The sequence below is a fragment of the Aphelocoma coerulescens genome, chromosome 1 (assembly GCF_041296385.1).
Source record: "Aphelocoma coerulescens isolate FSJ_1873_10779 chromosome 1, UR_Acoe_1.0, whole genome shotgun sequence".
Taxonomy (NCBI): domain Eukaryota; kingdom Metazoa; phylum Chordata; class Aves; order Passeriformes; family Corvidae; genus Aphelocoma; species Aphelocoma coerulescens.
The window spans coordinates 20,448,641-20,569,011 of NC_091013.1; the positions used below are offsets into that span (position 1 = coordinate 20,448,641).

At 40.0% G+C, this 120,371-nt stretch overlaps 1 protein-coding gene across 5 annotated transcripts; it reads right to left on the minus strand.

Moving 5' to 3' along the window:
- Positions 1-211: 211 nt before the first annotated feature.
- Positions 212-119,458, minus strand: SHROOM2 (shroom family member 2). Of its 5 annotated transcripts, none has more exons than XM_069003831.1 (11): positions 118,544-119,458; positions 70,595-70,746; positions 48,448-48,552; positions 46,488-46,619; positions 38,634-41,268; positions 36,606-36,709; positions 17,970-18,683; positions 13,732-14,283; positions 12,673-12,853; positions 7,829-8,101; positions 212-3,053 (listed from the first exon to the last, which is right to left on the minus strand). In XM_069003831.1, the coding sequence occupies exons 1-11, from the start codon at positions 118,760-118,762 to the stop codon at positions 2,787-2,789; spliced, it is 5,334 nt and encodes a 1,777-aa protein (XP_068859932.1). In that variant the 5' UTR covers positions 118,763-119,458; the 3' UTR covers positions 212-2,786. The 5 variants fall into 5 exon arrangements, with proteins under 5 accessions (XP_068859932.1, XP_068859923.1, XP_068859920.1 ...); XM_069003822.1 differs by lacking the exon at positions 48,448-48,552 and having other exon boundaries at positions 38,634-41,020; positions 41,093-41,268; positions 118,544-119,457; XM_069003819.1 differs by lacking the exon at positions 48,448-48,552 and having other exon boundaries at positions 46,488-46,616; positions 118,544-119,457.
- Between the last annotated feature and the right edge of the window lie 913 nt (positions 119,459-120,371).

Genomic DNA, 120,371 nt, shown 5'->3' on the forward strand with positions numbered 1-120,371 from the left:
TTCTGGTACTTACTTACACTGGGAACTTGAGAATGATCGATTACTCAGCACATTAAATAAGCTGTGCAAAGACAACAAACTATGTCAGACCACACAGACCAACTGGCCTGGCCTGGAAAAACTCAGAGCGCCATGAGATGGCCAACACTGCAAAGCAAAGCAAAACAAAGGAGTAGCTTTTGACATTAAAACTGCACACAAAAACTAACTCTACATTGAAATATACAGTTTATTTTCTCAAAGTCAAGCAATACCATTTGTCAGTAGGTACATGTTAAGTGTCAGGCAGGAAAACTGTACATTTTCACTCTGGGCTGCAGGATCCAAACGGCTGGAAAAGCGTTGTGGAGATCTTTCACTATACAAAGAGATCTAGAATTGAGAACAACAAAGGATGAAGAAACAGCCATCCCCAGGATGCCAAAGGCAAAACATTAGCACCAGATTTTTTTCAAAAAGCAACAGTACAGCTATTTACAGATTTACATATAACATTGGGAGGCCACCATCTTCACGTTTCCAGGGTGAATGATTTTCAACAGTTTTGAAAAAGGAAAGGAGATAATAGTGTCTACGCAACTGGTCTGTGAAAAGGATAATAGATATAGCTTTCACAATATTGCTACCTTTTATCAGAGATCTAAATCAAAGTACTGTATACAAACACATTGTAATTATATTATTATTCACATTTCACATACACATTTCAGAGTAACCACAATATGTAAAATTATTAAAATGCCACAGATAAAACAATGCACACTTTTCTCCAAGCTAAAAGACAAGCATAATTTATGTTTAGTTTTGGGTTTGTTATGGTTAAGGGATAAGTTTAAGGACAAAGGGACCACTTGTCCTAGGAACATAGCAGCAAATAACTGTGAGATGCCAGAGGACTACATTTCTGAACTAGGAGGGAAAAACTAAGGTCAGCTGTAGCTCTTGCAAAATGGTAGCTCCATTTGACCTCAACTGATGCACATCAACATCATTTCAATTAAAATTTGGTCCAGGTATACAAAGTAGTGCACGATAAGGGTGTGTGTGGGGGCAACAGTCCTTTTAATGTTTGCATCTGTCTGTAAAGGAACAGCTTCCAGAGGATTTTTGTTCCCCAGTTTCCCAACTCGCAAGGAATTCACTGATCAGCGCCTCTCCAGTTCCTTCCCGCAAAAGAGAGGATTTGCAGAAGAAGGACAGAAACACTCTTGTGGATGCTGCCATACTGCAGGAGTAGTGGGAAGAATTCTTTGCTCTCTTTTCAACAACTGACTATTTGTATTTTCAACCTGCTTAGCTACAGACTGGCATTCACATCAGCCCTGAAAATGGCTTCTGCTTGGGGAACCTATTTGTCTGAGGAGAGATAAACGTTTTCCATACTATAATGGAAATGGCATATACACAAAGTCTTCCAAGACTTTCTTTGCCTGCAAAACTTTATCTTAACATAGAACTTGACACTTAAGACACTACAGAATTTCACTGTAGGTATCTAAGCAAGTCAGCATAACCCATTACTGCGCTGAAAACATGAGTTAGTACCTCTTTTTAGAGCTACTGGAAATTATCTAAGTCAATGGCAGTATAAGGAGAATACAAGCAGTGTTCTGGTACTGTGAACTAATAATATCCTCTCCTTTATCACTGCTCAATGGAAAAAACAAGCAAGCAGCCCCACTTATGTTCACAGTTACAAAGCAGAGTTGCTCCAAGTAATGCACAGTACTTACATGGCAGAATTGTTTATATTACATTTGGTAGTTTGAGAAGAGGAATGAACAGCATTATGTAGGTCAACTTCAGTAGAACTTAACTGGCTATATAAAACCATCACAATGTTGGGCAACCAGAAGAAAAACAGAAGCAGTGTCCTTAACCTACATTTATTTCAATGAAGTAGTGGGTTTGGGACAAGAAGAATAAAAACATGCATAAAAAAGCACAAAAAAAGCAAACAAGCCTTCTAAATAATTTATATGAAAAATGTTTTGAATAAAATCAGCACAGTACTTCCAGCCCATTTCTTAAATCAAGTACAACTTGGTAAAGAAAATCACTTGCATTGCCTTAAGAGGGTGTACAAATATGCTTGCAAAATAATTTAAAAAAAATCTTCAGCAAGGTAGGCATTAGGTGATTTGCAAGCTGGTTAAGAAGCATTTAACTGAGACTAATGTTAAAGTTGTTTTCTGCAAGGGGAAAGTGCCATCCTATATACAATATTACAAAAAAAGTGTCTGATGCCACAGGATCAGAGTGACACTGCATTTCAGCAATCTGAATATATTAGCTATAAGATGCACGCTTCCCCTATTTAATGTGTCTTTAAAAAAACATAAAAACCCACTAAATTTGGAGCTTCTAAATGTGTGTGCATTCATGAATTGCTGTGGGGTTTCCCAGCAGACTGTGCGGCATCTGAACATAAAGGAAGTATACAACCTATCCTAAAAACCATTGTTTGCATGCACAACTGCCACAGACTTTGAACATACTGAGCAGAAAGGTTAAGAGTCTGTCCTCTTCTGTGGAGCTTTCTGGAAGTTAAGCAATGAGGAACAGATGCAGAGTCCAGCAATAAAAATGTGTTCTAAAAACTTAAATACATCATTCCAAAAAAAATGAAAGAGAGCATTATTGCTGTTGTGAGAGCTATTTTTCTCTTGTGCACTTGTTTCTCTACCAGACACTCAGGCAAGCCAATATACTCATTTGTATACTTGGAAACTCCTCTATCCCTTTCTTCTTTCCCATTTTTCCCATTTTAGTTGGACTCAGTGCCCTTATTTTAGCCGCTCAGGTTGGAGGCTGTCAGTCAGACACTTCAGCTGCTCCTCCCCCAGCTTGATCTTGTCCTCAAGCTCTCGCTGCTCAATGATGAGGCCCGACTTCATTTTCACAAAGTGCTCGTAGTCTGCTAAGTTCTCCTCGCTCAAGTAGTTCGCCAAAATGTCGAAGACAATGCGCTCTCGACGATCCAGGTTTTCCTTCAGTTCCTTTGCATCGTCATGTTGCTGGGTCAGCAGCTTTTGCTTATCTACCAATGTCCGCTTAGGAGAGAAGAAAAACAGTTATAAATTCACTGGGTACACTAGGATGGGACGACAGCTTCACTGTTTAAATCTCAAGTCTGTTTCATCTGCAGAGACCTTCCTGAATATTTAGAAAGGTGGAAAAAGAATGCTCCTTAAAATTTAGACTAATAAAATGGATTAGCAAACTGATAAAAAATATGCACCATTACTTTCTAGTGGCCTCAAAAGCATTACTTCAAAGACTCCTTTACTATTTAATAGTCCTAAATAGCCGTATACAATACAGTTGCCTTTGAAAAACAGTTCTTCAAATTGAGACTTTGCTCAGCAATGTCTTACATCTTTCATACACAGCACTGGCACAGCTGTGGTTACAGAAACCAGAAACAGACCAATTAATGGAGCAATTTGTTCTTACACAGCTCCTGACACTGTGTATTTACCAATTCTGCTACATCTACAAGCCTTCCCTATGAGATGTGAAGTCCTGTAGTCTTCAGACATGAACAAGAGTCAAAGCTGAGGCAAGACAACAGAAGGGCAAAAGGGAAGCAAAACCAAAAAAGCAGTATGTTCCAAAAAGGGCTGTAAACTTTCTGCTTTGTGCCTTCACAAGAGACAAAATAGGAAAAAGGGAGGTTGAATGGAGGAACACACAAAGGAAGAGGACAGCAGAGGAGAGCAGCTGTATTCCTCTCCCCCAGCATCACCTGTCCACACAGCTGACAGCCCCACCTGAATCATGGGGCTACACTCCTTTGGCAGTACACAGAGACAAACAGGAGCATCATCAATCCAACCTATTGCACATGTCTGCCTACAAGTGATTGTCTTTTTCCAGTGACACAGTATGGCTGGCTTACTCTGACATCAAGAATTCTGTACAGATGTCTGAACTTAATTAAAAAGTACCCGTAAGAGGTACCAATCCATAACTTCTAGCCTTGCTTCAGAGACGAATTTTCTTTGAGACGCTGTCTTCAAATAAACCCCAGTCTGTTCTAATAAATGTGCCCATCTTTTTAATTTGCATCTTCTTTTAAATCACAAATGCTATTTAATAAGCCTGAAGGATTTACAGAGAAGTGTTTTTGTAGAGTATAAAACAGTCTTTTCAAGATGGATGATGAGACAAAGGGGACTACAGACCAGTGAGCTTTAATAAACCTACCTGTCAGAGTTGTACATGCATCCTGTGCTGACTCTCTTTCTACAGACAGCCCAAAGCTCAAGAGTGAAATGTTTTCAGATTTGTACTCTCAATGTACTTGAAATACACAGCCTAGATTAACTCAGGAGTCAAGACAGCTATGAAAGACAAGTCACAGAAATCACATACTATTAGAAAAACAGTTTAATCTTCCTTTGAACTTATGCCAGGGGAAAAAAAAAATCCCACTGCAAGTTGCAAGCAGAATTATCTACTGCAAAGAGATGGAACTAACAATTCTCCTGAACTCACAACAACAACTAGGAGAAAGCCCCAGACTCAGGAGTGTGGCTAGACTGCTCCCAGGGCAGCCTTGCAGGTGTGTGTATGCTGAGCAGCAAGCAGAACTAGCCAGAATTTGATGAACCCAAGAGGACATGGCCACAAAGGGCAAGCAATGAGAAGACACTGGCCTTGCTGTGTAAGAGGAAGGTGGCTGGTAGCCCTTCAGGTGAAGGCCCTTTCAAAGCTGAACTTGAAATATCTGATACTGTTCCCTGTGGCAAAAGAAGACCTATAGCAGAGCATCTGATAGTCAAAATATTAACTCAGCAGTCATTATTTGAATGCTTATATTTAGAAAGTCTGGTAAACTGTTGCAAGTTCCTAGAAAGTGGAAAGCTATCAGAGCAATGTCTATTGCACAACATCAGCATGGGAAAAAAAAAAAAATGGTGATCACTGGGAATATGCTCCCCAATAACGGAAGTAAAATCCCGTTTTGTTTCTATGGTACATTAGTGGTTCACCACATGTTATCACTTGACCTACAAAATACTAAAGGACAACAAAAAAAGCCATAAGCACCAGTCTAAATTCAACACTTCTAGATAGATTTCATAGAATCGTTTGGGTTGGAAAGCACCTTAAAGATCATATAGTTCCAACCCCCCTCTCACCAGACCAGGTTGCTCAAAGTCCAATCCAAGCTGATCTTGAATATTTCCAGGAAGGAGGGTGACACTGATCATGCCATAATCAAACCTCTCCTGATGGGAGAGAGTTTTTAAAGTCCTTGCTAGGAGTTCCAGAGACAAATGGGACTCTCAGCCTTCACTGCTTCTTGATTGTTGTTTATTACGTCTTATCAGAGAAACAGAGTCACTAGAGTGATCCAGACATAGCACAGAGCAGAGAATTCAGGAGAAAGCCGAATTATCAAGATTACACAACCTTTTTAAAGGTAAATTAACCAATGGTTACTAAAACATACATTATTTTTACTTTTCTACCAATTATTTAGTAACACAGCCAGGAACTGCGGAATTCTTTGTCCAATCATCCCAAACTACTTTTACTGCAGAATATGGAGTAGTAGTAGAAGAAGGTTTGGAGAACAACAACAATCCTCCATTCTGATGTTTTTTGCTTTTATCTATTTACTACATTAACCAACCCAAAATCTCTAAATTTTTCACCCTGTGACAATCTTACATAGTAGTCTATCACCTAATTTACACTAGTGTAGTTTCTAGTTCTTCTCTAAGAGTAGGCAGTTTTTTCCAAGGATGGAGGTCAAAACAGTGTTGTTCAGGGGGGTAAAATTCCTCAAAACAGGCAGAGAAACACTCTTTGCACTCTGGGTTCCCACAGAGGGCAAGTTTACAACCTCTCTGGGCAACCTGTTCCAGTGCCTCACCACCCTCAGGGAAGAATTTCTTCCTAGTATCTTATCTAAACCTGTCCTCCTTCACCTGAAGGCCATTCCCTCTTGTTCTATCACTACATGCCCTTGTAAAAACTCCCTCTCCAGCCCTCTTGTAAGCCCCCTTTAGTTACTGGCAGGCTGCTGTAAGAGCTCCCTGGTACTCTCTTCTCCAGGCTGAGTAGCCCCAACTCTCTGCCTGTCTTCATAGGAGCCATGCTCAGGCCTCTGATCAACTGAGTGGCCTTACTCTGGAAGTGTTCCAACAGGTCCATGTCCTTCTTGTGTTTTGTCCCCCAGAGCTGGATGCATCACTGCTGGTGGGGTCTCCCAAAAGCAGAGGGGCAGAATCCCCTCCCTTGACCTGCTGGCCACGCGGCTTTTGATGCAGCCCAGGACACGTTTGGCTCTCTGGGCTCCAAGTCCACATTCCTCAGTCATGTTGAGCTTTTCATCCACCAACACCCCCAAGTCTTTCCCTCCAGGGCTTGTCTCAGTCCTGATGGATCTCTCCTGATGTTACTATGGCAAGACTGGTGTCAGTGCATGTGAAGATGAATGGGGATTAGAATATGTTAGGGATTTGGATTTCTGTCAGTATAAATTTGACATCAAAGCACACAGAATTTCTGACTGTCCTTACTACACCACCTCTGCACCATCTTCCTTTTCCACACCCAGCCAGCAAGCTATTTCTATCACAGCTCTCAAGCTGTGTTTCCTATGTGCACACATCATCTGGTAGTTCCTTTCCCATTAGGCAACTGCAAACCACACTTAGAAAAAATCTAATGAGGGATTAAATTTCTCTTAGAGGCTTTGATCTGCCCTTTAATAAGCTGTCAAATACTTTCCTTTCCCCCTCAGAGAGAGGTCTGAACAGCCATTAATCAAGTATGTTAGGGCCAAACAGCAAAAGCACAGCTTCAGATCAGTCCCAGCACTTACTGGTTCTTGTGTGTGAAACAGTGCAACATGCTGAAGAAACAACATGAAGCCACAGCCCATGGAAAAAATTCTGTTACAACACTTAGGTGGACTGCTGGCATTTCAGTTCACAGCTACAAGCCAAAAATCCTACTTCACATTCATTTAACCGTAGAAGTTAAACTCACTTAATACACACCCCCCCCCCCCTCCACACTCTCTATTTATTTTAGCCTAAGTTCACACATACCTACATCTCTACTTTGGTGCATATCTGCATTGCTATGTATCTCCTTTCCAGGTAAGGCCTGATGGGATTTGAAGTTAAACAAATTTCTGCAAGCAGGTTAAGAGCACCTTGAATGCTCCTGCTCCTGAAATGTTCACTTCTGCTGGGAGTCCTCCACATCACTACCAGGCTATTCTGCTTGGGTAAAACATGTTTTCTACTGAAAAATTCTTTTTGCAATGCTTCCCCTTGTCCCCCCCACCCCTTTCTTTTAAAGGCTTGTCCTTCTGTTGTTTCTTGCTCTTGTTCCTCGCTAGGCATTGTGGAAGGAAGCTGTAGTAGATGAGAAGCATTTTCTTTCTAACAACCTTATAGATTTGCATCAAGATCCTTGTTGAGTATAAAGAAGTCTGCAAGTTTTCTGATTACAGCATGAACACTCCTTTTCCCATCTTTAATTGTTACAATATTTTTGTTTGCCTCCTTTTTATGCTCTTTTCAGTAGAGTCCCTCTTTCTTTATACTTTTGCCAAGAAGCCTGTTTTCCAGTATGTTGCACCCCAAACCCACTTTTTCTCAGCAAGCCACTTGTAGTTCCAGTACTCCAAGAAAAGAAGGCAAGGAGAAACGTTTTAAGAAATCTTAAAAAAACAGCCTTATGAGATGTATCCACTCACTCTCCCTCATGTTAAGCACTGCAATTCAGATAAACAAAACCAAGCAAAAACCCCCCCAGGAGCTTCCCTAAATGTAGGGGTATTATTGTTGGCCCTTCTCACCCGTTCTTCTGGAGAGGTGTTGTCATCCAGGTTGTTGAGGGCATTTTCCACCCGGGCCAGACGGCCGGACAGGGACAGCAGGAGGTTGACCACTTTGTCAAGGTCGCCAATAAACATCTTGAATTTGTCAAACTCATTTGGTTTGCAGACTTCTTTCACAATGGCCTCCACCTCCTCCCCCAGGATATTGTTTGCTTGGATATCTTCCAGAAGCGTCTCCCGTGCTTCTCTCAGCACCTGCAGCTTCCTACTAATGCTGTCAATAAGTTCTTGCTGCGTAAAATGAAGGAGATAAGAATTTATTAGCACTAATGCATTTTTTCCCTACTTCTGAAAGTCATGTCAGCTAGCACTTTAATACATTTCAAACTTCCATGAGGCTTTGACAATGAGTGTATTACAAATAAATACATGTCTGTGTCTAAAGTCAATACCTCTGCATTCAAAGGTTCAGGACATAGCTGTACGATGCTCAGCTTGAGACCTGTGTTAAAGCAAATTACCTTTGGGGAGAAAGATGAAGGCTTTTCACTGCACGAACAAGCATTCCTGCTTCTTCTTTGAGCAGCTTCAAAGCCTGCTGTGAGCAGCACAAAGTACAGCACATGCCTGTCTCTCTAAATACCAGGTCCATGACACCTTGCTGAAGAGCTGCACTTAGGAAGATACACAGTACCAGAAAAACAATCCTGTATTTTCCACATGATGCAGTTAAAACTAGGGCACTGTCAAGCTTTCTTTTCCTTTCTGCATGATATTAGCATTCCTCCAATAGCAGTCCTTCCACGCTCAGAAAATCTTCGCATTAACAGTGCCTTATAACATTTCTGTAGGGTAGTCATAATCCCTATGGCACAGAGCAGGGAATAAAATCTACTGTACTGTACAAAGCAGCTCTGTGCAAAGTGGCTCTGCCAAAGGACCAAAGAAGCATGTCACTGTCTCAGGCCAGATGAATACACAACCTCACTTAAGTTTGGGGGGCTTCTGTACTGTAGCCCCCACTGCCTGAGGTGCACATGCACTGCCTTAGAAAAGCATGTCAGGTGCAGAACCAACAGAAACCAGACCAAGGATCCAGATCTCCTTTGATCACCTGTGGTCCCTCTGTGCTACTCCCCTGCATTTGGGCAAGAGGTCTTGTTTCTTACATGCCCATAAACTTTCACTGGTGCACAAGGGGTGGAAGTTAGTTCAGCTAGTTGTCAACTCTGAGATGAATCACACCCTAAAAATGCCTCATTCATTTAAATGTAGATGCATTCAGCTAATATTTAGCATTCAGCTAATTTCAGGTAAGAAAAATTTCCAAAGCATTCTCTAAACACACACCTCAGTGCAAATTCTGAATGAAAACTACATCCTTTAAAATAATCATTCTTTGACAGTGCCCCTAGCTTTTTTTTTTTTTTTAATTACTCATGACATTCTTTAGGAACTCTGCTTTCTAAATGCAAATCTGATTACAAGCCTTCATGATTTACTGAGAAACATACTGATAGCAGCTGCTACTCAGAGAGGCCACTGAACAGTCATTGCCAATTTATTTTGGGAACAAAAACCAATACAAAACAAAGTCTGCCATCTTAACAGAAAGCAGCTACACCCTGAAAATGTAACAGCCTTTTTGAAAGTAGAAATTCAACCCATGGATTATCCATACTGGTTTTTTCCTTTTTGATTTAATGTACTCAGTCCAGGTTAATCTGGATCCGGGTTATCTGTTAGCCTGGGTGCCCAAAAGATTAAGGTAGTAAGCAGTTCTACAGATGCCTGCTTTACTGACTGATTAATCTGCAGGATTTGACTTTTTCCCCCTTCTCTCAATGCAAATGCAGTTTGATTTGGATTATGTAGGTCACAGTGCTATGCTCCCATTTCCCTCAGATGACATGCACTATGCTGCTGTTTCATCATTCAGAACACAGCAGGATACTGTGGTGCTCTATGTTATTATATCAAGTTTTTTCACTTCTGCATCTGTGCTGCAACTTTCTTTAATTAAAAAAAAGCCACATGGCTGCTCAGCATTTACTGATCTGGTCTGCCAGTCCAGATCAGTCCTCCCCGTTTCTTTCTTCAAAAAAAGAAAGAAGCCATTTTCCCAGTAACATCCTCATCCTGTTTAATAACATCCCAAGCATCTGAAGCTAACCCCTAAAGCAACAATTTTTCAGGTGAGAAGGCCATAAATACTCTCTAAGACTGTCATATCTTTTAGGAATTGGATTATGATCACTGATTGCTTCCTACCCAGATGAAGCAGCCTCTGCATGCAACAACCGTGAACTCACTACATGCTTTTGCAGAAAACCTGTATTATGTTCAATATCTACTGAGCCAGAAGAGCTGTCTACATCTTGAGACTGCCAGATGAATAATTTATAGCTGCAAATTCTGTACCAGTACGCAAAAAACCAATAAAGTCATTCTTGCTGATCTGACTAGCAACACAAAGTGGCTCAGCAGAGCACTGCTCAGGTGGCTCACTGCTTGGCATGCTTTTAGGTAAATTATACTCTGCTTTCAGCTCACCACCCCACTCCTAAGGAATTCAAGCCTCAAATTAGAAAAAAACTGGCACACACGAATTATTTTTACATTCTTCAGGAGTTGCTGAAATTTTCCCAAAGGCAAAGGTGAAACTTCCTACACAGCCACACATGGATTTTCCTTGCTACAAAAGACACTTTCATAGCATCTTCAACATCTAATCAGTATTTCATAATTGTGGTAAACCTACGTTAAACTCAGTACATAGGACACACACATTCCATTCCTGCTAGCTGGGAATACAGGGATTTGCCCCCCCCCAAAAAAAATTAACAACCCTAAATGAAATTCCTATACTTATTAAAAAAAAAAAAAAAAGAAAAAAAAAAAAAGGCAGCACCACACATTTCTGGTTTACAGAGCAGAGAATGACAAATACAGCAGTTATTCCACAGTGGACTGCAATTAAGAAATCTCATAACAGAACTACCAGTTTCCAGGAATTAAGAAACAGGTTCTGGGCATATGGCCCCTCTAAAATTAGTGAAGTCAGAAAGTGTGCCATTAAAATGTTCAGGTCTGTAACAATCCCCTATTAAACTGTTGCCAAATATGAGAAGCTGGGCCAAGCTGTATCTTCTGTCCATTTAATAAAGATGCCTTGACCCACTTACAATGAGTTTTATATGTTTTCTGACAAGATCCATGATGAAAGCTCATTGAACTGAGTGCTCCATCCTACCCCATGTGAAAGAGCAGAGAGAGAAGCAAGCAGCATGGTGTGTGTGCTACAACATGTACACTTAGAGAAGAAGATGGGAGGGGTTCTGCTAAAAGCTCTTCGTGAAAACCTTTCCATCTCATATGATTAGTGGTATATACTAAAGCTGGGGGGATGGATGGAGAAGTATGAAAAGGGTGAACATGATTTTCCTGTTAAGAAATCAACAGAATTTGGTGTTCTTGCTTATAAAAGTTTTAGTATTTAGTTTGTTGGGCAAACAAAGGTTTAATTTTACCTCCCTCCTACTCTGTAATTAATGAGAATGAAACTAAATCTAGCAAAAATCATGAACGTGACAGTCATGTGTGGCACCAGATAAAACCAAATTATTTAAAATGAAGTGAAATCCTTAATTTGTCTAAGTAGTACAGCTGTTGGATTCAGCAGCTGTCTAGCAAGAGGGTGAGGGAAGGTCTCCTGCTGCAGCCACACCATGCCCCTGGCAGTGCACAGCACACTGAACCATGCGATGCAGAGGCAGCAGAGGGAGGCTGAAACAACACAGAGGTAACAGAAAACACAACAGCCCCCTCAAATGCAGGGCCAGCCACGCATGCACTGAACCAGAGGTGGAAATCTCTCATTCTTAGCAACTAAATGTATTGTTAATAATTCAAAGTCATTTCTTTCGGACTGGATTATCAAGTACACCCTGGCAGCTGATTTCTAAGCAGAGAGCTGACTTGGACAGAAAAGGTTTGCGCACCACTGCATTACTGGCTTAGGTAAACAGAGCTAAACTACATCACTTTACTTGATCAAACAGAAATTTCCTGCAGCTTATGTGTACTGAGAACAAGGATTAAAATATTTTATGCCAAATCACTAATGAGATGAATGCAATGATTTTACTGTAGGACAACACTTTCTCCATCCACACAAATGTCAGATCATCATTGTAGTATCTAGGGAATTATGGTGACCTTTGATCAGAAATAAAACACCAAAGGATGGGGATGAATAAGAAGACTGCTTCCCTCCCTTGTGATGAGTAACTTCTACTGAACGCACCAAGCTAATTAGTTATGTCCCACAATCATTATTAATTTGGGAGGCAGGAGAAATAGTTTGCTGTTCATGAAAACAACAGGGGAGGAAAATAAAAAAGAAAGAAGAAGGTATTTGTATGTTCCTTCTCTCTCAAGACAAACCTAAATTCTGGACGTAAATTTCAAAAATTTGGAACAACTAAAACCACCACCAGCTTCAGTGGGATACATGAGAACTGCTGTTTCTTTGTACGGAGTGAGAAATATAGAAGAACTTCAAATGGAAAATGGTATTCTAAAATAACCTCCCCAAAACTACTCCCCTTGAGACTTTCCAAAACGTGCAACAAGTTTCAAGAAGCACCTAATATCAAGTTCCTAAATTCACAGGTGTACACTTAACTCATCCCCAAAAACAAACAAAAAAACCCCCCAGAACCGAAAGAGGCTGATTTTTCCAACTGATCCTGTACATCTAGAAGGCCTTTTATTGAGGGGTGTTTAGTCAAACAAATTCACAGTTAATGTAATGAACACAACTCAGAGCCTCCCATTACACTTTTAGAAATGTCTTTTACCTTCTTTTCTGACAAGTCATGATCCAGTTCATCTTCAGAATCATCCTCACTCTGCTGCTGTTGCTGCTGCTCCTGCATGTCCTTCATTTTAATCAGCAGCTCTGCCTTTGGTGCAGATGTGCTGTAGTAAGTAGAATTGGTTGTCAGGGAGATGGCAGATGGTGCACTCTGCTCCTCTTTCCTGGGAAAAAGTCAAAACTTTCATTAACTGCCTTGTCAGACTAATTAATGAAAAGAAAGGGAATCTTTTAGAGCCATCATTTTGCAAGCAAGAAGGGGTTTCAAGAGAAAACCATTACCTATGTAAATAGGATAAATAAACTCTGTATGTGAAGAAAATTTGTATGAATTCAGTACACGCTCAGCAAAACCTAAAACTGAAATCATGCAGGAAACCTTTCACCATTACAAGAAGTGAAATGGATCAAAGATATCTCATCTGGAAATAAAATGGAAAGTTACATTTTACAAAGTAGTGCAAAAAATCTGTGTCATAGACAGCATCCTTTTGGACTGGGATAGTACAATGTAAGTATTTAACTTTTTGATTTGGGAATCATAAACTTCTTGAGAAGGATACAACTTATCAGATAATTTGCATCAAGAAAACAAAAAACCACAGAACATCAATGTGGATGGAATTCAATTATTTTCTTTCTTTGATCTCATTCACTTCTAGGAAATGCCTCATGACCATTTCAAGTTGTCTTTGTAAATTTTCATCACATAAAAAAGGTGAGAATATTGTTCCTTCTCCATCCAGTTACTAGACTAGATGATCTTGGTAAGATATGTAATCACTATAAAATGGCAAAAGTTAATTATTCCTTAAGTTGTCAAAAACTAGCTTTCAACCATGTCTTGGAAAATTTTCATATTGTACAACACTTTTCTGTTTCTGTCATTAATGGTATCATTAGTAGTATATGCTTGACTACTTTTTATCGTAAAAGTCTTAGAAAAGACCCTCAACAGAAGGAAGACTGACATCCTGCCACCATGGACTACTGACACACTCTGGATAAAAGGACATACTGGCTTACAGGAAGTAATACTCACTTCTCTTCTGAAATTTTTGGAGAGGGAACTTTTGGCAGAAGCTTCCTGCGCTGCTGAGCTTCTTCTAGGAGATGGTCATCTTTAGGGAATATACCAACCATCAGATCCATTGTTGTTTTTATTTTCACATTAGGATCTAGTATGTCTGCTAGAGATTTATCTCTTCCCACAATCTCTCTGGCGAGTTCTTCTGACTTCCAGTCTTCAAAGGTCTTTTCTTTGGCCTTTACGTAGCTGGATGCTTGCGTGGCAGCACTGCTGTCCTTCAAGTTGCTCCCAGGTTCTTCAGCTGGTTGAGGCTCAACTGGTTTGGTTCTGGCTTCTGGCTCTGGCTCTACACCTTGCCTGGTGTAAGCACAGAATCGTGAATAGGACTGCTCTGAAGTGCTGAGTGTTTTAATCTGGTCCTTTTCCAAACCACTGGGTAAAGCCGGAGGCTCCATAGTACTGACAAGGCTCTGCCGACTCTCCTTCTCCGCGCTGCTCTCAGAATGAACTATCTTGATGGGAACCATTTTCACTGTAGTATTGTTGTCTATAACCCTTTCAATTCTGGAAAATAAACAAAATTCATCCTTAGAAATGGAAGAACCTTAAATCTCAATTCATATCCTCAAATCAGAAGGGAAGCCTAAATACACAAAAATATAGGTAAGAGAGTGAGGTAATGGAATATTCCTAGCATTGTATCTCAAACCCTAAATCTACATGTTTTCTTTTCTGCCTACAAATTTAAAATAGTAATATTAGTTCATTTGTATGGTATCCTAACATCAGCCTTATAGAATTCTCATGATACAGGGCTTCTGTTTGTTTCCATGAACCTGAGGCTCCAATCTCAGCAGCCAGGCCCCAGATTTCAGACAGTGCTGCTGAACCGCCTGTTTCCCCTTTGTTGCCACAGCTATACAGGAAAATGCGCCCTCAGCTCAACCTCACTGCCTCACACAGATCCAACAGTGGCTTCGGCTTTTGGCCTGACAGGCAGCTGAGCTGCCTGGGGAGTCTGTCATACCCTCACATCAATTCTCAGCTCTTCCAAGAGAAGAGACAACAGACCAGATGGGAGCATCCCACAGGCTATGTTATTGCTGAGCTACAAGAATAACAAAAAATCACACATTGAAAACCTGGAAATCATTCAAAACTTAATTAATTACATGGTTAAAAAAAAAAATCTTCTTTTATAAAATTTCACATATGACATAGAAGCTTAATAAATAGATCCTACCAGAGTGTCCTAGTTTTCCACTTAAAGAAGAGAAACCAGTCATTGAAGAGGACAGTATACAATTCTGGATATTCTTTTTAAGAGAAGTTTGTAGCAGAAGTTCTGTACTGCGTAGCACAAATGGCCACGTTAGCCATTCAGTAAAGAAAGCTATTTAAAGAGGAGGCTAACTTAGATTTTTAAATTGGACAATAACATGTTAAATAACATTACAGAAACATCTGTACTGTATGTAAACCATATAAGAAACTGAAGTCTAGTTTAGTCTGAGTTTGCAAAAAGTTTAAAATTATTGTCATAATGTGGGTTTGGAAGCTCTACAGCAAGGAAAGGAACATTGCCTACTAGCTAAAATATCTGGTTTCATCTGGCTGGGTAGCTTGCTGCCTCTTTCAGATAAGTGACCAAGACATACTACAGCTCTTTTCCTCTAAGTGTGGGTGTGTCACTTCCCCTAAAATAAACTTATACTTTTCTCCTGTTGGTAGCAGCAGAATTTGTTTGACATTTTTCAGAAGTTGTATCTTGTATTTTAAAGGTATATTTGCCCCTGAATGAACGTGCAGCCCCCCAGTAGGTATTTACTTTCCACAAGTGCTTTGTGGACATGCTTTGACATACTGGTCCAACTCTTGGGGCAGGTTTTTCAGCCCATGCTGAACCACCCCCTCCCATTTGGCCAGGCTGTTTTCATTTAAGGGGACTGTCATTTTAAAGAGCTCACTCCTGCGTCCACTGCTTAGACCCAGGTCCCCACCTGCAGACATGGACTCTCCTGAACTGCAGCAGAGCTGGGCAGTGCCCAGCCACCAGCCCCAACCCTTTATTTTGCTTATTTTAATTAAAGCCCACACATTTTAAACTCCATCAGAATGTGAAGAGGAACATATTTTGGAATTTGGGGGAAGTAAGCTGAATGTCTAAATGGGAGGTTGGGAGCAACTGGAAAAGTGAGCTGACTGCAATTCTTCACCTTAAACGTCCGGCATCTGTTTTGAGACTTTGAGTACATTCCTCTCAGCCTAGTCAAAGATTTTCCAGAAACTTAAGGCATCATCAAATCAATTGATTTCAGTAAAAGCAAAGACAGTTCAACACCAGGTGCTTAAAAAATTTTCTTTCTGCAATCACCACCCTCCTGATTTCTGAAGGTGTTCCCTTTCTGGAAAGGCAAAATGAAATTTTGATTTGCAGCTACTCTGTTCATGGACATTCCAAAGCTTCAACCCTACCACAAATAGTGCCTCCTTGACTTGACTTTAGATTTAGTGGAAATCTATTGATGCACTCTTTTCAGCTTTGTTGATGCTAAACAGCTGTCTTTGGCAATAGCTGGTTTGTGCACACCATCAGTATTTGCCCCACACACACTGTTCTACCTAAATCACTGTGGAAATCCTGCACACTCACTCACCTTGGCCTGCTGATGAACAGGACACCTTTCTTAAAAGGGTACAAAAGCTACATGCTGACATCATCAAACATAAGCTGCCTCCAGCATGCAAAGTGGTATGTCCAAAAGCTCATATGCAAGGAGACAATAGAAATAATAAGCTAAATCTGATTAATTATCTACTAAGATAAATCTACTTAACACATTTTATTTATATGAAATAAATACCATATAAAGAGCTCAGAGGTATGGCCACCACACTTGTCCTTTTTGGCTGAACCTGTTTTAGTGAGTAATTTAATTATTAACTGGGGACAATATATTGTGTGCAAACAAGAGCTGTCTGGGCCTAAGAATTTCAAATGTTAGCAAAAGATTTGCAGGGTAAGTATTTTATCATTCAGATATGGGCATATAATTAGGCACACCTCAGTGCTCATTTCAACATTAAAGCTTAGCAAAAAGGAAGGACAAATACAATTGGCTTTCTATGCATCTTCATATCTCTTCAAAAAGTAATACATTAAGGAATTCAAAGCAAAACATTAAGGAAGTAATTATCATCATCTACCTTAGCACATGGATTCTAGGGCTCATATGACATATTGCACTTTTCATTGTAAATTATATTATTACTTCGTGTTAAAAACACTGCAGAATGAAACCTCATTTTTTCCTCCAGTCATAAGAGGAAAAACATCAAGGCCTATTTAGGAAAAAAAGTGATTCATGTTTTCATGTCATAAGGCACAATGGAAAACAGCCCGAGTTTGTTCAACCATTTACATTAGAGTAGAGAAAAGCCATGCCAACTCTTTTGCTCAGAGAAGCAACCTCTGTATGAATTCAGCTTAAAGGTTTTATTTTCATTCTTTAACCATGAATTATAGTGCTGAAAGATTTATGAAAACCAAGATTCCTGAGCTTCCTGAAAGATTTTGTCATCCTGTGGGAGAATAACCTTTTATGATGTTAGCAGCATATGACAGACACAGCAATCAATTAATTTCCGTCGGTTGTCTAATTCTGACTTCATCTACCCTGGGAAAGGACTGAATCTCCTACTGAGTGCTCAGTCCTTGTCAACATAAAGTGTTGAGGACCTCTCCACAGACAACCTGAAGTGCCACATTTCACTATAAAAGCAATATAAAACCAGTCATGATTTGGCAGTGTATATTACTCTGTGTGTTTTCAAAACTGATGTTCTCCCAAAGGATCCAGATTCCCTTCCCACACCTGCTTTGTCCCTTCACTGATTCATATTTATATACAGACTCAGGCAGGAGAAATGATGACAGGGACTTTTCTGACTTTGCCTAGACTTACAGTGAACCCTTCCCTTTCATTTTCTACTAACTACCAGCTGTAACACCTGAGCAGCACAAGTGAACTGTTGGATGTGATCTCCAAGTCAACTAAAAGAAACCACAGACCAGCTGAAGGACAGTAATGGTACCAAAAGGAATTTCACACAAGTCTCTAAGATATGCTGCAATGGCTCAATGCTTAATGAACTTGAATGATGTGTAAAGTAAATGAACAGACAACCATTAGTAAGGTCTAACTGGGCAAGAAATGTTAATATAATAGTAAGGGAGTTACATCTAGTACCTGGCTGGGTTCTCATCCTGTAGGGACACAGGAGGTTTATCAGTGAGTTTCTGTGGTGCAAACTGGGGGGAAGGGGACCTTGATGACTCCATGCCAGGTTTTTGAAGATACCGATACTTGGAAGACTCAGACTTTAGATGTGTTTTTTCTTCTAAGTGCTGACAAACATTCTCCGTGGATGACACTTGCTGGAGCTGCTGTGGATTAGCACTTTTCAGTTTCCCATTGAAAGCTGCTTCGGCGGAGCTGGGGGATGAGGACAGAAAGGGCCGGCTGGCTGCTACCAGCAGAGATTCAGCAGAAGTGCCGAGTGATGGTGCAGAAATATCTGGTCGCCTGTATTTATCTCTTTTAGGTGGTGGTGGCCTCTGAGGAGCAGGTCCACGCTTCTTGTTCAGCAGCACTGGCTCTATCCTATGGTTTTCCTCTCCTTTGCCCCAGGACTGACAGGAGTGGTTCTCATTCAAGGCCTGTGGCTCAGAGTAGGGCAGGTGAGGCAGGCTACAATCCTTGTTCTTCTCAGTCACGTTTTCCTGAGAGTATCGGTAGTCACTAGGCAATGTCCCAGACCTGCCGCGACTCTCGTGAGGCAGAACTGCAGGCTCTTGCACATGCAAAGGTCTGACAGAAGACTTCCACTTGTGGCCTAAATTCTGGTCCAGCTGATCGCTCCTGTCCCGTGGGTTTTCCCTCAGGGCCCCTGTGTCAGCTTGCCTAGAGAAAAGAACATGCTGTTAGTATGCTGCTGATTTATTTCCTTCAGTGCAAGGCCAACGCACCAATCTAGGGAGCTTGAACACCAAGATCACATCCAACATTTAACACCAACTCCTCCAACCTATGGTAATTGTACAGCACAAAAACATCCTCTCATGTATGGGCACACATGGTGTACCTAATCTAACGCGATGAGTCAAAACATAATGTCAGGCTAAATTAGGGTATGGAGCACCGGACGTGACGCAACGCAACCTCTGGGTAACCTGAGACACTGCAGTGTGCACAGCTTAGTTAAATGCACAGCCAACTGTCCAAATGTTGGTAGAAAACAAGACTGTCTCCAGAAGAGGAATTCTAGAACTAAAATTTAATTCTCTTCTAGCTCCAGTCAGTAACAAAGTGTGCGAAACAAGTTTCTTATCTAGGTGCAGTATTAATACTTCTGTAACACTTTTAAATGTGGACTGAATAATAGGAACTTTAATTATGAATCTGGAGGTTGAATTTTTGTATATCTGCAGAAATATGAAATGAGTGCAAACAAAGTGCTGAAGCTGAAACACTGGGAAAGAGAAAATTGAATTAAGGCAGAAAAGGAAATTTAGAAAGGATCGTATTTTCCAGTCAGACTTATTTTAAAGTTAAACTTCTTTTGCCCTGTCAGCACAAATGACAAACAATGGCCAGAAGGACCTGATCTTAGACAGAAATATTTTTGGGTTTATTCCATTTTTACACTGTTTCTCTAGTCAGGAAGCAGTCTTTCACAGCTCCATGCTTGTCCTTTGCCAAAAGACACATAGTACATTTGTGCTCACCACATAAAGACAAATTGGGGAAGAAGCAGAAGGCAGGAGAAAAGTACCTCTGAAGCCCCGAGCGGAGACAGGTTTGCTCTCTGCTGAAAGGAGGCTGAAGAGACACTATGAGCTTAGAAAAGAATCTGCAACAAAGAAGTCAAGGGCTTCAGAGAGCTACTCTGTATTTTTAAATAGTAATCTTGTAGTCATGCACTGCTCAATCTGTCTTTTGTGGTGACTGCGAAAGAGGCATCTTCCCCAGCCTATTTGTAAAATAAGGTTTACTTGAATTTTTCAATGTAAACATGTTAATAAACATCACTCTGCCAGTTTTGAGAATGTCTACAGGCAGTTAACACCAGTGTGTAGGAAAAAAAATTTGAGATAAAAGCACATAAAATAACTAATAGCTTAAAGTCTATTATAAATTCAAAAAGAAAAAAAATTGGAGTAATTACACACCGCATTATTATTTTAATTAAATTTAAATAAATATTTTAAATGAAGTATTGTGGAAAGACAACTGATTAGATGCGGATCCCTGAGAAGTCACATACACAATCTTTCTCTCGTGAAGTGTTAAACCTCAAAATTCAACTTTAACTGGTAAATATTCAATTTAACATGAATGAGGAGATTAGTACTGTTGATACTCAGGTCTCTTCATATTGCTCTTATCTAAGAGCAAAAAAAATTTCAAGTTGTCTGACTAATTCAGAGTCAATTCTGATTTACAAAACTGTATTTATTGACTCCTCTTTTAACAGTAGATGAAAGACAGTTTTGCGAAGTAAAAAATTATACAAAAGGCCAGAAAGACCAACACTACTCAGATTTGGTTACATGGCATCTTGGCTTCTCAAGAGGCAGCTCATTTTCCCTGGTGAGTTCAATGTAAGCAGAACCAGGCCGGTAAACAGATCTTCTCATTTTAATGGAAATTTTTACCAAATGAAGACTAAGACCTTACATATGAAATACTGTGTTTAAACCAGCATTTTTCCTTGTCTAGATAACCCATGAAGAGCACCGTTTTCTGCTAGTAAACCCATGCAAAAATACTTCTGGCCTCTCAATTCACCTTCACATCCATAAACCATAATATAACCAGTTCAACAGATGCTCTCAGATGCACAGAAAAACCAACAGTATGACATAAAATGTTGCAAAGACATCAATGACATGCATTATGTCAGCCAGTTTGCAAAGTATGCCATGAACTTTGCATGCACATCGGGATTGGGAGTGCAGGTGGAAACAAACAGGACAGAGAACACCACCGATCTGACACAGGTGCATATCCAAAACATGTAACCAATATATTGGTACATATATATATATATATATGTATATATATATAACTGTCTCAGAAGCTATGAATGCTTTAGCAGTCCTGTCACCTTCCAAAACTGAGCAAAAGGACATGAAGAATTACAGCACAGAGAAATTTAGAGATGCCATATTTGCAAACATAGAGATAAAATTCAGAGATTACACACATGCCTTCATATAGCTTCCACAAAATTAACCAGAAATTTTTGTGTGCAGTGCCACACAAAATGGGTCTGAGGAAAGGTGGTGGCTGCATTCAACACTGAGGTTAAACTGCATTCAGTGTGAGTGGATCTTCATGCAAAACATGCTTATCACATGATTTTGGAGAGATGCAAGCTTACTGTTCAGAAAGTAGGAAAAGAAAATAAGCTTCAAGCCCCAGGAGAACACAGTGGCAAGAACCTGAAAAGGTGTTACATTATTATCAATACTGAGAGGTCCACTAAGCTGCTTTTTATCTGACAGCACATCATGTAATAATATGCCCAGAATACAGCTGGTTTGGAAATGAGGCCCATAGGATTATGCAAAGATAACATACCACTGAAAGGAACTCATCATTTATAACCAAACATCACAAAGTGAGAGACATAGAACAGTTTTAAATCATCTGAAAACATGACAATTGACTTAATTACTATTTTCATTCTAGATAACAAACCAGCCAACATCAAAAACATTAAACTCTTAGCTATTTTCAAACCCAAAGCTCCCCCACCCCCATAATACAATGCCACAATTACCCACGTTGCAAGAGCCTTTCTGAGATGACAGAACCAGGAAAGCTCACACCACATTCCCCACCCCTGGCACAGCACATGACAGCTTTCACTGTCAGACAACTTACACCAGTCACTTAACCCGACCTGGAAAGGAAGTGTAATTAAGAATCTTATACTGTTGCTACAAAGTGGTATTCAGTAAGGGTGAGTCTAGTACAGGAGTCTAACATGAGCCTTTTCTACTGCACTTGTTTTTGGTATTTTGCTATAGGAGCTTTCATATCTAAATGGCAGGAAGCAGAAAACCAATGTATGCTTCTAACTGAAAAGAAGGAACTGCTTCATTACACAAACCAGTCCTTCACATTTTTGAGAAGCTGTCATTTAGCAAAGGGCTCTGCATTCCCAGAGGGGGTCTGTGTAGAGAGACAAGAGGCTGAGCACTCATCAGTGAGGGTGGGAGGAGCTCTGCTCTGTGTCTTGCACTTTCCCAGTGGCCACAGCCACGCCAGCACCACCTACTGCCATGGGGATGGGAATGTGGATCTCCATACTGGCACTAAGTATTTTCTACCTAAATGGACAAGTACATCTCTCAGTTTCCTTCTGGCTCCATTAGCTCGAGGTAGACACACTCAAGACTGAAACATAAAGGCCATGTAAAGACTAAGCTGGGCAAAAAACTCCCAAGTCTCACTCCCAGCCTGGACACCTCCAGTACCCTGAGCAATAATGCAACAGGCTATTCTAACAAACCAAGGAGTGGTAACAGTAATGTGGCTCTTACATTAAAGTTAAGCCATATACACACATACACACATTAATAGGAGCTTGCCAGCAGAGTCAGTGAGCACTCACAAAAATGAATCATTATGTATAGACACCTATAAGAAGAACAACATTTTTGGTTGCCATAAGAAACAACTCCAAACCACATTCTTTGTTTGCCCCATACTCAAGATTTGACTAAATCTGGATAGAGGTAGAATGATCTGATTGAATGTTGTACCTCAATAAATGAAAGTGACTTCAATAAACTCAATGTGTTTGATTTTTATCTGATTTACAGTTTCTTGAGAACCCTTCAGGCCAACCCAAACAGTGCCACGAGACGCTCCAACTTCAAAATCCCAGACTAGATAAGCTTTACAAAAATGCATTAGCCAACATTTGAAAAATGTATCATTTGTTAAAGACCTGACCTCTGCGCAAAAGTTTCACCATAAAACATAAGCATGGTTATATAAGCAACAATATGTCCTCCACTAACTCACTGGCAAACAAGAGCAAATGGAGTGGCTGTTTCTGATTTAAATTCCTTCTCAAGAACTACAAGCTACACTGGAAAAAGGCCTTCATACCTGAGTATGACTCCTCCATAAAAGTTCTCACCCTACAATAACAAAAACACTCTCAAAATCAAATCCACAGTTTTGCAGTCCCTTCAAAGTGACGTTATGCAGGTACTCTGCCAAAAGAGACAGTTTCCTTCTAAGACACTTTGAGTTTCGTCTTCCTGCTCTTTTCAGTGTACTAGCAGTAGGAATTGTACAGTCTCACAGAAAACTGGATCAAGGACCTGACCTGGCTTGAAACAGATAATTATGTGGCTTAAAGCAATTGGGAAATAGTGTCTTTGCATATGACAAAATCCTGTTTATAGGCACAGCCCTTGCCAATACGTTAGTTTTTAAGCTATGAACTTTATGTGCTGAAACAAAGTTTTCATTGTGTATTTGTCTGGCATGTAGCACACTGGGATCCAAAAGAACTGCAATAGTCCACAAAAAAAGGGTAGTTTCTTCTATCCAGTATGGTTGTAGCGGGTTGGGTTTGCAACCGGGCCTGCAGCCACCTGTCCCAGCACCGGAAACAAGAGAGACAGTCTGCCTCAGGGTTTCTATTCTTAAGTGTGCGCATCACAGAGGCTGTCACAACTTTAAGTGGCTTAAAGAATTGTCCATATTCAAACTGGCCAGCTGATAGGTTCTGTCAGGTCCCAGAGGAAGCTGTAAGCACCCCTTGGCAAGGACATCACTTCTGGGACTATGCTTGCTAACCCATGACAATGGTTCTGCTTGAGACAACACAATGCTATGAAGTTAGAATGGGGTGCATAGGGTAAGACTGCTGGAAATTCAGGAAAAAATTTGAGGTCTAGTGACACATTTTAATCCATATTGACATGCATGAACTAATGCATGAGATTACAGCTCACCCTACAGCAGTCTCTACAAGCAAAGCATGCATTGGTTTCACTGTCTAGGGGATCAATTTAGATATCCAACCACAGGTGTATTCTATGATTTCAGAAACTTTAAAGGTTCAAAGGCATCAGTTCCCCTAAGAGATGGCAGCTGGAAGCCAAGTGGGATATGCTGGGCTATCTCAGGTCCCACTAGACACCTGTGTTTAGTCAACTGTTTAGCCAGCTTAGAATGAAAACGGAGTTCTCTGTGGACTACAGCTTGAGTTAGAACTTCACTGGCATGTAGATGTCTCCCTCCTATTAGTTATCTGAACCCTCATCTGAGTCCCATATGCTTTTTTTTTCAGAGGGTCCAGGACCACTTAAGCCCTTAGATTGGTTTTACTATTGCACTACTCAGCAGACCCTGACAACACAACACCACAGTTTGGACATCCAATACCAGGGCAATTATTTTACCATTGTTCATTTTTCGGATGAGCTCTCTATCTGCTATCACTACTGAGTCAGTACAGCACATACTATCCATCAGATAGTGACACATGAAGCATATTCCAAAGATGCTAAATGAGAGCTTGGGCTATGAAACGACTTGGAAATCTTTAAAGACAAATGCATAGAATAAAGAACCATGATGGCTATAACCTAACCACTGTGCCATGAAGACGCACAGCATATAAGCCACTACAAAGATGTAGAGATGTCCACTGCCTTGTCTGAAGAGACAGATGATAGCAACTCGCATCCAAGAAGCACTACTGAAGCAAATGGTCCTAAAACCAAAGCATGTATTAAGATGAAAAGAATAATGAATACTGAATGATGAGAGAATGTTTTCTCTCTCTCAAAAAAAAAAAAATAAAAGGCCCGTCAGAAGACAGCTGAAGGTACAAAACTAGCAAGATATTTCACAAGTATATCCCACAGCACATCAGTGGTACACACTACAACCCGTTTATCATGGTGTGAGTCTTGGTTTTTCAATTCTGTCTCTGAATGCCTGTTAACATTATCTGTGCCTCAGTGGCAGCTATCTGTTCAGTCAGTCACACTAGATGCAGCTTAGTTGTTGCACCTAATGTGATAAAGCAAAATGTCACTCTAGCTTTACAACCCTTGCATTATCACCTGGCTTTATCACAGAATGAAATACTATAACAGACACTGCTTGCCAGTTCATCGACCCCACCAGAATTTCTCTCCTGTCCTGCCTGCATGGCAACATACACACTGCAATTTGTTTTCATCTCTCATTCTGTGTCTCTAAAAATGTTACCTCTTTCCCCATGAAAATAATAAATAAATAACAAACAACATATCCACTCTAATTCTGCAGTAAATAAACAAAGTTATGTTGATGGATGAATGTAGGCCAGTCATGGGTAATAGCAAAAGGCACTGGCCCACAACAACAACAAAAAAATCTGATTAAAATTATATTTCTTATAGCAGAACAAGGGCCTTTATGCAGAAGGGAAGAATCTTGTGGGAAAGGGCAGAGGGAGGGATGCTTTCCTTTCCTTAGTTCAGAAAACAAAAGCCCCTTCTCCATTCTGTTGCACATCAAAAATAAATTATAAAAGATAATTTTTATGGCTGTATTCTTACTGCTTTATCTATTGCATGCCTCTCCTAGCACACAGGGGATTACCTACATGGAATTAAAATGACTTCTACTCAAGTCAACCAGTTAATATGTTCAGTACTTACACACTGAATTCAATCATCAGAATATACCAACAGTATAACGAGAACCATCATATTACACAAATGGCAACCATTGCAGAGACAAAAGACAGTATTTTTCCAATACTGCTAATGAGGAAATCATAGTCACATTTAAAAAAAAGCTCAAAGAAGAATGATTGTTTTGTCAATTAACTAAAAAAACCTCTGCATTCCAGTTGCCACTCCTTTGATATTTTTTTAATTTAGACTTTTTTGTCCTGATAATGCTATTTGTCCTGATATTGCTATTTGAAAATATTTGTTGCTATTTTCTTCTTGCTATTACTACTGAAAACAGCTGCTTGCAGCTGAACAAGAATTAGGTAACAAAACACAAGCTATAAAATGAAACACTTTGTGAATAACAACTAGGTCAGGTGGGATTCTCAGGCATTCCTCACCAAAATGAACACATAGCTAGCTCATCTCTAAAGGAAAAAAAAAATCCTAAAACAGTTATTTAAATTAATTAGCATGCACATGCACACATTTCAATAGCCATCTTTTCACTCAGAGCCACACTCACCGCTTGCTTCTAGTAGTCACATCCAATTCTCTTACACTCCCAGCTAATAGCTCCTGCTGCTGTGGAAAAGGTCTTCGTGCAAGCCTGTACTCACAGTAACAGGCTTGCCAGGAAAATAACAAGATGAAAAGCTCTCGCACCACCCCTAGCCGAGAGGAACCCCGAGCCTGGCACCCTGAGCCACAACAACGGCACTGCAGCCTTCAGTCCAGAAAACAAGTATTTTCGAAAGGCACTGCCTTCTAATTCCAGTGTACATGATGCCAACTGTGAAAACAAAAGCTGCTAAAAACAGCGCGTGTGTGCGAGCATATGCACACAGAGCATCTTAGCTGGAATTAACTCACATTTTTCCCCCTATTCTCCCAACCCATCAGTGAACAGAGCAGTCGATTACAGTAAGCAAAATAAAATTCTGTACCAAGCATTGCATCACTGCTAATTTGTTACTGTAGCTTCTGCTGATAGGGGCAGAAGATGCAGCTTGTGCTCAAAGACCTGAAGAACAAAAGAAATACTGTATGAATTAATACTGCAAATTTCTGTTCAGAACTGACAAAAAATGGCAAATGAAGCACACACCTCTAGCCATTTCTTTCATGCTTTAACACTAAAGACAAGACAATCTTACCAGGATTTACAGCTTTTTACCCATATTCACTGGATATGTGAGCTTTGCATCCTTGCAAATGTGCCAGCCAGTTGGAAAGCCTTGCAGAACTGAATCTGTCTCAACCTCTGCATCTCATTTACTGTAACACAGAGGATTTTCAAAGCCATGCCTCACAACAGCTGGCTTGTTTTTGCCTGCTTCCTATGATTGACAAGTTCATACAAGCTCTGTCAACTTTAACCTTGATAAGTGAAGGCTCAGTCTGTATTGTATGTTACATCACCAGAAACTTCTGACCTCAGGGAAAAGATCTCAGAGACTTCAAAGCTTTTCCCTTCCCCCACCCCCATCCCTTGGATTTGGTTATTAAAAAAAAAAAAACAAAACCAAAACAAAACTTAAAAGTCCTTCAATTTTTAAAGGATTTTTCATTTGTGAAAATCATGATCTGCATTTCCACAACTACAGCTCTACAAGTTTTAACTATTTACAATTATTTTAAAAGATCAGTGTGTTATTAGGTTCCTTTCTGAACAACGTTCATAATACCAAGTCTTTCATTTTAGAGGAGAGTCTTCTTCGTAAACAGCCCTCCAGCCTGAATTTTTTTGCATGTGTTGTGTGCACAGGCGCCCTCTCTTGCAGGAGACTCTGCAGGGAAAGAGCTAAATGCTTTCATGCTGCATGAGCACATTGCCACCCCCACGCTCCATCTTTAGAAGCCATCGTGGCTTTCATAAGAGCGAAGCTCAAGCTCCTTTCAATTTTTCTACAAGAACACATTAAAGACTTAATAGAGGAAGTGTGGATGAGGCTTTAATATGTATGAAAGATAATTTCGAAGATGACCACTTTTAAGAGGAAAATGGTATTTAAACTGCACACAAAATCACACAGAGCAGTTAGACATCCAGTTAATAACCTCCCCTAAAATTTTTCTGCTTCCCAAAGCTGCCTATTTGATTTCAATAGAGAGTGAGAATGACTTCAAGAAAAAACACCAGTTTACATAATACAATACAACTGGTTAGCAGCAAGTCTGGTTGGCCCCTCCAGAGAAATGGAAGCTGTGGCTGTCTCGTTACTTTTTAGCACAAAACTTCACTCACGTTTACTGATATAAACAATCTCCTGCGTGACAGCAAACCATAACCATGTTGCCTAGGGCTTATAGCAGAAAGTGAACATTTCACAGGCTAGCTTTTCGTATCAGAACACCATAAAGCCACTCCATATGTCAGAAATATATGAACCGCTGCACTGTGGAGACGTATCAGTCACCTATTTCCAATTATGCTTTTCATCAAGTAACTTAAGGGAAAATAAAATCTACAATGCATCAGCACATGATGCTTTTGTAACTAAAATCATTGGAGACTATATCTTACATTAGCTCTAAATATCCCTACTCAACTGCTGTTATCATCAACATGGCTATAAGAAGATAGTTGGATTTCAAGCAATACAACAAAAATGCACGTCTTTAGATGGTTTTCATTCTAATCCTCTTTCCAGGGAAACCAGTCAAATCAAACCAGAATACAAAAATGAACTAATGAGTACAAATTTATCTCTGTTTCTCTCTCCACAAACATTTTTGTGTGCTGTTCTTTCGCACACTCCCAATTTGAGTACTTGCAGAATCGTGTTTAGGACTTCTTCCAGCTACTCATGCTTGGAAACAGTCACCTTTAGAGGCAGGGGAGGAAACTTTCCATAAGAAGAAATTACCCTCCAACATTTCCTTTTATCAGCCCATGATGGCCTTGCATACCCCTAGCTGTCACTGCATGCACAGTGAGAAGAACAGACGTGTCAGGAGCAATTAAAGCAAAAACAACTTTAGTTGGTAGTAATAAGCTACAAGTAGAAAAAAAGGGGATGCATGAGATGGGATATCCACCCTCAAGTTTAGAAACAGGGATTCAAAGTTCACCTAATAAAGGTAGAGGGAGAGTCCACATTTTCAAGGGTGTGGAGAATGCAGAAATTGGACGGGGGAGGAACAGGCGTGTATTACTGTAGTGTACTGTAAACCAAGTACTGGTTTTGGAGGCAGTCCAGGACCTATTTAATGAGATCCAGCAGCTGCTGGTGAGCCCGACTGGAGCATCACAGCAATCTGCAGGACACACACCTGACAGCCACCAGCTGAGTGCTGCCAGGAGAGTGAGGAATGGGGAGGCAGTGGCAGAAGCCTGCAAGTTTTACCACTTTCATTTAGCCACAACCAACCCCAAATCCCAAAATAATGCAGTTGTGGTACTTACAAAGATGCCCACACATCCCTCAGCTCAACCAACCTGAAAGTTTTAAAATGGACAGGAAGAGGAAGAAAAAGACTACAAGTGGGACAATTTATGATGCAGCTTCTGCCTTGATCCTGAGGTATGAGAAGAATCTGGTTCAAAACTTTGCTATTTGAAGAACTGTCCTGTGCCAGTGGCCATATGCATTTAGATAAATCTTTTTTGAAAGATTAGGAATCCACACAGTGGTATTTAATTTTGAAAAGGGCACTTAGATACATGAGATGAGTACTTTTAAAAAAAACAAGCCAGATAGTATAATGCTAAGAGATAACATGCAACTGAAGATACAATATATGAAATTCAGAGAAAATGTGTAACACCTACTGAAACACCCAACCACCGTTCTTTCCTTCCCTCTCTCTGTCCCCTCCAAAGGTTGAATTAAATAACAATTAAAAGGAACATCCACCAGAGAACTTAAGTCCTACCCAAATGAGGAAAAAACAGAACTAATCTAGCAAAGCAGATGTATAAACAAAATATGGTAAAAAAAAGGAGTTTTAAAAGTAAAGCTGAGGTACAAATTCTTAAGGGTATGAGGACAAAAAAAAAAAAAAAAGGAAAAAAAGGCACTTATTCTAACACAGATATCTGCCAAACAGATTATAGGGATGAAAGTACAATAGTAAGAACACAAAGAAAATAAGGCTGCAGCAAAATATTGGCACCATCTCCCCTTCACAACTCCAGCAAATAACAGCCTTTGCAGGAACTATTCTCAGATGCTGCACACCATTAAAAGTGGGTAGTCATAAGCTACCTCGGCCATATGACAATCACCTGAAACTTCCACAGGAAATTGCTGAACTGGGATCTGTGATGCACAGCTACCCATTCCTCTGATACTTGGACAGCTGCTTGAGCACAGTGACACACCCAGTGCTGGGGAGGGAAAGTGAGGGTGCTGAAGAGAGAAAATGAGAGAAATAGAGCAAGAATAAAAACAAATACTCATTACAAATCTGGAGAACTTCAGAATCATAAACTTAATATCTGAATTAAGCCCAGAAGAAGAAATTTTATGAAAAGATTTAGCAGCTGCACTAATGAGTAAAAATGACAAAGAATAATTTGGACATGTGTAGAAAAGATGCATTACTAATCTTAGAGTCACTACACATAGGGACAAGAGTGATCTGGATGACAGACTTTGGATTTTTAGATGATTTAGAAAATTAAATTTTATCTCACCTGAGGCTCTTAAAAATTTGACTCCCATAAGACAGAGTCCTCACTTGTCTCATCACATCATTCACATCAGAACTCATTAGATATAGATGATTTACAAAATGGGTGAAAAAGCAGGTGACAATAGTTGCTGCTATGAGGAAATGATTCTGAATAATAAAGACCCCAAACTAAGATTTCCTATCATTGAATGAATGGGTCATAAAATAACAGATGAAACTCGGATTTAATAAATGCAAAGTAACCCACAGAAGAGATTTTCCTGTACTTCACCAACATATACAATGATGTACAACAGAAATTACTGCTATGCAAGATGGAAAAGCTGAATTTCACAGACTATTCTATGAACATACAATCTTTGTACTTCAATCTTTGTACTTCAATCTTTGTACTTCAAAGCAGTAAAAAACTAAAAAAAAAACCCCAAAATAAAGCAAAGCTCAAAGACAGACGGACCACCAGAGGCTTGACAAGACACCCAGCTGCATGGCTCCTGGTCTGCTCTGGTTTTCTGTTCCCCAAGCATCTGCTACTGGCTCACCCAGAGGAAAAAATCCTGCCTAAGTAGACCTTTAGTCTGGTTTTAAGCATCAACATCCATCAGCTGCCATCACGTAACCAGTGATTCAAGGTTCCACTGTCTCAAAGTGTGATATTTATATATCTGTTATTAGTCAGTCACATACACTAGTACACTGGAAGGACATAATGGTACCTGGCAATGAAACTTGTACTAATTACAAGCATTCACAGAAACCTAAGGAAGATGAAAGGTTACAGGGGATTTCTCATACATGAATAGATGCTGTTAGACTCTCTTCTATATGCACAGGAAGAGCCACAGTATGTTTTTCCCATTTTCAGACAAAATACAAACTTTGTAACAGTCCAGACTGTACTGTGTCATTGCTATATGACACACACAATGACATGACTGGCAAAAGAACTGGTCTGAGAAATGCCTAATAATCTGTATCTCATGATAAAGAAATGCTAAGGACATGGACCTGCTGGAGCAAGTCCAGAGGAGTGCCAGGGAGATGATCAGAGGGATGGAACACCTCTGCTGTGAAGACAGGATGAGAGAGTTGGGATTGTTCAGCCTGGAGAAGAGAAAGCTCTGTGGAGCTTGTTAACACATGCACAAAATGTTTGCCAAAGTAATTTTTCCACTGATTTCTAAGGAAGCAGTCGCACGAGATCATACTATTTCTTCCTCACAAGGAATAGGGTGAAAACATTTTGCTTACATAGCTCTGGTAATGTCTTGGTGAGTCCTGCAATGACTGAGACATACTTGTCCTGCAATGTTCAGCCAGGAAAAGCAACTCACAGTTTGACTGTTTAACTGCAACAATAAATGAGTAACCTCAGGAAGGTCAACAAGGCCAAGTGCCAGGTTCTGCATCTGGGTCAGGGCAATCCCAAACAGAAGTTCAGGCTGAGAATGGACCAAGACCAGCCTTGAGAAGAAAGACTTGGGGGTGTGTGTGGACAAAAAGCTCAATAGTGACTTGGCAGTGTGCACTCCCAGTTCAGAGAGCAAAAAGGCTACCATTGAAAGCAGTGTGGCCAGCAGGTGGAGGGAGGGGATTCTCCCCCTCTACACTAGTTTTGTGAAACCTCACCTTGATTACCACATGCAGCTCTAGGGTTCCCAAAAGAAGAAAAACGTGGCCCTGTTGGAATGTGTCCAGAGGAGGGCCACTACTATGATGAGAGGACTGGAACATCACATTTAGAAGAGGCTGAGAGAGTTGGGGCTGCTGAGCCTAGAGGAGAGAAGGCTCCAAGGAGACCTCACAGCACTTTCCAGTACCTGAAGGGGGCTACAAGAAAACTGGAAAGGGACTTTTCACAAAGGCATGTCATGATAGGACAAGGGGGAATGAACTTAAGCTGGAGGAAGGCAGGCTTAGATTAGATATTAGGAAGAAATTCTTTACTGTGAGGGTGGTGAGGCACTGGAATCGGTTATCCAGAGAAGCTGTGGACTTCCCACACCTGGAGGTGTCAATGACCAGGCTGGATGGGGCTCTGAGTAACCTGGTCTAGTGCAAAGTTCCCTGGCTATGGCAGGAGGGTTGGAACTAGATGATTTTTAAGGTCCCTTCCGAACTGAACCGTTCTAGGATTCTACAATTCTCAATAAAGAACAGAAGTTTAAAATAGCTATGGGACACAATGCCAGCAACAAAAGTTCTCACTAACTATTTAAGGAAATGGCCCTTTTGCTACACATAAAAACCTCCAAGCCTACAAGTCTTGTATTTCAGTAGCTCAGTTCCTAGTTAAGCTGATCCTAACACTGTATATTGGTACTATATTAATTTTTTTGACACTACACTAAGAGAAGCCCAAACAAAATATAGAATTTAAAATTTTTGGAGTCATGAAAAACTGTAGTTTCTAAGAATATTTCCAGTGACTAATTTACACCACCTACCATCATAAATATGAAGAACTGATTTGTCCAAATGTGTATTGTGGATTATTGGGGGTTTTTTCCCCCACTGTTAATTAGTCCTCATAGCCGTGTGAGCCCCAACCCTACAATGGTCACAAACCAGAAAAAGCTAAGAGGAGTAACTATCAGTACACACATGTATGTTTCATATGTCTGTGTGTGTATATATCTATACACACACACATCCATATATGCATGATACAAATAAACACATACACAAATAGACTACTGGTCATTTTAAAATTGTTTTCCATCTGACTCAATTCAGAAAACATAAGGTCACTCACATTCCCGTATGGCTGAAGGTCCTCCTCCTTCCTTGCACAATAATTTGCTGCTGCTCCTGGTGAGCATGGAGCCTAGACATTCACCAGGTGTTGAAAAATCAGTTTCCTTATGAAGAGCCTAATAAAACACTTGAGAACATGTCTATAGGCTCCTGTTTCAGGCTTATCAAAGATTTTTCTAGAAAATTATACTTGGGCATTTAGGATAACTTAGGCATTAAGAAATTAGTTTTATTTTGGTTGTGTACTGTAAAGGCTCTTCCTCTGTCTTCAAGAGCTCAGCTCAAAAAGGAGTAACTACTAAGGTATGAAAACACTGAAATAAATATTTTAAGGTGTTCAATCAGAGTTGAGTCATGCTGTGGTCCTACACTTGACATGCACATGCTCTTGGACTTGACACCTATTAAATGTTGAAATATTTTCTGCAACCTGTGATCTCATATATCCTTTTTCACTTTTTGAAGTTATTTAACTTTAATAGACATCACAGGAACAAATTAATAGAGCTAGGAGTCAAATGTTCTTAGAAAGCAAATAAAAGCAATGGCTGTAAACATCTCTAGGAGATGGCTATCTTAAGAATTAGATCATAAAGCATGATTCTTTTGATGCAGAATGACTTTTATGAGTGCATGTCATACTTCAGGAAGCCACAGACTACTGGTCAGAGCATCCATTTCCCTCTTTAACCTTTTGAAAGTCTATTTCCGCTTAGAAATTGTGGAGACTTCTATAACAAAGTTAATTATATAACCAGTATAAGTCATTTTACAAATGCTGAAGGAGAGACATGTTTAAGGAAGCACAGACTTTCCATCTGTAAAAAGGTAAGCTTTTGTAACTAATCTGAAAAAAACACCATTTTTTGTTTTACAGATCAGCAGAATTGCATAATCCTTTTAAGCTGTCCTAAAGTTAAGAACATCCATAGAATCACATCAACCCCTGTTTGCATCCCTTTAAGTTCTTAACAAGAGTGGTTTGGTTCTTCCTAAGAGATGACAATGGCTGCTATGGACCACTATTTTCTCTTCCTATAAAAGTAATACCCTAAGCTATTAAATACTGCAGTTCAGAAGAACATGTTGCAGCTCTTCTAAAAAGAGAGATGAAACAACCTGAATTCATTGGAAGCACTCAGTAATCTCAGAGGGAGAAAACAGCTCAAAGATCAAAGAGGTTTCAAATTATCTTCATCAACTAAACGTTCACCCTTCCCCCACCCCCCCCCATTTTCAAAGCAGTGTTAACTTAGGTTTTACAACTGTGTGCTAAAAAAGAACAGCCAAGAAAATACTGCAGCAAAAAGCTCAAGAAAAAAAAAAAATCAAGCATCTTTATTTTTGTTTGTTTGTTTTTAAAAAGCCATTTGCTGTTACAACATTCTAACCCTTTTCCATTCTAGATTATAAAGAAAATACTGCAGCAAAAAGCTCAGGAGAAAAAAATTATCAAGCATCTTTATTTCTGTTTGTTTGTTTCTAAAAAGCCATTTACTGTTACAATATTCTAGCCCTTTTTCATTCTTTGTCAGTGCATTAAAAGGACTCGCATTTCTATGGAAAATAATCAGGGAAGCTGTATATGGCAAATATTCAAAGTTTATTTCAAGTTATTAATTTCTTTTCTTTTCTCAAAGCAACTTAAGGGGAGGAAGGCCAGAGGCACTCTGTAGTGTAGGACAGTCCCTAATTTGGAGAAAGCACTCATGGACTCCACAGCTGTCTCTCAGCTTGGGTTCCTGCAAATTCACCCCCACAAACACAGAAGGGCCACTCCTATGTTCATCTGCATCACACTGACTTTGGTAGCACAAAGGCAACCATAGCACAAAAGTCTCAGTAGCACAAAATAACAGCTGCCAGCAATTTAATCCAAACACAAATTTTAAAAGAAAGTATTAAATATGACTGTAAGGGAGATCTCAGGTTTAGTTATGTCTTGGGGTGACAAGTTACTATTCATGTTCTAGCATATACCCTGAATTAGGTAGATTTGCTAGCCATTTGCAGATTGCTAGATTTTAAAAATAGAAAACTAAATGCCTTTAGGGCAGTTCAAAAATCATAAAATCAATCCATGGGTCCAGTTCCTTTTGAGCATATGAATGCCTTATTAAAAAAAGGAGCACACAGAAATATATATTCTTTCCAATAAGGCAGCCATTCATTATCATGCAGTGGTAGCTCACAACACAGGAATTAAATGTCCAAATGAGGGATTTTAATTAGTTTTTTGAACACAGAAGGCATATCAACCTTCAGCATATCAATGTTGAGAGAAAGACGATGAAAGAGACCATTTCACAAAACCTTCTGTAATATGGTAAAATGGCCAAATACTACATCTGAAATAGTATGTCAAAATAGGCTCCAGCTGAAAAAAAGTTACTGCAGCTGGTGCCCAGTGTCATGTGATTTTCATGGATTCCATGATTATAAAGCAAGAATTGTGCCGCACAAACACTGCTAAAATGCTGGCGTAGGAGTATTATTCACATGCTTTTGTGACTCGGCTTCGGCGCTGGTAGATGGAAATGGTTCTACTTGTCCAGAGATGCTGCCCGCCCACAGCAGCGCGGCCGCTCCCGGCTGACTGTGCCCGCCTCCCGCTCTGCTCCGCTCCCGCCCCTCCCCACGCGTGCGCGCACACTCGCACCCGGCCGGGCTGCTCATTTGGAAATCACTACGGTAAGTACAAAGGGCTACAAAAAATTAGAAAAATAGGGGGTGGTCTCTTCAGCTGAGCCATAAGCAATGCAAAATACAATCATATAAACCCACAAATAAATACTAACTTTTTACAAGGTTTTATGGTCACGGCTAGAGTGTATGTTTGCTACAGTTCATAATTTCTTCTCCCCTTGAGAGATTTAATACCACTTGCAGAACCGAGGAAAGCCTATAGAGGTTCTTTTTTCCTGTGCATGGGTTCACTGTTACGAAACCCAGAGCTGTCAGACCTGGCGATAGCAGCGTGTGCACAGCCTCAGCTCGCCTTCAGCAGCCGCAGGATCAGCAATTACTGAAATCACTGCTTACACCACAACGGGCCAGGACGAGGGCACCCTCAGCATGCCAGACATTTAAAGGATTTTAACTACACTGTGCATACAGTCACACCTTTGAAAATGGTTTGAAAACATTGTACATTAATTAAAACATTAATTAACAGAAAATCGGAGCCGATGAAACGCTAAAACAAATTTTAGTGTCTTCTCTTCATGTACTGTATTCTCTAAAGGCACAAGAAAAGGAAAGTCCAATTTACAACGCTACTGTGTTTCAGCAGCATGCTGTCTTTGCCAAGGATAATACTGGAAATCTGTTTTGGGAAACCTCAAGCCCCCAGCCTACCCCCAAAAAAACCTGTAACTATCATTTCATGCACACAAATAAGAATCAACTGCCTCCAAACAAACTATAATATGCTCAACACTCGACAATTTCTTTAAGCTCACGCTAAAATTGTCACTCGGCTTTGGCACTGGTAGATGGAAATCATCACAACAATTTCTTTAAGCTCCCCAAAAATTTCAGTCCCAACATTAATTCTATCATGCATATTGAAGTACGTGGGGAGAAGGAGGGAAACAAGGGAAAAAGGCACAGCAGAAACTCTGAAATCATCACAGCAAAACTTGCAGTTTGAGTCAGGAAAAGATCAGATCAGAGAAATTTGTCAAAAAAAATCTTTTAGAGAGAGAAATTATGACATACTTACCTTACAGTGCAGTTCCTTTCATCCAGTTTGTTAACATTAGAGAAAATACACTCCCCATCTTCCTTTAAATCCTCTGCTTGCCTCCTTACTTCAACTGACACTTCCTAAAAGAGGTTTATAGTACAAGTAAGAGACCAAGTCATCATGTTTCAGACTCCCAAAAAATCTATGATTATGGAACCTCTTATTTGTGGGTTTGCTCTGTTTGAATATACATGAAGTCAACAGCATAGCATGTTTTAAGCTTGTTCGGTTTTAAGCAGTACAGTGTGCTCTGTGACCTCTTGCGTAGCGCTGCCAACCTGGCTGTGCTCACATTGCTGCTCTGCTTTGCTGATCTACAGAAGAGCTTAACATTTACATAAACGTTTGCAACTTCCATTTCGCAAAAACAAACAAAAAAAAGAGGCACAGAAGTTGCAGAAGAGTTGCTCACATTTTAGGAGATGCAAGTATGCACCAGGTTGTGAATCCCCATGCGTGTACTTTAGTTTCTCAGTAAAACACCAACAGTGCTGTTCCAGAACGTTATTATCTCACTATCTTCAAACAACCCCACCCAAAGCATAGCTTTGCATTACAAACACCAAACCTAGAGGAAATTTAATTGCGCATTAGCACTGGAATAATCTGAATCATATATGCAAAACAACATCTTTATTTACTCTAGTCTGCTGTAAGCATCTTCAATGCACTTACCACCATATTTTCCAGGTGCCTAAACAGGTGTCTGCTTTTTGCCCCAGGAGGCCTATACTGAACTTAAAGGCACTGACTAATAAACCAGAAATGCATACAGGGAATAGATTATATGATTTTTTTCTGCTGGATAGGCAATTATTTAATAATTCAGTGAATTTAATTTTCGAAATAACTTCCAGGTGAATATTTTCAGTGCTTGGAATCACCACCTAAATTATCCACATAGTTAAGTCCACGCATACAGTTCAAAAATAACTTTTGCCAAATGAGAAGACAGAACTTATGGACAGACAGTCCACAACTTTTAGAGATCAACATTTTTGTTTCTTTTTTAGCTATTCTCATTCTACTCCATGTCTACACACACAGAGGTGACCTGTGTATGTATGTATGCATGCAATATTTTCACCAAGAGGGGAAAAAACAAAGAAAAAGTAATATACAACTGCATTACTTCAGTTCTGTTCTTGCAGAAGGTGAAGTTCAACACAGGTTGAACACACTATGACTCCTTATACATATCAGGCAATCTTGTAGCAGCTTGAACAACATCTTTTAACAGAGAACTAAAGAGACTTGGTTTCTCTGTTTACTTCCAGTGCCACCTGCCAACCACTGCCTGGGCCTGCTCAGTTAAAAATTAACTTAGTATTTACTTGCAAGTTGAATGGACATTTGGCATCTCTCTAAGGAATAAATGTATACATCTTAAATTAAGCAAACTGTAACAAAACATTATGCAGTTTCACTGTTGCTGTAGTTTTAACATTAACAGGCATATTTGTAATCTCTAAATTTTATTAGGCAGAAGTTTTGTCCTATGTAGCTTTTGCATGAATCAACTTTAGAAGAAAAGAGGAAATCCATGGAAACTATTAGACTATTAAAAAATTAGACAAAAGTATGTATTATTTACACTTTGGAACACTTTTCTTCACAGTCTCAGAGAATTCAAAACCTTTAAACAGGGAATACAGCCACATCAGTGAAAAAATAACTCCGGGTGAAGATTGCTTTGAATGTCCTAGGTCTCTACTGTAATAAAGAGGGTATTAGCAAATCAATCATGTTTTTTTCCATCTGACTGCAACATACAAGAAATTACTTTGATCCAATTGCTCTTGTGCAGTACAAACTTTGATCTTCCTCATTTTACTTAAGAGAGCTACCTGTAACATTTACTGCTTTACTGACAAAAGACAAATACCGTATAACATAGTGTTCCTAAATTGGAAATCTTCATAAAAATACTCTTTTCCCCTCCACTCCTCTACTGTCCCCCACTACCTTGGGCAATTTAAAGGATAATGCAAAAGACACTTGTACCTGTTTGTAGAAATCAGTGGAAGGGGATGATCTAGACCTCTCATGAGTGTATTGGGATTTCCCATGCTGTTCATGGCCTGTATCGAGGATATTATCAGCTGAATGGTACCTTCCTGAGCTCCTCGGCTCTATTGGCTTCCGCTGCTCCTTCCACGATGCCTCATACTCTGCAAAGGTTCCCAGGCGCTGTGGCTGTGCAGATTTCCCAGTCCTCTCAGCAGCCCTATTGCTGCTGCTATGGTGGACACTATCTTTTGAAGCATGAGCAGTTTCAAGTCCAGCAGAGGCTACCCGACCTCTTCTCTCATACCACAGCTCCTCTCCCTCTTGCACTTTCCTATTTGGCCTCTCAAGCTGTCCCTCTGCTAGACCATGGGGACCTGGTTTCTGTGATGATTTTCTGGATGCAGGCTTACTTGTTTCTTCAAAAAATTTCCACCTGTCTGCAAATGAGCCCAGGGCTTCTTCTGATATATTTGCACAGCAATGAGCATGGCATTCATTCTCTGACATGCCCACCTCATTCATCTTCTCTGGTTCCGAGTAGGACTTCAGTTTTTGCTCTGTTGTGAACCTCTTCCTTGCTCCAATGCGAGGAACGTGATGAGTGCCGCTCCCTGTAGGGTTTGGTTTGGCTTGTGTAGCCTCAAGGAATACAGAGACATCTTCAGAAACCAAAGCCAGTAACGAAGAGTTGTAACTACCAGTTTTGCGCTCAGGTGACCTGGGGAGATATTCAGCGGGGCTGGGCTCCAAGTCCCGACGTTTGAAGGACGTCGCGCTCAGAACCCTGGCCTGTGCTTCCTTGAGGTGATCTTTGTAGGTGCTGGTAAAGTTTGTGTCTGGGGAGGTGGTGACATCCTCTGTTGAATCTGGTTTCCAGGTCTCACTGCACTCCTCTGTTCCAGATGACCCTACCAGTGTAGCAGTACTTCTACTTTTCTGCAGCTTTGCTCTTCTCATTTGGATCTCATTTCTGAGGGTTGTTGCAAAACGATCGCTCCTTCGTGCCTGTTTAGACAGGTGAGTGTCAAATGAGGTCTGTCGTTCTGTTACTGCTTCTGGGTTGTTGTCAGACTGTTTTTTCCCTTCCTGAGCTAAAGAGTGCAACATTGGCGTCTTCTGAGGAGAAATCTTGCTACTCTCATCTTTCCCCCACCTAAAATCTTTCTGAGCAGGTCTGTTTTCAGTGGTAAGGACACAGCCCTTTACGTACTCCTGCTGACTGTGCCTAGTTTCACTTTCCTCAGAGCTGTTCTCAGAGCTTTTCTTTTGTCCAGACTTTTCAGTATGATTAGGTTTTTTAGATTCTTCTACTACAGCACACCTAGCGTCTCCTTCTCTGTCTACTGGGTAATGACTACTATTCTCACACTTTGTCAGTGAAGATTCAATAGATTGTTGAGGTAGATAGTATTTTGGGTTTTGGGCCATTGTAGTAACTGCAGAATTTTCATGAGGTCCAAGGGACACGTCAGTTCCCACTGCAGGTTTCCAGCTGTCATCCTTGAACTGTAGTGGCTTTGAGTTTCCCTGAGCAGGCTGTTTTGCTGTCACACAATAATATCGACTTTGTCCAGTATTGTCCACCTTTTGTTCAGCAGCACTGTTCAAAGAAGTGTTGAGCAGACTGGCTTGGTTTGGACTGTAGCCATGAAAATGATCTGTAGATAACTCCTGAATGCCAGTGTAGGACAGATAATGTTGCTGATCTTTAGGTGCAGCACAGACTCTTGCACTGTGATAAAAGGTGCTTTCATCACTGTACTGGTGCTGGTGGTGGTAAGTGTAAGCAGGCTGTGCAAACCTAACATCAGTGCTGGACAAGGATGGCTGCAGTTTGTTCACAGTTCCTGCATTACTACTGTACCTTTCACCAGCTGAAGAAAAAGTGTGTTCTGAACTCAGATTGGATTTATAATTTGAGCTGCTGATCCTCCTGTCACATGGTCTGGAGGGCCGCCGCTGCTGCTCTGCAGTTTCCAAACTCCAGTCATTCCTGGGCTGAGATCGGTTCAAGGCTGTAAAGTGCTGCGTGCTGGCACCCTCTGAGAACACAGGGCCATGGGCTTTCTCATGGCCCTTGGTAGCAGCAAAGCTGTCACTACGAAGAGGTGGAGGTGGGGGGGGAGGAGATGAAGACTTCTTCTTATCAGGAACGTACCAGACAGGTCCAAAACTGGATCTTCCAGAGCTAGTGAGCTTTCCATCTGGGTGATCCTCTGTTCTTGGACTTTTGTTGTTCTCATACTGGATGGGAGCTGGCAAATACCCAGGTTTGTCCTCTGTTCCACTGCTGTCATTCAAAAACTGGCCAGACTTGCTTCCATGCTTAGCAGTCTCCCAGTGGCCCACTTTGTAAAGCATGTTCTCTGTCGAAGAAGTGTCTGCATTGGACAGAGTATGGTCAGGGGTGCTAGAACTCGTGGAGAAAGACCCATAGGCTGAATCCCGCTTACTTTGGCTCCCTAGATGATCAATGCTACTATTAGACCTTGCAGAAGAAAGTCTTCCGTACTGGGCTACTGGTGGAGTGTGGTCCCAGCTGTCCATACTTCCCAAAGAGCTGAATTGATCAGAAGTGCGATATAGACTTGACTGATCCCATGAATTTGACAGGTCATGAGAAGACCAACTATTGAAGCAAACAAAGAAAAAGTGTCAGAATAAATACACCACTCAAAAAATGCCACAACATAATTGTAACCACCCATTTTAATAACAGCAGTTAAGATCCACCTGCACAGCAGTTAAACACAATCTAACAAAACTGAGTTTGAACACCAAGTCAGGGCTCCAACTTTATACTCTGCCACTGATTCAAAGCTTGAAACCTTAGTAACTAAGGTTACCTATGCAAGTTTTCCAGTAAGTAATATGCATTTATCTCCTTGAAGGCTTCCTCTTCCCTCTGCAAATTGTTGACTTTGCTGACTTTGCTTTTAGAAAAATTTAGTTTGAGCTCCATTAGCTCCCTCTTTCCCAGGACAAACACCAACTTATTTTTCAGCTTATTTTCCAGGCACCCCGATTCTTCCAGCTATTAAACTCATGTACTTCCTCTCTTCATCTCTGAAATGAGACTCTAAACTTCTTCAGCCCATGATGTTATTCCCTTGTCATTAAGTTACTCCCATAAAGTTATATCCACATCTGCCTATTCATTTGATGTTTTAACTTTTACGCAGAGATGCACTAAGTACAGTTGTCTCAAATACCACCTGCACATGCGCCTTTATCAGTCTGGTTTCAAACCACTCTCAGGTTGACACTCTTACAACAACATTCAATTCCACCCAGTTCCACAACATTGGCAGGAAAAGTTCAAGAGGAGATGCCAAACAAACATAAGCTCTGCATGGCCAAGCAAACTTCTGACTTGCCTTCCAGAATCGTTACTGCCACCAGTTTTTCCCTACCCCTCTTTCCTGTATAAAAAGATCTTTGACACTGGTACTTTCTTCAGGTCTTTTGCCAAGGACACTATCCCAAAATCTTGCTGCTTCTGTTGCTTTCCTACCCCATGAGTTTTGTTTCATTTTCTTTCTTTTCTTTCTCACAGCATCCACTTCCTGTCAGTCCAAAACACTGATGCTGAGATGACAGCCTTTCCAGTTACTCTCACCACATCTCCCTGTTTGAACTTCACTGGCAGCTCCTCCTGTTTTTATATGCCAAATTCAAATTCTTGCCCTTGCATGCAAAGCCCCTTGGTAGAAATCCCAGAATTATTTCACTTCCCTGTAGCTATAATTTTAAGAAGCATCTATCAAAATCCTGTGCTGTAAAGAGACCCGTGAAAGCTAGCAATGAAATTAGATTAGTCCACATAAAAAATACAAAGACTGATATAGATCTTTTCTTCTGTCAAAAATATTGCAAAGGTCAATTCAGCAGTTCTTTGGAATTCAGTACTAACAGAATTGCTTTTTCCCCCCTCTACTACTACAGCCTTTTAAACTTCTTTTCTTATACAACATGGTCAAAAGCAATTTATATGAAATAAGAGAAGATATGTTTTATGCTTATTTTTTAAAAGCATTTTATTAACCAGATACACTAGCAATGGCCTCATCTTGTGGGGTTTTATGTTCTTTCATTCATTTATTTTCAGCATTTAAAACATCTTGCTGAATCCTTAAAAAGGTCTTAAATGTCATCTTAGGCTGGTACTGTGTTTCATGTAAAAAGTATCTTGGTCATTACTAGGATTTCTTTTGTCAAAGAATAATATAAACCAGATACAACTAAGAATTGTTGATATTCCCACCCCCTTCAGCTCTAAGGAGATCATAGAACCATTAAGGTTGGAAAAGACCTTTAAGATCATAAAATCCAACCAGATACTTGGTATTAATTAAAAAAAAGATGCCACTTGTGCAGGAAAGCCTCAATTTACAGGTCTCATGTAAATCTGCTGGTATCAAATGTGGAACAGAGATCATCAGCGTAAGAGGTCAAAGCCCTGCTAGAAAATGCCAAAGGGAAACCCAACAGAAGGAGTAAACACTTTAAAGGAAGGACAGGAAAGCTTCTAATGGCATGTTACTGCAAAGCATGGCCTCCTGTAGTCCTACACTGCAGGGCAACCCTCCTGTGAACCCTGACATGGAAGAGAGTCCAAAAGCCAGTTCTCTGCCTGAGCCTGGCTGGCATTCCAGGATACCCTTCTCTCAATGGCTTTTTCAGAGCGGATTCATAAAAGCGGCTACACTGCTGGTCAAAGTTTGGCAGGTGAAGTCTAGGAACAATCTACAAACACCATCCCTTGGCCACATTGGCCAGTAAGCACCCCTCCCAACCCTGGGGCATGAGCTTCTGCTCCTGGGCCCTTACAGAAATGATGTCATCTCAACAACTGCATGGGATTACAAATCAGATGCACCTGACCCTAACTGCCCCAAAACCTCAGTTTAGGTAACCTTCTCAAAGCACACTTGTCCTACAGCCACACCTGTAAGACCAGAATGAAGTAGAACAGGTTGTTGGGTTCATCTGCACAACCAGGGGCACAGAAAAAAACCCAAAGGTTCATCTGTTATAGTATATCCTACTGCAAGAAAATGCAGGGTTTAAACTTTCAGCAACTTAAGACAGTTCACTTACACACCTCCCAGAAAAGTGCACCCAGCCTTAGTTTAGGATGGGCTAGGAAAAAAGTCTGCACCACGTCGTTAAGGTGAGACTTCTGTCTTTTTCACAGAAGACTCACAGAGAGAAATGAAGGCATCAAAAGCTTTATAAGTTCTAGCTCTCTAGCCTTGATGAGAGGCATCTAGACCTAACCTAGTGCTCCCAAGCTCCCAAGATAGCTTACAGTTTTTGCATTAAAGTCACATGATAAAAAACCCATACATATAGTGCTGGATGTGGAGGGCTGGGTTCTAGGACCACCCTCTCTCAGGTACAGCCTCTTCTGGTCTGTCTTCCTCTAGCTTCATCCACCTTCTCAAAGGTTCGAATTCATCAGGCTGGCAAAAAGAAAGCCCCACCAAAACCAACCAACCTAAAGCAAATGAAACTGCCCACACCTTAACCTAGGAGTAGGTAGTACGGTCAGTCTTCACGAGGTTTTGGCCAGCTGTGCCCCATTCCACCAACACAAAAAAGTGCCATCTTCCCCCTTCTCCCCCCCACCCCCCATGAACTCTCCATGTTTTACAAGTGATTTCATGGATTTTCACACTCACAGAGAGAATGCAGGCAGGCACATTCAGAAGAGATTTTAGGCTTTGAATACCAATCTCAGATGCTTAGCTCAGGGAAGGACATGGAATTCCAGAAATAGCCCAGGGATGGGATGCTTGGGCTAGAAATATCCTCCCTCGGGCTATTTCCATTATCTCCTTGAATACTGCTGCTTTCAGGTACTGATTGCTGTGCTTTCCCATCAGCTGAGCTTTTTGTGAAATGTACTTGTCAGGTGGGGAATCCCTGAGGCTGCTCACCTCTTTCTGCAGATCAGCAAGCCCAAAGAACCCCACTCTGCAGCTGAGATCCCCAAAATACTGAAATCCTTGGGCTGCCACTACAGTAATGCTGAATGTCTTGGACAACAGACACTAGGGCTGACAAATCTCCCAAATACATCACCTTTCAAGTGGGCAGCACAGGCAGCCAAGGGGTTCAGGACTGCAGTGACCTGGGAACTGTAGCAGTACACTGTGCTAAGGCCACTAAATCTTTCAGTGGCATCTGAGAAAGAATCTGTAGTTTTTATTAGTATTAGTGTCTGCTGGCAGTTGTGGATATTTCTGATCCGTGGGGGGAGGGGATTGCTCTATTCCCATTCCCCTCTTCCTTTACACCCACAATTTCCTGACCAAACCTCATTTCAAACTGGCATTGAACCATCCTTTTTTTTTTCTAAGTATTGGGACACACCCAGGTCATATCAAAACACACCTTGAGACACATCTTGTAGTATTTTACTTTCACAAGGTACAAGGACAACCACCAGGAAGAGCAGGAAGCATATAATGATTTACAGCTTAGTGTAGAATACTCATTAATAGTAGGAATACTCTTTAGCTATAGCATTGCAATGAGGAACTCTTTGGAAGTTTTTAGAAATTTCCAAATTTTGTTTCTATATACAACGACTTTTACTGTCTTAAAATCTATAAATCTAAATCAACTCATCTACATGATATTTAAATACAAACTTTAAGTCAGAATAGACCAGCAGAAATTGTAACCAAGAGTTTCTAAAACTTCTACTAATAAAGTATTACAAAAAACATTTAAAAAAAACCCTTTCTCCCTAATGTCAACTTTATTCAAGGACAGATAGCAATTTAGTTTAAAACAGTAAAGAGTTCCCAAATAAAACAATGTAAAAACAACTGTAAAAATCAGATGAAAAATAAAATGAAATAAAATACTGAGGTATTAATGTGCTTTTGTTTTAACTACCAAAAAACATTAATCTCAAGAAGTAATGATGGAGAATGTACAGCACTTAGAAAACTAAAGTCTACTTCCCAAACCAGAATTGCACACCAGACTCATGTTCTTTAATGCTCAGTGTAACTGTGGCCCAATGAAACTGAGAAGGAAAAAGTAACAAAAGACAAAAAAAGTAACACCTCCTTCCTCCCCCACCCCCCAAAAAAACCTCAAGAGCCAAGAAAACCTTTCATGAAAACGATAAAGAATGTCACCTAGGAGCAGGAACAAACCAGAACCTGTAACCAGACACAAACAGGCATTACCTAAAGGTTTAGAGTTTCACAGCTAAAACTGCCTGGGTGTCAGCCTTTCTCCATTAGTGTTGAATGAGACCTAACAAATATTAAGGTGCTTTAAACAGAGACTGAAAATCATTGGTCTTATTACCTCTCTAGACAAGCAAGACCACAGATGTAGAGAAGGATTACAAAAGACAGTTTAACTAAACCGGTAATACCTTAAAAGACAACAGTAAAGCATTCTGCACCCTCTCTTTAGAAAAAGCCTTTTTAATTGTCTGAAACAGTATTTTTCAGGTTTTTTTCTCCCCTTCCTATTTCACTTTACAAATGTTAATTTTGATGATTAGTTTGCCTTAGGATTTTACCAGTGGACATTGAAAGGAAATGCGGAGCAAGAAGCATAACCTTGTGATTGCCTTTAAAGCTAGTTTCTTACCTTTCAATCACGTGCACATATCACAAACTGTTTCAGAATCCACTCATCCATATGTCAAACTTCCCAAACTCCCCCTTCATGCACTGAAAGGACAGGCAACTCTAAAGAGGTATAATACCACGATTCTGCATGGGTTTTTAAAAAAAAAACCCCTCAATAACACGACCTCTGTTATTATTGCCTTGCTGTTAGAGCTGAACCTGTGTAACTTAAGCGGAGACTCACCTTGCATGATAGCGTGAGTGCCAGGAGGCGCAGGCATTAGACGAGGGGAGGTGTGACGTGGCTGCCTCGGGTTGACTTTCGGTAAATTTGGTTGCGTGCCAGGAGTGCGGCCTGCAGGCTAGGTCATTCCTTCTGAAAACAAGAGGCAGAGGGTGCTAGTTTAATGCAAACAGTTCAATAAGGTGAGACACAGCAAAAAATCTACCAGGGCAGCAGTAAAACATTTCACAGATAGGACAGAGGCACAATGACTTTAAATGACAGCAACACTTTCTATATGCATGCCAGTTTTGAAAAGACATCACCATTTCTTTAAAATGCTTGAGATGCAGTGGAATGCCAATATTTTTGTAATATTTTTTTATGGGTGGTGAGCTGGGTGTTTTTACAAGGAACAGAGACTGATAAATTTTAAAGTACCTGACATGTATCCATTAGCTTTAATACTTAAAGCTAATACTGAGACTTAGGACTCTTTTACAACTTGACAACAGTAGGGCTTTGGTAAGATTTTACTGTAGGTAAGTGCATATGATAGGAGCTAGGGAGAAAAGAGTTAATGACAGGAACAATTAAAGCCGTGTACATTGTTCCACACAAGTTAGTAATAGTGATACAAGCAATCATATTGACTCCAAGCAACTTCTGCTTCAGCTCTTGAAATGTTTGGCACCCCAGAAATGCAGGGAGGTTTTGTTCGTTTTGGTTTTCTAGGTTTGGTTTTTAAAGAGTAAATCTCATCAGCGAATCAGGCAAGTACCCAAAGATCTACTTGGAAATCACCTCCAAATGTTCCTGGTCATGTAACTGAAGAGATCCCTTCTAAGAAGCACAACAGTAAATTGTTGTTAGAGCTTTGCACCTTAAAAACTGTTTTGCAAAATTGCTCCGTACTCCTCTACCTCCTTCCTTCTGCTCAGGAATTAGTAACTACAGCTTGCACTATCTTCCAAGGACTTGCTGATTGTTACACCTCTCAGCACTCATGAAGTAAGTGCATTCTTTTTCCCCTAAGGTTAACTAAGCCTTCTGGGTGGAATCCAGCTACTTCTGCTTTAGTGAGCAGATGCCAAGTAGAGGCCATTTGTCCAGACCAGTCACCTGGGAATGAAGCAGGACCTTCTTTGAAGGTAATTCATCCTGCCTTGGACAACCACTGCATTTAGAGACCAAAACTAAAGCCAGTATCTTCAAAACAGGTCGACTCTCAGTACATAGCTTTTCACAGTACATTCAGGAAGATGTGAAGAAATTAGTGATGAATTGCTTTTCCAAACTCTGCATGCAAGATTACAAAAGGAGAATAACAATTCTAAAGGGAAACTGTAATTCCACTACAGCATCATTACTGCCACTAAAAAAAGAAGTAATTGTTTCCATAAACAAAAGCCTACTCTTCCCAGCATGACAAAAGAGAAAACATTTAAGCAGAGCATCTCTAGTTGCTCCTTCTTGGTAGGACATGACATTCTGAGAATGGAGGAGCCCCAGTACTCAAACAAACACAAACAAGTGCAAAAGATTCTGCTCAGCCATTCGATGACTGGCTCCAGAGAGTCCTTGCTAGCTCCAAGTCTGTTCAGGTATGGAAAAAATTATCATTCCACTGTTCAGCTGCACAGAATACCAGATGTCTTTTTTCCCCCCCACTGCTCACCTTTAAACAGTACTGACACCAACTCAGCAAACCACAAATACCTGTTAGGGCAAATTCAACAGACCTCCTAGGCATCAATTTGGCTAAAAAGGTTTATCTTTTATGAGACAATTACTTTTCTATGATGTACCACTAAGGAAACACGAGACTAGGAAACTAGCACAATACAAGCAGCGTTTGGAGCATAAGGAAAAGAAGGTTGGGAAGAGGGCTTCTGGGACAGTTTGGGCTTCACGAATGGTAGGAGGAATCCAATCACTGGGAAGAAACAGAAGGGATGCACATGTAAAGTCAGTACTGTACCTCATAGAACTTCTCAAGATCTTCATAAGATAGTTCCTCGCTACATGAATATCATTTTCAGATGGTATTTTCTGTGCTACAATATCCACCACCACTTTCATCTTCCTGAGCAGCCAAGCAAGGGGAGGAACAGACTGAACTGAGTTGTGGCATAAGGCAAGTCAAGCGGACAAGAATTTACAAGTTCTGTTCAATTTTCTGTATTTGCGGACACACAGTATTTTTGAGAGGGTCTCTTTTTTTTACATAATAATCTGAACAGCCTAAAAATACTGGTGGGATACATAGAAGGGGGAATCACACAGACACCTGCTTTTGTTGGGAAGTTCACAACATAACTAAAAATAAATTCACCATCCATAGTCAACAATACTTTCTGATAGTAATTATTAATTACATGGAGAGAATCTGTCCTGCACTTTAAGAAACAGTTTTTTCTAAAAAGTGGACTGCAACATAAATATTGATTCCAAAACTCGGCAAGTGGATAGAAGGACTAGAAAGAAAAGATTAAAAGATTCAGAACAGGAATATTTTGCAGGCAACTAAAGAAGCTGGAAGCTGAGCATTTATATTCTAATGTAATACCTCTGTATTACTTCTGAGTGACAGAATGAGATCATCTGAACCTACAACCCAGAAAACCTCCAGCATTAATGGAAGCATTATTAAAAGCATTTCACTGAAAGTGTCTTTCTACCAGTGCTTTTACAGAAGCTGCTGGAAGGAAAATGTTGATAAGCATAGAAGATAGGTTACAAAGGAAAAAAGATAAAAGGCCAGCAGATACAACAACAGAAGGATGTATTTCCCTAGCACCACCTTCTCCAACAGAAATTGTCTCATTCTTATCTACCAAATAGCATCTCTTTTGTAACTCTGCCATACAGGCTTTTGCATTTGGAGTAACCAAGGCTAAAAGGTGACAGGCAGTTCCAGGGGCCTGCATCCAGGTGAAATGCAATTGCTAGAATTTATTTCATAGAACCATAAAATGCTTAGGGTTGGAAGATCACTCAGTTAAGATCACTCAGGTGAAACGCCCCTGCCATGGGCAGGGGCACCTTCCACTAGATCAGGTTGCTCACAGCCTCATCCAGGCTGGCTTTGAACATTCCCAGGGCTGGGGTGTCCATAACTTCTCTGGGCAAGCTGTTCCAGTGCCTCCCCACCCTCACAGTAACGAATTTCTTCCTAATATCTAATTTGCCTGTTAATGTTTCGTTCCAGCCCCCTGCTGAATGAGCGAAGGCCTGACCGCTGGCTCACACCTCAAGCCGGAGGCTGCACTCCTTTCCCTGCAAGCAGCGGCAGCCACACGGGACAGAGGCTGGATGTGCCATTCCTCTGAAGCCAAACCGGCTGTTTATCCCTTTTCAAAGGCTCTCTTCCCTTTCCTTCTTGTCCTTATTTTTCCCTGCCTCGCCCCCTGCCGGCTGCCGTGCGCTGTGCGCAGGGCGGCCGCGGCTCCGGCCGCCACCGTCACTGCCGGAATGCCAGCTCCTATTGCTAGGATTATTCCTCACCCTAACTGAGCCTTCCTCCGGCCGGCAGAGCGGCACACTCTCCTATGACCACGGAACGTCACACGGTAGTGTTTTTTCTCCTGGAGGCTGCAGCCCTGGGACCGCAGGATTGCGCTCCACATCAGCAGTAATTATTGACAGCCAGGGCTCCCCATCTAGCAGAAGTGGGCATTAGAGGTCAGTCCTTGCAAATGCAGTGTCTCCCACTGTTCATCTGTATCTGCTGTGACAGGAAATAAATCATGGAATCAATCACAGAATGGTTTGCATTGGAAGAGACCTTAAAGATCATCTTGTTCCAACCCTTCTGACAAAGGCAGGGACACCTTCCACTAGACCAGGTTGCTCGGAGTGCCATCCAACCTGGCTTGAATGCTTTCAGGGTATGGGCCGTCCACAACTTCTCTGGGCAATCTGTTCCAGTGCCTCACCACCCTCAGAGCAAAGAATTTTTTGCTAACATCTAATCTAGACCTACCCTCTGTCAATTTGAAGCCATTCCCCCTTGTCCTGTCACTACATGCCCTTGAAAATAGTCTCTGTACAGCTTCTTGTAGGCTCCCTTCAGGTTCTGGAACACTGCAGTGAGGTCACCCCAAAGCTTTCCCTTCTCCAGGAACATTCCTAATTCTCTCAGCATTTTCACATAAGAGAGGTGCTCCATCCCTATGATCATCTTGGTGACCTCCTTTGGACTCACTCCAACAAGTCGATGTCCTTCCTGTGCTGGGGATGCCAGAGCTGGATGCAGTACCCAAGGTAAAGTCCCACCCTAAAAAAACCTGGGTTTAGACAAGAAATCCCAGTTTTTCAAAAGTAAAAGGATGGGTAAGTCAGTGGCTTCAGTCAGAACTGAGCTGAATCTACAAAGACACAAAAAAACGGCCAAAGCAGAAGCATGTGGTTTTTTTAACTTACTGTTGCACATTGTCAGCCCTAATTCTCCGAGTGAAAACTGCTGTAGCGATCATTTATATTAAAGATTATTTTAAAAAATATATTCCCTTTTCAGTCACTTTAGTTTCTACGGAAAGCTGCAGACCACGTTTCAAGGTACAAACATGAGAATTTGGGAACCAGTCAATGTAGTGACACTGAACAGCAGCTATCAAAATAAAACTCTTCTCCTCCATTCACCACAATGCAACTCGAAAGCTTTTCAGCAGTGCTGCAAACCCTTTGTATTGTTAAAAACTTTGTTTTTAAAATAGTCCAAGTTCACTTTTCCAAAGTTGCAGCAGGAGGTCCAAACTACTGGCAGTCATTTTAAACCTTGTCTATAACCAGAAATTTGGCCGAATCCCAGTGTAATTGGCTACAAGACATGCCAAGGATGCAAGGCTAAGGAAATGCAGAAAGGCTGCAGCCCTGAAATAAAATGGAAACCTGCACAAGCTTAAAGGTCAAATGCACAATTCACTGGCATTCTGAAACAAGCAGCACTCTCAGGCACTGCACATACTGCAAGGTGCAACTCACAAGGTGCCCTTAGATTGTTTCAAAGCCAAATAAACCAAACCATGCTACACTTGTTTGTCCTACAGAAACAGACGACCAGTTACAAACACTGCTGCCCTATGCCAGCCATGCAAATCAGCTAGGAGGGGTTCCGTTTTTGGAATGTCCTCAGAAAACCACTCACACATTGTTTGGTTTACTCCATGTAGAGAAAATGTCAAGAATTTGTAGTGACAGCGCAGGTGCCCTTGTTTGTCTGCTTATAAAACCCAAACAGCTTCATAGTTCTCAGCTTTCTCACCTCCCCTCCTTTACAGTAACAGTAGGCTAGACATACCAATACTTCATTTACAAATTTTTTTAGTAAATCTGTATAGTCTGGGGGAACAAAAGTCTTCCCAATCCATGGGTTTTTTTGCAGTTCACAGACCTTGTGTTCAGTAAATTAAAATACACTAGAAGAACAACATATAATGTAACTAACTGGGTGCACAAAAAGCCACTGTAAAGAAACTGCTAAATCATTTATTCAATGTATTAAAAACATTTTTTTTGGATTTTGTTGGTCTTCTGAATACTTGGCAGGAAAAAAAAACCACCATGAGGCTGCAGTTACCCACAGTGGCCTCAAATAAAAAGGAATTGACAATGTAACTGTTTTTCATTCCAGAAGCTGTTATATGTACTTGTCACTGCAGATTTGAAGAACTCACCCAGCTGTGGGAGCTCATGATTAGAACTTCATGGGCCCACATAAAGGTTTCTTGCTCATCCATTTAAGAGCTTACACTTGTTAAGTACTCAAGTATTGCTTCTCACAACACTTGGAATTCTCAAGTAATCTTCCAAATAAATACTGGTCACATCACACAGCATCCAGGACCCATTTACTCCAGCTTAGACATAACTGAGACAAAAGATGAGTGTAATACTGTAAAAAATTACAGTACCTTCCACATTGATAAAGAACTGAATAAGGTTTTCATGTAGAAATTTCTCCTTGAGGCATCTTAGTCTCAGAAGGACTGTAGACATTTGAAAGAAAAAACTGCTCCACAAAAAAAAAAAAAGAAAAAAAAAAAGAAAAAAAAAAGAAAAAAAAAAAGAAAGGGAAAAAAAAAGAAGGAAAAAAAAGAAGAAAAAAAAAGAAGAAAAAAAAAAGATAAAAAGAAAACTGCCTCTTCTGAGGAGCCCCTTCTGGATTACACATACAAGTGCATGTAAAAATTTATACTTCTTCCACTGAATTGGAAGTTATGCAACTGTAAATCACTTTGTAATATACGGTATGGTTTGTAAAAAGCATTTTTATTGTCATAAAAACTATTTTCAGATTAAGACAGACATTAGAGTTTCGGCACATTACTGAGCTCGTAATTTGGGCAGGAAATATCAACTGCCTTAACGTGTTGGAAGCCCAAGGCACAAGGTGGTTACAGTTGCACAACCATCCAAGGTAACCTCTCCCTCCTTACCTCCCGGGGCAGCTCAAGTTTCAGGTGAAGTTAATTGTTAGTTCCCGTTCTTTATCTCCACCTGATGACTGCAGCCAAAACAGCATTATAACAAGCAGCAGGACAGTCTGAAAGACTTACACATCCATCTACCATTTCTCCATTGGCAAAGGACAGATATTTTCCTGCAACTTCTTGGAGGATGAGCTACTCTCCTCCTATGCCTGTACTAATTTAGGCCAAATATTTCCAACATATTGTGTAGAGACTCTTAATGGAAGCAGTAAGAATCTGCATGGGCAGGCATAATGCTGTCTCTGAGAGCTCCACCTCCTACCTGTGGGTGGGAGCCTGACCCTGAGAAATGCCAGCCACCACGCTCCATCCCTAGGGGGAAGATGGGGGCTCTAGTGAGACAAGTGCAAGAAGCTGGATCCTCTGCTGAGGCTGGTTCTATGTCTTGCTTTATCTTCTGACATTTCATTCTGCAAGAAACAGAGCTGTTTCCCGTGATTTGGATACACTGGGAAAAAGTACAAACCCTTATTTTGAGCAGATACATGGCAGCCCTAAAACACTTACAATCACTTAGAGCTAGAAGTTTAAAAATGACCAGACAACTATGATTTCTGGGATTCCTGGAGCAGCACTGATTTTGCTTGGGAAATTAGGTTTTTAGGCTTATTTTACAGAAACTGAATGTGCCAAGATATGCATCCAATTTAACATCAGTAGACTTGAAAGCTGGGTTCAGTCACTTCACAGCAAAATAAAAGCTATTCTCCAAGCAAAATTGAAAACAGGATAACTTCACAGCAATAACAAAAATCTTCAGTAGATCATTTTTCTTCCAGCCCAGCTCACATCACCCCTTCCATATCTCAATCTTTAGTCACCCTAATTATCAGCAAGACTAAGTTTTACAAGAGAGTAAATCTGGCAAGAATAAAATAATAAATGCCCACAGGTTGAAAAATGTGCTTGAATACATAGAAATCAAATCAGAAACTATCCAAATTTTTCAAGCCCAGATCAGTTACAATGAATGACAAAACACAGGAAAAAATGCTGTAGTTAATATTCATACATAGGTACTCCCGCTGCCAAAGTTTGTTTGTTAAAAAAGCTGCAGGATCTATCAGCATCCCTCTGAAATGATCAAGTAGTTTAATAACTGAATTCATCCATGCATTCTTCTTGCATAAACTAAGGTAGCTATCCTACAGACAATCTCACAACAGATCACACAGATACTATGACTACATTCACATGCAAATTGTGCCTACATCACTATTTTTAAACTTGGAGCAGTGAATACGGCTCTGTCTAACAGTGAGTACTCAGCTGTTTGCTTTTTATATGCTACATTTAATCTTCTTCAGTGGGAAACAAAATTGGGTTTCAACACAGTGGGAAACAAATTGGGTTTCCTTCTAGGGTGGTACAGAGCTCCACAGAGGGAAGTCTAAACAACCTCAAGGAATAAAAAAGGTATCTTCATATAGAAAAAAATCACTGAGACACTGAATACCACATATGAGCTCTAAGTGATTAATTGAAGTTTAATATTTTATAGCTTTACTCAAAGTTCAGTGAAGTCAGCAGAAATGTGTGATGGGTTTTATGGGCCAGTGCTCTGTTATGTATTATTATGCATTATTATAAACCAACAGTAACCTGCAGATGTTGATCCTAACTCTTCTGGGATCCTTCTCACAAATACAGAGGGCAGATCCTACCTGAGAGCCCTGTAGTGTGAGAAGGTCCATTAGCCTCGCTAGATTAAGGATTTCTCTAATGGAGCTGGCTGGCCTGTCTGGTCACCACTAAGAAGATAGAGACAGAAACACATCCTGAGCCCACGCTGCTCCAGCACCCCACCTTCACAGCATATGTTCTTGAAAAGCAGGAAGCAGTAACTGCCTGGAAATGACAAAAAAAACCCCCAAACCTAAATTAATCATTTAACACTCCCTCCCCCATCCCCAAACTGTGTAAGACAAGTGTATTTAAAAGATTAGGGTTTTTTTCCCCCCCCACCTTTGCTCAGTACTTCATATTCCTCTCCTTCCCAAGGAGAAATCCTACAACCCTTTCTTTAGATTTATCGTGAAGAACAAACCATTTTGGTCTCACATTCATCAACATACTCATTTCCTCTTGCACTGTTCCGTAGAAATCCCCTTCCACCCTTGTGTAAGCATGTTGACAAACAGCTCACAGCCTGGGAAACTTTTTCCACTGAATTTTCTTTTCACACCACTAAAAGCTCAAGACTTAAAAACTCTCAGGCCTTGACACTTTGAGTTTACTAAGAGTGATCTGCCACTCCATTTGTCTCCATCCCATACTGGGATGAAGAGACCAGCCCAAGAAAAATGGTTGCAGACCTCTTAGAAAGTAGCGACTGCAAACCACCCCAGTGCATGGCCCGGCTGGGAGATTAATGGTTTTGCTCAGCAAGGCAAATTTCTCAGGTCTGCCTGAGAAATGGGAGGCAAATTTGAAAGCAAACAACGAAATACTCTTTTCAAAGTCACCTCTCCTCTTCCACGCCTGCCGACTCCAACTTCAACAATCCTATAATGAAATTTTAATCGGATGCATTTGAGACAACAATGCATAGCTTTTTTATCCCACTCATCCAACAAGTTACAAAACACACAAAAAAGCCAAGAGAAAGGCACCCTGAGCACTGGCTTATCCCAACAATGAAATGAAGGGGTGAGGAGCTGCCAGAGCTCATGAGTGTCCTACCTCCTGGCCAGCCCAGCAGGAGCCTCCCCACCCTGGCATAGCCTTAGGTACCTACCTATGCTCCTCCCTCTGGGACCAGGCAGAGCTCCCCGCTGGGAGACCAGCCTCCTGTCATGGAGTGGGACCGGTCCAAGGGCGAAGTGATGGGGCTGAGGCAGCACCGGGCGGTGTTGGTGGCATCCTCCTGGGTTCTGTCCCCGGCAGACACGGGCGATGCTGGCGGAGCAGAGCATCGGACTCCTCAGCCCTCTGCCACCGGCTGTCCTGTGCTAATCTGAGGCCGCCAGCTTAGGGATATAATTAGACTCAGAAAGGAGCCTTGTTAGCGCTCCCCACTAAGAGGCCGGAGCGCCTTAGATTAGTCAGACCTGCAACTCTGCTGCTGAATGCTGCTGTGGAGCTCAGCAGAGAAAAGCTGAGCAAAGCCCAAAAAATGAAACCAGAGGACTGTCCTTGACAGAGGAGGAAGGAGGGGGAGCTTTAATGTTCGTTTGAAGTGGTGTTTGACATGGCGCATGGAAAATGCACTGACGTTATGCTGCTGAAAACTGTTTTTGTTTGTTTCTTTTATCTGTTCTATCCTTTTCCAATCTTCTAAGCAAATACACGGCTGAGAGAATAGAGGGGTCTGGGGCACTGCACTGTAAAGAAGTTCATGTCACCTATGAGATGACAAAGCTAAAAGAAAATCTCTTAAGAGCTCTGATGGACCAACAATGGTAGTGGAGAGTTACAGATGTTTTTCCTACACATGAAAAATCACCAGACAGTCTTCTCAGGGAGCAGCACTTCCCCTGAAAGAGAGGCAGCCTGTTATATCCCAAGAAATAAACCACCTCAGTATGCAGGCATTGGAAATCATCACCTCCAGAAAAAAGTGGCAGGTACATCCCTCCATTCTCTAGGCAGACTGAGACTCTCTGGGGAGTTCTTCCAAAGGACAATTTATTTTAAAAGTCTTCTGAAAAAATAAGCTTTATTCCATAGCCACAAAATTAATCCCCTTCTGCTAGTCAGATTTGCACATGTAAGCCTGCCATGGTTGCTGACCATCATCATACCTGAGGATATAAAGGATACAGTAACACGCTACGCAGAGTTTCTTTGGGGAAAATGAAGAAGATTAATTATGCTGTACCCTTAAGGATCAGCACAGCAGAACGAAGACAAACTTTCTTCTTACACACTGGCCTATGTGCCACAATCATGTTTTCCTTAGGTTCACTGACCCATCACACTAAACAACAACTATACGTTTTTGTTGGTTCTGTTCTATAACAGAACAGACTGCACCACAGCATCCTTACCAACCGACTGACCACCATCCTGCATGTGTAAAATGAACAGCTTTTCACAGGTCAAAGCAGGATGCATTTATAGTAGTAAAGGAAAAGCTGGAAGTTCCATGGATTTACAGAAATCCTCAAACTTCAGGAGGGCAGTTGGCTAAAGCGTAAGAAGAGGTCTTATTTTATGCAAGTATACATATTTGGATTTTAATAAGAAATCCAGTTAAGACAGCATATGACAGAATTGCAAATTACAAAGATGTCCAATAGCTCAACTGTGTGAACCTGCTGGAAAGTTAGATGGTGTCTGGCTAAAACTTTCTCAGCTAGACTGATATATTTTATTAAAAAACAACTGCACTTCGTATAAAGGTGAGAGTATAGATTACTCACAGATGTTAAAGCTAATGTAATGAGGGTTTTTTGTAAGTAGCCTTCAATAAAGGTAAGCTAAACCTAGCATGATGCCTTGCTTACTAATATTAACACCCATGCACATGTGTGCATGTGCATACGCAGTCCAGAGAAAGGCAGACTTTGAGTTAATGGCTCACTTTTCCAACAATGTTTCAGGAAGAGTCTAAAAACCATGGAGTTATTGCTGTGTGAATGAGGATGTCCTGTCAAAAAGTCAACCTGACAAATATTATTCTTGGTGACTTATCTGGCAAAACAAAGAAGTGAAATTCAAGTGGGAAAAAAAGAACTTTTTTCCTGAATTTGCAGCAGCAAGTCCATCCTCACTCTACATAACAGAAAATAAATTGCATCAAGTAGATACTATTGCATCTGCTGTCTAAAAACCGATGAGAATTACACTGATACAGTGGTAAGAGACAAGGAAAACTAAGTATTTCCTTAATTTTAAAGAAAAGGAAAACCTGAGCCTAAAAAATCAGTTGACTAATACGATTTTTAATTTGCTTTAAAAAGCCTCTTTTCAGTCTTAATCTGCAATCAGATACTGCTGAGCTGTCCTGCTAGACTGCAGCCAAAACAGCAAACAAGCTCATCTTACCTTCACTACAAAGACTTCTGGGCATGGCAGTACATTTGCTGGAAAACAGCTATAAACAGTCACATAATTGCTATGAAAGCCTTCCCAGAAGACTAGTGGAAATTTAAAAAATATCCCTGAAAGAACTAGCATTATTAAAGTGCTTATGTGACATACCGGATCCAAAGATGAATGAAGGTGGGTGACCAGACAAATGCCATGCACAAGAGTTCAGCCTACAGAAGAACAGAGACTTTTCAGTCAAGGGCCAAGACCCCTCTCATTCAAGGCCTTATCTCAAGTGTAAACCTGCCGCTCTAAGAGAGTACAACCAAGTAAACAACCTGGAATCATTACTCCAATTGCTGTTGGGTTACAGTACAGAAGGGAAAGGAGCCTACATCCAACATCACACACTTGGTATTAATGCAGACATGCTTATAAAGCTATGACACTGGATGCACAATCCCAATAGTATCGAGTCTATGTAGTATCAAGCAACTGTTCATTAGTAACTGCTCTTGAAAGAGGAAACTCTAATGACCCTAGCTCAAAGGAAACCCCTGCACATCACAATCTGAGCTTCCAGAGAGCTTTACCTCCTTAATGAAAATTAAAACATCAGCTAAAAACTTTGTATTAAAAACCAGAATAGGTCAAGAGTTAACCCCTCACCTTCTCCTTTCCCATCCCCAGAATGAGAAAACACAGAGTCAGGGTGAAAAGCTTTCAAGCTTTCACCAGGAACACACATCAGTTTCACTTGAAAAGTTTCCCAAATACTTTTTTTCATTTATTTTAATAGCCAAAGTTATGGGAAATAACTTGCTCATCACCAAGAGCAGTGCCACAGGAAAAGCAGCATCTGCAATCAAGTTCGTTAATGAAGGTGCCTATCCCTGTCTCTCCACCTGACTCTGGCTGCCAAGGCAGACTTCATTCCCCTCCAAGCTTCCCCCTCTGTCTCTCCACAGGTATATGGCTTTTCACCAAAAATACACCAAAAAAAGTGGTTGAAAACCTTCTGAATGCTCAATACACCTGTCCCTTTGAAATCTTCTGGGAAGCACACTTGGGATGCTTTTGCCTAGACTGACCTTCCTGCATTATTAAAATATATATTACCACATTTAATTTAGGAACGCATATCCAACACAGACTGTTGTGTCCTAAGGCAGAAATTTTTAAATAATATACATATTTTTGAAATCCCTTCAGTCATTTAAATGAAAGTCACAGCCACAAGAGAGCGCTACCAGCAAAGGAGTCAGTCACAGAGAGACATCAGCTATATAGAGAAATTAAGCTATATAGAGTAATAAAAAATAAAGGTTGTGGTTAGGCAGTCTTATTTGCACATCTAAATGGAGTCCTCAGACATTTAATTGCTATAGCTGTGATCTTCAGAAGCCAGGAGATATTCTGGTTGTCTCCATTTTTGAAGGTGGAATTCCAGATAGAGCACTGAATAATCTCCCTTTGAAACAAAGAGAATCAGTCATGAGTTTTTGGATTTTACACACCTTTAAAATGACCCACTCCAACTGAGACACCTGAAATTAACAGCTTTTCTGATATCACTTTTTTTTTCCTGAATGCCTGTAGCTGACTAAAACTCAATGCAATGAGTTAAAACAACAAAACTGTGGCTTTGCTGTTGTTTATGATCTCTGTGCACTGAGTATCTGAATACCTTGTACTCCCCTTTTACTTATCTTTTCAAGAAAAGTGCCAATAAATTGTAACAACAAAGTCAGCCTATTTTTATGGAAGCAGCAAATGGAACTGCAGCACTTTCTTCCATGCAAAACAGGAGTTCCTGTTTTTGTAATTTCAGCTTCTGGTATCTTATCATAAAAGGAAACAACTTCCAAAAAGTACCCCTAAAAAAGAAGTGACCTAGAACTTAAAAACAATAAAATAAAAATATAAACACATGCTTAACTTACAGACCTCTAGGGGAGAGAGAGGCTCTAAAAGAGAAGAGTAATAAAAGCAATCTATTAATATTCTTAGAATATTGATATTCTTAGAATGGCAAATTGAACCAGTATTTTGACAGACAAGTTATTGACAGAATTCTATTATATGGGTACCTGTACAAATCCCTAAAATTTCGGCAAAGCAGCATATTCTACCTTAAATGCCCATTTCCACATGCCAAAATTCACACAAAGGTCTACACAGTCACCTTTTGCCTTGCTGTCAACCATGGCAAGACCTATAAGGCCTGTAGCACTGCTCTTTGTTTTCTCTTCCCATGTATCACGTAACCAGTTGGTCTGACCTCCCATTTGCCAGTCATCCTGCACCTGAAAAATGGAGCAAACAGCACCACCACACTACAGCCAACAGTGCCTTTTTTAAAAGAAGCAATGGTGGAAGGAGAATTGTCTTGTCACAGCACAGCAGCTCCTTTCCTACCCCATGCTCTAATAAGTTGCATTTTACATAAAAAGAAATTAAAGAGACTTGCAAAATACTCTGCTTCTGTCTGTGAAAATAAATAAATACAAATAAATTACCAACCCTAGCACCCTTAAAGACTTCAGTCATTGAAGAAATCAGGATTTCACCATCCAGTTCGCTCTGGTTTTCCTTGTTCCTCAGCCCAACTGTACAGGCTTGAGCAGGATGGAACAGCAATTTCATTTATAAGTAAGATATGCACTGTCAACAAAGAGGTATTAATTTGTACGAGGTATAACATCATAAATCTTCCTGCCTTCTGAATTCACAATAGACTACCATGATAAAGCTCTCATATTCTGGAACTGGTTTTTTTTGGTCTGCCTTGGGGAACTAGACAGACACATCTGGATGTCTGAGATAAAAGTGTTGCTCTTGGGATTTATGGTATATTATATAAGCTACATAAATACTTTTCCTCCATCCTTATTTTTTCGCACATTCCGCTACCTTTTGATGGCTAGATAGCATTAAACTCCTGATGTCATCCTCTTACCTCAGTTTTTACCATAATTTATCAGAATTCCTCAGAAGGATAATAAAACATTTTTAATGAGTATTTATCATTATGAAATATCTAAAATGCTTCACACATTGAATAAATTGGTTCTGGCAGGGTTTATTTTCAAATATCTTGGAGACTATCATGCCATGTAAAGTGCTAAAGAAATTAACCTTTAAGGTAAATACAAAAGAAGTGTTATTCACCAGTAACACTGAAGAAAAACACAGCCTCTGACAGAGCTAATGCTAACAGCAGCAGCAGCAGTCAAAATACAGGGGGGATTTTAGGCCATCTTACCATGGCTAAAGTGAAGGAGCAGGAAACAGAGCAGCCTTCAGACACATTCCCCCCTGCCATCTTTGCCCAGGATGGGCACAGCAAACGCCAGAGCAGCACATGGCTGCCTGCACTAGCCTAACATGCTGCCTTCAGCAAGAAGGAGCTTGCCACATCCTTGGGGCACACGGCCACAGAAACCCTGGTGCTGCTTGTGGCCAGAAAGAATGGGTGTGTTTTGCCTCCCAGCCACTCACACAGTAAGCTTACCCTTCGACAACCATCCCAAATGAGTTGAGCTTCCTCAAAAACCACATTCCAAATACTGGTCTTTCTGCACAGGTGTGGTGTTTTCCCACACCAATTTCAGCTGCAATTTACCTAACCACATTCAAGGTGACCCAAAAACAGGAGTGGGGAAAGGGAATTCCTCTTGTCCCAGGGCATTTCAGGAGAGATCCCAGCCCTACTTCGTCTCATTCTTGGTTAAAACACTATAGCCACATGATGCAAATTACTGAGCATCCACAAAGAACTATGCCACAAGCTGGTATGGTTCAGGTTTTATCTGAGAAAGCTATTTTGCTCTGACACGACCTATGCCAGGCTAGTTACCATGCCCCACAGTGCTCTCTTCCCCATCAGATGCCACTCCCAGTTCAGCAGCCTACCTGCTGGCAAAGGCTGCTCCATGAGCCAGATCAAAGAACTGACTCTGATTTTGATTGCAACCCAGCAGATATTTCCCCAAACTTTGGCTTTTGTCATTCTGTCCTTCCTCTGCACTCAGCATGAAGCTGGACTAAAAGCACAAGGGCCGTATAACTCAGCAGTGTGGTAGCTGTGACTCTGTGCCCGACTTTGTTTTGCCAGGTGATCCAGTATTATGCAGATTCAGTAGCAATGACCATAAAATACCCCGGGGTTTTTTGTGCAAGAGATAAGATGCAAATTTCTTCAGTTATTCAGTAACTAAATCTGCAACACACTTGCCTTCCTGCCCTTCTTTGAAGTAGTCACATTTCTGGAGTTAAGGGTTGGATTCAGAAATTATTTTAAAACTTCTTTATAATCTTTTCAAATGGGAAGGTGTTACATGTAGTTACTTAAGCAAGTAGAGTATAAAATCTCTACACTCAATATGGTAGTTACTTGATCCTGAAATGTCTGAGAAGTGCCAAGTTCTCAAACCTGTCAATCATTTAATTTTCAGGATGTGAAATATGTAACCTACAATAAAATTTCCACGCAGAGAAAACTGCAACACACTGAAATAGGAGTATTAGTCCTTTTCTCCTAAAACTGGACATGGGCATTTCAATGTTCTTGACTAGTGTTTAAAAACCCAACACTCTTATGTGCTTAAAAGCAATCCCAAACAATTATGTCAAAACACATACAACATACACAGAACCATGACTTCAATATGCAAAGATCATATCTGATATAAAAAGATTATTTATTTCATCTTTAATGGATGGGTTTATAATTCTGTTTCAGTCAGGAGTCTGCAGGTATCTACAGTATTATCAAACACACAAAAAATGGTCTGTGTGTGCATGCAAAACAATTATGTGAAATGAGTAAGTCTTCAGCCCCCCAAATTTTTATAAGGCTCACTTGTTTTCCTCTCTCACCCAAGGGGCTACATATTAGAGTTTCCAACACCTACACTGAAATTCACAAGTGGAAAGCAGTTTTCAGAATAACTCCAGAATGACCTTGTAAAAAGCTATGGTTAGATCCTGTAAGCACTTGTATACTTTTTTATTTTCAGACATGTGAGTGCTCTCACTAAATTGGACAAGACTACTCACACTCAAAATTAACCATTTGGACAAGTGCATGCATGATTGCAGGAAAAAAAACCACAACTAAAAGCCAGTCATGATTCACAGGTTATTACTGTTTCATGGATATCCCATTCCACAAAAAAAGCCATGTTGCCCAATTTTGGTAATTATTAAAAAAACTGAATAGCACTGCCACAAGTAACCTTTTGAATAAGCATATTCAAATTACAGAATATTCCTTTTACCTACACAGAAATGTCTATGGCCTTCCTAGTAGCCCAAATATTGCCCTAACAGAGTTGACTTGGTAAAATATTGTGACATCTGTTGCAATTTCGGCTTTCTATTATTTAAGCTTTACAGGGCAGATTTTTTAGATTTGAAAAGAAATAAATTATGAAAGTTGTCACAAAATGAAAACATATCAGTCATGACATCTGTATTTGAGAGAAGCCTGACAGCTGTATAAGACAAACATCCAAAATCAAAAGACAACAATTTGCTCTTTGAAACCACGGACAATACACCACCAACTGGAGGAACTAAAGCTTATGATCACCTCAAGCACCCATCAGTGTGTCACTAACAGCATGTTACATACAGATCATGTTAATGCAATCAAGAAATAGGTGAGGTGGGCAGAAAATTAAGACATGAAAGTGCTTTTTAGATGTACACCCCACTGAAAAAGCAGTTGGCATGGGAAACAGCCAAACACCAGGGTGGTATTGCCATGGTCACAGCAAAGGGAATGTGGATTCACACCATTAATGTGTTGGGTTAAGTGACTGTGATGCAACTAAAGAAAATGGTCCTCATCAGGGCTCTTCTAAGGTATAATTTGCTGAAAAGATAAGATGGAAGTGTGTGCTTGATAGGGACTGAGTCTGGAGAGCTGGCCAGAGTAATGACACATACACTGATACGATTTGAGCATTGTTCTCCCTTTATTGTTCAGCTATGCAAGCTTATATCTACTTTTGCAAAGATTCATGCCCAGTCCCTCTAGACGGCCTCTAATCAGCGGGGGAGTCGACCAGTGCATAACTTGCCAAGGACTCTCAGGGCTGCCTGCAGCCAGGTGCTTTCCAGGCCTGCCTGCAGCCAGGGGCCAGTTCAGGGGCTTTTCCTCAGCAACCCTGGGTTGTCCAATCTTTCCAGGGGTATCATATGCCCCTGTTCCATAAGGAATCCCTCTACATGTGCTCCTCCTTTTGTCATGTCCATTCCCCTTCCATCAGCAGTGCAGGATCACATAGCTGAAGGATGAGGAGCACAGTGGAGGCCCAGCCAGCCTTGGGTTTGCCCATGGAGAAGGTGGACAGGAAACTGGAACAGGAGGTGACCTCCACATGGGCTGGCCTACTCTTTGTGTCCCCACTGAGTATGTGTGTACACAGTAGTTTATCTGGCAGATGCTCCATTAAACATTCCTTCATAGAAAGATCCTGCCAGGCATTCCTTAAAGCACAGGACATCCAACCCAAGGTTCTCCTGAGCTGGGCCTGTAGGTGCTGTGCAGTTCACATGATGTGCCATATTTGTGCTTATTTGGTTCCTGCCACCCCACTGTGAGCCATAGTAGCTCACTGTCAGCAGCAAATGAGAAAAAGAGGTGCCCTAGCCTGGTCATGCCCTGTCACATATCCTGAAATACATGGCTTGTTCCCCTCTCCATCACCAGACCTGGCTGGGAGCAGTGTATGTGTGCATCCCTGGCACACATTTACACCTGGCCATCCTGCTTAGAGCAAGAAAGGGGACCCACAGCAATATATTAACCCACTTCTCAAATGAATTTGCAAAGTGGGAATTTAAAAGAGCCCAGCCCTTCCACCAACTGCAGTCACACAGAAATTTTCATGCCTTGAACCTGAAAGCTGTGTGCATCTGTTAGAAATACCCACTCCCAAAGATCTGCACCAGCATATCCTGTTCCATAGCTGTCAGTTCCAAGAAACACAGGTAGCAAGGGGCTATCACACCTGCCCACTTCTTACAGCAATGGTACATGTATGTAGATACAGCCACGGAAAGCCCTCCTACAGTTTCCTACATATTTCCAAATTCTGGTTGAAAATTAAAAAAAAAAAAAAATTGAAAAAAAAATCCACTCTTGGTCAGTTAAGGCCAAGGTCAATCATCAAAAAGGAGGAATTATGGCTACTAGGTAACAAGAGAGAAACCACTGTTAATTGTTTTGCCATAACAAACCCTGGTTCCAGAAGCAATGAAATCTAATTGAAAGACAAAACAGATTTCACTTGTACTCAACAGTGGTTCTTCACAAGTGCATTTGGTTTATTGAGCACTGCTTAACCATAACCATGGGCAAAATACAATATGATGAAAAGTAGAAAAATACATGTAATTTTTCAGATTGTTTCCTATACCATTTTGGTATTTATGAAAGTACAGCTATCAAGGCCAAACACCGCTAAGAGACAGAATTCACAGCCCCCATCTGTATCTTATAATTGTACAGAAAAAAAAAATCCCCTCAATTTTCCAAGTCATCTCACAAACTGATATTGCCAAGTTTCACAGAGTATTTCTGCAGCCACAAGGAGCCATGAAGTACACAGTTAGCTGCTACACAGATCATAAATAGGTAAGACTAGATCTCCTTGCTAAGTTACGCAAAACCCACTACAAAAAGGTCATTGGTAGTGTTCAGCAAGTTTCTCCTCAGAATGTGACAAATTTCAGTGATCTCTCATCTGAACATTGTAAATGACTGTCAAGATTTTTATTCACAGATTTCTGCTCAGGTCTCAGGTGTCTGAAATCACACTGTACAATCTTGGAGCCCTCAAGACATTCAGTAAAAATTCCTTCTTCTGTGCTTTAATTAGGAGTTGGCTGTTTTCATGAAGTGCCATGCAAATCAAGATAACCTTAACTTTCCATGTCCAGGTGTTTATAGCACAAGTATCATGGAAATCACTTCCCTGGTTAGGATTTTGCACAGTAATGCCAGTATTCATAATATGCTTCTAATAACAAGTGTGTTTGCTCCCACTCTCTTTCCCTCTCCTTTAACAAATTGACTTCTTCAGCATTGCAAAGAGAGCTTGCACTTTGGCAACATGAAGGCACAACACCAAAATGCTGTAGAACAGAAAAAAATCCAACAAGCCCTCATGTGTACACAATGTGGCTAAACTCCAGAACTTTAAAGCTTGTTCTCAGTCACTGGCAGTACCTGAAGAGTTGGCCAATAAAAATCCAGCTTCTCATCACTGGCAGACCCTGTGGAAAAGAGGCTGCTCCTTCCCTTGCCTGCCCATTTTGACTGCCCCGACAGACAACTCAAGCAGCCAAGAGGACAACACATATAACTTCTTAGGGTGACTCCCAGAGGTTAAAATCTCACCCAGCCTTTAATAAATCACACATGAAAGCCTCACCAATGTGCCAATTTTTAACAGTTTAATGTGTCTCATGAATGCATAGTGAAAAATTACTATGGATTTGTGATATATGCTTATGTCTAGTATATGCAAAGGAATGAAGATTGGTATGTAGTAAGTATAAAGGAATTTAAGTTACAAGTATATGCAAAATAATTAAATTACACAGAATATGGCAATCACCTCAACATCAACACTCAGACCAATTTCATTTGTATACAGATATGCAGTTTCCAAACAAAAGAAATTCACATGTAATTCCTGTAAGAAATGTCCTAAGCACAGTTTGCTTTCCATTTTCCTAGGAAAGGAATCTACACAAGAAATTACCCAGTACTACACTGAAGAACTAGCACGCAGTTAAGATGTATTGTTTCTACAAATCCACTTGAGAAAATAACATCAAGCCTCCTGAGTCCTATTTTAATCCAGGACCAAAAGTACACTGTGCTTGTTCAACCGTCAATATATGTAAACTACTTAAACATCATGTTTGTTGTTGAGCCAGTTGCATAGCCCTGATTTGGTTTAGACCACAACTATGCAGTGTTTCCAGAAAACACAGCAAAGCATGTATGCTGATAGCCAACACATTTATGCCAAGTATTGGTACTGTAGACACTTTTATTTAGAAACCAATGTTATCTTCCCTGAGTCAAGCATCATATTCTTTAAAAATAGCAGGTAAATATAATTTTGTGGAAGCCAGCTACCACTGGAGAACAACATGAGCTCCTTAAGAAACCTTTGTCCCAGACACAAAATAATTGCTGTGAATGAAACACATTACTCTCACTAAAACATTTTCCCTTGGTCTTTGCTGTAGGTACATTAGACTTCTAAACAGACAATAGCATGTCTTACTGTTTCCTACGTACATTTAGATCAATATAGGATCAGCCTGTGGCTCTATTGCTTTGAGAAGAAATTTCACATGGATGCACTTCTCAGCAGTGACAAACTCCATTTTTTCTTGATTAATTATACTGACATTAATTGCAAGGAAGTTCTCTACTTTCCAGAATTTTGTTAAGAAGTAATTTTTACATACCATAATAGATTTTTAAAAGTTTGATTTTCACTTCTGGATCAGTCTACAAATAGATACTACAAATGACCCCAGGGAAAAATGTTTTCCACACAAAACATAGATCTTGGCAATCCACATTAACTCTCACAGATAACAAGAACAACATGATTAAAACAAAGATTTTCTTAAGCTTAAGGATTGAGTTGAACTTCAAACTGTCTATTTTGTGCTTCAGATTATTGCACTGATGCCCACAGGGAATAAAATGTTAAACCAATGCTACAGACAGACATCACAGTGGTAGGCAAAGGACACAGGGCAAGCAGACAAGAAGATGCTATGATGACGTGCAGACCAATACATCATCCTATACGTAATTCAATGAAAGGGAATTTTGTGGGACTATCCCCACAGTCTCCTCTGGGAATAGCAAGTGTGGGTCTGAAGATTGAAATAGTCTAAAAATGCTAAAACTACCATTTCAAGATTGCTGTAATTGATTGAAGTGCAGATGGCCTCTGAGAAGTGGTGGTCTTACCCAGCTGAACCCCTACTTACTCAAGTAATTTTGTAGTCAGATCAGTTCCCTGATCCAATTAAATCCAGACCTGCAGGATCACTCACACAAAGACTAAACAACTGGTTTGCTTGAAGACACAGCTGTTTAAAGCACTCATAAAAATTCAGCTTAAGATTTAGGGCAAACAAAACAGAATACTGTTGTTCAAACCCTAACTTCTGAAAGAAAGCATGCAACAAGGCTTTTACAAGAACCTGCATCATTTGAACTTTCAACAGGAAAAGAAAAGCTATTTCAGCACAGCAACAGCAGTGCATGAGAACAAGCTGGCGGAGAATAAAATGAGACTGGAAGTTAAAAGGTTTCTGACTGTCAAAGGACTGATGTCCTAAGGCAACTTTCCAAGGAAAGAGCAAAGTTGAAAAACCACAGACAAAAGCCCCAGCTAGTTTCATTCAGTAAGTTTTATGAAATTTTATCTAATATTATGCAGGCTTGTCAATGACCCAAAAGGCTAGTGCCTCTTTTGGGAGCTATGGAAGTTCTTAATCAATTTCAGACAAAAATGTTTTCTCTAACAACAGCCACTGTTTCAGTCTCTTGGCCAGAACAGCTAGCTTGTTTTCGCCTGTTGCACATAAGCTAGGGAAGGAAAAAGGGGAGGGATGATAAAGGACTGATGAAAATCCACCAGTTTTGCACCAGAGTGCTCAAGGGCACACACAGCAATGGAGCTTTGCTGCCTGCAGAGAATGGCCGCAAATCCCCAGCAGCAAATGAGCACTTGACTAGCTGTAGGAAAGTTCTCCAAAATCACATGCATGAAGTGAATCATAGAATCAAGGTTAGAAGAGACCTTTAAAAGATCCAGTTCAACTGTCCACCCAGCACTACCATGGGAACCCCTAAACCACAAAACCCAGCATCAGCTCCAGGCACCTTGAACACCTAGAGGGGTGGTGACTTCACCACCTCCCTGGGCAACCTATTCCAATGCCTGACCACCCTAACAGTGAAAAATTATTTTCTAGTATCTAATCTGAATCTCCCAGTTTAAGGCCATTTCTTCTTGTCTTCTGAGTGCTGTCAGACTAGAAGAGAATGGCCCCTACCTCACTGCAACCTCCTTTTCAGACAGTTGCAGAGAGCGATGAGGTATGAGTAATAAGAATGACACAGCTGTGTCTCTCATGAGAGTATTTCTGCACCAAGCCTTCTGCCATTTCCAAAGATAGATCAGAATTCACAGATTCTGAGCAAATTACTGTCATAAAATGGAAAAGCACCAAGAAAGAGGGAATCTTTCTACTTGCTCTGAAGCATTTCCTGGTAATTAAGACTTGCTGTCTTGGCAGATTCTTCAGTGTCTATAAAACTTCTCAACCCTGAAGTTCCCCCTTTCTCTGACTGGAACAGCTGATGTAACTTCTGCTAACAGAAGTGCTTTTACTGAAATAGCCAGCACAAGTTCGAACTGCTGAATATCAACATGATTTATGGTAGTTGTGAATGTATTTTATTTTGCATTTATTAGCTTCAATGCTACAAAAATTTGGTGAGAGCTTCCAGAAGTAGCTATTGTTGAGGATATAAACTATAAGCTGTAAAAGAGCTCCAGGTTCCCGTAGTTACTTCTATCAAAAATACCTTGTAAAACGGAAGGTGAAAAGCACGTTTTTGTACACCTCTCTTACCTATCTTTGTCTAGCACTGTGATGTCCTACCTGTCAGTGCTATTTCACAAAAGATTGTCCTCATTTAAGACAGCCTCAAACTGTCACTATATTTACAGATCATCATACCTGTCAAGCTCAAATTCTTGGCACTTCTTGTATTGCATCAAAATTCTTTTTTGATTCTAACAAATTCTCACGTGAAAGACTGGCTGGTATAATTTGGTAAGAGTAATTATTTTTAACGTTCTGATACACCAGAGTAGAAAATTACCAAGAAAGATCGTGTTGTTCAGATTTCTTGATTGGAATTTTTTTCAGAAATTATAAGATTTAACCTACTTTAACAGCAGTTCACTTCTATCAAAAATACTTTATGAAAATTATTTTTAACTCAAGTTAGCAAAAATAGCGTGAACTTAAAAGTCACAAATCGAAATGACAAAACAAGAAGTTTTCATACCATGAATGTGTTCTGATAAACTGCTTCACTCTTCCCCTCCACTAATAACTGAAAGGATTCTTCACGCAAACCACTTATGAAATGCTTGAGACATAAATACTTTCAGAGTGGGAAAATGCTTTTCCAAAAGCCTCTCATGTAACCTGCTCCTGACACCACAACTGGCCCTCACAGCATATGTGCTAAAGAGCACTGGCTGTGTCCACACACCAAAGGCAGGGAAGCAGGGCTGACAGCCTGCTTTGGGCACTGCACTTCAGGAGGACAGAGACAGTGTCCTGACTCATCACATCACAACAGCATTCACAGAATATATTGCCTCGGGTCCTGCTCCGATCAATAGGCTGCCTCTCTCCATCTTCTTCCATAAAGGGTCTGTGTTCAAGGAGGAGGTTAACACCACATAATATGCACATTATTAACACTGAATGAAAGTCATTTACTTGCCAAATCTTGGCAAATTTAGTTGCCCAGTAGCTTATAGGCTGAAACACATTTGGTTTTCCAGCTAAAGACAAGCTTACCTTTTTACTACAAGCTTTAGCGTCTTGTGTGAACCTTTCACCAGACAGATGGCTTCTTGTCGGAAGCCAGACAGGCCCACGTCATTGATGCCAACAATTTCATCCCCAGCCAGTAACTTGTCCACAGCTGCAGCTTTGCTCCCATCTTCTATCTGGGGAAAAAAAAAATAAAACCATGTAACAAATGGTAGAATTATATAGGTTGCACAGTGACACCTTTAAAATAAGCTAATGAGCTTTTAATACTGGCTTCAACAAAAATTAATACAGTAATTAAGAGCTTAACATAATTAAGAAGACACAGTAAAAATCACTATAAAGGAATAGTAATTATACAGAGACAATTAGAATGGGAAATAAATAAAAGAGAGGAGAGTTCCTGAGAAAGCTAGAAAGCTTGAGGGAAATTTGGGAATATAAGGAAGAACTTCTTTGCTGTGCATACACGGGAACAGACTGCCCAGAGAGGTTGTGGAGTCTCCCTTCACTGGAGATATTCAAGAACTGTCTGGATGCAAATCTGTGCTCTGGGATGACCCTGCTTGAGCAGGGAGGCTGGACCAGATGATCCACTGTGGTCCCTTCCAACTTGTCCCATTCAGTGATTCTGTGAAAAGCATCTGTCATCTTGACCTCAGCTCAATACTGAATGTGTAATCATACTTGCAAATAGAGTTTCGGGCTGGCATCTTAAAATATGGTTCTCTAGAGAAGGTAACCAGTAATATTAACCATTTTGTCAATAACATTAACACACAGCCAGCTCAAAAAGATCTGGCATGTCAATGAAATCCCAAAGTATTGCTTAACAAGCTGGTCTAGAAAACAAAGGTATTTTCATCAGAAACATAACATTTAGGAAACATAACATTTAGGAGAATTTACCATCCATACAGCTAATTAACAGCTCTGTCTTAAAAACACAGTGATACTAAGAGAAATTCACTGAAGGATTATTTTGCTGCCACAGGCATCTCTTGAATGCATTAAATTTTTATACAATTGCTCATGTGACAAAAACACAAGATAAAGAGTCAAGCTTTTGCAATTCCCACCCTAAGTCAAAAAACCCCACGTTACAAGTTACCCATTTTCAAAATTTAAAACAAATCTCAGAAGCTTGATCAGACAGATTAACAAGTATCAACAGTTTGAACTGATTTCAAACGATGATTACATGGATGTTATAAGGTTATGCAAGGAGAAAATTAGAAGGCCCAAAGCCCAGCTAGAACTTAATCTGGCTACTGTTATAAAAGACAATAAAAATATTTTCATAAATACATTAGCAAGCAAAGGAGGGCTAAGGAAAATCTTTATCCTTCATTGGATGTATGGGGATCAAGATGGGGCACACAGTTTAGTGATGGACTGGGCAGTGCTAGGTTAACAACTGGATTCTGTGATCCTAAAGCTGTTTTCCAAACTAAACAAGTCTATGATTCTAAGTACAGCTGTAGGTATTGAACACTTTGCAATTCAATCTCCTGGCTTTCTAGTTTCTTCCTATCCCCTTTGCTGTCAACACAGCCTCTGGCTTCTGAGTTGCTTGGCTTAATGATCTATGTATTTAATTTTATTCCTCCTCTACTTGCTCATAATCCATATCCCACATCTTCCTGTACATTTGACACTTTGTCTTCAAAGCAAAGACTTTAATTTATGTCTTCATTATATTTTATATTGACTACAGTATCTGAGTCCCACAATATTAAACACCAGCAAATTTACAAAGAGTAATTCCTTGTAATCACCCTAACTGCAGAAAGCTTCATAAAGAACTGCCATCTTCTGAGTCACCAAAGTCAATCAGCAATGAGATAAATCCAGAGGAAAGTAACCTCACGAATTTTGAAGCTCACAGTACAAGTTTTAGAAAGAGTCTGGCAACAAAAATATAAATTAAATAACCTAATAAAAAAAAGCAATATCTCTTGATGAAAGTACTTTAGAATGATCTCATAGAGCACTCAACCTCATTGCAGGCATATAAAAGCTCTCTTTATGTAAGTTCATAATAGATGTGCTTTAAAATTTTCAGGCCGGTAAACCTAAGCCAAAAAGAATACTATGAAAAATGCTTAGCCTTATATACCATTCTAAAACACTCATTATTAATAGTAATTAAGAAACTTTATTTCCATAACTTATCTTAAAAAAACCCCCAGATAATTAAAGACAGAGCAAGTTTCTACATCCCCACATATCTAGTTTTCAAGTTATGACCTATCTTCTCACCTGCCCACATATCCTCTGAACATCAAGAATTTACCAGAATACTAAAATATCACTGCAAATCTTCATTTATGTTGGAAACAAGGGAGTAGCAGTGGAAATATCTTATGTGTCAAGTATAGAGCATCTGCCATATAAGGGACACTGAAATCAGGCTGAGCAGAACAAGAGAACAGGCAGCCTTGGGACTTGTATCTGAAGCCAAACAGGTTAGAAAAGTGGCACAAAAAACATTAAGGAAGAACAGGGTTAAATCACTAGAATCGTAGAGGGAAGGTCAAGGGGGGGAGGCGGGGATGGGACAGGACACACATGGCAGGGGGCAGAGAGGGAAAGTATCTTGGAGGATACAATTTAAATTCCAAATGTAGATGCCAACCATTTGCAGCCCTTATGTCCCATGCAAGGCACCCAAACATAATGACAAGGCTGAGACACCCCTGGGCCCCAAAACACCTTAACAGGATCTTTTTTCGTCTGTATTAAAAAAAAAAAGGGGGGGGGGGGGGCGGGAAATCTGTCTCCTAGGGTTTGAAGGAATGTTCATTGTTCTCAGTAAGCCTGTTTGTTTTTTCTTCAGGCTGGCAATGCACTGACAGCAGGGAGTATTCAGTTACCCCCTCTGAGTTTTAATTTCAGCAGAGAAACTACACATTCCACACAAAGCAAGCTTTCCAAAGAGACTCTGGCTGTCCAAAACAACATTAATCAAAAAACCTCAAAAAGTATTTAAAAAATCAAAACCTAAACACAAAGCTGAAGCCATCCTCATGAAAACTTCCAAGTGACTTTAAGATCTTGTCTTCAGACCACCTGCAGGTAGGAAGAATAAAAACTACACATCCATTCACAGCAGAAGTCTTTTCAAGCTGAGTAAATTTAAACATAAACCTTTCATGCTCAGATCCCCAAATGGCTGTACAGATATGATTCCACTTGACAATACACTTTTAAGTGGAAATGGGAAAGTTAGACAGGAAAAATACAATTTCTTCTGTTACACTAGAAGTCCTTCCTTTAGTCGTAACAACTAAAACCATTAGGCTTTGCACACATATAAAGAAACACAGCCAGAAATATCCATGAGGAAAAGGCCTCTTCAAATATGCTGCTACATCACCCTGCCTTCTTTGTGCAAACTGGACAATGCCATTCCAGCTGCTACTTCAGGTTTTCTCTTCTTCTGTTTACTAGTTTTATTGTCTTTATTTATTCACCCACTGAGTAACTTTCCAACTCATCAGGACTTAAATAGAAGTGTAAATACCAACCAAAATACATAAACATTTTAGAACTAGCAAATACACTCAAAAATGTCATTATTTGTCACACCTCAACCATGAATGTATTTCACTCACTATCTTCAGAGTCAGCTGTGCTATGCTGTATTCAGAATTTAAGCCCAACTTTTAAGACAGAAGCCTGTATTACTTATCTACCTAGAATTGATTTCTTTTAGGATTTCAGGTGTACAGAAAAACTAGATCAATAGCTGAAAATAAAGCCTTGAAAATGCAGAGGGAGGTTTTAAGATGAAGTCTTTCAAGAACAGTCAGGAAGAAGAGGTCTGCCTCAGCCCCTGTCAGCTGGCAGATATGACTGGATGTAACCCAGCAGGAAATGAACTCCTGTAAGCACACACAACATTTTTATAGCAAAAGCAGGAAACAAAAGACATAGAAGAAAAACAATCGACACCTTATTTTCTTATATATAACAGACATAAGCCTTCAACAAACATATATAGTTACACAGCTTATCTTGAATGAGCAAGGGTTCTAGAAATGCCCTCAAACCATGCTTTTGTTATGTACTAAAAAATCATACCCTCATACTGTGCTAAATTAACAAGTGCAAACATGTTGACTTCCTATCCTTAGTAGTGATGTTGGTATGCTACCAAAAAAAGTGTTTTCAAAAGGACATGAAAAGGATGTTTGTTGACCGAAAGCATCTGCTTAGACAGTCTTCATCTCTCACCCTGCTGGCCCTGATGACCTCCCTACAGCCAAGAGCAAAAGCAAACTTTGGGATCTGTGCATCTGCGAGGATTGTGAGGGCAGACTTTGCCATCGTAACAGTATCTAAATTAATTGTCACATCTTCCCAAATTTATTTTGCTTGTATCACATCCACAAAACAGGAAGACACACTGATTAAAAATGTTGATATGAGGATTTTTAAAAAATTATTGAAAAAACACACGTAAATCTAGGATGTGAAATTCCTCCTGTAAAAAGAAGATACAGCCTTTAAACATGGGAAGAACTGAGCCATGGAGAAAATGTCTAACAGCTAGGCACACAAACACATTCAAAGGATACTTACAAGTCTCTATTCCCCCTGTTGGTAATAAACAGAAAGGGGGAAATAATGGCCTATCTTTCCAGCTTTGAATTGCTGCAGTGTAGATGGGGAGCAATTCTAGCATGTGACCCCTTCACTTCTGTGTTTATCAGGTCTGATGCTTTACTTAAAAATACCCACATTCCTCTATAGGCACCTGTATAAACAAGCAGGAGACAGGTTGGGGAAACGCTGTGTCATATGAGAGATCTAGTTTTGTTTACAAAGCCAACAGTTTCTTGTCCATGCTCTCTTTGGACAGGGTGGGAGACAGCATGGAAACCCAAACCCACAGACAAACACAGGAAAAAACACCACCACTTATCAGCATTCTGCTATGAGCTGTGATAAACTATTTTATCATAATTCATTTCTTGTACAGCCAAGAAATGTTTCTGTGATTGTTTGTGTTATGAGTATCTAATACAGTTTTTCCACAAACCTAACCATCTTTGTAGAAGATCTTCAGAACAAATAAAATGTGGAAAGTATCGATTATTTTGATTTGCAAAGAGTTAAACAAAGGAGAAAAAATTCTACAGTTCAAGCCTGGCATTTGTGTAACTTTGAGGAATGAACAGAAAAGTAACAGAACTAACCTAAAGGAACAGAACCGACCTAATTCCAGCTATACATTCTGCAAATGCATTCTTGAGTGGCAAGGGCTGCATTCACCAGCAACACTCATAGCTCAGACTGAGGCAGGATAAAAGAGGGGTGCAAACTGCAACAGGACCTACCTGGTTCAAAGACAATGAGCGTATATGTAAGACATCACACAAAGGCATGCATACACTAGAAGCTGGGCAATGCTAACGCATTTGACTTTACATTCCTACACATCTTTTCTCTCCCACTCTACCTGGACTTTGAAAGAGACTGCTGGAAGGACACCTGCCAGGGAAGAAACTCCAGCCCCGTTTTACAAATTGGCTCAGAAGCATATATGGAAACAAGGCCCAAAACAATGCAGCACGGCTGCAACAGAGCAAGGAATTCCACACAAAGCTTCACGCTAATGGAGGGTACCTGTAACCCTGAACCACCTCTTCCCACAGACTGCAGCTTAAATAATCAGCATTAACTACCCAACACGAACTTTAAACACCACCCTATAAAGAAAACTTAATGATGGGCTACCAACTTGCAAACTCTGGGCCTATGCAATACTATCCAATATTATTAACTCAACAATTACTGCACTTTGATCAGGCAGATGGGTGTCTGCTGCATTTGGTGACACTCTAACTCAGCACAGAAGCCAGAACTTCCCTTTTGCCTGGTATCATAAATTCACATCCCACAGCCATTGTCCATACTTGTTTAAAGATAATCTCAGGAAGAGCATTACAGCAAACTACATTAAGTTTTAGGAATGTTTAGTCCAGGGCAATATATTTCCCTAACAGCAGTTTCTTTCTTCCCTAGACCTGAGGGAAACAGTTCATGGTCACTGTCACAAAACCACTGAACAGGCAGAGAAATCCCCCTCGTCCAGCTGCTCTTTCAAAGTGTTCCCCATTGTGCTGCAGAGATCTTGAGCTGGCAGGTGCCCTGCCTTCTGTCAACAAGTGATTCTTAAAAATCAAAATGGAAACATTTTTTTAAAGGGTAGAGTTCAGTAGTAGCACATGGTCTATCACAGCCCTTTCTAATTGCTTGTTATTTAGTGTATTGAAATATTTGCATATTCACTCAGCAATCTTTTCCTTTCTTTGTTGTTTTTTGCTTTAAAAAAAGCATAGTATTTTGAAAAGCCAACTGTTGGTAGAGTTCTTTAAGTATTTATTCTGTTTTTGTAATTGTGTCCATGCCACTGTTTTGACTAGGGGCTGCCATCACTTCCACTAGAACAGGCCATTTTTGGGGGGGATTTATTACAGCTGTAAAAACTGACTCCAGGCTGAAATCTACCTTCAGAGTTCCTCAAGCCAGAAATGTTTAAGTAGTATAGTAAAACATCCAGCACTTCCCTCTTCAACAATTCATACATAAACTGATTAATATTTTAGTTGAATCTACATTCAAAATAATACCTACCACAACCCTGTGAGAAAATCTTTCCAATTATAAATCATCAGTTACTATTTCTAAAGAGGTTACAGTTATTATCTGTTTCTTTAAATCACAGGGTTGTTATGGACTGCAGACCTATTAAAGTATTTGAAGTTAAAAATTTAATGAAGCTTTTCCCCAAGAAACTAATGATAACAATTTCCAGATGAAAAGTACCAGGAAGAGAAACTTCACGTAGATTTGTAGGTTTTAAAAAACTGAACAACAGATGTTTATTTTTAAACTTTTTTTTCAAAGTGATTCCATTGTTTCAGCAACAGAAGTTGGAAACTTTTCATCACTGGTGAATACTTCTACTAGAAATAAATAATAAGAAGAAAACCCCCAACAAAAACCCATATCCCACAAACACCCAAAAGCCCTTGATGTTTGGAAATCATAGAGCCAATGTAGAAAAAAAAAAAAAAAAAAAAAAAAAAAAAAAAAAAAAAAAAAGTGGGGCTGCTGAGTGTCAAGAACTTAGCTGTTATTTTGCTATTAGTACCTAAACTTAACTAGTCACATTTTATAACTTCTAAATAATATTTGCACATAACCCAGAGCAGCACACCTGCATATATTTTATCTCTACAGAGCAACTAAACACAGACAAACTGTAGTCTTTGGAAATCTTTTTATGCAAGAGCCCCTCTATGGCAGCACAAAACCATCAGGGAAGCTTCCTAGCTCTTACAGTTCCCACAGTCCTAAACCGGCACCCAGGCCAGAGCAAAGCCAAAATAGACTCAGCTTAGCTGGAGTAACAATAAGGACAAGAGTGGAAAAGATTGAAGTGAGTAAAGATTCTGGAAGCAGGGGTGATGGCAGAAGCCTGCTGGTAGTGTTGATCCTGAAATGAAACAACTCCAATCCCATCCCTCCCTCACACCAAAATAACATTTGCAAAGCGTAAGCTTTTGATTTTTTTTCCTAGTGCCTCATCAACATCTAAACACCTTCCTACTGCTGTTTGGTACCGCATTCATTCAGACCATCTGTACACAACTTATTCAAAAATTACTGAGAAATAACTCCCATTTACTTTTTAGCCATGAGTTTGGTTTTGGATTTTACAGAAGCTAATGGCACATCCAGCCCAGAGGAACCCATCTGCAGTGTCAGATACCTTACACTGTTTTTAAACATATTTTGCTATCTTTTTGCTTTTCCTTCCAAATGACAAAATAATCTGTACAAGAATAGCATGAATAATTGTGCTATGAAAAGAAATAGCCAGATGGCTAAAAGAGAACTACTTTCTCTATATGCAGTTTACTTATTCTAACAAACCCCCTACCAGACAAGTTTGAAAGGGTTGGATTATCCATATTTACGTGTCCAAGTTTACTTATGGATGATTATATATATATAGTCTGTTTACATATGCAATCTGTGCAGTTAACATTAAGCATTTTTATAGGTTTACATTTTTGTACTTTCAGCTATTATGAACAATGATAAGAATGGTTTATAAAGAGGTTATGCCTAGAAACAACTTGTATTTTATCTATTCAAACTGATAACAGGAACAGACTTCCAAGAGGAAAAATATGACCTGACAAAGTAATCTTTACGATCATAAGGTTCAAGGTTTTTTACTTTGCAACTATCATATGCTTTCAACAAAGCTGGTTTATCTTTCTGCCTTCCTGTCCATCCCAGGAAAATAATGTCATGTTTGCCTTGACAAAAACAGACTGAATGCAATCCAATGCAAATGCCTGCAAAACCACTGCATAATTAGGGAAAAGGTAGGAGTTACTGACAAATCAAATTAAAAATTACCCTGAATGTGTCTGTATGATCGTGTAGATAGGACTGTGCATTAATTAAAAAAGGAAAAGACCAGTTTCATCAATTTGCACTTTTTAAAGAACTTCACCATGCCTGAAAGATAGACATTAACAGACCTAGTAGATGGCAACAGTATACTTACCAAAAATAAATTTAACCTATTTCATTCTATCAGTCTAAATTTGACCTTTTACAAAGTTACATCTATGCCTATGTCTACAGACTGCTGTGGTTTCAAAAAAAACAAACAAAAAACCAAACCAACCAAACAAAAAACACCAAAAAAAACCAAACACCAAACCGAAAAGCTGCACTTTTAGACACAGGTAGCACTGATTAAGACCCAGCGCCAGAAGGAGTGCTTCACTGCCTGTTAGTTTCAAAACGCTCTGTGATGAGTCTGCCAAAAGCCACAGGAATTCTGCAGAGTGTTAGGTTGCCATTTTAAATACTTTCTCTTGAACAGCCCATTTTTAATAGAATGCTTATCTTGACTAACTCATACCATTATTTGGTTTTAACCACAGCTGCTGTTTGGGATCTTCCATTTTTGTCATAGCACAAATGGTCACTTTTCAGACAGTGAGAAAGTATACCATTTCTCAATAATTCTTGTAAGAATATTCTTAACAACTCCTGGAAATGTGATTTTATCCCAAAAGTAAAAATTAATTTTAATAGTTACTGCAGAAGTATTTAAGAACCAACTACTATGTAGTGGAGTGAACAGAACATTACACATCTAAACAAAAATCTAGCAAACAATAAGAATGACCTGCTTTCATAATAACTGAGAGCAATTTCTTCAGCAAGATTTCTCTGCTTTGCAATATTATTCAACTTTAAAGAAAAAAGAGGCTCAGTAAGGTGCTGAATTTTAAAACATGTCTTATTTGTTGATTCCCTCACCCAATCCTCTGCAAAGAAAACAAACAAGACTTCAAAAGAAGGGTCAAGCTCCTCTTAAAATTTGAGTGCTTTAAACTTTAACAACAGAATTTGTTCTTTACATTAGCTTTTGATCTCTGTTCAGAATTGATATGTACATTCACAGAGCATCCAAATTACAGACTGAAGCCATCCTTTGCTACCATGCTCCTCAACAATTCAAATAATTAAAGCCAAGTTCAAACAAGAAGATGCATTTATTCCTTCCTCCCCCCACAGTGCTAAAATAGTCAACAAAACCTAAAGTTGTCTTAATTCACCTTTATATAATTTACACAACCCCGTTTACTCTAAGTACGTAGTACTTCAGACCGAATACATGCAGATGTCTGCTCCCACTGTATGAAAGCTGTGTTTCTGCCGTGCACTCTGCATGCCATTTCAATTCTTTGTTCTTAGAGCAATAAAATCTCAGAAGCAAGTGGGATGACTCTCAAGAAAACAAAAAGGCATGCTATTATGAAAACAGAACAGGTCTGGGTAACCTTGCCCTTAGTTTCTCTTCTGTTCCTGTTTATTACTGTCTCAGTAAAGGAAAAGAGATTCCCTCACTCCACTTTGACCCAGAACTTAAACATGAAAAGACAAAGCAAACACTAAATACAGCATTGAATATATTTTTCTAGGACAGAAACTGCAACGCAATTGCTCCTGAAATTACCAAATGCAGTTCACAAAGCAAGTCGGAAAGGACTGTATGGCATTTTCAACCTGATGAGGTCCACTTTTGTCAGCCTGCAGTATCTGAGCTGCCTGGTACAGTCAGACAAGGGGCTGCTTTTCTGGAGACAGATTGCTAATACAATCAAGGTAAATCTCTCATGATGCTCTAGTAATAAAAAGAGCATGTCAATAAAAAGCCACCCAGTGTTTTATGCAGTTTATTGACAAGATAGAATAGTACTCATCTGCTTTTCCAGGGCACATACTTGGCAGAGCACGGTGTGAAACATTCATGCAGTTAGAGTTAAGCACCAGTATCTTAAATCTGTTCTGAGTTGGGAACCTGAAAAAAGCAAAATTCAGTTTGTGGAAAGGAACTAATCTGTAGCAATTTACACCCCAGGAATCAATCACAGTATGGCAGCCATGCCTTTTTCTCCCTAGCCATCGGTACTCTGTTACCATGTATTTTAGATCTAACAAAAAACCAAAACCAAACAAACAACACCACCACCAACAAAAAAGCTAACAACCCCGCCCTCCAGCAAACCCAACATTTTCTTTAAAAGAAATTTTCCTTTTTCTAAACAGGCCTAGATATCAGTAATTTCAAATACTTCATTTGTGTAGATTATTCTGTATACCATTCCTTAAAACCTCATTACTTTCTATCATCACAAAACACTAGAAGAAAATCCTTCCTCATGAAAAATTTAGCATCTGAATTAGATATGCAACCATTTTTGGCATCTCTGTGAGCATCCTGCTACCTTTTCTCTGTTTCAGAGGCCTAATTCCTCCTAGGATTAATGAGACATAATTAACCAATAAGATAATTATACTGGGTCAATGACAAAGGTTATTTTTTCTTAGGAAATTACAGGATTGTGCTGTGAATTATCAATTAATGCACTAAAATCACCATGGATTATAAATTTACACAAATAGAAGCTTCAAAAAGCTGTATGGATTTAACCGTAAATTGTGCTGTCGTACTGGAGAATTCTTATATTCAGAAGCTAGAGTATGCTTTCTACTCTAAATGGACACTTTCCAAATTGGCTTTCATTTGCGGCTCTTTTTCAAAAGCTTTATTGTATTACACATGTTACTGACCTAATTAGCTCTAGGAGCAGGCACATTACTGCAAAGACTCAAAAAAAATAAAGACTATCAAAACATTACACACAAAATTAGCTGCTTTTCCCGATTAAAAACATGTCTTTAATTACGACAAAACGACTCAGTTTGACAAACATCTGTATTTCTGTTTGGCAAAAGTATCTGTCATCTGTGCAGATGCACTTATTAAAAGACACATCCTGCTCATGCAGCACAATTCACAACTTCACTGTGCAGCACAATTGACAACTTCACTGTGCAGCACTCAATCAAGTATGAGTAGAATTTTGAGAAAAAAATGTTTGTACAATAATTCTTACAACACGAGAGAAAAATTTATAATTACACTTCTATTTTCTGACATTGGTGGTGGGACCACTGCATGTGCACACAAGCATCATATACAGAGCTTATTGTTTCCCACTGCTGCCTATGCCAGCGAACATGAACCGCTTCTCGGGAGCGTGTACTCCAACAGCATGCAACCGCACTAATGAAAAATTCATGCCTGAGCACGCCAGTTTAGGATGTCAGTGTTGGAATGAGGTTGAATGTTCAAATACCACATTGCACAGGAGATTTTTGAACTTGCTCATCTTGATAACTGACAGACCATTTAAAGACTGCCTGTATTGACATTCTGAAAGGAGTCACTAACAGGGCTAAGGAATTTGAGTATTTTGTGGGACCCACAAGATCCCGTCTGTGTATTTATGAATGTCATGCAACAGCTGCTTTCCTTTCAGAGAAGACACATCTTAAAAGTCTAACACCAAAGCATGCAAGAGCTGGAAACAAAGCAGTATTTTAACCTACTGTTTGATAGTCCTAACAATTTTCCACAGGGATATTCTTATGACCATCTTCAGAGAAAAGCAACATAGTCTTCTGTAGAGCCTGCCCACTGTCAGCAGTACTTCCATTCAAAACTTGCCTTTCTTTCCTCAAGCTCATCACCACAACCTGCCTTTCCCCAAAAGCATATTCTGAGCAGAAACCTGATTCTTTAAAGGGTAGAAGTGCAAAGAATCCCCTAGACAAAACCCCTGAATTTTGCTTTATGCTTAAGAGCAATGCATATAGGCTGAGACGGAATTATAAAGTAGGAATATTACTGCAAGATTTAGCTACATCTTAAGTTCAAGAAAAGCATCAATCACTAAAAACAGCAGAGAAACAATCTACTCTTCTGAATGATAAACATTTAAACCACATACTATATTACATAATATGCAACAACAGTGGCATACTGAAAAAATTTGTTTGCACTGTATTTAAATTATCTCCAAATTAATTAATTTTCACACTCTAAACTGCAGGAAAAGCTTTTACTAAAATTTTATTTATCATAGTAAAATAAAGTTGAAGGCCTGGCTAAAGCAGCAACTGGAGAGCCTTCTGCTTTCCAAATTAAACAGGCCACTCTGTTTCTGTAGAATTTGTTCTGGGGTCAGAGGCTGGCCAGCCTTCTGTAGTATAATTCGACATTTTGTGATTTGGGAAACTGTAGTGTCTGGTGAAGATTTTGTTATGCATCTCAAACTATGATCAGCATTACATTAGTTGCATCATAAACTCAATCATTAGGATGAAAACTATTTTAATAAAAACAACATTTGGAGACATGCAGTTCTAGCAGTACTTTGGTTCCTGAAGATGCCTGCACCTTTGCCTCATGCCTCCATTCTGGATCACCAATTGCTTCTACAAGTGTTAGCACACATTTTGTTCCTCATTACAAATGCTGGAAATGGAAATCTCTACCTAAGACTGTCCATTCACCTCTTCTCCAAAAAGCATCCTAATCATAGTCTGCAATAGAGAAAGAAAAAAAAAGTGTGTGCATATATGTGTGTTTAAAAAAAATAAACATCACATTCCCTTTGTACTCTCACCCCAGCCCTACTGGTCTGGGACTGCTTCCACACAGTGGTTGAGGAGCACTGCATGTCCCAACACACAGCGTAGTGGTTAGGGCAGTCTCCCAGCCATAGACGGGAGGTCAAATCACCTCCAAAAAACATCTCCTGTTTTCTGGACATGCATTTCAACATTTGTACATAAAAGATGAGCAAACACCACTTCTGCAGCTGCCTTGCTTGGCTTTGTTTTAAAAGGAGAGTAATTCAAAATCCCCAAGAAAAAGGAAGGAAAAAATAAAGGTATGAGGGGAGAAGAAGCAAACATTTACCCTAGGCTTGAGTTTGTAAATTTGCTTTGCTACTGCAGTCCTGACTCTCCCCTTTGAATTAATCTCAGAGAATTTGGACTGTTTCTCTGTATAGATGTTCATGTTGGGATACTTCTTTGAACAGCTTAACAGGGAGGTTTCTGGACTACCTATTTCAAGCACTTAATTACTATAAACTGCATAGCCACTCTAGGACCTAAACATCAGACACTGTAATGACCTATTTGTAAACCTCTAGAGTTTTTTGTTTAGCTAGCTATTGACTTGAAAAACAGTTAATGAATTATTTTTAAGCATGTGTCCAATCTCAGCTGCAAAAGATGAATCTTGTTATCTTTATTAATAACTACAACTCTCCTTTTAACATATAATAAAAATGGTATTCCTAAATGTAGACTTGGAGCTTCTGCTTTTGTTTGCTTGCTTTTACTATTAGAAGAGTGTACTATTAGTAAATATCATCATTAAGGACTGCTGAAATTAAGAATGTACTGCAAGCCTTTTATTAAGCAGGTCAGTCAGTACAAATCCACTGTGTTTTTATTAGACAGCTACTCCTATACTTCCTGTGTTGCTGTTCGTTCCTTTACCTCAAGAGCAGTTAAGCACTATGAGAAGCCCAAATTCCCATGGCTCGTGTTCCTCTCATGTTTCAGAAACAAGGGTCTGTACCTTCACAAGCACTTGAAAAGCACTACACAGATACACCAGAAAGACATGCAGCTGATACAAATTTGGAGAAAAGTTGCACTGGTGTTCTTGGATTTTTCTTATCCGATGGAAGTGCAGATGTGCCTTTCAGGAGCACATCCCAAAACTCTCAGCTTCCTCCCACTAAGCTGAACAGCACTCTCAATTTCTACTGAACTGTGGAGAACAGCACATTTATTCTTGCCAAGATACAGGAAGGCAGAGATGGGCTAAGCAATAGTCTATTTAAGTTGGTCTGGGTCCACACCACGCAGCAAGATATTAGCAGCTGTGATATAGTGCTGATGTGGGCTGAGGTTGATACCTCTTGAGCCACTCAAGAGAGGGAAGAACTGCAGTTTTTTTACATTAGGGAGTTTCTGGAGCATGAGTAAGACTGAAGTGCAGGAAGTTAGATAACTCCGCAGTAAAAGACCTAAAATTCTCATTTCATTATTTGAGGAAAGCTGCAGAGACTCCTGCTGCATTCACATATTTTCTGAGCTGCGTGAAGTAATAACTCTAAGTAAAAACATTTCATGAAGATCTCTCAAGTGCATGGACACCACCAGTTAAAGTAAGCATGGGGTATCTGCTAGACAGTACCTCTTCCTCCCTTCCTTCTCTAAGCCACCAGCTTATGTTCCTGTACAGAATATGAAGGAATTTTCTTACTTTGGAATATTAGCTAGTTACTTGGAGAGACTGGTTGGCTACATACAAGATTTCAGAGCTACAGCAGATCCATAACCATCATCTGTCATAGGTTTTTTCTTGTTGGGCATAATCCAATTTAAGTTTACAGATAAAATTTCACTTCATTTTCCATATGGTTATCCAAACCACAAGTTTCTGTCTTATAATCACAGTTCTCATTTCAAATGCAAATTCCTTTCCCCTCCCTCCTATATCAGTTATCTACCATAATTATGTGTATTTCAAGATTATTTCAAAATTTGCGTGAATTTTCTGAAAGTACTGTCTTTTTAGTAAATAACCTTTGAATACTTCAGTTTTACCATTCCTATTTTAGAACTTTTTTTGGTACAGTGGTTATTCCATGAAGTTTAAAGGCCGTGAGAAATATCCAGAGAAATATCCACACACTAATTCTGCAGTGCTGTTGCGCTACATTTCATATTGGAACTCTGATATTTCCTATTTATCACTGAGGCCGAACGTGCAATAAAAAGACCTTCTGGTTGGGAGAGTTTTGTTATCGACAAAAGTGAATGAAGCAATTTCGGGGTCCAATACATAACTGTGTTGTTTAGCAACTTAGCGGGACCAAAACAGGAAGTCTACAAAGAGTATTTGCTCTGCTTTAGAAGTTCACCCTCTCAGTGCTACCTGGCACAGCCACCACAGTGGCATTAAACACTACTAGTTTTCCTCATTCATTACTTCACTGTAAGCAAATCTCCAGAGGTATACACAGAGCATAAACTATTGGACATGCTACATTCTCCACAGTGATCTTCTAAAAGATAAAGGAACAGACTGTGCTGCCACAGAGCCAGCTATATCATTTGGTATCACAACTATATCTTGCTACCTCAGTATCAATTTTCCAAGAGCTTAGCACAAAACAGTGAACAAACTACTGAGTTAGTGTACTTAATAATGCTACAGTGTACTCACTAAAATGGCTTAAAGCTGTAAAAATGTAATTTAACAAGTTTTCCACAAACAGGAAATTACGACGCAAACCTCAATAAAAACGTTGCCTATTTCACCCTAAACCAATTTTCAGGATTCTTACAGTGTCTGTCAAGTGAAAGCAAGGAAAAACTGGCTGATTTTTACAAATTGTGCAACTTAAAAAATGGTCTTGTGATAAGGAACACAATACTGCTTCTCCTGGTAGTGTTATTAATTGGTAATGCTTTCCTCCATGCTGGTATTATGTTGCACCTCTGCCTCTCACCATTTCTTTTGCAGACGGAACACTTTTTTCTTCAGGATGATAATCTAAATTAGGAGGCAATATAATCAGCCTCTTAATTATACATATGCAGAAGGAGCACAACAGTTGCTCTGCTTGTCAAAAGGATTTAAAATGTAAGCAGCATAGGGCCAGAAAAAAACCTCATGCATTTAGAGAATTAGTCTTCTACCATAAGAGACAAGTCAAAAAAAGTGCCTCCCATTTGCTGATGCAAAAACCTTACATAAGATTTATCAGCATGTACTCAAATTCTATGCAAAACAAAACTAATAGGAAAAGTCACTTTTTACTCAATTTCAACACTACAGATCTTTTCAGTACAGTGAGTGATACATTTAAAAAACACCTTTAAGGCAACTTCATTTTGCAACATCATAATTTTCTGAAGAACACAGTGGAAGAAGTTACTTTAACTCCAAAACCCTAAGTCAACTTCTGAAATTTCACAGAGTAGCACCACCCATAACCTACAACACTGTATGAGCTGTTCCAAAAGATAGTTTTTCAATTTAACAAGGGAAAAAAAAAAGAAAACTGAAAAATAACGCTAAATAAAAATATTCCCTTACCTGTTAGTTTTCTTTTGCTTTTATGTTGCCCTGCTACCAAAGGTAGAAAAACAAAGTGCAATTCCATCAGTCGATGTATAACTCAAAGCAGTCTCCTGGCACTGGACCAGAAAGCAAAGCTGAACTGGCCCCAGTGAGAGGCCATGGTGAGGTTTGCTGGCCTTGCCACAGCCACCTCCTTCCCAGAGCTCCTGGCCACCAGGCCGCGGGAGCCAGCAGGGGAGGCTGCTCCGAGCGGCCCTGAGGTCCCACAGGAACATGGGTGCTTTCACGAGCTGTGCTCCTGCTTGTGCAGACACGGTACTGAGCAGGTGCTCCTAAACACAGCCTTCTGCCTCCTTGAAGGCGCTCACAACCATCCCACCTCAGCCATTCCTGTGGTGAAACACTCAGCTCTAACATCAGGAAACTACAGTGTAGAAAAATTTAAGAACATAAAAGGTAACAGTTTTTCTCTTTCACCCTAAAATACAGACCCTTCCCTGTGCTTTCAAACAAAGTTTTTACACTGGACTGTTACTCTGCACCGTACTAAATATTACCTTTATCTAAGTATCTCAAGTATAAATTGCACTGAAATATTTACAGCATTGCAATGCTAATAGTGTTGAAATATTTTTTGCCTGAGCTTATCAAATATGCAGCTTGTCCTGGAGGGAGGGGGGGAGGTTACCACGTATAAAATTTGAGTTAGGTATTCTCTCTGTTGGTTTGAAATTGACCAATTTACAATAGTTTGTACTGGCTATGCACTGTTTGCCAATGATCACATCCCAGAGGCTAAACAAAGTGATAGACGGAAGAGACGAAATACAGAGTCTAGCATTCAAAATCTGCCTGTCTGCTTGGTCAGTGGCAGGGAAGTGCAAAAGAGCATTTTAAGGAGCTTTAGAGGAGAAAAAAACCCACTTTTTTGTGGCATGAAAAAACATAGCAAAAAGTATGAACGTGACTGTACACCAATTGTACTTGAGTACTGTGCCAAGCAAGAAAAAAAATCCAAATCAATTAATCAACTGGGGAAAATGAAAGAAAGCAAAATAACCAAGTCAAGCAAGGTGTACTTGTCAGCAGCTGTCCTGTGGCTGAAGAGACAACACCTCTCTGTTAAATGAACACACTGGCAACATTTGAGAGCATTAAGGAATTATTTTAGGCCAATGCCTAAACATGTTGACATTTAACAGGTTTTCTTTTAGACTCAGGGAAAATGCCACACAACACCAATCAAAATCTCTTATTTTTAGAAGTTGCACAGATTGCACAATATGGATAAACAAACAACACTGCTGCAGATGATCATATCCAGCTATGTCCCATAGCATGGCATGACCACAAATACTAAATAGTTATTGCTTTAATTGGCATGAAAGCAATACTGTGATATATTTACTATTTCTTTGTTGCATTGAGCAACACCAAAGTAGGATCATTGCCAAAATATATAATGCTAAAGCACATTTCTATTAAAGCCATAGTTTGCCAAGATGCAGGGCAGGCAGAGTTGAGACACAGCAAGACTTAACCAGTTCATTTCTCTGGATTCAAGGAGAGTTTTAAGGGAATGCTTGCAGAATGACGAGGCTAGATAAGAAACTCCTCAGCTAATTCTGGCCAGCTCCCAAACTGAAATATTAGATTGAATTTGGAAGTGGTTTAAAAAAAGAAGAAAAGCTATCTGGATTACGACATATAACATCTGACTTGTGTAAAAATAGAAAAAAAGTCATTCTGATAAATATTTTTACTTTTAAGACAGAATATATTAACTGAGGAAAGTAGAGGACAAATAAATGTGCTTGGGCTCTCCAGCAGCATGCCTAAAGCTCAAGGTTGAAGTACAACTGACCCCACACAGAGCCATTTGAACATGTGCCAAATGCATGAATCTCAGAAGTTTCAAGCTCTGCTAAGGCAACTTTCACATCACTCACTGGCTTCATCTCAGATCAAAAGCACTAAAGGAAAAACTGTGCAGAGAATCTGATTACAGATGGCTTTTACTGATGCTTTCTACTTAATCTCCTCTGGAATGCGAGGTCATAGCCCTCCCATATTTTAAAAGGGATCTATATACTATACGCACACTCAACTATTGTCACTGTACTATATTTTGCTTTCTCGTCTGAGCAACATAACTTAAGGAGCTGATTGCAGCCCAGATTCACAAAACATGCACACGTGCTGTATGGTTTCAGAGGAGATTGCAGTTTCTGCAGTGCTCATTGCCTGGCAAATACAAAAATAGTTTGTATGTTGTAGTTGCCTGCATTACAGCCTGTGAAAGATGCAAGGGCTGGAGTGGTACTCTGCGCTGTAAGGAACACCTTAAACCCCTCAGGGCTTCATCTGCCCACAACAAATGGACCTGCATCCTGGAGGTGGCATGGTTCACTCTACTTTCTGTTTTGCCCAAGGATCAAATCTACCTTCACACATGCTATGTGTCACAAGGCAGGTTTCAACCAACAAAATCCAGAAAATTCAAGGGCTAGCCACACTGGACAGAAGCCTCATTCTTCTCTAAAGTCTAAAACACTAACTTTTAATAAGAAATAAGACCTCCTTGCTTTAAACTCATTCTTCTCACAGAGATACTCTCCTTATCAAAAGCTTATTAAAATCCTAAGGATTTGAAATCTGTTTTTACTGTCCTTAAAATTCTCTACTGTGAAAGCATAGAACTGAAGCTGTTCAAAATATTCTACTTCAAAAACATACCTAAAAGCATATTTCTTTGAAAATAGAAAGTATTTGAGAACTTATTCAAAAACCTTTCCTCGCTGTTCATTAAAGCATTGACCCTGTCCTTCTTTTCCAGCAGTCAAGTGAAAAGGTGGTGAAGAGAGAAAAAAAGGTTTTTTCTTTCCTGTTTTCAACCTCCACCTAAGTTTAACTTCCAGTTTTCAGTAGGTGTCCTGCGTCTTCCAATCAGCACTTTTAAAAATCACAACCAAGTAAACCGTGCCACAAAAAAGACATTAAATTTTTCCTTAGTGCAAAGTACAGTTGTAAAACAAAATGCAGTGCCAATGCTCTGAATAAAATTTAAACTGTAGTCAATGTAAAGTCCTTCAAATTTTCACATGACAAATTACATTGGATGAAAGTAGATCAATAATCCTAGAAAAGTCAAGCTATATAGCTCTTTTCTTCCTTATTTTTTGTAGTGGTCAGGCTCCTGAACTTTGACACCTTATGTTTTTCTCTTGCTTATTTGGACAGAATTCCCTCCTCTAAGTGTGTGCTTGTTCCACAATTAGAAATACAAAGGGGTGATGTAGATTACCTTTATGTGAATATCTTCACCTGGGGGGCCCTTCTCCCCCATTTCAAACTATATGCATGTGCTTGTAGACACCTCAAGTGGAGCAAACTGAAACAGCAGAAGTATCTTCAGGTTCAAAAGTCAGTTCCGCCAAAGATAAGATACGCAGACCCACAGTTAACTATACAAACAATGAAAAGCTTGCACCAGGGTCTTTTTAGACACTCAGTCAAGCACCAAGACCTGTCTACTATGCACTACAACAACATAGTTAAGGTGACTGTTTCTCTATCCAGAGAAATTAGACTTGAAGGGCACAAGAAAATGCACTGTGATTCATCCGAACACTAAGCACTGGTTCAGTCCTTTATAGGGAGCATCTACTACAAGCTAAGCACAATACAAGCAAACATTTTCGCTACACCTTAGAATAAGCATGAAACTGAAATTAAAACTGTGGGTGAAGTACAAATAACTCTGTAACAGGTTAGAGAAGGTATGCTCCCTACCTTTCATACAAAAGCAATGTACAAATAGAAGAGCAGAGAGGGAGTCTTACTCCAAGTAATGGTGGTTTCAGCTGCTTTACACCCACCTTGACTTACTCTAAAGCTGAGCCACGAATCAGTCAAAAGATTCAACTGTCAGATCTTCTGTATAGTCAACTGCAAAGCTTCCTCTGCTACCCCCACCAGCTGTGAAAGGGCTCCCAAGCTCGGATGCACATACAGATCAGGGACTCATGACCTGGCTACATTTTCAGGCATCTCTCTAGGTTTTTTGGGGTCTTCAAGGGATGCCCCACAATCCCACTTCACAGGAGATGCCAAAGGAATTTGTGGCCAACTTCAATTCAACTGAGTAATAGTTGCTAGCTTGAATCATTTCCTCTAGTCTTATCCCAACCTAATTCCGGCTCGAGTTACTATCTTACAGTCTCCTTCAAACAAATGTGGATACAGAGGAAACAGGCAGAACAATCAGACAGCTTTCCTGGAGGGGATTTATTTCCAGCACTTCATCTTACACTGTCTTGCTTACCTGTTTCATGGTAAGTAAAACTATCAACATTGTTTGCATATATTACATCGCCTCTAAAATGTCTCCAAAACCAGAGCAATGTAGACAAATGCTTTCGTAAAATGATAGAAGAGCATGTCTACCACTTCAGTAATATCACCCTCAAGCCCAGAGAGGCTGTGCACCATTCCCACTAAACAACAAACACAAGCAAAACAATCTAAATGCATTCCCAGCAAGGAAAGAGACTAGTGCTCTGACAATCAATTAATATCCAACAACAAGGAAGTTTGGGAGGGCTTCTCAAGTATTTAACTTAGCAGTAAATATAAATAACAATGCATAAGCAATGCATACTAGCATGTAATTTTAAGAAATTAATTCCAAACAATCCAAGCTTTTAAAAATGCATAGTCTCTTCTTATCTTGATGCTTACATGTACAGGTGGACAATAGGAAATTAAAGCTCCTTGATTCTCAACTACTTTGAGGCAATTAGTCCTGCAGTAATCAGATTAACATTAGAAGGAAGATGTTCTTCCTTATCACTGGTAAGTGCTTCCTTTGCAAGAAATGTTATTTGCAACCTCGTTCAGCCACCTGAAGACAGAGGCAAAGAATTCAACATGTATGAAAGCAGAAGTCCAGCAATCCCTCACTGTTGTGAACAGGGCCCTCAAGGCCAGGTTTAAGACTTGTTTAGCTGCATTGCATGAGGAAATTTGACAGCTATCTCATCGTGGTATTTTTCTTCTACAGATAGCGAACCAATCACCAAGGCCATCAAAATAGCAAATTTTTCATTACTCCTGATTTCAAACATGGATGCGTACAGGGAAACGGAGATGTGAAGGTAAGCTAAGCAGCTCCTAAAGCTTCTTTCTTCAACAAGCAGGCCAGAGTGCCTATTATAGGTTAGGGGGGGCAGGGGGGAATGTCCAACCCAAGCCTGCAGCACAGCTGTTATGACACAGCAGGAGGGATCTGGATATTGTACTTAGTGAATCAGCTAAAGAGGTCTAAGCAAACTGATGTTCGTAATGAGAACTGTAGAATTCCATTCATACAATGGGTGGCAATGGGCCAAGGATAACTTGCTAAAAATAAGAGACCTAGGAAGATTAAAAAGCAAAAACATTTCTTGCAATATAGAACTAGAAAAGGGCTAGATAAGTCTGCACATATAACTATTAAAAGGACTCCCTCTTCCTGAAGGGCCTTTCAAGAACCTAACACTTCCAGTGATTAAAAAAAGGGAATAAATGGGGTAATCCTTGATAGCTAGATGAAAAAGATAAAAATGACCATTGAGGAGTATTGGGAATATAGTAGAAAACTTGTTTTAAATTAACACTGGACCATTATCACTAGTCAACTTGATAAAACTCTACGTAAAAATAAAAAGGCGAATTTGAATGAGTCTTTGCTCATCTCACCCAGATGCTAAATAAAAATACTATTTCTGTGCATTTGTTTTCCCTTGATTTTTTTTTCTACATTTTAAAGATCGAAGTGATAAAACCTCAAAAATGAAGATACCTAGCACTCAGAACAACAAAAGTGTGTTTTTTAATTACAACTGCACGGGTAGAAATTTGCAGCAATTTTTTTCAACATCCTTTATCCACATAGGTAAGGTGGTGTTGAAGATGCAAGATGAAACAACAGGTAATTAAAAAGACAGGCTCTCATGAGTGCAAGATAGTTTGCTTGCCCATGAAAAGTAGTTCCTAGCTATTCTCTGCATTAAGAATAACCGGCTAACAGCAAAGAAAGCATTCTCTTCCTACCCCTCCTCCCCACACAAAGTTAAAATCCCATTGGTATAGAGTCTTTGGGTGGAGTAACCAAACTTTTACAAAGCAGCTTGCCTTTTTCCCAGACAAATGACTTGGATGAACTTAAGAAACTCCTTTCACTATTAAAAAATTCCACAATAACTGCAGTTCTAAGAAAAATCCCAGAATCTAGTGTGGAAAACCCCTACTGAATTAGTCTTCCAAGAGTTAGCAAGTCTTAAGAGTTTATTTAAACAGAATTGTCACTCAAATATCAGCAAACTGCATGGACCACACTGAAAGGGAACTAAACAACATAAATCAGGTGACTATTGCAGCTTCCCCAACAAAATCCAAACTCTAGCTCTTTACAAAATGTCAAGACAGCTGAATCTTAGCCGAGTTGTTAAAGACGGCTGCATGCATTTAATTAAGTCAAAATCTAAGCCAGATGGTATATGATGCTTTTCCAATAGACTGGATGCTGTCACAAGAGGCACTACTTAAGCATTCCTTGATGATTCCTGGCACCACTGGCTACAAAAATCTCTTTTTACAATCTACCATACACCCCTCCTTTTTTTTCCAGTCACCAAGCCTTTAAAGAGGGTGGGAAGGAGGAAAAAGAGAGCCCCTGAGATAAATTGACTCAGTGTGTGGAATGCAAGGCAAACATTCCTGTACAAATTCAGATTTGATTTATTTTCTTTAGAAAACTTCAGTGCAGGAGAAACCCCCAACTGTTGGTCTTTGCCTTATACTCACTAAGGTTATCACCTGTCCTAAAGGGAGAAAACAAAAATAGGTAACTATGCTTCCAAAGTACTGCACAGCAGAGGATATTGTTAATACTTTAGCCAGTAATAAATGCAAGTGAGCTGACTAAAAAAGTCCTCAAGAATTTGGAAGTATCTGGCTGAAACATTAACATTTCATCTCTGGACTGCATAATCTCTCAGTGAAAAATGACAGTGGAGGCTTCTGTGGTCAGCACACATGCAGTGAACTCCTACTCATCAGGAAAACTAGCAAGTTATTGCCTGTTGTAGTCAGCCAAAGTTATAGAGGGTTGAGCCAGAACAGACTGGCAATACCATATTTTACTTCCAGTACTGTACACAGAATTAAACAGAGAAGGCATGAACCATGTTGCTGGTTATGCTTCTCAAGGCTTGTACAAGCCAGACAGAATGCCCACCAACCTGTGTCTCCAAGGCAATGGGGAATAAAAAGCATCAGAAGTTAACACATATGAAAAATATGCTGCTGACAAAACACCCCTGCTTGACTTTTACTTTGAGATTTTTCTGTTCCAGAATTACTTAAGCAGCTCCCATATTGCTCCCAAAAGGATTCCTGAAGATGTTTAGAGCAAAAGGTGGGAACCGTTATGTCTTTTTAAAAGACAACAAGGAAGGCTCAGAAGCCCTTCCTTGCATTCTCTCTCCATGTTTCCACCAAATCATAGTGACTATGGTTCACATTTTCAAATATCTCTTTGTTAGAGCAATCAAATATAAAGCATACACACGGAAAAAAGGCATAGGAGTATAAACTTTAGATTACTTCTAACTGAATTGTCTCCTGCTGAGCACTACTAGGGATTAGGTTTTAATTGTGATTGCCACATTTACACACATCCAATCTCACTTTTCATTTTAAAATGGCATTATGTACTTGCACGGAGTATCTTACTGCTGGTACAATCCGTTAAAAACTTACTTCCAGCACTACTGAGGACAAAAACCTGTCTGCTGAAAAGGGTGGATGTGTTTAATAATTTCAGCAGAACAATTCTTCTCTCTTAGTTAGTTTAAAGCTCCATTAATCTTAATGCAAAACAAAACAGTTTCCTTTAACAGCCAAATTCTTGACCTTGAGCAGTTTCAGTGTTGGAGTTGGGGGCTGGGGTAGAAAGGACGTGGATTGACTACAACTAAGAGCTGAAGAATAAAAACACACAGAAAAAAACAGGGAAATAAAAAGAAAAAAAACCACAAAACTAAACTAAAATTATCTCTTTGAAAGAATCACACCTCCATTCCTGCAATGGACACCTGGACATCATCTCAATTTTTTTTATCCATTTTCAGATAGATTTTTAAATATAAGGAGTTACAAAAGTTATGAAAAGACAACCAGGAATGCACAAGCTAATGGCTTCTAAATCACCCATCCTAGCACTGACCCACAACATTAGCCACTAGAGTATTTTCTGACTAATGTTGCAAAAGAAATCCAGTCTAACTAGGCAGCATTATTTTCAGTGTGAAAAAATATGAGCTACAGATGCTTTCTTTGTGAAAACTGAAGATGCCTCTTATTTAGATCTGTTAAATTTTTTGATTCAAGATGGATTTACTCAAGCTGTCATTCCTATATGAACTCAGCTCAGAGTTGGACAAAATAAGATCTATAAAAATATTCTTAACAATATTCCCAGGGCTTCTTACATACAGTTTTTATGCTCTCTTTACCCACTGGTTTTCCATTACTGAGTTCTCAGCACAGTGCTTTTGCTACCAGGACGTTACAATGCTAAGTGACAGACCCAGGTGGCAGAACGCATTTGAGTTGCCTTTAAAATGGCATTAAATTGCCTGTGATTTATCTTAATACTTTAAGTTGTATTAAAGCATGATTTCCTCACTACATCTTGTAAGGGGCGCATTTCATCAACTGATAGTATTCGCCCAGCATTAACTGTGACTGCACACAGCAGTTCCCACAGGATGATTTCTGGGTCTCCCATACTGGCACCACCTTACCCTGGAGAACAGCTCCTCGAGGCAGCTTTTGTTTGAAAGGCTGCTAGAGCTAAGCTTTTTAAATGTCTCAAACATCAGTGAGTCATCCTGTATCAGCACTTACAAAGGTTTGAAAGGCCTTATACAGAGAAGGACTGGACCAGGGTGAGATCTAATTTTGCTTATGAACTCTGGAGGTTCTCATCTGACTACGTTTTTGGTTTAGTCGACAGTCACAGACACACTGAAGTACAGAGACAATGAAATCATCTGGATTATGTTCACAAATCTTATTTTCTTTCACAGGTACACAAGGCTGTTTGTAAAATTAGAGGTATGCTGACCAGTACTGTCCTCTCAGTACAAGGAAAGTCCTTTGAAAGCAAGTTTCTTGCTCAACACAAAGTAATGTTTCTGATCATCTCCCCTGCTGACTCAGATGCTTTTTGGCCAGAATTATCATTTACCATACAGTTCTGCACGGTATTTACCTAAACTCCCATAACAAAGTGCCCATTACTTCTGCAAGAATACTTACATAAAGACACTTAAAAAACCTAAAGAATTTATTATTCTCAACAATTTTCATTAATCAGCAATGACTAGACTGACAGGGCTAGTTTCATACACAGCCTCAACAGCTACTTCAATGTTAAAACCTGAGAATAAATATGCACAAAACACCAGTTGGCTGGATCCACATAAAGAAGTATCCACCATTCTGTGGATCCAAAAGACTTAGAAGTCATACGTATAAAACTTTTTGTTCCCAAATGAGGAAGATGGTGACCCGCACAAACACTTAATGCCAAGTAATACTTTAACCGAGCAGCCTCCTCCATCTTCACCTTGCAACAGAAGAAATTGCGTAACAGAGCAATTGAAACAGCCGAGCAAACACAGCAGGTGGTCATGTCTTACAAGACTTCCACCAATGGATTTTGAAATTTTACATTTAGCCTGGTATGCACCCACATACATTCAAGAGCCTAAAATTTTAAACATCAGAGGCAAACCAAACATTTACAAAACACAAACCCTATTATTTTGGACAAACCTTGCTGCAATCACAGAGGAATGTTTCCTTTGGCTGCTATTATGCTCACTTCCATTTATTTATATAGAACAAAAAAGCAAGCAATACTTTCTTACCTTGTTTTTTTTTTATTGGCTACATATGGCACAAAATAGCAGAATGATAAGGCTGGAGAGCAAACTTGTGTCTTTTAATGAACAGACTGATATGCAAATTTTGCTAGTATGGGATTTTTAGTGCTTGTCTCAGTTACAGAAGAGAAGTCCAGCAACTACAAAATTCTTGAAAATTTTTTTCTGTTGTTCAAATAGGAAAAAACACCCCAAATACCAAAAGAGAGTGGGTTTATAATGACACCTTTAAGACAGCCTAATTTGCCTCAATCATAGTAATAATAGACTGATGCTCTATTCTTTCTTCTGAAGTACCAGAATACTCAGCTTAAGTCTCTCTGCATGAAAGGGTTAAAAGCACAGATCTTATGCCAATTAATCTTTATTAAGACTCTCCAGAACAGATCACAAACCTCTTTCAGTTATTTAATAACAAAACACAAAAATCTGAGCTAGTATTATACTTTAAAAGCAGCCAGAAATGCTGAACACAAACTGAGCAGTTCACAAAATAGCTGTCTTACCTATTCCCTGCATTTTAATTCAAATTGTGTTTCACAACTGTTACCTCCTTATTTCTAACTACAACAAATCAACGGACAAAACCAAAAACTGTAAGCAACTCGGGCTTACCCCCATGTAGCTTCCCTGCACACAAATACAGCAGTATAGTGCCTCATGGTTAAATTAGCCCATTTACAGCAAATCAAGCACACAGCCGAGCTAAGATGCCAGCCTGCTGTGTTCTCCAATCAGCCAGCCCACACAGTATGTTGGGAGCAATATTTTCTTCTAAGCACAGCTGAGTTCCTGTAAGTGAACAAGGGTGTGACAAAACAACAGAAAAAGGAGATTACAAAGAATGCCTGAATCTTACACTGAAGTCTCCTTTGCCAAAGTGAGATTCAAAGAAAGAAGTGGGGTTTTTTAAAAAAATCCTGAAACAGGATCCAGGCCCCTGGGTAAAATCTAGTTCACAACATAACCTTACATGCCCTTATTTTCCAATAATCTCAATTTTGGCACAAGTTACCTTGAAAAACACCCCAATTAGCAAAGACTTGTCATTTCAAAAAGCTCACTCACAGCTCAGAACTCTTCTTGAAATAAGGAAAGCAACACTGTAACTCTGGCTTTAACGCAGAACAAAAGACATGCTGCTTCCTTGCGCCTGAGAAAAGCAAATGATGTTCCTACCCAGTCAATGCCAGATAAGTGAACTATGTTGTCCAAGCCCTTAGAGAAATGAAAGAAAACAAATACAGCCAGGCAATTCTACACCACAGACAGAAAATGAACACACTGAAGAAACAGAGAAAGCATTATCAATACATGCAAATGGGTTTGGGCCCAGTGGTTATCAAACGTCAAGCCTCAGAGTCAGAATATGATCTGAAAAAGCTTTTAGGACAGGACTGTCCGACAAATCCAGTACTGGCTGGACAGGAGTCCAGCAAATAGGACTGTCATCCTGAGAAACAGCTTCCTCCTAGAAAGACAAGGTCAATTATCCAATTAAGCAATAAATGCTTAATAATTTATAAAAACAAAACACTCTACGGTCTGTTTTACATAAGACTACACACACACAAAAGCCCCAAACTCTGAAGTAAAACATACTCAAATTTTGCTGGTAAGTATCCCTGCTCATAAAATGGATTATGTTTATGTCTTATAAACAAGGTATAGGAGCACTTACATAATGAAAATATGGCTGCTTGTAAAATCTGCTTTTGACCAGGCATCTGTGAGAAGAGACCCACTGCTCACACTGCAAGACAGGTTTTATTTCAGGTCATTCTCTAAAAAACAGGACCATGCAACCTCATTTTATATAGTCTTTCCTGCTCCCTTAAAGGCACAATGCTGCTATTCTAACACATGTCAAGAACTGAACTAGAAAATTTTGGACATCAAGAAAGGTGCCTCAGTATTTGACCTGGGAAGTCAAAACAAATAATTTAGATCTGCATTCACAATCTTTACAGATCCTGAGTAACAATCTATGTGCAATAAACACACTCAGAACGATGTTGCATTGCCACTAACAGTTAAGTGTAGCATTGTATAAAATTGTAAAGAAAATAAGTTTCAGAGACAAACCTAGAAATTCCCATAAACCAGACTAATTTCTTACAAAATGGAGAATCAGTAGAAATTGTAGTCACAAACTGATGCAAAAGCAAGAGGGAGGAAAAAAACCCACCACAACCTTCAACAAATCAAGACCAGGCTATGTTTTAAAACAACTACTGCAGAGTATGATCCCTCATTTAAAACAACTTGCTATCTCACAAAATGAAGGCTAATATAATAATGTCTACAGCAGCCCCACAAAAGTCCTGAGAAAATGAAGGCAAGTACCTGACTATTAGTTTCTACCAACTTACACACTACAGAAGATAAGGCATTAGTAAAACACAGCAAGCAACAGCAAAGTGCAATTTCTGCAGGCTTCTGTCTTGTACCTGAGTTAAATTCTTTGTAACTCAACAGAGAATTACCTGAACAACACACTATACTTTTTTTCCCCACAGAGCATTTCTTACTTTTTTGATGGTGTTTCTTACCAAAACTTTTACAAGAAACTATGTTGTCATAGGATTAAAAATAATTCCTCTCTAGAAGCCCAGTCAGGAGAAAACAAGGAATAGAAATAAAAAGGTTTTAAAATATTGAAAGGATACCAAAAGCATCTCAATGCCATCTACACTATAGACTGTGCTGTTCAGTCTGTCTGGTTTTAGGAGTTTTGGTTGTAGTTTTTGTTCATGTTGCTTTTAGTAATTTTTTTAAGTGATCTGCAAGAGGACGAACAAATTTTGTCAGTGATGTAAGACTACTCAGCTTAGTCAAAGCTGCACAGAGCCATACAAAAAAGACTGAATTGCTTAAAGTCCCTGTAGATAAGGGAACACACACACAAAACTCCCCACACACAACAAACATGACCCAGAGGCAAGCTCTGGGCATGCCAGAGATCATAACCTGCATCATGTGCTCTGCTGTGCTCTGAAAACAGCAGTTCAGTGGTCACCACCAAAAAAGTAAATAAAACATCTGGAATTACTAGAAAGGGAATGGCTCGCTCTTTTTCACTCACACAATGCTCCTGTGTCATTCAATTCTCTATGTTACGGTAAACTGAAAGTTTCATGTAATCCCACCCAAACTAGAATCCACCAGAATTTAGAACATAAGAGCAAAGAACAGGCTGTTCAGAGATACTGACCCAAAATATTAGTGAAGTGAATTTAATCAGGACAGACTTGAGCTTAGAAAAGATGTAGCGCGAAGAATTATTATATACTAGACTATAACACACTATCATGAATCCATAAAATGGAGAGGGCCAGTTATTTCTCAGAATTATAACAAAGCCAATTAGACAGCTCTGTAAAATAGCACCATTTTCTTAAAAGCAGGTATGAAACTTTGCTAGTAGATACCAGCAAAGGCAGAAGTTCAAAAATACAGTTAGCTTAAAAACACAAAAAAAATCTGTCCTGCCACGAATTTGCTAATTAATTTAAACACACATAATTCAGATATCCCTACCTTTCTCTCTACTAAAAATCAGTTATTATTATCAGAACTATTCCTCAGCTACTTCCATGAACAGGAAAGTGGGTCCAGTAGACTTTGTCCCTACTTGGTACAGCTGTCCTCGTGTTCCTAGATACAGCAGACATGTCCACCCAGACAATATCCCTGTCTCACGATGCTAAGGAGGAATATGGAGGAAATCAATCCATAACACAGAGTACATTAAACGGGCTATACAGCAGCTACTACAAAATGCATGTTAGCAAGTCAAGAGGAACAAAAAATAATTTCTTTTTTGATTTGAAAGTAGAGGATACTGTCAAAAATTACAGGTAAGGCATTTTCAGAAAGAGGTGTAAGGTCATGACGTCTCTAAGCAACATTGTGATAGTCAGGAGCAACAGATGTTGTTTTCAAGAGTAAACAGGTTTAGAAAAACAGTACTGGAAGACTGCATCCATAGAACAGATATTCATAGGATCGTGATCTCAAATGAAGGAGCTACAAAAACAACAGAGGTCTAACTCTGAAGACAAGAACAAACATTGAATGATAAAGGAAAAAAAATAAAGGCAATATATAAAAATCCTTAAACTGTGTGGTACCAATTAGCCTGTAATATTCATAGCAACACTGCATGCAGAGCACTAAGACTATTTTAACTGTACTTACAAGCCAAAGTCACACAGAAGCTTTCGAAAAATGCAATGAATTGATACAAATCCATATTGCTATTTATTACATTTATTAAAACTAAAAAGGCAATATTACTGACTGGAAAGCACTGCTAACTTATCAGGGTCTCTGGTTTGGAGCGGACAGTAGATGAATCACCATTTTGTCAGCACATACTGACACAGGCTCATCACCAACAGACTCTACCGGGGCCAACAGTTACCATTTATGAAATAAAAGAATTTCAGCTGAGAATTTTAAAGTTTCATGAGGAAATTGCAACTCCAATCCCTAAATAAACTGAAAAACACTCAGTTTTTGCAAAACCTCAGGATACCAAGGCCAAGTTGTGGGAAAGCAAAATGAATTTATGACTAAATAAAAATAATTCACAAGTTTTCTCCTTACATGCAGTAAATCCATAAATGCACATCTAAATAAACTGAACAGAAATCCTCCTAGGCAACAGATCTTCAACTGAAATTACTGGTCTCCTAACTTTTCCAGAAGTAACCTATAACTACTTTTTCCCCTCTGTGAACCACCAGAGTATGTTCTTCTAGACCTAAGAATACTGGTTGTCTCTAAATGTATGAAATTTTAAATATGAAACAAATTAGAAGCTGCTCTCTGAGAATACAGAGATGATCCTGCAACAATCATTACAGAGAGACTGCCCAAGTCAGGAAAAAGTATGTTTAGCCCTTAACGGAAATCTCTGATTGGCAAGACCAAGATGGTTTCTTTCCTCATCAGCAGGGATGGCCAGTACATCATTATTGTTCATGTTCATTTTAAGACCTCATCACATTTGCAAGTGTATTAGCCACATTTATTTCCCACAGATCTTTCCCTCTGAAACTACCAAGCAACCAGAAACCGTGCCCTGATACAAATCCCATGCTCAAGGAGTCACGAGCTGGTTCCAGCCAGGTTACAACAGAGGAACCATGCATCAGTGTGACGCAGCCTCCCGCAGGAAGTTTTCCTTGTGAGAATTACGAGCACAAAACTGATACAGCCACAGAGATAACCACAAATTGCTGCTATTGTCATCCTGCATAACCACCTCCAGTGCTGCTGCACACCCTCACATCTCCACCCAAAAGCAACCCCAAGCAAGATGAGTATCTTGGAAGAAATAGTCACTGAGGCTTGTTATACCCTTAGCACTAAAGAACTTTTAAGCATTTTCCTAACTAGTGCACAGCACATCACAGAATCATTTGGGTTAGAAGGGCTAGTTCCAACCCCCCTGCCATGGGGGTTGCCATGGGCCCAGACACCTTCCACTACAATAGGTTGTTCAATCTTTTGTTTTCATTAAAAACAGGTTATGATTCAGATACATTTACACACCATCAGACACACTGCATCAAACTCCATGAGAAGGAATTAAAACCACCATACAGTACTAAGAAAAGTAGGGAATCCACATTAAAAAGTAAATATAATTTTGGTTTCATCCCTAAAGATTTTAAGGAGTTTATTTTACTGCTAAGGTGGTCCTTATGAAGAGAATGGACAGATTTAAGAATTTTTCTACACCATGGAGAAAGACAGACAAAGCTTTACCTCCAAACACTACTATGACACCAAGCATAAGGCTAAGAATCACTGAGAAGAGCAGGAAATAATAAAATATTCATAATCACAGAGGTATGACATTAAGTATAACCATTTAATTATAATTTGTATCTAAGTAATCTCAGTAATTTTTTCCAGAGCTACTGAAGAAGCTATTGTCTTTTTAAAAAAGAAAATAGGGATAAAATATAAAGAACGACTGAAGAAATTCCAACACTATCCACTATAATCTCAAAAGTCATCTGGAGTTTAACTGATAAATGAAAATATTGTACTATTTCAGAGTAGGACCTGATCTCATATCTTATATAAACAATCTTATGATCATGGAAAAACAGGAATTCAAAGCTGTGTTTAACCAGCAACAAAGCCACATATTTTCATTTGAGTATCCTGCAAACACAATGCAATACAAAACAAAACCCATTTTTTCCTGTACTTAACCTGAAAGGTATCAATCAAAAGTTCCATTGTTCAGTTGCCCTGTGACTTTAAGAACTTTATAGACTACAGATCCTATGATTGACTAGGATTTACTCTGCCACCATACAACTCAAAACGTTTTGGTTTTGAATCCAAACGTACCTTTTGGTTTCTTCAGAAACTGTGAATGGACAGAATACTAAAAGGGTCTGTCAGTTCACAACCCAACTTTATTTTTGATCTGCTTTCTTCCAGGTACACCGACACTGAGCCAGTAACTTGGTTTAAGCAAATACCTTTCAAAAAAACCAACAACAAGCCACCAAGCAAGAGTAAACATAAGAACAAAGTTCCAAGACATACTGCTAATGGTTAGAAACTACTACTGTTATTTCAAACATGGCCAAGTCTTCAAGTTTGTTAAGATTAAAAATCCACTGAATTTTGGTCTGCGTTTCAGTTTCCTTGAGTAAGATTCATTTTGTCAGTTTTTAAGTAACTTAGGCTGTTCCCCAGCACCATACTAGATTTTCAACATACTTCTAATAAACTGTAAGCTTGTGTCCATTGTCATGCCCAGATTAAAAGACCTGCCTATTTATGGTGACTGCAACCTTGACTGTAACACCCAAGACCCTGCACTATCCCTTTTTTTGATGCCACTGCATCTTAAACTTCACATTAAAAACCTTGGTCTCTTCTTGCCTTCTAAGGGAAGTCCCCATCTCATATGCACAACCTGCACTGCATTACAAGAAGTGCCATAATCAAGGTACAGCTTACAGGTTTGGGTTTTTTCCCATTGCTTCGAGATTGAGGTCCAGCATTCAGTAAGCAAAGGTTATGAACTTCAAGATTTAATTTTAATACGCAACTCTGAAACCCTTGAAGAAACTGGCATCCATCATCAGATTTTTGGTCAGTTCAGGAAATGGATCTGTGAACATAAATCAGATAAGAACAAAATGCATTTGAAATGCCAGGTTTTTTTTAAAAGAAAAAAAACCTCAAAATCAAAACCCTGAATATGCTGGAGGTCATAAGGTGTTCCTGCTTTCCTTCCAAAACTGCAAGCCTTGAGTAATACGTACTCAAGAATGGAAAATTCCTTTTCTGACACTGTACATTAAAGCTAGCTCTGCTGTTTAAAATGCCAAACTACTATATCATGATCCTTCTGCCTCAACTCACAGCCTAATCAGAAAGGGAAATAACTATCTGAATATCTCAGAAAGGAGACACATTTTTCTAGTGCTTTACTAAAATTTAATCAGCACCTGGACAACTATCATCAAACACTACAAAACATCCCCTAATCTTGCTAGACACTCTTGTCTTCAAAAATAAAGCTGGATGAGATGTTTTAGCTGCATGAGTCACAGAGAAAAAACAATGTGCTCTCTTGCGTACCAAAACTCACAGGATACTTTTTCAGGTCACAGTTTGTTATGTGTACTCTGGCTTTGAATTAAAAAAAGCCAGACTGATTAACTTCAAATACAACTACAAAAACAAAAATCACTGCTCTTCCTGCAAGCTCTTGAGTTCCTGTTAGTTTGTATTTAAATTTATGGTACAGAAAGTACAGACATCTTTTTTTTGCTCTTATTTACATATTACACCTTTCTAATAAAGTAGTATCTAAGCCAAGGTTTTACAAAAATCATCTTGTGTCCTCATATTACTCCGAGATCCATTTCTGTAATTAATCACAGGTGGTATTAACCACTTCACTAATCAAAGTTGTTCAGTGCTTTCATTATGAGATCATATTTTCTTTCAGTGGTTGATGAATTTGCCATACTTCAATTAGTTAGGCAGAAACTCTCCATTGAGCATGTAAACCTCAAACATTGATTTTTCTTACATTTCAACTGAAATGGTTCACTGAGTTCCAGGAAACAAATGAAGAAATAAAATTAAGAAAATAAATTCTTGTGTTAAGAAATAAAACTGGTAACTACATTTGAAACACTATAGTGACCCCTGCTTCAGGAAAAGGAGTATTCAGCATCCACGATGTCATGCCTTAGGTCACTTGACCTTTAAAAGTGCCCAGCTATTAGAAGTCTCAATCAACTGCAAGTCCTGAGAGAAGATTCTTCATGCTAAACATTTTGAAGGCTTGGGGCTTTAAAGGCAAGACAAGCTTTGGAGCTAGGGTAAGAAATAGCATAGTGAAAAAAACTGGTAAATAAAGAAGATTTTGACTATTTAATTGAATCCAGAATCACTCATGTGGAGAACGATAAGGGAAAAAGACTTTTGGGTAAGAAGAGGTAACACTCGAATGGGTTAAGGAAATTCAGAAAAGTCTGGGCCCCAGCACCAGAAAGAGGAAATTACAACACACCCCCCTCCAGAATCTGGAGACAAGTTCTTGAATCCAAACATTCCTTTGGCAAGGGAATGTTACCTAAACCCAGTGCAAGGTACCCCAGTCCCTTCTAATGCTGACTCCCACAGGAAAATTACTTGGAAAATGCAGTTCAGCTGATAAAATTACACAGACAACACTAGGATGCCACTTTTCTTTTGCCTTCTCTTAAAAAAAAACCCCAGTAAGCAAAAAAAAAAACCCTCAAAAGCTATTAAAAAATATAAAATGTAAAGGCCAAATCACTCTGTAAAATTATTTCAGATTTCTCTAATTAAGTGTTACACATACACAACCCTAGCCCACATTCCTTACAACCATACAGGATAACATTCTAATGCTAAATTTCATGGATAAATAGAATCAAAGAATGGTTTGGTTTGGAAGAGACCTTAAAGATCACCTAGTTCCAAACCCCTGGCCATCGGCAGGGACATGATTCACTAGACCACATTGCTCAAAGACCCAGCCAACGTAGTCTTGAACACTCCCAGGGATAGGGCATCCAGAGTTAACAAAGTTAAATCAGAAAAATTTAAAAAATAACTCAGTGCAAAGTTCCAAAGCATTTTAAAAAGCAGTAATTACTAGAAATACGGTATTGAAAGGTATACAAACAATTTTATTTAGTATCAAAATAAGATGTACAAAAAAAGTCTTCACAGAAATTTCCCAAGAACTCAGAAGGAAACTTGGCCACGAAAAATTGCAGCCAGTATCAATCAAATGTACCAGAAAATTCCAAGGTTTTAGGCAGAGGTACCTATAAGAGAGGCTGACCCAGCTATAATACATCATGACTTAATTTAGTGCCGATTAAGAGAACATGCTCTCCTAGATAGTCAAATGTCAAGTATTTTTGGTAGCAAAAAAATAAAACAAGCAAAGTAATTTTCTTTTCACTCTGATATTAATGTTATGTCCATTTTGTCCTCAGAAGAGGGCCAAACACATTTTAGATTCAAAATGCTTGTTTATGAAAACAGGAGATAAACATTTTCAAATTATTTCCATACTTCAATTTAATTTTCACTGGAAGTCAGCTGGACTAAAGCCTTTAAGTCACTGCAGAGCATGTGACTGTATACCACGATGTTGCCACTCCCTGCTGCTCATCTCCACTCCCTCTAATCAGATAATTAAATTGCTCATGCAACATTTCCCCAGTCAGCTTTCAGCAAAATAAACCAGGTTGCTAAAGACTTGATGTTTGCAGCACTGGATTTAAGGTGGAGCCTACACTAGGCCCAACACCTTTAGGTTGAACTGCAGGGTGATTGTACCAATTGACACAATACAGACAGTAGTCTGCAATTACTGCTGGTGAAGTGCAGACAAACTGAATTTTTTATTTTGTCTGCAGTTAGAAGAAAACATGCACATGCTCCCCCCCATTCTGCAGAAACCTGTATGCTGTGTTATCACCTTAGACAATTATAAACTATAAATCATCATCAATCTTCATCACTGACAGTATCTTTCTATTATAGAGCTGTAAGTGGGTCATAATCATCAGAAATTGAAGGAAATTCAAGTGGTCAGCAAGGATGCATTTTGGCTACAAAAATGTATTTCCTTATGAAGTTTTATTACCAACAAATGTTTCAAATGGCTGGTTGGCCTACTATATAAGTAGTCCATATTCTGGATTTTTTTGCCTCACACTCAGGTGCTGACACCTCACTCCATTAGTCTCTTCTACTTTTCTGAGGCACTGAAAGCATCTGTGAGTTCTGGGTAGGTAGTGGGTTTAATTTTGTAAACAGAGATCTAATTGTACACTTCAGTACATTATTTATGATGAACACTGTAGATAAAACAATACTTTGTGCTTGCAATTGCCATGAAGAAAAATTTAGAGAATTACATAGCTATAGCCTTTTGACACAACTCTGTATACCACAATGTTGCAGGGAGGAGACCCCAACACCACAAGGGCTTTCAAGTATTTGTGTTCTGGGTCTTACTAGAAAGAGTATAAAGTCTTTGTCATTGTAATATTTCAACCCTTCTGCATCAGGTCTGTTTCATGAGAAACAGACTTACGTGAAATATGGTTAGTTCTATTCATCATCAGAGGCAAAGCTGACAGACAATTCCACAGAGGTATAGAAGCAACCCATGGCTAAAGAGGTAATTAATTTACTAGTTCTCCCAATTTTCAACGCACTAAATTTCCAGTTCCTTGCTTTGATAAGATTCTGTGTTGAAGGTTTGCCAACCCAGACCCATTACTGGCTTCAAGGAAGCAAACCACCACCAAAGAGCCACATGCATCTTCACTTACATATTCTAATCACCAACACCTTTGACATAACAAGTCATAGCTACAATATTTGTTAAGATGACGATTTCCTGAATCAGACAGAAGAAATTCAGTTGAGCAACAAAAGACTTGTCTTACACCCCTCCCTAACAAGAGACTGAGTAATCACAGAAACTCCTCAGGTCTCCACGGTGTCAGAAAAGGCACAGCCCTGCTCCCTGGTCACGATAGCAATCTTCCCCAGCAGACAGGGAAACATCGAGTTCCCAGAAGGTAAAGAGTGTAGGAAAAAACTTATTTTACTAATATATCACTGTAGTTTCCATTTTATAAGCAGGGGAGCAAATGGTTCAGTGTTACCTTTTACAAAACAGGATAAAGGGAAAAGAGTAAGAAGTACAAAAGTTCTTATACATACTAAGAATACATAGTTTAAAGGGAAAAAATTACCTTGGAAATTAAAAGTTGTGTTCTACCATTTTTTTTTAATTTAGAAGAAGCATTAGGACATTAGAGTTGCATTTAAGAGAATTCAGTATTTATATCATATCTTCCAGCCTCAGAACAAGACACTTTTTAAAATTTTACAGGAGCCTTTCTATTTAGAAATAAAGACACTTGACCGAAATACTCATGTAAGAAACAGATTACAAACTGTTTATAAAATCTGGTTTTTAAAGTATATAGTTCTCTTAAATCTTGAATTAACTATTCTAAACATTGTTTAACAGACACACGAAGCTTCAAGTTTTCCCTGCTATCCTAAAATTCTTTCCACATATAAACACCCAATAGAACACTACTTTATATCAACATGGTATGTTTGCATCTTTCTTTTACTTGAAAGAATGGCTGTGAAATGGATGTTTTGTTATTCCATTTTAAAAAAAGGGAGACAACTGCAAATGCTTCTGCTCAAAATCTAATGTTCTGCTTACTTCTGGGTCAGCAAAATATGTAATTGTAGAGAAAATAAAGCCATTTACAATACTGTAATTACTGCATTATCCAGAATCCAAATACTCATCAGGAGTTGTATAATTCACTACATCAGATATCAGCCAGCTAGACACCCACAAACCCATTTTTGCATGTAATTTGTTTAAGAAAATTAACACAGTGATGACTAACTGACACTGTGTAGGAAGCGTTTCACTTCCTTTATCATTAAATCATGTTTCTATGATACTAGCCTAAAATATTAGAGTATTTTACTGAAAAATACACGGCTTTCAACTAAAGTATTGCTATCCTCAAACAGTAACTTTTTACAGTATTCACTGAAACAAATCAGAAACTTATTTCCTAAAGAACATTGACTAGTTTATATGTATTTGGGAAACTGGGAGACACTGCTTTATTTCGTAATTTATGTTGGAAGCCTTCAAAGCAACTGTGTAACTAAGCCTGTTTTATCTCAAGAGAGAAAAACATCCAAAATAATCTGTTTGTATAGCTTCGTGAAGGTTTTTTGAGAACAATCACATATTTTACTGAAGAGGAAAAGTACTGAAATGGCAATTTCGAGTAGAGCAGTAGGTACCTGTGCATCGCTTCTAAACAAATTTACTGTACTTTCATGCTCCCCATTGACAGATCCCTCCCTCCTTCAGCTATCCAAATTTGACTGCAAGTCTCTTACAGAGAGAATATGATAGAAGGACTGAGGACGAAGAACTTGTTACTCTACAATTAAAAAGTCTGGCCATGTTAAAAGGCTCTGGGTATTGTTTCAAGTAAGTTTCATGATTACATGATCTTTTTCCATTTAAAAAAACCCCAAACAATCAAATCACAACTTAAAATGAAGTTCATGAATTTCCATTATTAAAAAATAAAAAGCTGTCTTCGTCTCAGTAGGTTATGCTAGTTTCCACAAAACCAAACTGAATTCACCTTCACACACCAGCAAAAGCATTCTTAGACTCTGCCAAACTGCTCAGAGATAACTCTCAGAGATGCCTCTCTGCTATTACCAGAACATTAAACACCCTGTTGTTGTAGATGACACAAATACACAGCTAAAGTCTACAGTATTTTCTGTACTGTGAGTACAGAAATGGTCTAGATCTTAGAAACATGATGGACAGAACAGCAAAGAGCCTGGAGTAAATAAAAGAGCCAATAAGGCCACCTACAATCACAACAACAAGAACACCTTTGATCATGATCCATTTTCTTTCTGAAAGGTCATTCAGCTAAAGAAATGACTGCAAGAATGGATGAACATCCACTGTTACTAGTTATCCAAAGGGATACAGCCTCTCAAGCACTGCAGTAGATTTCCCTATTATGTTACCTATTTCTGTCTTTCAGACACTCAGATTTGTTCCACTCTTTCTTGTACCACATTGAAAAGCAGGCCACTCTAAATCTTTAAAAAAACCCTCATTACTAAGTACAGTTCTTCAGAAAATCTGCATCTAAGAAACACGACAACGTATTCCCTAGCTCATTTATCAGTTAATAGCTGTTGCTAAGTAAGTAAGAGGAATTTAAACATTTCAAATAATCTAACAATTCAGAAATGAACAGATTTAAGTGGGGGGCAAGTAGGGCTGGTGGCAGAGGGGAAGTCTTCCTTTCTATATGGGATGAGGTAGGAGAAGTACAGGGACAGGATGTGAGGCATTCCCCTCAGTGCCAATGCTACTGAGCTTTTGACTACACAGCTCAAAGGTTTCAGCAGATTTTGGCATTTCATCAGAGTTCAGAGGAACTTTGAAATAACTACCTCTCTTCTATCATCAAACACTCAACTCCATCTGTTTCTAAGAGCCAACCCAAGAATTGTGTACCTGATAAAAGCTATTCGGTTTCTCAAAGTTGCAATTTGCTGCATTTCCAGCATTTACCAGCAAGTTGGATCTTTCTGCCTGGAGACCAGCACACCACAATGACCTGCACACAAAGGCCACTAAAAAGACCCCACAAAAATCTGTTATGTGGCAGATGCCTTTCTCTTATCTGCAGTAAGAGATCTGTGATTACCAAAAATGCCCTGAATTAATCAGAGACTGAACACTAGTATTGTATTAATTTATTGAGAAGGGAAGGAACTTCTCTCCTAAGTTCATAAATGCTGTCTTTGGTAGGTTACAACTATCCCCTGATCAGCTTGATAAACCAAACTGAAAAGCTATGCTCAGAAACAATCTGAGAAAGAAATTTTAAAAAAAAATATTTTCGGTATATGCACGCACACATTCTGCAAATACAGAGACAATTATCTTGCTCACTAATATTTCATCTTACTACAAGTACCCATGTAAGCATCACGGTATGTGTTGAGGAACCACAGGTTTCCTCAGCTTCTCACACAGTTGACAGCAAATGGTAGGCAGCTTCAGAAAGCAATCAGAGCACTTACGTTCTTTCTAATTTAAATACTACAAAACACTTTTCAAAATTATCTCCTTCTATTAAACATTCGTCTTAAACCCACATGAACACCAGCGGAAGTCTGCTGCTTGGCAAAACATACATGGAGGTTACAAACAAATTCAAAAGTCTGTAAAGTTGATTTTAGAAAACTGATTCCTGATCAAAACTTTGTAGACTATTCCTGTCACTGAATGAATGCATTTAAACCACTCAGTTACCCATGCCATAAACCATACATTCCTTCTTGCTTTTATATGACCATTTCTGTGAAGTTAGAAGTAGCACAAAAACTACAACTCCCAGTAATTCCCCACAGAGTAGCAATAATATTCTTGGGGTGGGGTATGAGGGGATGAGGAGAGCACAGCATACCTCCTGCATAACCTTTAAGAAACTGAAAACACTATGCTTTGTGGAATTAGAAAACTTCCAAGATTGTTTCTTATAAGCAAACACCCCCCCCCAAAAAAAACCCCTCCAAATAAAAAACAAGCCCAAACCCAAAAGTCCAGAATTATGTTAAGTTTTATAGAGGCATCAATATTGAATGGGTTCAAAACAGCCAAAAACAAGTCCTCACAGATTAAATGAAGTCTCAGTATAACTGCATCAATTTTTACTTTACCTGTGAAAATCTTCATGCACTATATCTCTTAAATGCACAGCAAGTAAAAAGTCTCCTTAATATCTAGGACCTGTCTCAAACTTCTATAACAAACTGACCCACAAAACTAGGTCCATATACATGAGGTATCCTATGTATAGATTACAAATGCATAGGAAGACTAAATACAAATGGCTTTTCTTGAGAAGAAAGAAGCTCACATAATAAAATACTGGCTTTGTTACTACTAAACAGTTGTTTAATCTATTCATGACCACATTTCACTTCCCATTTACCTTATTCTTTCCACATTCCCATACTTTAAATACTAATTAAGCAGGAGAACATACAATGAATCAAGGTCTGCAGATAAAAATAAGTACAGACTATTGAGTAACTGAGTAAAGCATATGTAGCATATGTATAAACACCACACATACCCACACTGTTTTTCCCTTTTAAAAAAGAAACAAACAAAACCATAAACATGATAGATATCTAGATAATAAACTGCATTACTGGCAAACCTCTGACTGGCAAGCAATAACTAGAGGTGTCTTGCAGATCTCTTATTTTCAGGCTAATGTCCAAGATAGCATCCAAAATCCATACTGAAAAGTATGAACAACCAGAGAAGTTTAAATTGTCCTTTAAACAGACCAAACTAATAAACATTCAAACAGTCAATCCAGCTGTCTCACTCCTATTGCAGTAAGTATTCCCACAAAACACACCAATTTCTTTGGCAGACTCCACAGACATGAAGGATTTTGTTTGTGTTTTCTTTTAAAAAAACTAAAAAAATCATTATATATTTGACAGTTTTTGCCCAAGTAGCTGAAAGAGGGAAATGCAGAGAAGATTAAAAACAACAATTTGGAAGCAATCAGTATTTCCAAAAGTTGGAAGTTTGCTTGTAAGGAAGGTTCTTAGTTCTGATTTTAAAGAAGAGCACTCTGAGTCCTCTGGAAGATCTTTCTCCTGAAATGCAGTGTGACATGCACAAAGGAAGACTGCAATTTCAGTACTGCAAGCACACACACCGTTAAACCCCACTCTCACACTGTTCGACTGCTAAGCAGGTAACTCAACTGACTTGAGACTTCTGGAGTCACAAGCCTTTAATCCATCCTTTCAACTCCTTACACAGTTTTTAGAACACATGTGGCAGTATCCAAGATAACTTTCAAATGCAATTTCCAAAAGTGGTGCCATTTCAACTGTTAAGACTCTTGCAAAAACAAAAAAAACCCACCTGCAAACCCAACCACTCAAGCATCAGACTTCCACAGCCAGATCATTTACACCACACAGGAGGGTGGTGAGCTCCATTCTGCCAGTAAATTAACAGTCATAATAAAGAGGTCATTCAACAGCCATTAAAGCACTAAAATTGAGAGCACTCCCTTCATCAATTAGCTTACCACATTAAAAGCAATAAGATCTTCTGCATCAAAGCAAGCCAACTCCTCTCTTCCAATAAGAGAAACCTGGGATCTAACAACCAGGCTCCAAGGAAAACACCACTCAGAATAGTTTCTATAGCATTGAAAAAAGCCCAATTCTTAACATATTTGGCAGGGGGAAAAAATATAAATAGCTACATGATACTATTTCAAGCCTAAAACATTCATTTTGATGTACACACATTTCCTAGTATTTCTCAACTATCAAATTCAACAACATAAAGAGGTCCAACTCAGACCATAAGCCCCTCTTGCAAGATAAGATGATGAAGAAAGGTTTCAAAAGAAACACAGAACATGATCTGATACATTCTTTCAAAGTTGCTCATTAATATGCAGATCAGTAATTTTGTCTGGGTTTGATGACCAAGAGAAAATTAGTAGAAAACAAAATAGAATAATCCTCCATGTATTATCTTTCTAGAACTGAAGGAAGTGAATGAAATTTGTTGGGATATGGAGACCTAGATTAGAATTCCTTCTTGGCCACAGTACAATGCCTCGTAAGACCTTATAAATCAGCTATTTACACGAATGGCTGCATTTAAGTTGAAGCGGTCAGGAGTTTCACAGGATTACTGCTAAATGCTGGTTTTCTGGACATCAAGCTTCACAGCCAAGTTTAAGAACTGTTAATATCTACGAACAATGCAGCTCACCTCAAACACCAAACTTGAGGGAAGAAACTGATATTTGTGTTTATGTCTTTTTTTATTGATTTGTTTATATACAGCACCATTAAAGCTCTTTTTCCACCCTAAATATTGTTGCAGTATGGCGATGCAAGTAATTGCTTTTAGTTACAGGTTTAAGGCCAAAGAATAAAGAATTACCTAACTAAACCAGTAATCACTTACTATTGAAATAACAAATTAATACAAGTCACATGGAGAAGTCTTACAGCCAATTAATAGAGAAGCACTTCTTTATACAATTTAAATGTTTGTTAGGTTAAAGAAATTACAGTTCACACCTAACCATAGACAGCACATTAGGAAAGCACAGCGGAATAAAGAAAATAAAAAGTTCTGAGCCTGTCTGATACTCCTTCTTTTTAAAAGACAGCACCTCCAGCTGGGGCATGAATTCAGCACTGAATCAGGAGACAAAAACTCTATCTACTAAATCAACAACAAAACTTCTTGCAACAGTCCAGGTTTCACTTGGAAATCTTGCTGAAATACCAGCCAAGCCCAGCCTCAATTAAACTGCAATGAGATCATAGGTTGAGGATGTATAGCTGTAGGCTCTTGTAAAGCTGATACTAAAGAGAAATTTATTTAAATGATACATCAACCTTTCTTGAAATGCGTAAACTAGAATATTCTCATATTTATTAATGTAATATGGATAAAGCTGACTGCAGAACAACTTCGGAGTTTCTAAGGATATTGTTAGTACAGGAAGTGAAATGACTTTCTATCCACCACCCACAATCAACAGTATGATTGACACTGCAAGCTGGGCATCTCAGATAAGAGCACTTTTAAAGTAAAAGTAATCAAGATAATGCAGCTATGGGAGATTTTCACAAGATTCACACTTGAGCACTCTGACTTTTCATTTTCATTATTTCCAGTAAGATCTCCCTCTTCAGATGTTGTTTCTTAAAAAAAAAGAGGAAAATACAAACTGAGGCTTGTGAGACTTCCAATTAATGTCCTAAAAGTTCTCATTTCACCTTCTGTTGAAAGACACGTTGTTGTAAAAAGCAAGTCCTTTCTTTCAAGATGTCAAATTAGGCAAGAACAAGCTGCCTTTGGGCAATTTAGTTTTGGAATGTTATCACACACACACGCAGAGATCAGAAAAAATGTAAAGCATTTTTTTAAAGGGACATTAAAAAATAATGGTATGCAACACAGTGACAATGCTAAAAGACTTTTTTTCTTAAATATTAGCAAAATCATTTGCACTTGCATGGGGCAAGTTTTAGAAGACCAGCTATGTTTAAAGACTGAGCAAGCTGTATCATGTACCATTTTTCTCTGTACCTATTGCAGCAATAACAAAAAGCGCAAGGGAAAAAAAAATGAAGTAAGAAGGCTTGCATCTGGCAGGTGAACTTGATACTCTGCCTACCTGGTTCTATTTCTGGACTATTTCTCCAATTTTCAGTTACAGAAAGAAATGCTACCGTGAAAGGGGAAGCCTGCCCACCCCGCAAGGGCTGGCCCCACTGCTGGGCACCAGCAGCGTGACTGCGCACTGACCTCTCCCGGGGCAAAGCACTTCCCTCACAGCATCAGTCATGGAACGGTTTGGGTTGGAAGGGACCTTTAAAGGTCACCCAGTGCAACCCTGCTGCAATGAGCAGAGACAAAACTGCAGCAGCTGAGCACAGGCTTACACCTTTGGGAAGGCTGGACACATTTTCTCCTCTTTAGCATGCCTTCCCTTTTCTGATTATTGGCAGTTTAGTGGATCAAAAGACACTCCTGTTTTAATTGACTTGATTTCCAGCTAAAAAAATTCCCAAATAGTATAGGCAGCTAGTACTTGTCCTAGACTCTCCCTATGATACCTGAAAAAATAAATTTCCCTTCCCATCAGCAAGTGAAATATCCACATAACCAGAGAAATGGAGAAGTGTATTACACAGAAAGTGCTGAAAAGTGAACAACATACACACTTGCTCATGAATTTTTCAATTACAGTATTTTCTGGTGCTACTTCTCTGGTAGTTGTGCCACATATGCTAAGGAAAGCGGGAAATATTTACAAACACAGACTTCCCAGCATTTACATAAAGATGCAACTTTCTTAAAGGCTGATCTTGCTTTTGAGACTGTAAAAACAGAGACAGGAAGAATTTTAGAAAACCCTCTTAAGCAGCTGCTATCTGAGACTCCATTCACACCTTGTCACATTCCTCTCAGAGTTGGCAGTTGTCCTCATCCACCCTCACTTCCCCAGAGATGCTCTGGACTAGAGAGAGAGAGACTCGCTTCATAGCCAGCTAGTGCTTAACCCCAGTTTGAATCCACAAAACCAGGAGTTTTTCCACAGGTGTCCCAAAGGATTTAGTCCACTGGGTTTTCTTGGGTCTCCCACTGACCAGCCATCAGTCTACCTGAGAAGGAAGGACACACACCACAGAGAGAGAAGCACAGGTGAAATGGCATCTCCTCATCCATGGCAGCCCATCCTCACTCAGGAACAGGGTAACTCAAGTTCAGGGCTGTCTTCAGCTGAGAAGAGAAACTTTACATCACCTGCAAGGAGGGACTGTTTTAACCACTCGGTATTAAATTATTCTTCCAAGTAGCTTTCCACCACTAGAAACAGTACAGTAAAAAAAACCCAAAACGTGGGTGGACCAAATCAAAATGGAAAATTTTGCAGCTAAAGAGCTAGAGTCCTGGGCTGTAGTCCTGAACACAAGTTCCAATCCCTGGTTTCAAAACTAGCTTTACATCAGTGTATCCAACAATGGCAAATGAAAATACACACAAAAATTTAAACCCAAGGACCCAGGTTCTCTCTTTTTCCCAGGTCTGTACAGATGGACCCAGATTTCTCTTCAACACAGCAGCACAGCTGTGTGGTTCCACTTAATTATTCCCTTGCAACAGACCCAGTTTAAAAGGTTCCCAGGCACAGACACTTCTCTCCACATACCACAGCCACATCCTCATGCCACAAATACTTAAGCCTGTTACTTAATACCCAAGTAACATTATGAATAAGTATCACTGATCAGTCTTTAGATGTAGCACTTATTGGCCATTACCAGAAAGGTGGAATTACTTGAATTGGCACTTAATAGCTAGTACATACAAAGCAAAATAGCTCTTTTCTCCTTTCCTCAAATGCTCCCAGGTTTCCCAGTCAGTAATTCAGGACAGTGGTAAGCAGCCAATAGCCTTGCGGTCATTTTTCAGCATATACATCTGACACTGACTGTTGTTCCTCGAAAAACAGCACTAGGGAAATGATCTAGAAACAGATAGTTTGAAAAGTCCTCACTTGGAAAGTTCGTAACACAGTTTTTTCAAGGGTGGGAGAAGGGAACCAACTAGAAAACTCAAAACAAAACCAACTGAAAAATAAGATTAGTATAATTTCTGCTGTGGATAAAACAGGACTTGTTGACCTCTGACACTCTCTGGCACTTTCAAAATGGGAACAGGCAGAGTCCAGAGGACTTGCAGACAAAAGCATATATGTAACCTTCTGACAGATCTTGAGCAAAATGTGCTTTGCTAATGTGACTTTTTTCCACTACAACATATGGATCTATTTTAATGTGCTTTCACTGTGTAACATGAAAGCTGTCTTAACTGCAAAACGCAACAATTACTAAGAATGGGGGCTCTTAAGTCAAAACACATCCAGATGAAAAACATTTTCTAGAAAAGGCGTTGCATTTCTTTAACTCATATCCAATACACTGAGATTAAACCTGCAAGTATACAAGGACCAAAAAAAAAAAAAAAAAAAAAACACCAAAAAAAACCAAAAAAGAAAAAAATAAGGCAACCAGAAAGTGCATATATACCCAAGCACGTCCCCCTCCCCCCGCCTTCGGTGCATGGATTTGGTCACTATCCACAAGACTTTTTTGTTTAAGGAAGAAGGGACAAACAAAAGGCTACCCTAATTACTTAGAATTTGCAAGTGCAACGGCAGCGGAGAAAACTCAGCCTCGGAGCTGGGAGTTCCATTCCCCATACCCTCCTGCGCCAGGAGCCCGCAGGGAAAAGAGGGAGGGCACAGCCCAACAGAGGGTTTCGGGTCCCCCAGCCAGTTACCAGCGCCCACAACGACGGCGCCGGCTTTTTCCTGGGGTATACAAGCGGCCAGAAGCGGCAGCTCGGAGCCGCCAGGCTGCCTGCGCCCAGCAACCTGTTGCCCCCAGAGCTGCTGGAATGAGCCCCTCACCCTCCGGTGCCGCTCCCCGGGCGCTGGCGGCGGTCGTGGGGCCCCGGAGCACCCCCGGAGGGAGCCGGCCCGGCGGCACCTGCGCTGGCCGCGCTGCCCCGCGGTACCTGCGCCCCGGGCTCCAGGCAGGCAGCGCGGGCAGGCTGTCACCGCCGCGGGCACGGCAAAATGGAGCCGGCCGGACCCACTTCCCCTCCGCTCCGGCGCCGCTCACCTTGGTGATGATGAGGGGCTCCCCGTGCTCCCGTCCGCCCTTCAGGGTGAAGCCCCAGGGAGCTCCGCCGGTCAGCTGCACCTCCACCAGCTTGTAGCCTTCAGCTGCCCGCTGCTCCACCATCACCATCATGGGCCCCGGTTCCACCAGCCCGGCGCCGAGCCGCGAGTCACAGACGGCCAGCCGCTCCCGCCCGCCTCGCAGCCCCACGTCTTCCATGGAGCGCCCGCCGCCGCCGGGGCTGGCTCGCCTCTGCCGGCCGCTCCCCGGTGAGCGCCAGCCGGCGGCCGCCCGCGGAGCCACCTACCCGCCCCGCAGCGCCGGCCGGCCCGGCCCCATCGGCGGCGAGTGAGGGCTGCTCCACCCGCCCCCTCCTTCTCCTCCTCCTCCCCCGCAGCCCGCGGTATTGTCTCACGCCGAGGCCGAAGCCCGGCGGCGGGGGGGCGGCTCCAACTTGTGGCAACTTGGCGGCAGGGCAAACGCCGCCGAGCAACGCGGGGTGCTGGGAGGAGCGCGACGGGGGGAGGCGCCCCCGCCTCCCCTTCGCCTCGAAAAAAGGGCGAAACCCGCGTTTCACCAGCGGGGCAGCCGCTCGCCCCTCCCAAAGAGCGGTAGCCCCGCAGCGCGATCCCCCGGCCGAGGAGGAGGGGGGAGAGGGCAGCAGCACCGGGCCGGCCGCCAGACAAAGGCGGCGGCGAGAAGGTCCGTGAGCCCCGAGTCACCTCGGGGCCGGGACCGTGCCGCCCCCGCCCCACCACACGGAGGGACGCCCGCGCCTCTCCTCCACCCCCGTTCCCAAACAAAAGCGGCGAGCAGGTGGAGGGCGGGCTAAAAGGGCAGCCGGCGGCGGTGGCCGTCCCCCGGGCAGGGACGCCCCGCCTTCGCCGTGCCAGGCGGCGGGGGGCCGAAGCGGCGAGCGCAGAGGGGGCCGGCTCTTCCCGTCTCGCCGCGCTGTTCGGGGAGGGGGAAGCGGGCCATGCAGAGGGCAGGTCGGGGGCAGCGGCGACGGGAGCCGGGGGAAGGCGGAAAGGAGGCGCTTTCCGCCAGCCCCTGCCGGCGCTCCCCCCGGCCCGCGCTGCCTCCACCACCTGCGGGGCGGGAGGGGCCCGCGGGCGCCGGGCCGAGCTCTCCCGCCCAGCCCCTCTAGCGGCAGCCCCGCGGCACCGCCCGGCCCGGCCCTGCCCTCGGACGGGACGGGCTGGGCGCTGGCAGGAAGCGGTGGTAAACACAGGTGAAGCCCTCAGCAAAGAAACCCAATAGAGAAGAGATTTGGAGTCCCAGATTGGGAAAAAAAAAATGATGGCAGAGTGCGAGGCGGGACTAAAAGTGCTAATCTGAAGGCAAATCTTATGGATGGGAAATAAATGCAGGGTTTCTCTTTGCTTGAAACCTTCATTGTGTTAGTGGCGAGGCTGGGAGTGAAATACTTATTTTTTTGCAATTCTCTCAGTTTAATTGAATCATTTTATAGGAGGTTCCAGTGTCTTAAATCGGGACCAGACTTGGCCTGGAGTACCCGTGTGCAAGCACACAATCCTTGGCATTTCACTGCCAAGCAGGCAAAGTACTGCTTGGTCTAAGACTATGGAAACCTCTGTTTTAATTTCTGAAAGACTAGTGAACCTCAAGGTACTCTTTCATGTGACAAGCTGTCTCATGGAGGTGCCTGGTATATACAGTGGGGTTTTAAGGTTTTGTATATTGATGTGACAGGTCACATATTTCGCTTTCTGAAGGTGTCCATTAGGCCATTCTGGTTATGTAGTCTGTTCCTCTAACTCCTGTTTCAGTTGGCTTATTTGTTATAAAACCTTCCTGCCTTGAACTA

Excerpts from the sequence above, each read along its gene's own strand:
- SHROOM2 (XM_069003831.1), bottom strand. The coding sequence starts at position 118,762 with ATGGAAGACGTGGGGCTGCGAGGCGGGCGGGAGCGGCTGGCCGTCTGT. Across the intron at positions 18,684-36,605 it reads GAAAGGAACTGCACTGTAAG|GCAAGCTGACACAGGGGCCC; the intron begins GTAAGTATGTCA and ends TCTTTTCTCTAG. Across the intron at positions 14,284-17,969 it reads CAGGATGAGAACCCAGCCAG|AATTGAAAGGGTTATAGACA; the intron begins GTACTAGATGTA and ends TTTATTTTCCAG.